The sequence below is a fragment of the Akebia trifoliata genome, chromosome 12 (genome assembly GCF_017979445.1).
Source record: "Akebia trifoliata isolate Shusen 1 chromosome 12, ASM1797944v1, whole genome shotgun sequence".
In the NCBI taxonomy this organism is placed as follows: domain Eukaryota; kingdom Viridiplantae; phylum Streptophyta; class Magnoliopsida; order Ranunculales; family Lardizabalaceae; genus Akebia; species Akebia trifoliata.
In genome coordinates, this window is record NC_141386.1 from 7,231,233 (window position 1) to 7,375,411 (window position 144,179).

The 144,179-nt window shown below is 32.8% G+C and overlaps 4 protein-coding genes and 1 long non-coding RNA gene across 6 annotated transcripts; 2 read left to right on the forward strand and 3 right to left on the reverse strand.

The window, feature by feature from the left end:
* Positions 1 to 37,571: 37,571 nt before the first annotated feature.
* On the reverse strand, positions 37,572 to 38,737 carry LOC147388821 (uncharacterized). Its single transcript, XR_015170801.1, has 3 exons — positions 38,165 to 38,737; positions 37,870 to 37,926; positions 37,572 to 37,771 (listed from the first exon to the last, which is right to left on the reverse strand). It is a non-coding gene; the product is annotated as an uncharacterized LOC147388821 (long non-coding RNA).
* An 11,753-nt stretch (positions 38,738 to 50,490) lies between these two features.
* Positions 50,491 to 61,212, forward strand: LOC147388822 (cell division control protein 2 homolog). Its single transcript, XM_086418189.1, has 9 exons — positions 50,491 to 50,601; positions 53,804 to 53,851; positions 53,935 to 54,119; positions 58,053 to 58,173; positions 58,484 to 58,657; positions 59,703 to 59,866; positions 59,954 to 60,041; positions 60,161 to 60,214; positions 60,887 to 61,212. Exons 2-9 carry the CDS (start codon positions 53,843 to 53,845, stop codon positions 60,968 to 60,970), a joined length of 879 nt encoding a protein of 292 aa, XP_086274315.1. The 5' UTR covers positions 50,491 to 50,601; positions 53,804 to 53,842; the 3' UTR covers positions 60,971 to 61,212.
* Positions 61,213 to 61,964: 752 nt separating this feature from the next.
* On the reverse strand, positions 61,965 to 64,471 carry LOC147388823 (LOB domain-containing protein 23-like). Its single transcript, XM_086418426.1, has 2 exons — positions 64,319 to 64,471; positions 61,965 to 62,273 (listed from the first exon to the last, which is right to left on the reverse strand). Exons 1-2 carry the CDS (start codon positions 64,469 to 64,471, stop codon positions 61,965 to 61,967), a joined length of 462 nt encoding a protein of 153 aa, XP_086274552.1.
* A 5,074-nt stretch (positions 64,472 to 69,545) lies between these two features.
* On the forward strand, positions 69,546 to 89,762 carry LOC147388824 (uncharacterized). Of its 2 annotated transcripts, none has more exons than XM_086419958.1 (3): positions 69,546 to 70,167; positions 80,552 to 80,778; positions 89,259 to 89,762. In XM_086419958.1, exons 1-3 carry the CDS (start codon positions 69,944 to 69,946, stop codon positions 89,363 to 89,365), a joined length of 558 nt encoding a protein of 185 aa, XP_086276084.1. In that variant the 5' UTR covers positions 69,546 to 69,943; the 3' UTR covers positions 89,366 to 89,762. The 2 variants fall into 2 exon arrangements, with proteins under 2 accessions (XP_086276084.1, XP_086276085.1); XM_086419959.1 differs by having other exon boundaries at positions 69,556 to 70,167; positions 89,221 to 89,762.
* A 579-nt stretch (positions 89,763 to 90,341) lies between these two features.
* SULTR3;4 (sulfate transporter 3;4) lies at positions 90,342 to 97,290 on the reverse strand. Its single transcript, XM_086419957.1, has 13 exons — positions 96,922 to 97,290; positions 96,379 to 96,427; positions 96,046 to 96,253; positions 95,366 to 95,537; positions 94,466 to 94,531; positions 94,096 to 94,209; positions 93,651 to 93,767; positions 92,976 to 93,102; positions 92,590 to 92,876; positions 92,240 to 92,430; positions 91,609 to 91,694; positions 90,886 to 90,962; positions 90,342 to 90,681 (listed from the first exon to the last, which is right to left on the reverse strand). The coding sequence occupies exons 1-13, from the start codon at positions 97,240 to 97,242 to the stop codon at positions 90,529 to 90,531; spliced, it is 1,968 nt and encodes a 655-aa protein (XP_086276083.1). The 5' UTR covers positions 97,243 to 97,290; the 3' UTR covers positions 90,342 to 90,528.
* Between the last annotated feature and the right edge of the window lie 46,889 nt (positions 97,291 to 144,179).

The following is a 144,179-nucleotide window of genomic DNA, read 5'->3' on the forward strand; positions in this document are numbered from 1 at the left end:
TTCATATTGATCTCTCACCCACAACTACCTTAACGGTATAGCACCTCCCAAGCTCACCCTTTATCTTGCACTCATAGTTTAATTTAGCAAATCAATGCTTTTATTTTCTAAAATTACAATAGATTGTATCACTGCAACTCCATTCTAGGAAATTGATTGTTAGATCAGATACCGATAAAATGGGAACATTAGCACTCAAAAATTTGTAATCTATGAATTATCTCTGGGTGGCCAAATTGTGGGAATTGGTAAGAGATTGAATGTGGGGTGTATTATAAACACCCTTTTACATTGGCTTTCCAACCATGTAAATCTTTGTCTCATGTGACTGCTTTTATTTCTTTCCTCTTTTTCTTTATTCTTCAGATCTTTTGCACAGTAATTTTTTTCATAACAAATGAAAATAACTAAAAAATGTAGTTAGTGATAAGGCTTGTGGTGTGTGGATACCACGATTGGGTGGGGCGTAGGGACTAGTCTGGTGCACGCAAGTTGGCCCAAATACCCTTCGTAATCCAAAAAAAAAAAACATAATACGAATCCAAGAGTTCAAAATCACGTTGAAACTACTTAAAACTAGCATCAACATTAAAGCCTCATGTAGTGGGATAATTGAATTATATATGCATTTCATCAATGCCTAAAATAACTTCAAAACCACATTAGAAGTGCTACAAGTAACTGTGATAATTGACAAAAAAGTGTGTTAGAAATCCGATTTAGTCACTCTTATAACGACTTCAAAACATGGACTCGAAATTGCATTATGGCTGCCATTATCATTCTAAGAGGAATGGCATTATTGCACCTATTATAAATCTATGAATTCAAGAACACAAAAATAGTAAGAAGGATATAGCAGATTGTAAAAGATGGAGATGATGAGTTTAAATCAAAACTTACATATGAATGGATGGTTGTTGTGATCCCTTTAGAGAATGAATTATATAAAATTTATACATCATTGCAAGAGAGACCTCTTAGCATTTGAAATTTTATTATGTTTCCCTTTGTAATGGTCATTGTTTCAATTCCTCTCCTCATTTTAATTTTATTATGTTTTAATTTGTATAGGAATTTTTCGATTCAAAGACAAACAAAATAAATTAGTCTCAATAAATTCTCACAATTTCATAATTAGTCTCAATAAATTCTCCACATTCAGACATTATCTAGAAGCATCAAATTACATACTTCAAAATATAGGAATCTATAGGTATCGAGATGGATATGAAATACATCAGATAAAAAACCTAAATCTTCAATCCAAATCTAAATACATCGGATAAAAAACCTAAATCTTCAATCGAAATCTAAATATATCGGATGAAAAACCTTAATACAATCTATATAAAGAAAAGAGGGATTAGAGAGAATACCTAGCCCAAAGTCGCAATGATTCCTGGCTTGTTGCGTGAGGTGATGCAGTAGGTGAGAGTCCCTTTGTGACCAATCTGATCAATTCGAGTTATCTCTAACCAATCTAGATCGAGATCGATCGAGAAAGAGACTACAAGAGAGAGATGGAGAGGTCAATAGATCGATGGAGAGGTCGATCGATCGAGAGAATGAAAAAGCAAGGTCGATCGATCGAGAAAGTGAAAAAGCAATGGATACGCCGATTGATCGATCCATCGAGAGCCATTTTGGCAATAGGAGTTTTATTGAATCTTTTACAATTCATATAAAAAAATTAGCTAAATACCTTATTGCAATTTTTTCACTTTCGGTTGAAATTGAATTTTAGATCTACGACAAATATGATTATAAGACCAATATAATTTTTTTTATAATCTATAGATGAACTATATCAAATACATTTACATAAATAATTATGCTTGTGAATGTTGATATAGATTTGTGATTTAATTCTTGAATGATCATACATGTGCATAATGTGTGATGAATTGTATTATAATCATGCATTGCATATAATGATGAGACCGAGTTGTAGTTGGAAAAAATAAAAGTGAAAATCTGATACAGAAGATCTTGTGTATAGAGATAACCTAAAGGTTGACTGAGTTGGGTAATTGATTGGGCCATACTTACCGGTTGATTGATCTTGATAATAATTAGTTTAGGTGTATAGACTTCATGTATTCACATTTTTGGCATAGTTGATTATTTTCTAAATAAAGATACTTAGATTAATTGATTTTGTGTTAAGCATATTAGAAATAAATATACTTAGATTAATTAAATTTGTGTAAAATGTATTAGATTTATTAAACTCTATATGATTGACAGCATGAGGAAAGGATTATTGAGGTATAGTTGAACATGCAAATGCAGAGGTAAAGAGAGATCCAGAGCCAAGTCTAGGAGAAAATAGCCCTATACTTTCGTATAATGTTTCTTAATGGTCATCCACCCAATCAAGGAGTTTGAAATACATCTAAATACATTTAGTTTGCTACCTTAGGACTTTTTTACTTACTTATGATTTATGATTTTATATACTGTTTACTTTTCTTACTTATAAAGTACCATAACTTTTTTTTTCTTATATTATTTAACTAATAACTACTTTTTTGATAATTAAATCCTTTTTAACTCCGTCAATGTAAAATTAAATATTTTACATTGTGGTCCCAAGCTCGGATAAAGGAGGAGGGGAAAGATTAGGCTTTTTTTTCTCTAAATAAGATTATTTTCTTTGAACATGACTTTATTTTATATTATCTTTCCCAATGACAATATCCAACACCAAATCATTGGGATGAGACTTTGATTTTTTTCATATCTTGTCTGATCCAGAATTTTCACACAACCTTGAGGTGCATGAGGTTTTGGGTAAAATGATAGTGTAATATCCCAATATTAAATAATTATTTTAAAGGGTTGATTGGTAATTAAAAATCAATTCAATAGTTTTAAATAATTAAATCTAATGGGATTTATTAAATAAAGACCGATAAGGGTAGTTTTGTCAATTATGTTCAATTAAATGTGAACATGGCATTACGTTATAATTAAATAGAATTGTAGGGTACTTGTTGTAGGAATTGAGAATCCTATTTTAGTAATTACAAAAGATGGGGGTTTTTATCCCATGTAGCAGGGGTTTTATTATTTCAAAACCTCTTTTCTTAGGAGAGAGAGACACGTGGTCATGAAAATCTCATATAAAATACTTATTAAAAACCCTAATCGTGTTGTAGTTCTCTATTTTCTTATGTTTCTTTATCACTAGCCGTCATTTAGTTTCATCATCGAAACCCTATTTTTTACAAAGATTTTATCAAGATCTAAGAGATGAAACCAAAAATTGTATTGATTTGGACTTCATAGAAGGCGAATCGGACAACGCATGAAACAAAGAAGAGGTGGATCTAAGCTTCTGACTGTAAAAAAACTATCTATTTTGAGGAGTATTGCGATTTGGGTAAGAAGAGTTTTGTTAGATCTTTTACAATTCATATAAAAAAATTAGCTAAATACTTTATTGCAATTTCTTTCTCTTTTAGTAGAAATTGAATTTTAGATCTACGACCAATATGATTATAAGATCAATATAATTTTTTTTTTTCAATATTCTATAGATGAATTATATCAAATATATTTACATAAATAATTATGCTTGTGAATGTTAATATAGATTTGTGATTTAATTCTTCAATGATTATACCTGTGCATAAGGTGTGATGAATTGTATTATAATCATGTACTACTTATAATGATGAGATTGAGTACTTTGGAAAAAATAAAGGTGCTAAATTTTGTACAGAAGATCTCATGTATAGAGATAACCTAACGGTTGGCCAAGCCAAGTAATTGATCAGACCATACTAACTGGTTGACTGACCTAGGTAATAGTCAATTTGGGTGTGTAGACTTCATGTATTCACATTTTTGGCATCATTGATTATTTTATAAATAAAGATACTTAGATTAATTGATTTTTTGTTAAACATATTAGAAATAAATATACTTTGATTAATTAATTTTGTATAAAATGTATTAGATTTATCAAACTCACCGTTGTGAAATAATTACCCTGGATATTAACATAATCGGGGTGAAGAATAAATTTTAAGAATTTATTATTTTTTAATTATTTTTATTTATTTATTTTAAGATGTTATTTCTTTTTCTAAATTACATTAATGTTATTTTTTTAAAAAATTGATTTGATAAATAAATAATATTTTAGTGAAATCATTTGACTCTTATGAATTTCTATAATTTTTATGATCTTCATAGATAAGATTTTTACTTGAAATTTTTATTATAGATTTATAATATGCCTAAAAATATGTAAGAATTTGTTTTAAGTATTATCTCGACAATTTTGGATTTTAAACATATTTATCATTGATGAAAATTTATGGTTTGTTTTCTATACTAAAAAACTTTATTGTTAATTTTCAATCAAAATCACACATATTTTTATTCATATTTTGGAAAAATGTAAAATATGTATAAACACCTAGATTTGGATAGGCCCTCCATGCAAAATGCTCAAAAAGGTCACAAAAATTGCAATGGGCCCCTAAGCCCCAAACTCTTAAAAAAAATCGTCTACTTTTCAAATGAATGGCCTTACGATCCTTTTCTACATGGCCCATGGGCCAAAGACCTACCTCACCCCTTTTTTACACTATCATCACTTCTCAACCTAACCCAATCCTTGTCCAATTCAACTCAATCCAGCACTATGCCTACTCAACCCACCACCTAAGCTCATTGAACTTAAAATCCAATATCAAACTTATTCAACCCACTATCCAACTATTATCCCAAGTCTACCATTCAACCCTAGTCCAAAGATCACAACCAATCACCCAAAATCATCGAAGTGGGACACATGTCACCACTTCAACCCACCTCCCTCATTCAAATACCTACCACCATCTCCTTCTTTAAAAAAACTACTTACCCACATCTCAACCTACACTTCTCTAACCTATCCTCATCATTCTCTTCAAACTCATCCTTATAAGCCATCCTCATACCTCTTCAATTCATCTAACACACCATCTTAACACTTTTGAACACAAGTCAACACATCATCTACCCCCCCAAAAAAATCAACAATCACTCTCTTACACACTCCATTCTTCTAATTAAAATCCACTTCATTCAACTCACCTAACAACCAATCAACAAATCATTCTTTTACACTTCCATTCTTCTAATAAAAAATCACTTATTTCAACTCACTTAACACTCAATCCAAATGGGTTACAAGAACCAACTCATTTGGATCACAAACAACCCATTTACATCTCCTATCACAAATACGTCTCCGCCATTCTCAATTTACATACATCCTTCTCACAAACCTCACACCATTCTACTTATTTTCATCATTTTACCCCATTTTACCCTTAAAAGTCACTTCCAAAATCTTATAAACCCCCATTCATAACACAACCTCCCCCATGCTTGGACCTTCAAGACTTGATTAAAAATGAAAATCACTCTTTCAACTCACTCAAGTCAAGCATCACCTTCTTTCAATTCTCTATCAAATCTTACATATTGAAGATTGAGGCAAAGAAACTCAACACTTGAAGGTCCAAAAAAAGTCAAATAGAAAAAAGAACAAGGTAAAATATGGACTAAAAAGAAAGAAATAATCTCCCCCCTTCGATTTCCTCTATTCTATTTCTCTCATTTTCCCCACACTTATGCACACACCATAAAAGGTTTGAGCCTAAGGACTTGGGCCCTTTCCCTATGGAAATGAGCCCTTGACTAAAAAGTCTATACTTTTAAAAAATTTCAAAGATTGGAGCCATAGAAGGCCCCTTCCTCAATAAAGAGGCCCTCAACTGTTTAAACCAAAATCAAAGTCCCTCATACTCGAGGACACAAATCAGATTTTTTGACTTTTTATTTTTATTTTTAAATCAACCGAATTCGAGGTTACCACCAAGGTAGAGGGAATAGGATGCCTAACACCTTTTCCTACTCCCTAATATAGACCCCATTACTTAGGTATAAGGAGGACCAATGGACTTTATCCGTATGAGAGTTACTAAATACAAAAATGACACTCTTTTAAAAAAATGCATTTCAAGTAACCATTTACACCTTTTTACAAAAAGAATGGTGGCGACTCCATATCCAAGTAAGAGAGATATTCAAAAATGAAAATCTTATGTCTATAACTTGGTGACTCCACTAGTGAAGTAGGAAAGATATTCGGAAACGAAAATCTCATCTCAACAATATGAAAGTTGTGAAGTTTCATATATATATTTTACAACGTTTGATTTCATTAAAAAATTTGACAAAATAAAATTTATATGATTTTTATAATGAACATATATCAGGAATCACAGTATGTAGGAATTTTTAATCGAAACTTATATTTTGATACATTCTCGTTGAAGATATTATGTATTAAATTATTTATTTATTATTTTAAAATTCTTAACTTTTACTCTTAAATATAGACTCTAAGATTACTTGATATGGATCTATAATGAAATCTTTAAAAATCGTATAAATTAGGGTTTTTATTTTTTCTTTTTTTTTTTTATTTCATTGAATATTGGCAGGTTAGAAAAAAATTAAGTTTTATCATTTTTGGAGGTGTTTAGTATTTTTATGAGTCGTGAACATATTTTAAAAATATTAATACATTCTTTAAAGTTTCTGGATTGGTATTATGGATATCAATATGAATTTTCTACACCGATTTATAATTTTTCGAAGTTGTAGGTATCTCCAAACTAGTTAGCTGTTAGTAATTAATATGTTTTATTTATTTATGTATATATTAATTTGAATTTAATCTAGTTAATATTTTTAAACTAAATTAAAGGTCATGTCAGTCACTTGATTTTGGATATTTGAATTGGATCGAAAAATTGAGTTGGGTCCTTGGATTCAAAATTCGAGGTGTGACTGGCGTGGTACATATGATTACACAGGATTATGTTGTACATCTCCATGTATAATCCCTCGTTTACTATTTGTATTCACTTGTAACTCTTTTTTGCAATTTCATTAGTCCAAGTTAACAATAGTTTTATTGTTTGCTATATTATTGAGTTTATCTGAAGTTGCTATGACAGATTTTTTAGAGAAAAATCAAAGTTTTACTTTTTCGTGCACGTCTATTAAATTGATGCCATGAAATTTCAGGATTGGTTGTTGGAAATATCATTTGCAAATGGGTCCGACAATTTATTCTTAATTTTTTTGATGATGATTTTGTAATTGGTAATGAGTGTATGCAGAGTGTTGTGCCTGTGAACCCAAAACCTTTTTTTTAAATAAGTTGACTAACAAGCCTATCATGACCAAGTTGATCTAAGTAATGCAGTACACAAAGGTAGTTTCTTCAACGACTAACTTTGAATCTCTTAATCGATGTTATTCGTGCTTTAATGAAAATAATAGTTAACTCTAATGTTTTTTGGACACCTATTTCAGGTTATCTAGTTTTAGTAGATTCATACACGAACTTACAAATAGTTGTGTACAACCCACTTCCATTAGTTAGTTGATAAATTAAGATAACCTTTTTGCTTATTTTTTTTTTTCAAAATAGTTGTTTGGTATTTTGTATATTGTACTCTTCATTTCAACCTGCCAACACTGAAGAATACATTGATGGGTAATTCACTAGAAAGCTGGAAGAGATCCTAAAACTGTAATCTGGGTGTGACAATAAAATCTCTCTTTTGATATGTGAAAATTGGTGCAACTCCAATCTATTTTGTGTAGCTTGTTGGTTCTAAGACTTTAATCTAGGTTCTTGAGACATATTGATTTGCAAGAAATGAGTAATACTACCATAGAAGGAAATTTGGAATGTCTACGTTCACTTGCAATTGGTGATTTTTGTTTGGATTTCGCAACATTGGATGTGCTTGGAAATCAAATGGTGGGGAATATATTATTTGAAGTAGAATTAATAAATGTGTTTATCATTGATGGTGGGGATGTTTGTAGCATATGTTTGGAAGAAATGAAAGAAGTTGACGAAATGCAGTGCCACTGGGTGTCCCCACACATTTCATACCTATTGTCTCTCAAGGTGGATAAGAGAAAAGCCTACATGTCCTTTATGTAGGTTCAATATGTTGTCAATGGTGGAGCCTAGAAGAGAGTAAGATCGAGGAGTTGAAGAATAGAGCTGAAATTTCTTTTTTAATTTCATATCGAACCTGCATAAAGGTCAAGGGTAAACCCAATGGTACTGCATTCATCTCCTTCTTTCATTTCTTCCAAACAGATGCAACAAACATCCCCACCATCAATGATAAATACCTTTGTTAATTCTACTTCAAACAATATATCCCTCACCATTCAAATTACAGGCATATCCATTATTGTGAAATCAGAAGGAAAATCACCGATTACAAGTGATCGTATACGTTCCAAGATTTCTTCTATGGTAGTATTACTTGTTTCTTACAAATCAATATGTCTCAATTCTTCCAAGTCTACTTGTTCTAATAAGGAATTGGAGTACCTATTGTTACTCATCTCCAGTCTTGTTTTTAACTCTTATCCACCAGCTTATTAAGTAGATCCTGAATTTCATAGGAAAATGACTTCATCATTAATGAGTTCAATTAATTTTTCTCAATTGAGTTAATGTGAATTAATTATGCTTTTAAAACGTGGGCCATTGCCAGATCACTTTCAAATTACCTGAGCAATGGATGTGGAGTGCTATCGTTTCATTATATTGTGCTCAATTGAATTATCATCCTCTTTTACTTTGTGCTAGTTTGATAAGCCACTGCTTTGTTTAGATTTTTATTTTTTATGTTATTGGACAAATATCTTTATGTGTCTCGTTCTATGTATAGGTGGTGAAAGGACTAGGAGAAACTCTAGTTGGAGCTTATCATCCTATTCACAATGTGAAAAAAAACCCAAATTTGACGGACCAAGAGGTTGAATTGGCGTCGAATTTTTCTTTGTCAAATTTTTTTTTTTGACATGCCGAAACTGTCAAATTAATGAAGGATGAGAACAATTTGATAGCTTTAAGCCATAAAATCTAGGAACATCAAGAATTTCGATGGTCTTAGAGTGTCAAAATTCAGTTTCTAAAATTTGTGGGTCTTGGCCCGTCTATTTTTTTTGTCGAATTTTCCAGTTTTCACGTAGTGATTATAGTCACAAGCATAGTGGTTGAAGAGTTGCATAGCTAATATTATTTTGCTTGATTTGGTTATGTATAAAATATTACCATTAATTCATCAAGAAAAGGGATGTTAACTTTCAATCAAGGGTAAATCTAATCTTGACACTTGAATGTCTAATATTCTCAAGTAGAAAACTATTCCTAGTATGACAAATTTCTCACAACAATAATAAAAGAAGTAATTGAGCTTAGAAATTTTCTTGACACCTTGGATTATGTACACACCAACTAATAATCATCCTAATTAAATAAGTTTTTTATCGATTGAACTCAATGATGTAAACATATGAAGACTCTTGTTTCCTTTCCTGAATGTACATATAGGATATTGTGCTTTCTTACTTCACTTTCTTGATTGTATTTGGATTTGCTATACTAGATTCTCCATATGAAAAGAACATGGATTTTATTCCCCCACAATAGTAAAGCAGTTGTATTTTTCTCATATGCTAAAGTATAGGATTATAATTAGAGTTACCTATCATCCACATCTGTGTAGAATCAGGCATTATATTTTTTTCTTTTTAATGTCGGACCCATATTAGCAAAAGGTCTCACTACAAGAAGATAGTGAATCAGGAACCACATTATAAAACGGATTTTATCCGTTTCTAATTAAAAACAGGTTTAAACCGTTTTACCAAATAAAGTCGTTTCAATCGTGCTTTAAACGTCCCATTTCTCGTCTCATTATATGGGAACGAACCTCTTTCTCTCTCTCACTCAGCCATTCCCTTGATCAAACTCTCTCTCGATCTCATCTCTCTCTCTCTAAGTCAATCTCTCAGTTGCTCCCTTGATCGAACTCCCTCTCTCTCTCTCTCTCAGTTGCTCTCTCGATCGACCTTTCAGTCTCTTCCCTCTTTAATTCATTGTCTTCATATTTCTCTCTCTCATGGTCAGAGAACTCGAAAACCCCCAATATCTGAAACTTCTCTCTCTCTATCAGTCGGAGAAGAACTCCCCCAAAATCTGAAACAACATCTTTTTCGATCTTTCTTTGACAACATTTGGGACTAAGGAGATGGAAGATATAAGAAGAAACCCTAGAAAAATTGCGAAACTGAGGCTGAGATAGGAGGAAACTAAGAGAGATTGATAGTTTTCATAAATTGCCATCTGAATTTACTTCTCGAGACTGAAGAGTGATTATCAGATTATTCAAATTGAAAGGTATGTAATTTTATTATTCGATCTGAATTTTAATTTAATTTTTAAAGTCGGGAATATTTATTTTAATTCAGATTCTTCTTCTCTTGATTTATTTCAGAGCTTTTCAAAATTAGTAAAAATTTTCATATTGATTCGATTTCTCAAAAACAATCATCTCTATTCCATCACTAGCTCTAGGTAGATGTAGCTTTCTCATCTTTATAGTTCCTTTTAATCTTCGTCAATTTCTGCTCATCTTGTTCGTCTGTGTTGTTTTCATTTGTAATGTTTAATTATGTTCTTTCGGTTGTTTTCTTTGGTAAATCGATTGGAATCTGTATGTTTTGTGGAGTTTGATAGAAATTATTACAAATCTGAGTATTCATGCTAGTTTTGTTATCTAATTTGTGATTCTGAGTTGATTTTTAATCCAAAAAATTTTATTTTGAAAATATTTATTAAAGGCTCATATTGTTCTTTTTTGTCTATTCTTTTGGTATTTTGAATTTTTATCAACATTTTATTGTGTAGAATAGAATATAACTTTTATCCTGAAAAGTAGCAAACTTTCGAAGCCTTTAATCCTAAGTAGCAATATGGGGATGAGGATTGTTATAGTTATCCTCGTCTTTTTCAATGATGATAATTTCTCACTAGTGTTTGAATATTAGCTTCAATTTATATTAAAATCCGTTATGCTTGATCTAAGTATGCGACTTATATCACTACAGAAGATGAAGCATCCCAATTAAGGTTTTATGTGGATGAGCTTACTTTTACATATTTACATTGAGTGGGTAACTTCTAGTCCTAGTCTTACGATTATGGGAGTAGCTAGCTTCTAGTCCTAGTCTTATTGTTGTGGGAGTAGTTCTTAAGAGTTTTCCCTCTTTTCTTTAATTTGGTAGGCCTAACATAAGTAATTTGTGAGTTAGTGGGTTTTTTCAAACTGGTGTCAATGAACACCAACTTTAATACTTATCAACTAAACCTCTTTTTAACTCCGCCATTGTAAAATTAATGTTTTACACTACCGGTCCCAAACCCGGATAAAGGAGGAGGGAAAAGGGTGATCCAAGGAGTATTAAAGTGTTAACAGGTATTGCTTTTCTTCCTCTTTTTTCGCAAAACTTGTAGGTAATGTGGGACTAAATCTTCAACATACTAACTCCTTTTCTTGATGTATAACAGTCTGTTATTGATAAAGAGAGATGAGGGGACTATTTGAGAAAAACTGTACAGGTGTGTTTCAATTGTTACTACCAAACCTCAATAACTTTTATATGAGAGATAAAGAGCGAGGTCGACCGAGACAGAGACTGTGAGAGAGAGAGAGACTATGAGAGGTCGATCGATCGATGTCTGTGAGAGAGGCAGAGAGAGAGAAACAATAACAAAGAGAGAGAGAGAGAGAGAAACAATTACAGTGAGAGAGGTAAAGAGAAATAGTAATAGTGATGAAAACCCAAAATGTGATCCACAGGCCACGAAGTTTGGGTTTTAAAACTCGACGGACCAGGCCCAACAAATTTTTATATAAAAATTTGTGATTTTCACATAGTGAATAAGAGGCCAGACTAGAGCTTAAAGGAGATCTGAAAATGTATATCTAGATCATGAGAATAAGGTTTAGAGAATTAGGATTTTTATATTTTTATTATTTCTTTCTTAGTTTTGATTTTTGTAAGGAGACTCTTCTAGATTTAGTTTCAAGATCAATAAAAGATAACCTTTCCTTTTTCATTTTTCTTTTTATTTTATTTTGTTATTATTGTTCTTGCAATGGTTTTGGGCTAAACCTTTGTTAGAGAAGTCAATAAAATCAAAGTAACATATAATGAATGAACTTATTCTGAATCTATATTGTTTAATATTCTTAATGATTTACTGTTTGTTCATAAGTATTGAAAATCTAGTTTAAATTATTGAGAGTTTTGATGGTTTAATCTTAGATAAAGTCAAGTTAAATCATGCTTAGTTCTGATAGTTTGATTTTGATTTTTATATTTCTTTATTTAAAGAGGAAATCATACTTTTTAATTATTATATGTGTTAAACCAGATTTATTTTTCAATCTATGGCCATTAGCTTTGTCTAAGTAGATTGAGATAAAAAATATTCGAATTTGTTTATTTATTATATTTTCTAGGGTGGATTTGACTGATCTAAACATGTTTTTTATAGTTTTATTCTTTCCTTTCTATTAGATTAATTAATAGATACTTCTAAATTAGTTTTTTTATTTATTGGTTACTCATAATCTTTAGTTGGATTTAAGTTATAAAGATAATTTGATAACTTTGTCTCTGTGGATCAACCCCTTGCTTACCAAGGTTTAATTTAATTTTTGTTCTACTATTATTCTTATTGATTCATAACTATTGCTTGAACACCTGATTTGCATTCCCAAGCCCTTTACCTTTCCCTAATGAATTCTTCTTCCATTTCTTTGACTTTCCTCCTTTCTTTCTTACTCTTTGTGTCATCATAAAAGTAGATTTTTCCCTTCCTATCTTAATCTCGCCTCCTCCTGAATGCACATACTAGTCAATTCGTTCGCATTCCACTTATCCTTATTGGTGTTGCAATGAATCTTGACGGAACTAAACTGAGTTGAAAGGGAGTTGAGAGTAAAATGTAGTAAAAAGGAATCATTCATGTTCATTATTAATGTTCTAAGTTTGGTAGTCTTGTCGGCCATATTAAGAATATGATCTTGAATTTCTCGCATCTCATCATATCACATAAATTTATCCTTTAGATTAAATTAGGTACATTTACTGTTTACTTCTTTTAAAGGTAATAAACTAATTAGGTTGTGCTATAAGGTTAATATAATTTACATAATTTATTCAGTCAGTTTTGTTACTTTTGGGTATCCAATTCTTATCCTGCTAAATTTATGTAAATTATATCACCTTACCTAGATTTCAATTAGTTAAATAAAATTCTCCTTTGGACTAATTTAGTTTATCTAATTGAGTCTACAATTGTAAATATTATTATTCTTTAATGTCATACCAATGACTAATTCAATAAATTTTACTAATTTAGGCTATTTTGGAGGCTACAAAATTACTAGAATTTTTATATATCTATATTGACTAATAATATTTACTAAACCTTTAAGTTACTTTCCAAAATGTTTTAACACCAATATTATACAAAAGAATTTACTGTGTAAAGTTACAATTATGAAAACTTAATGAGCAAGAAATATTACAACAATGGCAATAAGGGAATTAATAATAATTGATAATCTTATTTTTTAATGATTCAAACAAAGTTATTGATAATTCTAAGCAAAACCAAAAATCTGAAATATGTATGGGTTTGATAAAACCCATGCAAAATCGAAAATCTTAAATTTGTGCAAAATCGAAAATCTGAAATATTTATGGGTTTGATAAAACCCAAGCATAATCGAAAAAACATTGAAAATGCATGGCTTTAGAAAAACCCTAGCAAAATCGAAAAAATTGAAAGTATATGTGGATTCAAAACGAATTCAAAAATCTGAAAGTATAGGATCCAAAACGAAATAAAAAATCTACGGGTATGATATCAAAACGAAAATCTGAAATCTATGAGTATGATATCAAAAATCGAACATCTGTAATCTATGAGTATAATATCAAAAACCAAAAAACTGTAATTTATGAGTATGATATCAAAAATCGAAAATTTAAAATCTATGACTATAATATTAAAACGAAATCGAAATCTTTAAGTATGATATCAAAATAAAAAATTGTAATCTATGGATATAAATTTAATAACCATAAAGTTTATACAAGATTTCAAAAAGAATCTAGTGAATATGGCAACAATCATGCATGAATAAACTTTAATCAAAGATATAGAGATTCAAGAACCGAAGCTGTTATACCACATACGAGATTTATAACATACAAAATCTTTATTCACATAACTATTAGTCTATAATTCCCAAGATCAAGAATAATTCATATATCTCAAGAAACTTATCCATGTTCCTAAGAAACAAAGTTTAGGGTACTTACCTTGTGCCATAAGTCAGATTGATGATCCAAGATTATGCTGGAGGTATGCCTTTCATAATCCACGTACCAATAAATAGATGTACGCAAATCTCCAATCGTGTTCTTTAATTTCCAGACTCACCTTCTCTCTCATCTCTATGTTGGATCAACTAGAGTTCTAGTGATTTATGGAGATCACTACGATTTAAAACCCTATAAGGTATGCGTGTGCGTCTATCTTACTATTATGGGATGTTCATCCACTTAAATAGATGGAAATAGAGGGCCTAGATATCCTCTTTTAATAAGATTCCTATCCATCAAGGTTTTCTACTAAAACCTAAAGAGTATATTTCTAATTCTAATTATATTGGGATTTATCCTTTATTATTGATGTCTTTAATGTATAGAATCCTTGTGCATATAAAATACTTAAAATGTGTTGGTCAATTGGGCCACACGAAATTGGGTTCTAATATAATAGTGTCTGGCATCCAATTGTTTCAGTTCTTTCCTAGAGATTTAAGCTATGTTTCACCAAAAAAACACGTAGAAAATTGATTAAGGACTCTAAGGACTAATTATAGGAGTTTTGTTGAACTAAAAAAGAAAAATGGTTTTGGGAAGGATTCGATCAGGAAAGCCATAACCGCAACCGATGCTTGTTGGGATCTGTTATTACAATTCAAGGTCAATAACCGCAACCGCAACCGATGCTTGTTGGGATTTGTGTGATATTTCAGAATGGGGAGAAAAAGTTCAACAATTTCGAGATCGTGGACTAAGGTAGGACTTCGATAAGCTCTTCGTTATCATGAGCAATCATCAAGAAAGTGAAGATTCAACCATTGATGGGACAAAGTATGAAGATATAGATAAAGATGATGGAGTTAATGAATTGCCTAATGTTAATGTACCACTTGAGGATCTGGACTTGAATGATAATGAAGAAGGCATCTGCATGTCCACTGGTTGTGGAAACAAAAGAGTTTTCTCTTTCACACAACATTAAAATACATGCAATTTTATCAGTAAAATGTAACTTATGTTGAATTAAATATTACGCATGATTTTATGAAGAAATCGTAGTTCTAAATTAGAAAATATAATTAAGTACTCTATAAATCAAAGGGAAAATAAACACTTTTAAGCACTTAACAGGTATATTAGTTTTTTTACATAATAAATATTCTCTCACAGAATAAATGTTGAAGACATTTAATCTTTAGAATTAAATGTCTTGATTGTAATAAATGATTTGACAATCAATGCAAACAAGCATTTATTGTGTAAAAGACCAACATATCCCAATTTTTTTACTAAAAGACAAAATGAATAAAGGTGTTATTGAAAAAAAGTGTTGGAGGATGCTAACATTCCCATGAGGTCTTGAACGTTAGCATTCCCCATTAGGGAGCTAATTTTGTCTTATATGGCTTAAAAGTTTCAGATTGGACTGATTTTTTAAAGATGATTTTTAAGGTGAGAAAATCATCCTCATAAAAAATTAGCTTTATCTGAAACTTCTAAATATATCAAAAGTAGTTTACAAATTATCGATAAAAAATCAACGATCCGCAATTCCAATCACTTTTCATGGGGTTAGAAAGTTTAGTTTGGTTTGATTTTTTTGTCAGGATGATCTCCTCGTCATAGAGATCAGCCTCACAAAAACTCAACTCAATCTGAAACTTTTAAGCCATATAGGATAAATCGTTGGCTCCCTAATGTTGGTTACCAAACTTGACCTATATAGGGTCGGGATCCACATACACATAAAACTACTCATAAAACTACAACGTGTTTTATCTTATATGGGTAAAAAGGTTTGGAATGGGCTGATTTTTTACAAGGATGATCCCCTTACCATAGAGATCATCCTCACAAAAAATCGGCCCTTTCTGAATCTTTTTGCCCATATAAGACAAAACACATTGTTGCTTTATGAGTAGTTTTATGTGTCTACGGATCCTGACCCATATATATATATCACACTACTATTTGCCTTACATTTTGCCATACGTGTTTTGTCCTACATGGGCTAAAAGTTTCGGAATGGGCTGATTTTTTGTGAGAATGATCTTCTCACCATAGAAAATCATCCTCACGAAAAATCAGCCCATTCCAAAGCTTCTAACCCATGTAAGACAAAACACGTAGGGCAAATAGTAGGGTGCCGAACATAAGTTGGCCCATATGTACATCATCGTAAAATCTTATGAAAACATGTGAAAAAAGTATGATTTTTTGTGAGTAAAAAAGGAAGGCTACTATTGACACGAAAACATGTAAAAATTATTTATAAAAAAAATATTTTATTAAAATTAAATAAAAATAATTTGAATCATGAAAATAATTAAAATTATCATAAATATTGAAAGAATTGGTGAATGACCAAGAAAATGTATAACAAAAATAAGAATATTATTTATTAAAATTGATTACAATTTATATGTTTAATTAAAATAATAACAATTATTATAGTCTCAAAAAAAAATTGATGAGTGAATAAGAAAAGATATAAAATTATCAACCAAAAAAATCAAATATTAATTATTAAATTTATTATAATTAATTAATTTAGTTAAAAATAATCAAAATTCATGAGAAAAGTAAAATTTGTAATAAACCTTTGACGAATTAGTGAGTGACCAAGAAAATGTGTATTAATTATCAACCAAAATAGAATATTATCTATTAAAATTAATTATAATATAAGTCAAACTTTATTAAAATTGTAAAGTAACCAAAATTTCCATAAATCTTAGAAAAACTGGTAAGTGACCAAGAAAATGTATAAAAATTCCAGGCATGAAAATATGAATACTTAAATACTAAGAGTGGACCCACCTCCATATGAAATGAATAGTAGGTCCCACTATAATATGAAATACTTGTTTTTTCTTCTGTTTTGCATATTCAACACATTTTAAATGTGTTTTTGCTATAGTTTATTTTGATATGACCATCAGAAGTTCATTTTTTTTAAATGAACATGCATTTCATTGCTGGCACATTATTCATGAGAAGCACATAATTGCTTCATTTTTCATCTAATTTTTATGATAACTTCATTTATAATTTAGTCCTTTCAATTTTAATAAGCATATTCATCTTTCATACTCAATGAGCTTAGTAAAAGAACAAAGGTTTTTGGTAAGTAATGAGATGTTGGAGAAAACTAAAATACCAAGTAATCGAAAAGTAAAAGCGTGTTAAATTGTCGTAATTACAAGAAAAAAAATATTTTTGCGATATTTTACGGTATATCAAACAAGATCATAATTTCAACTTTTTGATAATATATGTTTATATCTTCCAGATTGTATCCTTTATCACCTCCCATCTTCGAAACAGAGAAACCCCTCTCACAGATTCAATAAAAATAAAAAAAGACCTTAAAATCATGGTGAAAGATATCACGATAGATAAACCAGAGAGCTGCTACAGTCCATGAGGGTCTCTTGTTACCTTAAAATACAAAACTAAATCTTAGCGAGTCTTCTATGTTGTTCCACCATTTAACACCCATCTTTATACCACTTACCATATACCCTTACACAACATAGTGGGACCCACTCAACTTCCATCTCTCAGCCAGTGTAAAAGAACTAAAGCATGTTCTTTGTATCATTAGAGAAACCCCACAAACAAGATAACCCCATCAATCCAATAACACAAATTACTCATAAAAGATTAAAAATAGATAGAACAATAGTTTGGATTTTTATATTATTCTTTATTAGCCTAAAGAAATGGATAGATAACACAATCAAACATCCAAAATAAAAGAAACTCTTCAATCCAATAACAAAAATAACTCTAAAAATATTAAAACAGATTGGATAAAAGCTTGGGTTTTATCTAGTATTCTTGCTTAGCCTATACAAATAGACAAACACATTTAGAAAAATTGTAATAGTAACAAAAAAATAAGACAACGAAATGTTTACTTATATTAGAAGATGGGAGAAAGACAGGTGAATCCAAGAGCTCAACTTGGCTATGACCAGGTGGTATAGCAAGACAAGATGGAGAAGAAAACAAAGTTGGAGAGATACATAGTTGAAGAAGATGAATTGATTAAAATTTTGGAATTCCAACACTGTTGAATCAGCAATTCGATCTGAAAGGCCACGACTCACTGTAATTCTCTCTTGGTTTTAATTATAAGCATCATCTTCTTCAGATAGGAGATTAGTGAAGGAAGATGAACTAATAATTGAGTTGAGAAATAAAATGTTTGATGAGAATTAATAGAAATCTCTAAGGAATCATTTGGATGCATGAGCTTGAAGTACTTAAAATAGAATTACTGTCTGAAGTGTTGTTTGAAGTACTATCTGAAATAGTTGCATAATTACTGTGCATTTGGGAACCAATTCTGAGAAGTGTTGTCAGAAGTACTTGTGAAACAATTTTATGTTTGGGAACTAACTTGAATTTTGAAAATGACCTGAATGCCTTCATAGGTAGCAATTACCATTTTTAACATTATAACTCTACTAATTATACCCTAAAATTATGTTTTATGAATTATCAACCATAAAAAACATTATAATGTAATTTTAAGCTTTTAAAGTTTTTATTCTGAATTCTTTGGTTACCTTAACTAAGGCTTAGACCCCAAGCTTGCTTGCTTGACATATTGCAATGCAGCCTTGAGATTATGGATTCAAGTCTAGCTTAGCCATCAAAAGAAAAACTAAACTGCTTATCATGTTTTGAAATGTTTATGGTTTTGGGTTGGGATTGCGTTCTAATTCTGCTTGGATCTTTTTGATTGTATGTCGATCAAGGAGATTAATTCAGCTTGCACAGGGCAAGGAATGTTGTATCAATGGTTGTCTACGGAAGGTTGGCATTCATTAGATGTCTTTATGTAGTTTGTTCCTACAAATCTGAGATGAACAGCTATACCCATTCCATGTATATTAAGCCAACTTCAACTTTTATTAAATAGAACACAATTATTACTTCCTACCGCTAAGATTAGATTCCATTCTCTTTCATATCTAGGGAGATCCTATAGACCTGGAAATTAAAGAATTTAGTTACTATCGACAGCTAAAACATCTCTATAATCCCATTACATCCATTATTCTCCTTAAAACCAAAATATTTTTATAAATACTAAGATAACTGCTTAAATAAATTTATATGATTGTACCATTATTTGGGTTGGAGATCATACCCTGAAATTTATGTTCCATTGGTCTTCCTAGAAGCCATTTAGAAGATTGTTTACTATTTTATTTTCAATATCTTGGAGCAAAGATGTATATTGTGACTCCATCTCAGGTTCCCTATTGCTTTTGAACTCAAATACAATGGAAATCTCCTAATTGGTCCCTAATAGGACTAAGCACACAAAAATGTCTTCTACTCTCATATAGATTTTGAAAAAAAAAATCATGATAAAAATACCACCAATAAAAACTATTGAAATTCCTGAAAAATACCTTTCAACCAACTTTGATAGTGAAAAATGGTTAGAATAGAGAAAAATCAAGCCAAATCAACTGAAACATATGGAAAGATACCAAATAAAATATAAAAATAATGAACGTTGAAAATCTATTGAAATCAGAGCTCAAAATTCATTTAGTAAGGTTTCAGAACTGTAATCACTGCTTCGATTGTATCATAAAGCCAAGATGAAAATCATTGATTGAGTTCAAACATCAAAATCATTCATTAGCATAAACCCTTAGTCGGTTTTCATATCTTAGTTTAAAAAAAGAAGTAGAAAAATATGATTGGGGTTTAGACAACAAAATCTCTCAATGGAGGTTTTTTTTAAAGAACCATAAAATAAGTAGAAAAACTTATCTATGATCTGTTGGAGATTAAGCTAGACTTCACTAAAATCTTCTAGAAAAGTAGCGCTTTGCTAGAATTTTCTCTAGGTGACATTGGAACTTGGAGTAGAATTTAATGTGCATTGGGTTGGTTGTTCTTTTACTAAGTTTCTATGTATTTCTTGTCTTTCTTATTCTTTGACTTTTACATTTCCCATATTTTGTATTAATTATAATAATTAATTAGAGGGATGAACCATGCTAATCTCCTTGTTTTGTAAAGATGCCTATATATGGCCATGTATCTTTCCATTTTCAAGTTAAATCAGTGAAATCTCAACCCATGCCTTAGTACTATCACTTAGCCTCATTTTCCTTTAAGTTTCTTATCAAGAGAACAATCTTCTTCTCTTGAATAGTCAACACATAATAGTATCAGAGGTAGCCCTTTCCAAAGTAGATCACGACATCCAACAACATATTCCAACCACATCTTCCCAAGTTCAATGGCAAGAACTACAACCAATGGAGCATTCAAATGAAAGTGCTATATGGCTCTCAAGATTTGTGGTATATTGTTGAGAATGGTTTTCTAGAACTCGTTAAGCCAAGTGCTCTTACTCAACAACAACTAAATGAGTTGAAAGAAAATCGCAAGAAAGATAAGAAGACATTGTTCTTCATTTATCAAGCGGTGGATGAAGTCATCTTTGAAAGAATCTCTTCCTTCAATTCAGCAAAAGAAGCATGTGACACTCTCTATGCATCATATAAAGGAGAGGACGAAGTGAAGATGGTGAGACTACAAGTCCTTGGAAGTGAATTCAATATGCTGAAGATGAAAGATTCAGAATCCATTGATGATTATTTCAATCAGGTTATTTCTATTATCAATCAAATGAAATTGAACGGGGAAAAGATTGAAGATCAAAGAGTTGTAGAGAAAATTCTTCGTAGCATGACTCACAAATTCAAGTATATTGTAGTGACGATTGAAAATTTTAAATATTTGTCTACCTTATCTTTGGAAAGCTTGTTGTATTCTCTTCAATCTCATGAACTTCGCATAGAACAATTTGATTCTTCTCTTTCTTCGTTTCCTCTAGAACAAGTCTTCCAATCTCAATTCTCTTTTAGAGGAGTTGGTAGAGGGAGAAGACGTGGTTTCACTCATGGAAGATGATGTTGTGGTCGTGGCTCTTCAAATGAGAAAGATGAACACGACTCCAGATTTTAAGGCTCTCCATGCACTTATGTTCCTATAAGAGAAAGAGGAGGTGGTAGAGGTAGAAGCCAAGACTTTTCTCTTTCTAATGTACAGTGCTACAATTGCAAAGGGTATGGTCATACTCAAGATTAGTGATGATAGAACACTTCCTGCAAAAGGATGTGGGGAACTCCTTCTTACTAAGAAATGAGAGCAAAAGAGAATCTCTAATGTGCTTTGTGTTCCGGGTTTGAACCACCATCTTTTAAGTGTTGGGTAGCTTCTCCAAAGGGCCATGAAGTTCATTTCAAATTAAGATGATTATTGCATAATTAGAGACAAAAATAACTCTTTAATTACAAAGGTACAGGTGTCTCCAAATGACATGTTTTCCTTGAATCTCTAATATGAGTCTCGTCCATGTTTAAGTGCGCTCGTCAAAGATACTTCATGGCTATGGCATCTTTGTTTCGATCACTTTAGTTTTAGCACTTTATCATTAATGTGCAAAAAACATATGGTGAGAGGCATGCCAAACATTAATCATCAAAATTGAGTTTTTTGAAGGACATGTTCTTGGAAAAGCATCATAGAGATTCATTTCCTATTGAAAATCATGGAGAGCTTCATATTCACTTCAATTGGTCCATACCGATTTATGTGGGCCTATGAACACAACTTCAATCGAAGGTAACCATTATTTTAGCACTTTTTTTTATGACTATAGTCGAAAGATTTGGGTGTATTTTCTTAAAGAAAAATCAAAAGTTTTCAATCATTTCAAAGTGTTCAAGGCCTGTATTGAAAAGCAAAGTGGCTCCTTGTTGAAGACTTTGTGTTCCGATCAAGGTGGTGAGTATGTATCGATTAAGTTTGAAGATTTCTTGATGGCAAGTGGTATTAGGCATCAATTCACTACTCGATATACCCCTCAACAAAATAGGGTGACCGAGACAAAAAATAGAAAATCATAGAGCTGGCAAGGGGCATGTTTCAAGTCAAGAGGATGCCTAACATATTTTGGGCTAAAGCTGTAGCATGTGTTGTTTATCTCTTGAACCGTGCCTCTTCCAAAAGTATACAAGAAATGATACCTCAAGAAGCTTGGAGTGGTCTCAAGTTGTGTGTTAGCCATTTGAAAGTATTTGAAAGTATTACATATTCTCATGTGATGGATGAGAAAAGAAGCAAGTTGGATGATAAATCAGAAAAAGGCATTCTCGTTGGATAAAATGAAAGATCAAAAGGGTGAAAGCTCTTCAATCCTTTAACAAAGAAAATCATTATGAGCAGAGATATGAAATTCAATGAAGATGAATCTTGGAAATGAAAGAAAATGAGAAGGTGCAATAACCCACATTACTATGTGGAGTCCAAAGAAGACGGTGAAGTTGTGAGCTCTCCATCATTACCATCATACGAGAATACCAATGATGATGAAAATTTGTCTCCACCACCACCAAGGAAATCTAGTCAGCCGCATCAATATCTTCTACAAGTTATCCATCAAGTTATTATATTTATATTACTAATGGTGGAATGATTTTTTCTGTTTTTGTTTGTAGACACCAATCCGATGACATTTGAAGAAACTGCAAAGGATGAAAGGTAGGTTGAAGTTATGAGCCAAGAAATCAAGGCCATTGAAAGAAACAATATTGGGGAATCGGTTGAACTCCCAAAATAAAAGAAGACAATTGGAGTCAAGTGGGTGTATAAGACCAAGCTAAATGCACAAGGAAAAGTTGAAAAGTACAAGGCTCGCCTAGTTGTCAAGGGCTACAAGTAAAAAATAAAGAATTGATTATCAAGAAGTTTTTGCCCCCGTTGCACGTCTTGACACTATTTGGATGGTCTTGGCTCTTGCAACACAAAATCAATGGAAGGTATTTCAAATGGATGTCATATCAACTTTTTTAAATGGGGTTTCGAAAGAAGAGGTCTACATTGATCAACCTCCTGGTTATGTGAAGAAAAATGAAGAGAAGAAAATTTATAAGTTGAAGAAGGCATAATACGGATTAAAGCAAGCTCCAAGGACTTGATATAGTCAAATTGATGCACACTTTCAAGAGAATGGCACTATGTGAAAACTGGAAAATTCTACAGAAAAAATTGAAGGGCCAAGGCCCACGAATTTTAGAAATCGAATTTTGACAATCTAAGACCGTTGAAATTCTTGATGTTCCAAGATTTGACGGTTTAGAGCTATCAAATTTCTCTCATCCTTCATTAATTTGACAGATTCGGCCTGATAAAAAAAAAAAAAATTTTGACAATGAAAAATTTGACCTCTTGGTCCGTCAAATTTGGACTTTTTTCACATTGTGTGCTTCCACAAATCTCCATATGAGCATACTCTCTACACCAAAAAGAATTCTCAAGGCACTATCCTTATCGCTTGCTTGTATGTTAATGATTTACTTTTTATTGGAGATTGCATTCAAATATTTGAAGATTTCGAAAGGGCTATGATGGAAATATTTGAGATGAAGGCTATGGGTTTGCTTCATTTCTTTCTTGGAATTAAAATAAAACAAAATGAAATTGGGATTTTCAATTTTTTTTTTTAAATATGCAAAAGAATTGTTGAAAAGATTTAGAATGGATGGTGTAAATCCTACATGCACTCTTATGGAAGTTGGTCTAAAGTGGATCAAATACGGTGGGAAGGAATTGGTGGATTCCACACTTTATAGAAGCCTTGTAGAAGGCCTCATGTACTTAACAACTACAAGGCCAGATCTCACTTATTCATTTAGCTTTCTTAGTCGTTTCATGGACTCACCAAGAGATATTCATTGGAAAGCCAAAAAAAAAGTTTTAGAGTATGTGAAAGGAACACTTAATCCTGGCATCCATTATTATAAAGTTAAAAATTCAAGTTTGGTTGGTTATGGTGATTGTGATTGGTCTGGTAGTGTTGATGATTGCAAGAGTAATTCTTGATATGTTTTTAACATTGGCTCTAGTGCTATTTCTTGATCTTCAAAGAAACAATTAGTTGTGGCTCTCTTTACGGTGGAGTCGAAGTACATTGCTCTTGCATCAACTGGTTGCCAAGATATGTGCTTGAAATGGATCTTGAAAGAATTGAATCATGCACAATAAGATTCTATAAAGTTATTTTGTGATAATAAACCAACAATAGGTTTATCAAAGAATCCAATGTTTCATGCCAAAAGTGAACATATAAGGATAAAATATCATTTCATTCGAGATTTTATGAGTCAATTTCTGAAGTCCTAAGAGCAAGTAGCTGACGTTTTTACCAAGCCTTTTAAGAAAGATCTCTTTCTCAAAATGAAGGCATCAATTGGTGTGGGTGAAGTCTAGCTCAAGGGGTTGTTGGACATTAAGCTAAACTTCTCTAGAATCTTTTTGAAAAATAAGGCTTTGCTAGAATTTTCTCTAGGTGACATTGGAACTTGAAGTAGCATTTAATGTGCATTGGGTTGGTTTTTCTTTTACTAAGTTTCTATGTATTTCTTGTCTTTCATATTATTTGAATTTTATATTTCCCATATTTTGTATTAATTATAGTTAATTAAGGGGATGAACCATGTTAAAGTCGTTTTCGTAAAGAGGCCTAGAAAATTGATGAACCATACCTTATTAGTACTATCACTGCTCATTTTCCTTTAAGGGTGTGTTTGATTACAAGAAAATAGTGTGACAAATGAGTTGTCATAGAAAACTGATATTTTTGAGTGTTTGACAAGAAAATAAATTCAAAAAGGCGGAGAAATTGATTTATCTCGCACAAAGTTTTTGCCTCTTCAAACGCAAAATATTTTCTCACCCTCCCCCCCCCCCCCCCCCTTCCCTTTAAGAAAATTATTTTCCAAGAGTTAATTAAAAAAAAAAATTGAAACTTATATGTCTTTGTAAAAAGATTTACGTGGCAAACCTATCTATAGCAATTGTATGCAAAAACCCCTTACTTTATATACTAACCTTACTTTATGAATCTAGCTAGCATGACTATCTTAATCAGATTTCAAATCTTACTATCGGTTGTTGGACCTGCGTGGGTTATCGATTTGGATTATGAAATTGGAAAACCAACATCACAGCCTTCTAGATTTAATAGGAAATCTCAGATTCAATAGAGAGAGAGAGAAAAAAAAAATATTGAACTTGATCAATGGTATTGAAAATGGATGGCTATCGAACTCCCAAATTTAAAATAAAATCTCAATGGTGAAATTAATTTAAAAAAATTCAAAGTGCTCAAATTTTTTCCCTTAATGACCTTGTGGCATTAGATCATGTTTTTGGATGCCAAAAATTTACACGATGAGGATCCACTCCAAGGTGTGCAAAGTAACAATATAACAACATCAATTTGAATCTTATGGCTTGGGTCCCCACTCCAAGGTTTGTTGGGTAATAAACTTGATAAAGTAAAGTTTGATGGGTAACAAACTCGATAAAGTAAGGCTCCCTTAGCGTTGCTAGAACTCCAAGGGAGTTTTGGTAATAAAAATGCAACAATTAGGTTTGCAAATAAATCTCTCTTCTTTGTGAGTTGTTGTAGGTTGTTGATAATAAATCTTGCCTTACACATTTGTTTGTAGGTATTGATATTAAGGTAATTGAGCTTACCTTATGGCATCCAAAAATATGTTTCGATGCCACAAGGAAATAGTGGAAAAAATTATATGAACTTTAGAGGAAACAATATACGGTTATTTTTCACCATTAGACCCTGGTTTTAAATTTGGGAGTTCAACAACCGCTCATTTTCAAAATCTTGGATGAATACCTTTTTCCTTTTTGGATCTGAGTTTTTCCATCTAGATGGATGTGGTGTTGGATTGTCATTTATAAAAAAGATGTTTTTCACAAAACAATCGTGCAATTTTGAATGGTTTTATCATGATTTTTATATAATTATTATAAAAATCAATTGAAAATAATATGTTTTTTTCCTGTTGTTTTTCTATGCCACTCAAATAATAGAAAATAATTTCCTTCGAAAATTTCTATGTCGTGCTCAAATAATGGAAAAGGATTTACCTTATCAAATCATTTGTTTGACAAATGATTTGTCTAGTAAATGAATTGCCAGACAATATATTTTCTCGATAAGCCTGTAAATAATGTAACGTCAGAAAAATTTATTATGTATATCGAGAAATTAAGTCAATTATGTTGACCTGCTTTTCTATTTAATTTTAAAAAAAAATAAATTATGATATTATCGATTTAAAATAAGAATTTGTTAGAAGGAGAATTTGACAAATAAAATGTAAAATTAGAGGAACTTTACTAGGATTATAATCCGAGAATTAAAACATTTAATCAAAAAAATTATATGAAGCTCTATTGGTCAAATAGAGGTTACCATTGAGTTCAAAAGTATCGAAAAATATAGTTTAGATTGTTAGCAAACTTAAATCCATATTTAGCAGAATAAGTTATGAGAATATTAATTTTCTAAAGAAAGTTTAGCGATTAAAGAGTATACAGTTTGAATTGGCATAACAGAGAAAAAAATATTATTTAATTATTATATTTATTATTCAAATATTAAAATAAATATTTTTTTTAAAAATGGATTTAAGTGTAATTATTTATATAAGAGGGATTGATTTAAAATTATTAAACTATTAACCGGGTGAAGTGTAATTAATATAAATATAAATATTAGTATATTATATAATAAAATATTATAGGTTATAAATGTTTTAATAATTTTAGATACCCATGTGTATTATTTTATATATTATAATGTAACTAGATGTTCATTAATTCCTAGGAGAAAGAAACAGAAACCAGAGGCGAGTGGGTTTTAATAACGGATTCATGTACGTTACTTTTGATTGAGATTTAAACGTGTTTTGGATATGAATTAAGGTCCGACATTGAAGAACATAATATCCACGATGTCGAGATATATTTAGTCACCAGAATATTTTGTTGAATCTCTTAGGAAAGTAATAAGAAAAATTATTTTAGTATAGTAAGGATGCGTAAAACTCAACTATGAAGGTAGCAAACTTATAATTTTAAATTCGTAATATAATTTTCAATGAAATCCGTTTTATTTCAATTTTGATAGTTAGTTTCAAATTTATTATTATTTAAGTTTAAAATTCATACATCAAATTATAGAATAATTCGTTTTATATATTTTCTCTGATATTTTAATATTATGAAATAAAAATAAATGAATTTGGGTGTGTGTAACTAGAAAATCAATTTGAAATAAATTGATTTTCATAATAATTTTTAGTGAGTGTTCATTTTAAAAATTGTTAAAATGCCCTATTTTTAAAGTGTATTTTCATTAGGTAATAATCTATAATAAAAAATTGATGAAATATTTAAGTTTAGAATGAAATCAAAAATAAAAGTCTTGATTGGTTAGAATCAAGAATGAGATTTTTTTTGTATGTAATGATGTTAGGTAACCATGGGATGGTATACCTGCATGTTTATTGTAGACGTGATTTCGTCATTACGATGACCACATCTACTAAGGTTAGGAGTCGCCACCATTCATTTTTGTAAGTGGGTGTGAATGGTCACCCGATGTGCATTTTTTTGAAAAAGTGACATTTTCGACGTTTAGTGACTCTCGATGGATAAGAACTAATCGAACCTTGAGATTCGGAGTAAGCGGCTCGGTTGGAGAAAAGGGAAGGTGTTAGGCACCCTTTTCTCCCCACTAAATAGTGGTAACCTCAACTCAACTCGGTCATTTTAATCAAAAATACAAAAATAAAAACGAAGTGCCACGTGTTGATAATGTGTACCCTAAGTAGGGATTTATTTTTGGCTTGATTATAGGATCATCCCATTGAAGGGGATGATCCTTATAAACCTTTGCCTTGAGAAGAGAGGAGGGGATAATAGAAGAGGGTGTAGAAGAGAAGGGGACTATTTTATTGCACCCACCTTGTATCTTCGATCTTCTTTTCTTCTTCTTCTTTGAGTCTTCTTGAGTCCTTAGTGATTTAAAAAAATACAACTCTTGTATGGTTGAAAGAGTAGAGAAGAGATGATGAGAGAGATGAGTGGAGTATAGTAATTTTTTTGTGAGACTTGGGGGAGAGAATTAGTAGTATTTTTGTGGTGAGAATTGGGAATAATGGTTAGTAGTAAGAGTTGGGGGGAGAATTTTTGTAGTAAAAAGTTGGGGAAATTTTTGGGAAGAGGATAAGGGTATTTATAGATGTTGAGGAGTTATTTTAGGGATATAATGGGGTGAAGTGAAGAAAAAGGATAGAATGATTATGAGTTTGAGAGAGGAGTGGGTGTAATTTGGGAGAGATAGGAGGGTATTTAGGGAAGGGAGGTTAAATGGGTTGTTTACAACCTAAATGGGTTGGATCTTTCAACCCATTTGGGTTGAGTGTTAGATGGAAGAGAATTGATGAGAGTGGTTGAGAAGATGAGATTGTGTGAGGAGGTAATTAATTGGTGATTGTGATAAAGTGGTGTTTAGTTTAAGAGAATGAAGGATTTAAAAGGGTGGTTAATGATATTTTGGGAGGGTGAGGGAGATGATGCCATGTGTCAAAGTGGGTGGAAATAAAGGGTTGAGATGGGTTGATGGGAGAGGTTGAGTGTTTGACTTGAGAGGATGGGTGTAGGTTTAGGTTGTAGATGTGGGTTTTGTAGGGAATGATGAAAGTAGATTAGGGGGAGGTATAGGTTAGCGTTTGGGTATATTAGATTTTTTTTTTTTTTTAAAGGTGATGGGTTGATGTGGGTAGGTTAGGGGTGTAAGTAGATGTGTTTGATTTGAAAGAAAAGGTGATGGGTTGATGTGTGGGTAGATGAGGTTTAATGGGGTAGGTAGTTGGATGAGGGAGGTGAGATGGGATAATGACATGTGTCATCTTTTGATGATAAAAGAGTGATTGGTTGATGTGGGTTTTGGTTTATGGGTTAGGGTTGTGGGTTGGATAATGAATTGGATATGGTTAATGATTTGTGGGCTTTATAGTGTTGGGCTTGGGTTTTAGAAATGGCTTTGGATTTTAGGAATTGGTTGAGGGTTTATTTTGGAATAGATTTTGAAGGTGTAAGTTGGTTTTAGATTTTAGGTAGTGTGGGATTAGATTTAGGTTAGGGTTAAGATGAGGAAGATAGATTTTGAAGAATTGAGGGTTTATGGGCCTTAGGTGGGCTTAGGTTTTTTCGAATTCGAAGATGGAGCGGTGAAGGTAGAAGAAGTGCTAGATGTCCCAAGTCTCGTTTTTTAATTTTATTTATTTTTTTTGTGATTTTTGAAATCATTGGTTTGATCAAAGATGCCACGTGTTGACAAATCAGGCTTTTTAAAGCCCGTCGATAAATTTTATTGAGAATTCATTATTTTCGATTTTGGGAATGGTGCGGTGAATATTGGGAAAACGTAAGGTAGGTCGAGTTCTTTTGGTGGGCCTCCTAAACCATTGAGAGGTCTTAGGGGCCTCGATTTAGTCAAAATGTCACTTTTCAATGTCTTGGGCCCTTAAGGCCCGTCGGCCCATTTATTTGGAAAATCGATATTTTTGGACCCTTTTGAGTAGTGGCCCATTCAAATTGAGGTGTCTACATTTATTATTTTATGATTTACTAGTTTCGATATACTCTTACATATTTATAATTCTAAAATATCTAGGAAAGTCATCACACTTGCAAATTTGTTTTAATTTATTTCAAATAAATTTTTTTTTAAAAAAGATATATATATATATACATATAGGGAGCAGTTCAGCAACCCTAAAGTTTGCCAAGTTTGGTGCCAAACATTTTTTGTAAATCACTTTTGATGGGGTTAGAAGTTTTGGAATAGGCTGATTTTTTGTGAGGATGATCTCTACGGTGAAGAGATCATCGCACAAAAACTCAGCTCATTTTGAAACTTCTAACCCTAGTTTACAAGTTGAAGAATCGCGGACCGTCCAATTTTTGTAAATCACTTTTGATGGGGTTAGGAATTTTGGAATAGGCTGATTTTTGGTGAAGATGATCTCCTCATCATAGAGATCATCCGCACAAAAAATCAGCTCATTCCAAAGCTTGTAACCCATATTTTGAAAAATGTTTGGCACTAAACTTGGCAAACTTTGGGACTGCTGAACCGTCCCCACATATATATATATATATATATATATATATATATATATATATATATATATATATTATTTTTTTATCCATTAAAATGATGATTAATGTTTATATGATTAACGGTAGTTCTTTAAAAGCAATATTCTCTCTAGTAGTATGGGATACCACTTGAGAATAACAGTGTACCTACTATTCAAAAAATTATTATCTTATTTTTATTGGAAAACAACAAATTGTAATGTAAAAATGGTTTGTAAATTACTAAATTAATTGAAGACAGATGCATACCATAGAGATACAATGAAATCAACTTGTCAAATGATCATTTATAGTCTATAATAGTCAAATAATTGATCTCTAGTAAGGATCAATGGCCAACTTGAGCCTGAAAACATAATCAACCAATTATGATAAATTGTCAGACCGACCATATGAAAACACCCTTGATCCACGTATGCGAATCCACTTTTATGTTTTTGAAAAACGCCACTTAGTTTTACGGTCTAGAAACAAAAACATAATTCTAAAGGATAAGAAATACTAAACTACAAAACGATTATAGGCATAAGGATCAAATTACGAAATTGGAAGGTATTAGGCACCAATCCCGTTCAACGAATGTTAATCTCTACTTTCTCCAAAAATTTACATTGCAACAAACGGTCTAAAAAAATAAAATAAAATTACCTTTCTTTACCACGACGATCGATTTTCTCAAAAATTGACAGTGAGCGTTCCTTATGTGAATCTTCTCGCTTTTATCTCTGTTGCTAGATCTACTTCCGCTCTTCGAAATGAGAATTTCTCCTTTTAGATCTAAATATTTTATTAACTTTTCGGGATATTTCTAAGAGTTTCTATGTGTTTTTTAAGTTGAAAATTGAGGTTTGGGGGTTAGGTATGGACTTAGAACTTTAGATTTAAGGTTTTGGAAGAGTTTTTGACCTCTCTTTTCTAAGTTGTTTCTTGACCTATAAATTTAGGTGGTGGAGATTCCTTTTTAAAGAACTTTGTGATAAGATTAGGGTTTGGATTATGTTTCTTAAAGATAAGGTCTATCTCTAGCTAATATGTTAAGTTATTTTGATTATGATAATATTCTAGATAAATTTTTTTTTAAAATTTTTGACTTACGTAGAATGAGGGTTTTTTTAATTTTCGGAGAACCTCCCAATGGAGGGTTCTTTATTAAATTATATTTTTAATTCTTTGGGACTCCCGATAGAGGGTTTTTTATTAAATATCATGTGGGCCCCACTTAAATAAATAGACTACTACTTAAAATTTGTCCCATAGGCTTAATTAATTAATTTTATTTGTTTAAGAATTTTAATTTAATTTATTAAGATTTCACTTTACGTTAATTAATATTTTAATTATTAGTTTCAAAATTTTAAATTTTGAGATTGAAAAATTATCGTTTTGTCCTCAAAGAAGGCTTTTGCGTTGAGAAGTTGTTTTTCGATGTTTTGAAATATTTTGAAATCAATTTTCGTAAAGAATTCAATGTGAGTATTGGTTTGTGTCACTTATGCATTTTTTGCGTAAAATAATCGTGAAACCTATGAGGGCATTTTTGTAATTTTATCGAATTTTGTGAAAATTGACGAAATAGTTTATTTGATTTTAGTTTGTTGTTTTATGTGTTCGAAAGGATTTTTAAGGGTAATGTAGGCTCTAGGGATGTTTTGATGTCAAGGGTATTTTGATAATTTGATCATTTTTTAGTGATTTTTCTCTTAAAGCTTCTTTTTGTCCTAGAATAATGATTTTTATGTTTTTGGGTCATATTTTCTTAGTGTAGCATGGTTTCTAAAGTTCTGCTTGCTTGAAATATCTCATCTAAACTTTGAAAATACATCTTGTAACAAATAAAAATTTTAAAATATTCATCCATCATTGGGAACCATCGCAATCGGATTGAGGAGTTGATTAATCAAGCAAGTGCAAAAATGGGGTGCCTACACCATAAAATCAAGAACTAACGGTGAGTTCCACACTAATTAAGTATTGAAACATCAACATACAGATCGATATTTTTGCATTGATCGTGTACCCCGTTATTCTTACCAAATACACCATCATGATTGATATTATTATGACATATTTATATTTTTTTTGTTTTATTATAAGATGGAGATATTTCGTTACTATTTAATAAACAATTAGTTTATTTCTAGTTTTATTCGTTTTATATAATTATTTAAAAAGTCTACATTATTTATGATAAATTAACTTATTTAACCATTCATATTAGGACTATTAATTTGAAATATGAGTTTACTATTGAGTAATTTTCTTGTTATTCACCCTACCAACAAAACATTAAAGATGTTCCAACTATCCAAATACATATTCCTGATGGAGAACATTATATAGAGGGATCATAGGATTGGGATGGTGAATACTATTTTTGTTATATGTGAGCTGAGATTAGAGTTTAGTAGAACTATTTTGTGTAGTTTTGGACTTCCTTGTATATATTAACAGTTTGTATATTATGTATTCTTGTATGTATATGTCTAGAGAGTAAGAGTTAATGTTTATGACGTGTATAACTATCAATCGATATGGGATGTGTAATTGATGTATGTAACACTTCTAAATTATACTTATAATTATGATTTTTTAGTAATATATATATATATATATATAAAGGGAGCCATTTAGAGGCCCTAAAGAGAAACAATGATTGCACCAAGATTTCATGACCGTTAGATCGCCCAAGTTTGTAAGCAACTTTACTTACATAAATTTCAAAAGTTAAAATTAAGTCATCTGTCAAAATTCTTTTAACCAACACCCCCTTTCTTACTTAATTCAATTCTTTGAAATACAAAACAGATCTTAACCCATCAGATCTCTTTTTCTCTTGTCTTCTCTTGCGACTCACATTCACCTAAACAATCTCCCTCAATTGAACACCATCTCTCTCATTCGTACGATGTTTTTGATCTTTCAATAGAAGCTCCAGATCTACTCTCTCTAAAAGTATTTTTTCTCTCTAATCTTTTTTTTCTCAATGTATATAGAAACGCTAACTCATAAGTCTCTCTCCCTCTCATTCCAGTCGAAACCCAAACCTTATTTACTTGATACTTACATTTGATGGTTCCACACACAAATTTGGCTTTAACGACTCGTTCATTGTTGTTCTTTGGGAAACATTATCTAATTATTGGGTTCTTTTGTTGTTGTAGGGGACAACATCTGTTGTCCATTAAAGTTGGTTGGCTGAGCATGCATTATTATTCCTTGGTGCTAGAGAAATGAGTTTCTATTTTCTATGACCTTCTTTTCAAGGGGTTTATTTTATTGAAAAATAATTTGCATTTAAATATCAAGAAAGAACCCAGGATAAGACAACTTAGTAATTTGCATTCAAATTTCTGTCTTATAAGTTTTTATTTGTTTGGTAAGCATTAAAATTTTGTTAAAAACAGGAATCTAACAATCAAATTAAGCAAACTTTTATAAGGTAGTAAAAATGTAGTACAATGCTATGAATATCACATAGAAGACTGCAAATATGAATATTACACAGAATATTGGAATGAAAAAAAAAAACTTTCTTTAGGGATTTCATGTAATTTGATAATATGGAGTTTGTATGTGTACTTACTTCTCAATGACATGAAGGTTGATAGTTTTCTTTTCCACATTGAAAATTCACTTAAAATTATAATCTTTTAACATTTGGAATGAATATTTGATGAGAAAAGTAAAGAGAATATGTTTGGATTTTAGACTTTGAGACAAGTTTCATAATATGGAAACAATATTCAATCATTCATACAAGATGAATCTAAGCACAAGTAAGTACCTCAATTTGACTTGGTTGCAAGCTTACATGGTTTGTAGTTTTTGTTGAAGTTTCTATTGTATGGTATTTATTTAGGTTGTCTTTTTTCATTGGTGATTTTAGGAGAAGAATAAATCAGATTCTGTTTGAAGAATACAAATAAACATGGAACAGCTGCATGTTTGAAGAATACAATAGGCAATGGGAGTGACAATGTTTTTTAGTTCATTAACTTGTGATAAGCTCTAAATGTATATAATCCTACCAATATTTTCTGTTTTAGTTGCCTTTTTTATTGCCAAATTGATTACCACAAGTAATTGGTTACATTGCCACTGGTTCTTTATTTGCAAATGATCAATACAGGAAGGTGAAAAGTTTTAAATTTTAAATTTTTTGATCTTTGTAAAATTAAAATTTTCTAATCTTTAATTGGGGTGTGAAAAATAATTTAAGAAATTAGGGTATAATAAGTAAAACTTGGGGTGCCAATAATGGCTCTTTTTTTTTAAATAAGGAAAAGAGGAAGTTAATAGTTAATACTACAAACCTAGGATCAATACCCATTTTCATTGCTTTGCCATAAAAGAGCAAGGATGAGCTATATAACATTATGTTCTCTTTTAAGTTACTATACAATCGAAACAAATTATAAAACTACCTTCCATTACATATAGCAAGAAAGACAAGCATCCTATTGCAAAAATCTAATTAAATTACCACTAAAGAAGTCTTCTCCAATTATAAGATCTTGCAAGAACTTTTGAGTTCTTGGGCTACTCATTTATATATTCGTCTAATTAGAAAAAGTTTCTGGTATGTAACCAAGATCTCTTCAATGGAATGGTAGTTCCATAGTGATTTTTGAAACTAAGAGAAATTATTAATCCTTCTTGAGTTGGCTTATGTTAATTGGTAGTGCCACATCATTAAAAAAATTAAGATATGCCTCAAGATCGATGTGAGGTTAATTATGAGGATCATCAACTGTTTTGAATCTAGTTAAACACCCTCAAAGTGTTCACTATGGGCAGATACCAAATACTCATCTAAAACTTTAGTAATATATGAGCTTAGACCCTCATTTTGAAAGAACTGGAGCTCTTGGATTAATATTTTGAAGATAAAAAGAGAGTTTGAAGAAAAACATGCTCTTTCTTACTTTGGCTTCTTGCATTGTACTTTCCTACCAATCCCAAACTTCATATCTACAATCAGAAAATTACTCCCATTGGCATCTTTCTTTTCATTTCTAAATAGAGGCCTTGATATTTCAAGGACTCATTTTCCTTAGTAACTACCCATACAAATAAAGACGGGCTCTAGCACGCACCATTACCTTTGCATCCCAAAGTTCTATCAAATTATCAAATTAAAATATGAAAGGTGAAATAAGAAAACAAAGAAATAGTAAACCTATTCTCCATTTCATAATGGTAAAATACTCACCATTCATTGAACCGTTAATAGAATATTAAGGATGACCAAAAAGAGTCACACTTTAATCTATTAAACAGTACTTCCAATAAACAAACTTTTAATAGATGAATTTATACATCATTAATGCAAACATAAACATAGCAAAAAAGAAAAATTATGTAAAGCAACAGATATTTGCAATTATGTGATCTCTTCAATGACCCTTGACTTTCTTCAGAGATTTGTGAGTTCTTCCTTGGCCATTGCCTTTCTTCAAGGAATTACCCTTGCATTTCTTCAAGGAATTGCCTTGGGTTTCCATGGTGAAGTTGATTGTATTCTGATAAATGCCTATCAACTTCTTCAAATGTGTCAAACAGTTTAAAACATATATTCATTCTATACTTATGGTATTCTTCCCATGTTATGTAAATCTCAGGCCTACTCCCAACAAAAACTATTCAAACTTTGTTATCTTGTAAAAATGAAAATTATAGTGTGGAACATTAAGTTAGAAAACGAGATAGTTCAAAGTCTTACACAATCAAATTCAAAATGGGATTTAGCTCATTCAATGAATCCCCTCTCTCTTGAATAATTCAAACTATACAAACCCGAGAAAGGAATGAAAGAATGAAAATATGATAGGATTGGGTTAGTTGGTAAACTCTATTGGTGATGATACTATAAACATGGGTTCAATTCTTTCCATCGTTGAGTTATTGACCTTATTAAAATAGGCTTAACGATGGTAATTCTAGGAAATATGGGTTGTAAAGACTTTGGGTGATGTTTACTTTTATAGTCTTCTGTTTGCAAGCTCATGTCTTGAATTCTTATAACACTACAACATTTTTTATCTACAGCGGCGGATTTTTCCGTCGCTATAAGATAATTTTTCCGTCGATAAAAGCTATTGCGACAATGAGCAGCGGAACCAAAGATCCGTCGTTGTTTCCTCCGTCGCTAACTATAGCAGCGGATAATGTATTCCGCTGTTGCAAGTAGTATCTTTAGCTGCGGATATTAATATCCGCTGCAATAAGTCAAATTTTTAACAAATAGAATACAATACATATCGCATCGGATATTAAGATCCGCTGCAATAGGTCAATTTTTTAATAAATAGAATATAATACATATAACGACGAATATTAAGATCCGCTGCAATAGGTCAATTTTTTTAAAAAAAATATATAACACATATAGCGGCGGATATTAATATCCGCTGCAATAGGTCAATTTTTTTAAAAAATATATAATACATATAGCGGCGGATATTAAAATCCGCTGCTATACGCTTTTTAAAAAAATAATTATTATTATATATCCTTCAAAAACAATATATAAAGACGGAATTTGTATCCATTGCTGTAAACTTTTTTCATATATATATATATATATATATATACATTTAACATGTGTCTTCCAACCTGTACAAATTGAAAACTTTAAAATAAATAATATAAGAGAGCTGCTATTGCCACACTAACTTTTATTAATCCCGCACTAATACATAAGTAAATCACCAAAGAACTGCACATGTTTATAGTTTAAACTAAAATTTTTATTCAAGAGTCAAGACTATATTGACAAAAAGGAATGATAGTTTCCATAGTAACAAGTTAATTAATTCTGCACAGAATGCTGAAACTAAAAAACAATATTCTGCATGAATTTTCTGAAAATTCATGAGATTTTTTGTGAACTTGGTCTAATAGAAAGTTCATGAATTTTTCTGAAAGTTCGTATTCTGCACTATGGGAAGTTCTTTGGGGTATTCAAATGGCTCTTGATTCTTATATTGATGAGGTCTCCACTAGTAGTTTACCTTGCTGAATTTAACAAAATACAACGTTCAATCAAGGACTAATGGTAACAAATTTCAATATTCAAACAAATTTCTTTTTTTAGAAAAAGAAACATAAATACCATGAACCATCAAGCATTTGTTTCTTGTCGAGGTAACGTATGGCTTTTGATATGAAATATTCAATTTCTTTCTTCCTATGTCCAGGATATAACTTCATGAAGTATACTAGAGCCTCAATTGTCGATGCAGTGCATTCAACATAATACCACATATGTTATAGTGTATCCGCTAGTATGAAGAAAATTAATAACAGAAATAGAAAAAATTAAGAAATATTACTCATGATTGACGACAATTTCCTCAAAAAGTTCTGAAGGATTGAGCACCTGCAAACAGAACACAAAATTTCTATGTTACTAAAAATATTAATTAGACCACATTCGACTATCATTAGAGGGATTCCAATAACTTTTAGAATCATTACCTCCAGCCATTTATGTGCTCTTACTGACTCCCAAGCTGCCAAGCCACCATTTTTACTCTGGAACCATTTACAATAGAGAGCGTGTCTATATCAATGTAACTTAATCCAAATAAAAGTGAAGATAGTAAGAAATTCTTTTAATGTTGATTCTAAATAATTTCACTTGTTATTTGTACAACTCTAAGAATTCACAAATGAAACCTTATTATTAGAAAGCCCTTAGTTAGTTGTCCAATAGATGTTTGTCTAAACTTTAAAGATGCGTATAACAAATTCCATCGAAGATAATCCTTACCTGTAAAGAAAGAATTACATTAACAGAGTCGTATAATCGCTCTGGCTCCATTTTTTTCCCCAACGATTTCCGGTGGCACTTGTAAGAGTAAAAGGCACCCCTATCAAAGAAGAAGAATTTATCATATATAAATTCAGAATATATATGTATTATAGTACTACACTTTATCAAGTATGACACTTTGTACAGGGTATAGACAATGCGATAACATTTTAATCCATGTTCATAGAGTGAAGAAAAAACAGAACTATAATTTTAAATTTAGTGGCAGACATGTTTAAATGGATTTTTTCCCCATATTTACAGGGGATTGGACCACCTAAGATTAATTCTTCTTATCAGTGACAAACCCATTGCATAGGGAGGGTGCAATCACCTATAATTTTAAAATGAGTCTTGCTGGAGTAACACTAAAATTGACATCCATTCTCACATTGCTGATGTGTAGGTGCACACATAGCCATAGATGTTTTTCACTCATATATCAATGAAAAGCATCTATGGTTCCGTACATACATCCATGTCAGCAATGTGGGAATCGATGTCAATTAAAATTTTGGATTTTTCACGTAGTGAGAACACTATGTGAAAAAAGCCCATATTTGACAGTCATAGCCCATCAAATTTTGAGAAATTTGACGGACCCTCCCGTCAAATGTTCTCTTGTAGAATTTTTTTTTTTTTTTGATAGCCCTGGACTATCAAATTATTGGAGAATGAGCTTCAAAAAAAAATCCATAAAGTATGACCGTCGAATTTGGAGGTTTAGCAAACAATAGCACAGTCCTATAATTCACTAATCACAATAAGCTAAATAATAATATGAAATAATAATAATAAAAAATCAGAGAAAAATCATAAAACAAACTCCAAATTAAACTAAAGAACTCAAAATTCATATTCAGAGGTCTGAAGTTTGTTACATGAGGAGGAAACTCTGGTTCCACAGTAATCCTTATATGTAAATCAGAAATATACGACATATTACAAACATACAATGCATATAGGACTCCATTTGCCTCAACTAAAATCTATAAATAGCTACAAGAATCTTATCATCATCCAAGGAATTTATATGAACACAAAGGACAAAGAGTACAAGCCAATTGAGATTGCTGCTGCTGCGATCATATTGTGCACCAAACGCTTATCATCTTGGCCTTGACAGAGTAGCACTAGCACCAATATGGGAGACATTCCAATATTTATAATCACCAATGTTACTCATTATGGGATATCAGTTGATCGCAAATGAAATCAAAAGCTTGGAATATAATAAACAAAACCATAGTCTTAGACGCTAATCAAATACATTATGTACTTACAGACTAATGCCCCCATGTCTGGTCTGATGCTTTGGTCTCCTCTATTTCAATACTTTTGATACATATAACTACATATATATTTTTATACGTGGGAAGATGCATACATCAACCTCCCATACCATAGGAAGGACGAGAGAGTGGACAGTAAGTATGCCCTTCTTCATAGTTTCTGGATGCCATTAAGTTGATTTGCCAATGGGCGCAAAAAAAACTTAGCCATCCCACAAAAAAATCGAAAGAGTCAACAATGCGAAGAAAGAATAGGTAAGAAAGATACCCTTGATGAGCTCAGACTTTGAGCTGGAATTCAAATGACTTACGAGCATTGAATGATTTTCGAAATGATTTAGATTTTGGAATTCGAGAATGGGGCAATTATAATTGTTATTGTGGCGCTTCGCCAAATGCTAACACAAATCCCAAGGTACTATGTGGCACCTCGAAATTTCGGCATGGTCTCCTCTATTTATGTTAGCGTTTCACGGAACTCAAACCTGATAAATCAATTTATAACAAAACCTGTATATAAAAATGTAGATACAGGAAAATAACAGCGGAAGACTAATTACATCTAACATGTAAGTAGATCAGAGTGCGGAAGATTTATCAATATACAGGCTTACCAAAACACTCTCACTCTAACATAGGCCTAAACTCTCAATCCAAAAATTACATACATCCTGGGTGAAACTGACAATACTAAGGGATGTGGCCCTAGTGCTCACCAGGCAATAAAATCTGATCGTCGATCTGATCGATCAGATACTCCTCAATTACTGCCTCTACGCCTGCCTCGACAGCTGCAAGTGCTGAAACTAAAAAAAATAGGAAGGAAAGGGTGAGTAACAATAGTTACCCAGTAAGTCCACAGCCAATTCCTACTAATAACCCTTCCTAAGCATGATCGAATAAATCATACTGGACATTTTAATACATGCAAGGTTTTACAAGATAAAATACGATCAACTGGTACATATAGCCAGGGATGAGCAACTAAACAGTTCTAAAAATTTCACATAACAACAATCATCCATACTCATTATACATTTTCCATTTTATGCAAATACCGTTGGCAACATTAAAATAATAGACATGCTTCTCAGTTTGTAATTCGAAATATAACGACATATACATAATACAAATGGTGGAGTATTGGAATTAAAGAGTTGGGATTCACGACTGGATCGCTCCCAGTCAGGACATGATATTCCCCAATAATATCGTAGTTCCTGATTTTGTGGCTGGTCGTGTCTACCAAGCTTGCGGAACCATTTATCAGGCTCAGGCAGGCCGTTTGACGTGGCCGTAAGCAATGGGTCTCTTTTCGATGTGTCAGAACGTTCGACTACTACTAGATTGTTAGTGATCACTGACTAATCATCTTCGTCTATGCCTATCAGGCGTGCATGTAATTCCCAAATGACACTCCACTCGTATACGACCACCTTTACAATACACGTTCACTGGTAAAGATAAGAAAGGAATGGACCCGGATTCCAATTGTGACTCCACTCTCATACGCGTCCCATATCACGTATGAGTTTGGTGGTCCCTACCGTACATCCCAGGATAGTGTACCCCTCCGGATGATGTGACACACTATCCCTTCAGGCATTCACAAACCCTTTAACAGCTCACAAAATAGCTACGTACATATATGATTTTTCATTTAAAACAAAAGAGAAATTAACAGAACAAGGTTGAGAACGGATATCCAGTTCCTACCATGCAACCGTGGCCAATCGGCCTAAAATAAATAACAGTACTCAACGCAAGCGCTAACATAATCAGAAATAAACATGCAACCCTTTCATTAATAACCTGGATATCCTTTCACCAACCTACACACAACATACAATGTAAAATGCAGACATCACCCCTCGGGTGTGATTCTGACATTTTACCGTTCATTCCCTTTTCCCATTCTCTCAACATTCTCATTTTTCATCCTTTCAAATCAACCATTCATTTTCGATCTTTCAAAGTCATTCTTTTGGTCTTTCCATTGAAAACCACCGAAGTTTATTCAAAAACAAGGTCCCAGCGATGCTCTGGACCAAAGCTGTTAAAAATAGAGAAAGCTGGTGAAAATTTGGCTAAGTGTCAGAAACTCAAATTTTCAAAGTTCTCGAAATTAAAAACGGATTTTTCGAAATGAAAGTCTTGATCATGAGATTCGACACCATATAGTTTTTGTAATCTAATTCAAAGGAACGCGAAAGTTATTTCATTTTGAAAACTTGTCGAAAACGTCGAAAAATACGTTTTGTTCTTGAAACCAAAATTCGGATTTTGATCCTTTGAGATTTGGATCTTGAAACCATTCCCATTGTTCCAAAATGGGGGGTAAAACCTTAATTTCATTAAAGAACTTAAAGTAAATGGAAAGTAAAAATTAAAGAGGACATTTACTTTAATGTTTTTAATGAAATAAAGGGTGAGAAATAGTGTATAAGGTGTGAGGAGGTCAAGCCAAGAGTCAGAACACTGTTCTGATCAAAACTGTGTCTGTCGGTGGCTGTCGATGGCAGAATCAATATGCTGTCGGTGGAACCGACAGAATACACATCCGTAGGTGTCGGTGGGACCGACGGTCCTACCGACAGAATAAAATTTTCGGTGGCTTCTTGGTTTGGTCGGTGGCAGAAGCTCCATTCTGTCGATGGGACCGACAGAATGCCTTCGGTAGGTGCCTGTGGCACCGACCCTACCCGCCTACAGCCTGAACCTCACTCGCGATTTTTGGGTTTTTCGATCCCTTTTTCGATTTCTTCTTCCATTCTTCGAACCATTCGACCCACCCACGATTTTGTTATCAAAATTTGATAAAACATAAGCAAAACACCTACTTCTACCATGAATTTGAAATCGAACAATAACTTTCTACGATTTAAATGCAAACAATAAGTTTTGTTTCAAAACCCTAAATGCACATTTGAGAAATCTAAAGCTACCAATAAGAATTGGAAGTCCCTTACTCGTTTGTGGACGCCAATGGTGATGAATCAACACTAAGGATCAATGTTAGGCGGCTCGAAGTTCCGAAAGTGGTTGAACTCGGGTGCCAACGGAGTAGTTGGTTGTGAAACCCTCTTTGAAGGTGTTCTCCCCGCTTCCTAATGACCAACAACGACTCTCCTATGATTTGGATGAGGTTCCAAGTGATTATATAAAAATCCATTTGCTGATTCTTGTGGGAGACCAAGAGAAAAGAAGAGGAAATGGAAGTTGGATGGGGTGAGGACGTAGAGCTCGACAACGCCGACGACTTTGCCTTCTTCGTCGAGGTTCAACTCGGACTTGATTGGGATAGATCTTGATAGGAATGGGTTCAAACCCTAGGTCTAGAAAATGGCTAAGTTGAGTTCTTTGGAGAAGAGTGAAGAAGTGAAATGAAATAAAAGAAAGTGAGTTTTCTTTTATAAGAGGGCTGAGGGTATACTTGTAATTTTCCCCTTATTTCTAGTTTCGATCGTAACTTAACTATTCGGACTCGAAAAACGACAAACGAATATACCATTTCGAATAATTTTTCGATTCGAATCTAATGGTATCATCAAATCTTTTCGATTCTCTCTCTAACGAAATTTCACTGTTTTGGGTCCCACTTAACATGAAATTCGAGGATTCTATAACTTCTCTATCCGAATTCGAATTCGGACTTGCTTACAGGCTAATGTATATATTTCGATCCTTTTGAATCTAATGGCGAAGTTGATTTTCCTTTAAAAATTAATTATAACAAGATCCGAGTATTTTACTCTAAGTCTCTCCTTCGATATTTTCTTCCAAATCTCACCATATAATTTCCTCGAGACATGAGTTGAAAATCCGGGGTGTTACAGTTATGGTTGTGTTGGTGTCATCTATTAGTTTGGAGCTTGGGAGTAGAAGATAAAGAGGTACTTTGTATGATTCATTGGTTGCTTTGGATCAACTAAGGACCCTAAACTCTCTCTAAGATTAAAATTTACATATTAAAAATCACAAATTTCATCAACTAAATAACATCAAAAGAAATGAAATTTATAAAAATAGCATAGAAAGCACTTGCAATAAAAAAATTAATTTCAAAAAATGAATTTTTTCTAAACATTTTCTATTATCTTCTTTAACGAATTTCCATTTTATCACTTGTTTCTTGTTATTATAGGTAAAAATAAATAAATAAGAGAGAGAGAGAGAGAGAATGGTGTTAGAGTTGAGATATAGAGAGTGAGAGTTAGAGTTTCAACAGTGAGAAAGAGTATTCGGGTGGGGGTTATGGTTTTGACTGTAAATGACATCGGATTTGGGTTAAGGTTTGAAGAGATAGTGCTAGAAGAAGAAAGGGTTACGATTTAAATAGAGATTAGGAAATAGATACTTGAAAAAAGAGAGAATGATAGAGAGATCTGGAGCTTCCTTCATTGGTCAATTGTTTGAAAGCTTGTTCGATTGAGGGAGGGTTTTATTCAAGTGAATGTAAGAGAGAGAGAGAAAGAATGGTTTTGTTCATTAAGAAAACAAAAGAGAGAGGGGTCTAATGTATTCAGATCTATTTTTATGTTTCAAAGAGTTGAATTAAGTGAGAGAGGAAGTGTTGGTTAAAAGAATTCTAACAGAGGACTTACTTTTAATTTTTTAAATTTGTATACGTAAAATTTGTTTACAGTTGGATTAGTAAAACACGTCCGTCAAATCTTGTGAGATCTAACAGTCATGAAATCTTGGTGCGATCATTGATACTCTTTAGGGCCTCTGAATGGCTCTATATATATATATATATATATATATATATATCGATATGATAAGGTAGTTGGAATGTAGTTTGATATATGAATTTTGATTATACATGTATGTCTATACAAGTAAAAAAAAATTCATAAATCCAATTTTTAGTAAAAACTCTGTCGAAATTATTTGGAAGAAATTCACATTGTATTTAAGTTTTGAAGATCTTGATTTTTATTTTTACTCCACCCTTGAGATTTGGGAAAATATAGAATCCTAAATCGAGGGCGTGGCAAATAAACTATCAAAATATAAGTTTTGATATAATTTATTTCAACAAAATCTGAAAATGCTATTAGATTTGTATCGAAAAATTATCCAAAATGGACTATAAGTTTGCGCAAATCGGAGTCTCTAGTATTAAGTTATAACTAAAAGAAAATAATTATATAGAAAACCATTTCGTCATTGTGTCATAGAAATACTAAACTTAAAAGAGAAAAATTAGATTTCTCTTTCTTCTTCAACATAAAACACCCAAACTCTAGACCTTTAAGCAATGATCTGACCACCCTAGAATAAGAATCAAGAGTTCACAAAGAAGATAAAAAGCTTCACCTCATCGAGATCTTCAATTTAAGTTGCATAGATTTTGTTGGTATCAAAATCCAAGTTTGGGATTTCGAGTAAGGAGTATTGTTTGGAGTCAATTTTGACGAAAATACCCCGTAGAAGACGCAAAATAAGTAGGAAATCTTATTTTTCTACCTTTTAATTACTAGTTTTTAAAGAAACATAAATTTATCAAAGGTATTTTGTTGGCATTTCTTATTTATGGTTGATTTACTTTAAATCATGCATGTTTATGTGTTTGATTTTATAGATTTACTTATATTTAATTTTAATAAGTTGTTTTTACATTAGCTTACAAATTTTAGAGAAGAAAATGTGATAACACAAGTTTTGGGAAGTGTCTAGGAAGAACGAAAAAAGAAATCCTGAAGAACGCATGTCAAACCCCATTGATCACTATTTTTTTATTGTTATTTTCTAATCGTTATTTTTTATCTCTATTATATAATCGTTATTCTACTAATCATTATTTTTATTTGTGCTAGACGCATTTCAACGATTTATTTTCATTAAAACATTTAAGTAAATATTTGAGTTTTTCATTTACATTGAGGTATTAATGAAAATAAAGGAATATCCCCATTTGAGAACAATAAAAATAATTTAAAAAACAAAATCTCAAAGAATCAAAACTAATTTTTGAATTCATAAATAAATTTAGATTTCGACATTTTTGTCAGATTTTTAATCCTCATTTTCTTTGACCTTCCCTTCAAATTAAGTTCAAAAAATTATAAATTTTTGAATATCGTAATTAAGACTTTCATTTTCAAAACCCGTTTTACATTTTAAGAACTTTAAAAAAATCACATTTTTGATACATAACCAAATTTTCACAATTTTCCACAGATTTAACTATTTATTTTTTTATCGTATTTTTGAGTCTTTTCTACTAAATCAAGGCCGTCATGTGGGTTTGGTTGGTACCATAAAATCACAAATATTTTTAAAAATATGTATTTTGATAGAAAAATGAATAATTGATAAATTTATTGATGGATGGATAAAGAGACATATGTTCTCCATGGTTTGATGGGCTAGTGACTCTAGCATTCTCAATGATTAGGTCATGTGAGATATAATTGATTGATAGATAGATGGAAACGATATCTCATTTTTCCATAATCATGTAAGCAATGATTGATGGATGTACACAATATAATATTGGCTAGAGATCATTACCATTGTTTGTATTTTTAGAAAAAAAAAATTATATATATTGACTCAAAACAAAATTATTTTGTTTACTAGAAAATGGTAGTAGGAAGTCCAGGAAGAATGATGCATTGTTATATTTTCGGTAGCGGTATATCAATCTAGGATAACACTTGTGGTTCTATGTTATTTGGTAGTATGGTATAACTTGTGGTATCTAATTTTTGTTTTTTCTTTCTTAATGATCTGTTGTATGTAAAAACAGTCTTTGTATAGTGTAGAGACAGTCGAGGTTCACATGTATTATCTTTTGATAGGTTTTGATGCGATGAGTTTATCATTGACTAGTTAGTGATCATTAAAAGTTTGTAATCATCAAACAAATTATTAACATAATTGGTTCAAGTATTTAGACTTTGGTCAATGATCAGTATGAGTCGAATAAATGGTTATCCAAGCATGGTAGCAATGACCAGTCACAAAATCAAATATATCGATAAGATTCCATATTGAGGGAAATTTGGAATATCGATTAGCTATGTTGAGACTGTCATACCGACATGTTCTTCAACACTCTTATTGATTACACTGTCGTGTTTGTATTATGCATTTTTATTGTGTGATGATAGATAGATGTTTTTAAAGTTTTAAAAGTATGATAGATTATTTTCATGATAGAAATGATAGATTGATAAATATTATAACTATTTACTCTTTTTCATTTAGTCATTATTCAAATGTTATGTTATGTTATGATAAAACTTGCAGTATTTAAATATTCAATATGATTATACATTGCATGTTGTGACTAGATGTTAGAACATTATATTTTCGACAGAGTAACTCCCCATTAATCATCCTACCATTCACCATTTCAAACTACATGATTATTGATATCCACTTCATGAGGAGTTGTATGAAGAGGTTCTTGAGGAGACTTATGATGATGAGTTGCAACCTCCATGTACTTAAGGATTGTCATAAACTTTAATAGTTATTTCTGTTTTAAATTTTGAGAGACTTGTATTTGTTTGGAGAGATTATGTCTTTTGATATTTGATTATGGATTATGATTATGATTGATGTTAGTTTTTCACAAACTCTTATTATTACCTATTAGTTATAAATTTCCACTACGTTATAACCATTAAATAGAAATTATTATGTATTATTATATGTTAAAATGGGTTAGGTTTGTTAATCATTACTTGAGATCTAACCGAGAAATCCTTGGGATTCATGTTGGATTTTGGGGGCATGACACCTGTTACCTTACTCCTGCTAGTCGGGCTTACAGGTTTGGAGCCCCCATCATAAAAATAAGGTGAGGAGATCCCAAGCAATAACTTTTGTGTATTCTTGGGTTTGTGATCTTTGATGGTCAAACTTCGCCAAACAAGCGAATGAGATAAAATGACATTTTTTTAGCAACAACCCATAGTTGGAGTTTTCCATTAAGGGTATGTTTGATTGCATGAAAAGTGACTTTCCCTGGAATTTGAAATCCATGGAAAAATAGTGGTGGAAAATAGGTAGGGTTGGAAAATCAAATTCCATTGTTTGATTTTACTTGGATAAAATCATGAAAAAAAATGTGAGAAAAAAGAAGAAGAGAAGATGAGGAGGAAGAAGAAGGCGGGAGGATGTGGCAACGGCGACGACGACAGCAACAGAGACGGTGGTAGTGGCGGCGGCGAAGACAATGACAACGATGGTGGTGGCGGCGACAATGACGGCTGCGACGATGGGGAGGTGGAGGTAAGTGAGGAAGAAGAGAGAACGTGATGGTGATGGTGACGGCGGCGGCGACGGAAGTAAGTGAGGAAGATGGGGGGAAAATATGATGGTGGAAGTGGCAAAGGAAGTGAGGGATGTAGAAGAAGGAGAAGAGAGAGAGAAGGTGGTCGGAGATGGTGATGATAGAAACGGAGACGGCGACGGTGACGGAGACAGAGACGGCGACGACGACGGTGATGACGATGACGACAAGGTTAGTGTAATGGTGGTGGTAGTTGTAGGAAAGAAGAAGATGTGAGTGGGGAAGAATTGGGGATGGAAAATATGGGTGGATTTCAATTTCCCACCCATATGGGAATCCATGTTTTGGTGGACTTTTTGATTGGGGTGGAAAATGAATTTCCATTTCATGTGCAATCAAACACTTAAAAAATGTCATTTTCCATGGAAATTAAGTTTCCACCCTATTTTCCATGTGCAATCAAACATACCCTAAACAGACAACTGAGACGAAAGGAAAAACACAAATTTCCTAGTACTTAGTACTTGAGTTCTAGGGATTAATATGATTTTCTAGGGGACACATTTTTTTTTTTTTGAGAATCCCTATCATCTCATGAGTCGATTTGTTTAGATTTATGTTTTATTGGGGTGTTTTATAAGAGACAAATAATATCAGAGTTTTTAAACAACTTACATATCAGAGGATACTTAACAAATTTTTTTAGTTTCCTTCAATATAATGTTCATAATTATTATTCATTTTTTTTTCAATTTATTAATTATTCCCAAGGTGGAACCAATTTTGATGAAATACAAATTCGAAAAATACACTAATTCCAATGAGATAAGTGTATTCTCTTAAAGTGGTTGAAAAAATGATATCCACAATTGTCCCTCTTGCCTGCTCAAATAAATAAGAAATTCAAGGTGGCAAGAAGATCAAGCTTTTGATGAAATGTCTTTATTACTGTCACTCGACAATTTCAAGAAAATAATACAATTGTATGATGATACACATGACATGCGCATATAACAATCACAAACCATCACATATATTTACTTTGTATTTCCGAGAGAATTTCATGATGATAGATTTTTGTCAAGAACTCAAATTTTAGTATTTATAAAATGAGAGTGTGGCCACTCATTTGTTTACATTGGTTCTGTTGATAAGGTGAGGAACTTAACCAATAAGTGTTGAGCATAGTGGGCAAGGCATCCCTCCAAAAAGGAGAGGTCTTGAGTTCAAGCCCCCTCGTTGACCACCCATTGGGATTTATCCCTATTATGTGGTTTGTGGGTTATTGCATGTACCAGGAGATTTGAGTGAGATATGGTGCTCTAAAAGGCCAGTTGCCTCACCCTTACTAGTCAGGCCTACGGGTTTGGAACCCCAGTCATAAATAAAAAAGACGAGAAACTCTCGATAAATAACTTTTGTATATTCTTGGGTTTGCGATCTCTAACAATCAAACTCCGACAAACAAACGAATGAGATAACATGACATTTTTTAGCATCAACTCACAATTGAGATTTTCCATTAAGGGTATGTTTGATTGCATGGAAAGTCACTTTCCATGGAATTTGAAATCCATGGAAAATTAGTTGTGGAAAATAGGTAGGGTTGGAAAATCAAATTCCATTGTTTGATTTCACTTGGATAAAATCATGGAAAAAATATGAGAAAAAATAAGAAGAGGAGAAGGAGGATGTGGCGACGACGAGGGCGACGGTGGCGGCGACGACGAGGACGACGGTGGCGGTGGCTGCTACGACGACGGTGGCAGCGGCGACAATGAAGGTAAGTGAGGAAAATGGGGGGAGAACTTGGTGGTGGTGGTGGCGGAGGAGGTGGGGGATGGAGAAGAAGAAAAATAAGAAGAGAGAGAGAGAAGGTGGTCGGAGACGGAGCCGACGGCAACGGCGATGGTGACGACGACGATGACGACGACAGCAAGGTTAGTGTAATGGTGGTGGTGGTAGGGAATAATTGATGATGGAAAACATGGGTGGATTTCATTTTCCCACCCATATGGGTGGGAAAGTGAAATCCATGATTTAGTGGACTTTTTGAATGGGGTGGAAAATGAATTTCATTTCCATCTGCAATCAAACACTTGAAAAATGTCATTTTCCATGGAAATTGATTTTCCACCTTATTTTCCATGTGCAATCAAACATACCCTAAATAGACAACTGAGACAAGAGGAAAGACACAAATTCCCTAGTGACTAGTACTTGTGTTTTAGGGATTAATACGATTATTCTAGGGACACATTTTTCTTGGGAACCCCTAGCATCTCATGAGTCGATTTGAATGGAAAGCATCAACCTTGGATATAGGCTAGTCACTAGTGTTTACGGATTAAAAAACAATTTACCATAGAGGTTTTGAGCTTGAAGATGACACATTTTTGGGAGAAAAATCAAGCTTTTGGCTAACCTATTAGAGATTGAAAGTGAGGGCATTTAGGTGATTTTCCATAATCTATAAGAAAAAAAATCAAGGTAAATTTTGACCAAAAACTGGTGGGGTGTGTCTAAAATCATTCAAAATTTTACAATCAAGTCAACAAAGCCTGAACTGGGCTTAGGGTTGGGCTATGCCTCAACCCGGTTCTTTCATTCCGGGTCAGGTGTTAGCTTGATCCGACCCGAACCCTCCCGTCTTTCTACGGTTAGAGACTTGTATGTAATGTAGCACGTGTGAATTTGTTTCTGCCAAAATACTACCCGTTTTATATATATATATATACTTGAAAAAGCTCAATCACTCGTTCCCTTTCTTCTCTTTTTACTTCTTAGTCCGGTTTGCTTTGGTTCTTGGAGAAGAAACCAAGAACTGTTGATCACTCGAGTGAGTGATAGAGGTAACTTTCTTCTACTTCGGTTCGTTAGTTTTGACGTTCGATCATATTTTGATAATGTCATGTATTTTTTATGTTCTCTAATAATCGATTTTATGTTTTTGATTATTCATGCATTCCTGATGTTTCCTTTTTTTAATTGATTCTGAGGTTTCGATTCGTGGATCCGAAATTTTAAGTTTTTTTTTTTTTTTTTTTTAAATTTTATTTTATTCTCATTGATCAGTGATGAAAAAAAATTGTTTTTTTAGGTTTAATCTCATTGCGTTTTTGTATGTTATTGGATGAAGTTTCCTTGTCAGCATTGTAGGTTTTGATTTTCTAATTGAATGTATGTTTTGATTTTCTTTTGTTATACGTTATAGTGAAGTGTTTTTAGGGTTTTGAGATTCTGTTTTTGTAGATTAAGGGCAGTTTCTCAATTTTTTCTCCCCCTTTAATAATAGTTTATTATGTTGCTCTGAAGGTGTTAGTATTAGTATGTTATTTTGATTATTGATGATTTTTGTTGAGAATTAGGTTTTGGGGTTTAATTGTGGATATAATAGAAGTTGGAAGAAAGCATAATGGGAGTGAAATTGTATTTTGAATTTTAGAATCATTTGCTTTTGTATTATTTTAATTAGCACTCTTCATACTTAGTGCTTTTTTGCATCACAAAGTCGGTCCCAATGACTAACATTTCTATTCATTAGATATAATTGGCAATAAGATGTTAATTTGGAGGTGAAAAATATGATGGTTGAATCAATTGAATCGTCTTTAATGAGAGGTGATTTACTTGGGAAAAACCAAAAAATGAAATTATCTTCAGAGTACATCTACCCTAGATATCATAGATTAATACCTAGGGTAGAAGCACAATTAGAATATGGATTTACTCAAAGAACTTTATAGAAGGATTGGTGCCAAAGATGTTGGAGAAATGTGTTTTTTCCCCAATAGGCAAGCAAGTGGTTAGTAATCAGTTGGTGAGGAAAATTTTGAATGGTGTTCTCATTGACAAGGAGCAGTGTTATCTTGACACATGGCACGATTGCTAAACATCAACGTGTCCAAAAGTGTTCGATATAGCAACTTTCAGAAATTCCAATAAGGTTGCATGGCCGTAAAAATATTAAATTGTGGTATAGTAGATCTTCTAGGTGGTAATCTAGTAATTTGTGGCTTATGAAGGGGACTTGGAGTTGGATAGCTACCTAGGTTACTAAGGACATGATTCATACTCTTTGTGTTAATTCATTTTAGGAATTTTTTTTTATGGAAAATTGCTTCTATCAAATGTATTGTAAATGCATAGAAGTGTCGTGTCATGCCATGAAGTGTTGTGTCGTGTCTTCAGGTCAGCACAGAAAAGACTTGAAAATTGGAAGTGTCAAGGTAAAATTGGAAGTGCCATGAATAGACTATAGTTTAGATCAAGCAGACTACGGTTAATTTGTGCAATTAATTCGGAAAAGGCATTGGAATTTCTTGGAATGTATGTTGGCTGAATGGGCTTGGGTATAGTGTGGATAAAAATGGATAATAGAAATGTATCTCATCATTGCCATTCTTAATTCTTTTTTTATGGCACCTCAACAAGTTTTTTCAAGAGGTCTAATGGTTTAAGGCAAGCCCTCCACACCCCCCCCCCCCCCCGCCCCCCTTCTCCACTCATTTAATAGTTGAGGCTTTGGAAAGACTATTTTCATGAGTACAAAATATTGATAATCTTGGCGGTTTTGAGATTATAGAAGGTGGTCCCAGGGTACGATACTTCAGCGTTTTTTTATGTCTCTTGGAAAAATTTGCTTTCTTAGAGGGTTTTTTTTTTTTGGGTGATTTGAAGCATTGTCGCGTCTAGCTGTCAACTTTTCAAAAAGTATGGTGTTTGAGGTTGGGGAAATTCCTTATCATGAGCCCTTGTATGTGTTTTGGATTGCGTCGTGGTGGCGAATCTGTTGATTGTCTACTAATTGATTGTAGTTTCACTCTTTTCGGTATACTTTTTTTTTTTTTTCGACCTGTTTGATATTTGATGGACTTTTACCATATCAGTTATTTCCTTATTCATAAGTTGGTAAACGATGGGTTTTAAATCTAGATGAATTTGTGGGGGATCCATTTGCGATTCCAAGAAAAAGGATAGTAGGTTTTTAATGGAGCAGCTTATTTAGGAACTACTCATCAATGCCTTGTGTCTTATATTTAAATGATACAACATGTTCAAAGAATTCTGATCTTCTCTGTGGAATTTTTCTTTACAAGTTGGCTTTTGTTATGGTGAAGGCTGGTTTTGAAACGAGGTCTTTGCTATCAACAATCAAGCTTTCCAGCAGCATCATGTCCTTCTACATTCACAGGCCATTGAATTCAGAACTTGTTCACTCTGGCCTAATAGGAATATTATGGATAAAAAGCAATGAAGAAAGCTTTCATGGTTTTATTGCGTTAGCAATCCATGCAAAGAGTGAAAATTTGTTTTTTAATCAATCCAAGGGTTGGCCCAACTCTGGATGGTTCAGACTTTAGATAGATTACTAAGTTTACCACTTCTTAGGAAATCCAATATGTTTATGGTTACTCCATCATTCACCAAAATAAGGTTTTGGGTGGTCGAAATTGATGGCCAAATGTAGCATGTTTTAGAAACTCTGAAAGCTCAACAAAAAATGTAGGATTCCTTGTACAGGAAACCAAGCTAAGGATTTTATCCTCATGCCTCCCAAAATTCTTCATACTCTGAGGGTGGAAGGGATGGAGTTTTTTTTTTCTCCCCACAGCCTATGCCATTCATGGAAACATCAGAATGAAATAATAGCTGCTTGAAAACCCTCTTTATCAACATTTCTTATTCATTTTGTAATGTATGAGTTTTCTTTTTTGATTCTCCCCCTTTTTTTTTGGATGTTAACAAATTGCATACTAAAACAATGTTCTATTGCGCAACATTAGGAGTTTTATTCTTATTAATGTTTTAGTGATTGCAAGTTCTTGGATACAAGGTGATCTTACAGTTGTTTGCAATTTTTTTTCCATACGATAAATTCATTTTTGCTAACAGTTGTAAATTGGCTTGTTTTAGTCGTCTCATAGTTATGTTGATTTCCTTGTTTTATATGTTGTATCTCAGAATAATGTTTAATTGGTTGAGCATCCATGTGTCTTGTACCGTATTTATTGAGCATGTGTTTGACATTGTTGTTTGTGGGCTGGTCTTCAGATTGTTTTCTTCTGTGGAGGTTGTTTGGTCTTTGATTGAATGGATCAGGTAAAAAATCCTAGTTTCTTTTAGCTTAATGTCTCTTTCCTTTTTGTTTGCCTTGCACTGGGTTATAACGGTGAATCTGGCAGTATGAGAAAGTTGAGAAGATCGGAGAAGGAACTTATGGTGTGGTCTATAAAGCTCGTGACCGTATGACGAACGAGACAATAGCTCTTAAAAAGATCCGCTTAGAGCAAGAAGATGAAGGAGTGCCAAGCACAGCAATCAGAGAAATATCCCTCTTGAAAGAGATGCAGCATGGCAATATAGTCAGGTTATTTGGATATTTTCTAATAGTTTGTTGATTTTAGAGAATGAAGTAGTTTTTTCTTGTTTTCTATGTGGCACACAAATGACTACTTTTCCCCATTTTGATATTTTGAACTTCTCTCCATTGAATTCCCATTTCACATCATATTGTAATATTGTTGGGTGAGAATATAAGCTATAATCCTTATTTTAAGAGACTACAAAGATTGTCCAACTTATATTAGCTAGAAATCTCAAAGCTTGGAGATTGGGGGACTAGTCCTCTTGTAATTTTTGCTGCTGTTTTTTCCCCTTATTTGTGAGTTTTCATTATTTCGAAAGGAAGAAAGAAAATTTAAGAAAACATCAAAAGGATTATACTATCCCACAAACTACTTACTCCTGACAATTCAAAGAAGTCCTCTTTGTAAATAATTTGTTTGATAACTTTATGAGGCAGTCTATAATGTGTTAGCCAGATAATCTTATTTGATTCATGATTTTGAATAAAAAATACTGTGGACACCATTACCGTTAAGGAATTTGAGCTTTTGAAAACAAAATGACTGCGAGGACACATATGAGAAGGGATCAGGATGGTCTAATCATCTAAAGTACTTCATGTTACCTAAAGTAAAATTTGTTGAAACACATTAATTAGTCATTAAGGCTAAATATAGGATCGCAAACTTGGGGGGAACCTCCTATTGCAGTAGCTTATGGAAAGGTATTTCCAAGAGTTTGCCAAAATTTCAAAATCAAGTTGCATTTAGAGCTGTTAGAGGTACTAAAGTGAGTTTTTGAATGGACATCTGTTGTGAGAAGAGGCCCTTTTGAATGCACTTTCCGTCACTTTCCACATTTTCTAATAAGAAGATTACGCCAATTTCAGACTTCATGATTCAGTGGGCTAAACTTTAATGGGATTTTGGATTAAGGAGGGGTCTAAATGATTGGAAAATCCAAGGTATGGCAAGCCTCATTAACTGTATTTCTCAAATTCTCATTGTGCCTTTTGTAGAGGATCAAATACGGTGGGCATGTTGTTGTGATAGGATGGCATTAGCTAGCGATAGGTCACTTTCTTTAGCTGGTCTAGCCTTGGGAAGGATTCCAATATTAGACAATCAATCAGTAGGGGACTTCTGTTTCTTGTACAAATTGAGTGGGGAATCTGTGAACCACTTTTGCTTGTTCATTACCCTTTTGTTAGGGAAGTGTGATCACATTTTCTATCCCTCTTTCATATACCTTGGTGCTTCCCATTTTCTGTTATGCAATTATTTCAAAGTTGGCAGCTTCAAGATTTCTTGCACAAGGGAAGGATATTTTGGTCTTTGATTGAGTTTGGTGTATGTTGGGGCATTTAGAAGAAGAGAAACTATAGAGTTATTGAGGGGAGGGAACACACACTACGATAAGTGATCATTTCAGTGTTGGGATTCTGATATTTTTTATATAAACTCTTTAAGTTTTTGAAGCTTTTTTTATTTTGATGAGCTTTGTTGGGTAGGCCTTCGTAGTGTTTTATTTGACATGCATTGCACTGGGCAGGCTAGTTCAGCCGCCTCCGTTGCCTTTCCTTAGTAAAATTCTTTTACCTATAAAAAGGTAAAATTGAATATACAATGTTGATGCACATACTGGATATTATACGCTGCAAGTCATGTTTCTGTAAAGATATTCCTCAATCCTAACTATAGCATGTTTCATGGATCAAAGTGACTATGCTAACATTGCTATGTAGAAGATTTCTTTACAAAGATGCTATTGTCTTCAGATGATTTGGTCACATATTATTGATTCTTGAACACCTAGTCTTTGTACTCCCATAGTTACTCTCATCCCATCAGATTACTACTCCCGAGCCTACGATAATTATTCACATACATTCTACTTCTATCAATGCTTGGTCAGAACACAATCAGAGAAGATTCCTAACAAAGTTACAAAATGTTGGTAGTTACGGGTATTTTGATTTTTTTCTCATCCAGACACCCTTCTGTCACTCTGGCAATACTTCAACCATCAATTGTTTGAACAGATGGAGTTGGATCATATTAAACGATTCAAAAAGGAGCAGGATATGAAGGTTGGTTGCATGGTCTACAATGATGACCATGTGTGTGCCTTCTATACATTTAAGAGAATAATTACTCTCCTTATAGTAGTACAAGAGGAGATTTTAACTTTCCAAGATTGCAACAAACATTAGATGTGAGAAGAGATGAGACAGGAAGAAAATTGATAGAACAATCGTTAAAGGGAGTCTCCATGTGAGCAGGACTCTTAGTCGCCAATGTGAGTGAGTGTGTGGGTGGGTGGGTGGGAGGGTGGGCAGGCGTGGGTGGGTGTCCTCCAACATGTTAGGTGGGCGTTTATCACAGAAAATGTCTCCTGCATGTCCCCCACAAGTTCAATAGGTCCTCCTAATGAACGATCAACTTGTGACGAAATTAAGAAAATTGATTGGTTGAGGCATCCTTGGTGAAATGATGAACAATCTGATCTTTGCTCGGAACAACGTGAAACGACTAAGTGTAGGTTCCCTATACTAATCATTGACTGATGAGAATAGGGATTATTTGATTTCGCCTTAGAGTGTGATTTTTCCAATCAAGCTTTGAAGTCACATGTGCAACATTCATGATAATGGTTGTGTGGAAATGGTTCAACTGCAGATGTTTGAGTGGTTTTCTCCTTTAACATTTGGGGAAAAAGGAGAAAAAAGATGGAGAAATAAAAGGAGAGTTTCGTTGTTACTCTGACTCCTTAAAGGATTCAAAGATCAAGATCAAGTGATGAGCGTTTGTGTCATTGTGTACAATGATGCCCATGTGTGTGCCTTCTACATATTTGGAGAGGATAATCACTTTCCTTTACTGTTTTTTATTTTTATATTTTTGTGATAAATATACTTTTATTCAAAAGCAAGAAGAAATTACAAAGAGCAAGAGCCGTCTAGATGGATGGTCACAAAGAAAGAAAAGAGATGTGGAACATTACACTGACACACTATATGTGAGAAGAGACAAAAGAGAGAGACAACAATCCTTAAGGATTTGTAGTTATTACGAAGGGAGTCTCCATATGAGCCAGAGTGCAGGAATCTTAATCTCTAATGTGAAAGGGGTTTTTTTCTTTCAATGAGCTGATGTTTGGCCAAGATGGTCTCTCTTGTGAGCTGAAGTAGTCCTGTGTTGCCTGATTCGTCAGTTCGCTTGGTTCAAATTCAGCTTCGTGGTTCTAGAATGAACCCAGCTCATTGGGGTAGGTAGAGATAGTTCATTTCTTGGTTCACTTTGGTACCCTAGCTTGGTTTGCTTGTGCATATATATAATTCAAGTATGCAAGTTACAAGTGCAACTATAAATGTTAAAAATTCCATGTTAAGTAGAAAAAATTAATATACTAATCCAAATTCTAAATATAAAAATGGAAAAATATAATAAATTGGTTTGGTTTACCAAACCAATTAAAAAATTGTTGCGAACCGGCATGCTTCAGTTTGCCGAACCCAATCAAAATTTGGTGGGTTTGTGGCCCACTTGATTTTATGACCCCAATCCGAACCGTACCATGAACTGGTTCGTGGTTCGGACTAGTACCAACGAATTGGGTAACATTCCTTTTCTTGGTCAGTCATATGTTACTATGCAAATATAACATTAAGAGGGCAAGAGTATTTGCAATGGGGGACCATTAAAAGTTTTTATTTCATTTTTCACTTTACATTCTTTTATTTTGTCTCTTTTAAATTTAGCATTGTTCTCTTTTATTCAAAGCGTCTTAATTGTAGATTTCGTTTAAGTTTACAGATGCAAGTTCATCTAACCTCAGTTTAATACTAGACTGGTTTTAGCCAAAGAATGGTCCTCAAGGACAAATCAATTAATTATTAGCTTTACAATAAAATGGTTTACTATGATTAATAATTTGATGAATTCTTGTAAAACAGGTTGCATGATGTGGTCCATAGTGAGAAATGCTTGTATTTGGTGTTCGAGTATCTCGACCTGGATTTGAAGAAGCACATGGATTCTTGTCCGGAGTTTGCCAAGGATCCACGTTTAGTAAAAGTGGGTGAGATCTTTCCTCCAAATGAGTTCTTATGTTTTGTATTAAAAGATCAACCTTATATTCCATAAACTTGAATTGGGCAGGGAATTTATCCATCACATTAAGAGAATTTGGATACATTCTCATTAGAAAGTTTTGTTCACTGGAAAAATTCTTCAGTGTTAATAATCTTCACATTTTGGTCATTAGTCCCATGAATTTGTGATGCTAAATTATTATGCTGGTGGACAATCTCACTATTTTTACTTAATGATGATGCTATGGGTCTATCTACTGTTAAATGCACTAGTTTGTTTTCCTCTTTTTCAGACGTTTCTGCATCAGATTCTTCGTGGTATTGCTCACTGTCATTCTCACAGAGTTCTCCACCGAGACTTGAAACCTCAAAATTTACTGATAGATCGCAGCACTAATTCACTGAAGCTTGCAGACTTTGGATTAGCTAGGGCATTTGGTATTCCTGTCAGGACATTCACTCACGAGGTATCAGTTTCCACTTCACTTCCCATATTTCTGATTCTCTCTTTCAACAACTTGAGTTCTATGTTACAGTTAAGTTATCGGTCAATATCTTTTTAATAATACCTGATATTATGTTAGTGTAATTGCAACTTTCGTTCTTGGCTTTTTTGTGTATTTCTTTGGTTAGGTAAATTCTTTTGAGATTTTTTTATTGGGCTTCTTAGTGGAAAATCCAAGAAAGAATTCAAAAAATAAAAATCAGTAATTATCGACATTCTAATATCGATTGAATTCTGATTTAGAAATGAAATATAATCCCAATTCAATTTTTTTTGGGTTTACCTAGTAGACAACCTTCATGGGCATGAAACTTTTTGTGAGAAGTGAAGGTGCCACCATGGTAAAGTGGTAAAGTCTGTGTGTGGTGATCCCCCATATCTGGGTTCAAAACCCTGCCTTCACACTAAAACCTATGAAAAAAAGGGTGAGAATTTCATGATATTTTGTCAGGTTTTGTGATTACACGAAAGTTAATTTTTGTTGGTTCTCTAATTTCATAAAAGAAATTGAAAAACACTTTTTATTTTTATATTTTGGTTTTAACACTTCTACAGTGTCCTTGCATGTGCAAAGCACTACACCTTTGTCCTTACATTACAAAATGATTAAGTTGTACCCATAGTGACAAAAATCTGCAATTTTTTGAAAAAATCGCAATTAAATCACTTTTTCAATAGTTATCAACTAAATCAACTTTTTTTTTTTTTTTTAAATTTTCGATTTTTCAAAACATCATATTTAATCAATGATTTAATCGACTATTTTTTGAAAAAATCATAGATTATTTCTATTTTTAGCATTTTTAAGTGTTATTTTATCATTTAATATATGAAATACATATGTTTTACATTTTTTATATTTTAATTTATCCGATATTTTTTCTGACTTTACCAACTTTTACTGGCTTTTTCCAAGGCTTTCTATTACCAAATTATTCCCATACCATGACCTTGTCACTATGGTTGTACCTGCTGTGTTCTCATACCCTTGGTAATATCCCTTCCAGGTGGTAACGCTGTGGTACAGGGCACCTGAAATCCTCCTTGGGTCCCGTCATTACTCTACTCCTGTTGATATATGGTCGGTAGGTTGTATATTTTCTGAGATGGTGAATCAGAGACCATTATTCCCTGGGGACTCTGAGATTGATGAATTGTTCAAGATTTTCAGGTGTTATTATTTCTCACATAGCTTCTTTTCATATTATATTATCGTCACTAGAGTTTACTATTTACATTTTTTTTTTCTTTTCCAAAGAATTTTGGGTACTCCAAATGAAGAAATTTGGCCTGGAGTGTCATCATTACCTGACTTCAAATCTGCCTTCCCTAAATGGCCTTCTAAGGTAATCAAGTTTGATGTGTTATTTTTGTGTGTGTCCTCTTAAGGTAATTGAGTTTGATGTGTTATTTGCTTCTGTGTGCATCACTAGATTAGAATTGTGATTCTTCTTTTGTTGTGCAGGACTTGGAAACTGTGGTCCCAAATCTTGAACCAGCTGGAATTGATCTTCTATCAGTAAGTTTGGTTTCTGATATAGAAAGAACTGCTTAGATTAATTGGCTCTGATATTTCCATTTAGTTATTTTTAGAGTTAAAACTTTATTTGTGGTTAAAAACTGAGATGCATGTCAGTGTTTTCTCCAATCCCGCACTCGGGATGTATAAACTTTGAGTATAGTTCAGCTTTTTCATTAAAACTAACTACAATAAAAAAAAATAGAATTGTACTTTAAATTGTATATATATTGCAATCTTATAATTTAAACTGCCACTTTGTTCGGTGATATGTTTATCTTAATTATTTGGCCAGGGCCAAAAGGTGGAGAATTATCCCAAATTTTTTAATTCGACAGCTTTATTATTTATTATGTTTTTTCAAAAAATTTGAAAAAATTGTGTATAGTTGTGAATTTCAAATGGATTCACCACCATTGGTGAGGATATGTTATGAGAATGATGATGATGATATTTTTTGGTCAAAACACAGTAGTTTTATTTATTTATTTATTATTATTTAGCATTCAAAGGTTTAGAATTATTCAGAGATCCTCTTTTGGGTTCTGAATGAATATGGAAGCTAGTCCCTGTAATTTGCACTTTGCACATGCATGTTAATTAAATATAGCATGTATTCAAGAACTGAAGATTTGTGATCTATATTAGTTATTTTTGTTTGTTATCCTCCAGAAAATGCTCCGTTTGGACCCAAGTAAAAGAATAACAGCTCGGAGCGCACTCGAGCATGAATACTTCAAGGATCTCGTACCATAAATTCCCCTCCTTTCTTCCCCATCTTAGATGCATATTATTTCAGTGAGTATTTTAATTGAGTCAAAACTCGTGATGTTTGATTTTGTGTGAGAAATACGTGTTTTCCTTTATTGTATTATTTTTTTTTTCCGAAGTTGGCTGTAGTCGCGTAAAACTTGTGCTTGGATCTGCCATCTTGACACTGTACATACATGACATTTCTTTCATAATTGCTTTGAAATGAAACTCTCATTCATGCTTTATATTTAGAAAGAAAAAGAGAAGGAAGAGAAGTCTACATATTGAACTCATGAACTTTCTTCCTCGTTTCTCTTGTTGACTAAATTCAAAATGTAGTAAGCATCGGCCTACATAAGGACAAGAATTCATCTCATCTTTACACCATGCTATGATGTATTCTTCTCCGTCCCGACTTTCTCTGATTAGTTCATTGCCTATTTTAGTTAATCCTACATTTTTCTAAATGCTTCTTTTCTAATTTTAACTTTCACTCTCATTCAACGTCGTCATCTCTACCACGCTCAGTTTATTATTATGATGCTATTTGATCGTTCAAAATTCGACTCCAAAAAGCATAGGTAGTCTTCTAAATTTTTTCTTTGAAGTCATTTATAAATAAAAGGTGCCAATTTGTGGCCTTAAGAAAGGATTTAATAGTTAAAATTATTCAATCGAGTTTCTAGATCAATGATCTCTTTAGATGGATCTATTGATTGATGGTTTATATTATTCATTAAATGAGCAATATAATGACTCTTGTTCCTCCATTCAATTGCATCTGAAGTCGCTTGTTCTGTTAATTCTAATGTGTTGATATGCACTCTGAAAGACTAAACAAATATAGAGATACTTGATAATTTAACCTAAGCACCAACAAAAGAATACCATTTTTCCTCCATCAAATAAAGAGAAAAAAAACCACATATTTGATCTTATAATTGTAGCTTTTGTGCTACATATTATGCTTTGAAACCCTTAGATTCAAAGCTCGAGCCTAGAGGAACCCAGTAGGTAGAGTAAAAGGATTGATGAAGGGTTGATCAAGGTAGATAGGTTCTTGCAAGGCATTGAAGGAGTTAGAGGAATCCTCAATGACTTGTTGAACTTGGATCGATTTTGTTTGAAGATGAGCTTGTAAGGCAATCTCAGCTTGAATCTTTGCAATCTGATGTTGTGTGTCGAGTATTTGTTCTTGAAGAAGAGTGATGATTCCAACACATCCGTAAACAGGATCTTGAGTTCGGGATTCTGCTTCAAAATGTAAAGAATCCATGGCTTCAGCTCTTTGATAAACTGGTAATTGCTATCAAATATCAAGAAACCAACCTTCACTAATTAGAACTTGTTAATAGTTGAATTAGTTTGCAGACAGTTTTATTTGGCTAAAATTTGGTTTTACAGATTGGTCGGGACAAAGGCCGAGACGACTCAGACAAATCATCTCTCATGGAACAAGTTAGACCTTTGAGAAACTGAGATGATGACTCAAACACACCCTCCAACCCTGGAGAAATATCCATTTCTTCTTCTTCCCCTCCAACACCCTCCCGCTACGATTGAACCATAATTTTAAAACTCATCGGTTTGACTTGAAACTTGGCCAAGTCAATCTTGTTTGATTGGATATATATAATATAGTCGGGGCGTTTTAGAGCACCTGACTAATTCTTAGGGCAAGTGCAGTCCCATCAACACCCACACACACACCCACCCCAGCTAGTTTTTGGGATAAATCCCTAAAAGTGATACCAAAGAGGGGGGTTTTGAACTCAATATCTCCATTTCTTGAGACGTGGTCTTGTCCATCTCATCAACCCTTAGATGCTTATGGTTTTAGGACTCACGCCAGTCTCGATTTGAAATAACAAGATTGGATATAGGCGAATTTTCAATATCAATTAGTTACATTTAGATGTTTTAAGAAATTTGAATTTATATTATTTGATAGAAAAATGAGATTTTATATATGATAGTAGCCAAAGTTAATATACTTTTAATATCTAATTATTTATAAAATCTAAATTACATAAGCCAGTAAGGATGTTGAGTCAATATAAATCAGTTTAAGAGGGATTGACTCGACTTGTTCAAACCGAATCCAGAGGGGTCTCAAAAGCCGGTTCTTTAAAAAAGTTGACTCCAATACCCCTTGAATGGAATCAATTGGAAACTCACAAGTCGATACCGACGAGTCAAATAAAAAAAATACTAATTCTATAAAATTTTAAAAAATATTTTAAAATAAATTTTTTTTATTCTCACCAAAAGTATTATATACAACCAAATTACTAGATCAAGTGTCTGCCTATGCTCATTGCATGTTTTTTAATTGACTCGACTGAGTTGACAAATTGATTCAACAACTTACCAAGTTAACTCAAAAAATTGGTTCCATCGAGTTTAAGGCCGAGTCACCTTGAACTTCAATCGAGTTGACTTGTCTGAGTTTGAAGTTGACTGAACAAGTTTTAAAACTATGCTGTAAACCTAAACCATGTTGATGACAACCCCAAGTTCCCAACCTTAATACAACTTAAGTAACCATAATTATAATTTTTTTTAATGGTATTGATCACTTGTGTGTATCCTAAAGTGAGATTTTAGTTGAAACCCTAACCCTACAATTATAATTCCTCGAGATTCATGCAAAAATAACATTATAATTTGAATAAATATATATAAACATGAGATAGTCATATTCTCTAGTCACCACACAATCCGTCCATGTAAATGTGAAATCCAATAGTGAGATAAAAGATGTATCTCGAGAATACGACATATATCTTTAACTGGGGCTGTCAACAGATGGTTATCGAATTTGGATATAGCAATATCCGAATCCGAATCTAAAATTTGATATTCGAATTCGAATCCGACAAATATTCTAAAACTCTATCCAAATTCGAATTCGATTATCCTATCGGATATCAAATAATATTCGAATAGAATTTGAATAATTTTTATATTAAAAAAATATAATTTTTCCTTACCCAGTTAATTTTTCATTATTAAAAAAAAAATTTATTATATATTATACTATGTATACAATAAATAAATAAATAAAATAAAATATATTATATTATTTATATAAAAAATAAATCAAATAAAATAATATATATAATATATTATTTCAAATCCGATATTCGAAATCTTCGAATAATATACGATTTTTCAAATTCGAATTCGAATCGGATTCGACTTTTCGACTATCCATTGACAACCATTGGATTTTGTATTTACGTGATCGGGATCTTTGAACCCCTCATTAATAATTAATATATATATTAAGTATTTATTATATATTAATTAAGTAATAATTGATAAAATGAGATTTAAGCATTTATTTACCTTAAGCATCTTGGCTACATTGCTGGCACCAAAGATCTTGTGAACACAAGCAAATCTTTGTGGATTGGTTGATGGAAAATAAGGAGCAAATATGCAATCTGAAGGGCATCTTCTCCTTAGATACTTGCAAGCTGCACAACGTTTAGAAATCATGGTGGGCACCACCAAAATTTCTACTTTGAAAAGATTCTCACTTGATCCTCTATAAAATTATAATCCTCTCAGTTTCAGAAAGTGAAATCTAATGGAGATTTTTTTTTTTTTTTTTTTTAGATTTTAACAAATTGGGTTTTTAAAGGTGATATAGTGCAAGATTAGTGAGGGGTTGATCAATTAACGGCTATAAATTTAAAATTTTGCTAATGAGATGAAAAAAGGCAAGTTAGTGGAGTTTCCGATTTTAGAGAAGAATGAAGGTGGCAATTGGCAAAGAAGTTCATTATTGCCACGTGGACTATGGGTGTTAATGAGTTTTCAGTTTGTTTCTCTCTATTAAACGTACGGCTGGGATGAGAACTAAAGACACAAGTTTCTTAGAGATCTTCCTATTTTCCTAGTGATCAGTACGGATTTTTACACCCTTTCTTAACCACTTGACTAAGATAATCAATGGTTCTCAGTAGTGCTGACCTGTCAATGTTCAAGCGGCTTTTTAAGTAAAAACAAATTCAAACACTCATTTTCAATTGAAATAGCAAAACACTTGTCTTACTAATGTGGTGAGATTTTAATCCTTACTAAGGGTCGTTGAACTCATATGGATAACCACATCACTAGTCCAACACTACCACAGCCCTCTAAGTTCCATAAAAAAATCAGATAAAAAATAATAATAATAATAAAAAAATTCAAGAATTTTTTTTTTTTTTTTTTTTTGAGCTTGATCCAAGTTTTTGAAATTTGATGGCTACCAAACTTTTAAATAACTCTCAAACTTAAAATTGAAATACAACGGTGAAAAATAACTTTTTTTTTTGGGAGTTTTTATTTTCAAAGTTCATATATTTTTGTCCACTACAATATTGAAGTATCCGATCATGTTTTTAAATGGCACAAGGTGAGCCCAAGGTTACATAGACACAATAAAATATTTTAGAGAAGCACTTTTCCTACTAACTTAGTAAAATTTGAAATCTTACTAAGTGTCGTTGAGCTCAAATGAATTATCAAATTGGCAATCCAATACCAAGGTTTTCAATTATGAAAAATAAATCAAAAAAGTAATTTATGTAAAACAAATTATGCTTTTTAAATGAAAATGATTTCCTTGAAAATTCAGATAAAAAAATGAAAAAAAAAAAAAAACAACAACAACAATAATAATGAATGAAATATATTTTTTTAATTAACCTGCAAAAATAAAAGGAGGTGTTTCAACTTTTTACTATGAGAGATATTTTAATATAGGTGTTATTGACACCCTAACTTTTGCTTATTATACCCCAATTAAAAATAAATAAAACAATTGAATGGTTGAGAATAAGTAAAAGTTGAGGTGCAAATAGAAATTCACTCATTTTTTTCTTTTCTTTTACTTAAATTATTTTGTTTTGGGTTTAGAATTTTATATGAACCATTTTTTAAATTGTAAAAACTACTGAAATTATTTGAATGAGTGTTATAATATTTATTCTATTGAGATTGTAATTAGAGGCAAACCTTAGTAATAAATAAAGAAAATAGGCGAATGGTTGAGAATAAGTAAAAGTTGAGGAGTTAACAAAAACTCTCATTTATTTTTTTCTTAGATTCTTTTGTTTTAGGTTTAGGATTATATATGAACATTTTTTAATTGTAAAAAGCTATTGAAATTATTTGAATGAGTGCTATAATATTTTACTGTTTTCGACTAACCTCGGGCTCACCTTGTGGCATCCAAAAACATGATCGGATGCTTCAATATTGTTGATGATAAAAGTATATGAACTTTGAAAAAATAAATCTCCAAAAAAGTTATTTTTCACTGTTGTATTTCAATTTTAAGTTTGGGAGTTATTTGGAAGTTCGGTAATTTTCAAAAACTTATATCAAGCTAAAAAATAAAATTGTTTCTTGAATTTTATTTTTTTAATCTGAGGCTTCCGATGAATTTTAGAGGGTTGTGGTAGTATTGGAGTGGTGATGTGGTTATCCATACGAGTAAAAAGACACTTAGGAAGGATTAAAATCTTATTATGTTACTAAGACAAGTGTTTGGTTATTTCAATTAAAAATGTCGGTGTTTGGATTTAAATTTAATTAATAAAAAGTATAACGATTGTAAACAAAATTAAGATGGAGGGACTGCTGCAAAAAATTTCCAAGCAATCCTCCAGTAGGATTGCGTGATCACTATGCGTTAATAAAATTGCACTCGTTTTATGGGTGTCACTTCATCTTCAAGAAAAATGCAATTTATTGTCGCATAGAGTGCTCATTTTCAAGTTCCAACTTTAGAATATCTTCCAATCTTATCCATTATTTTAGAAATCCAAACTTTAATATACTGGCAACAAATTCAAATCTTAATGCCTTTCTTTAATTCAAAATCTCCAATCCATTGATCCAATTCTTCGATGGCCACATTGGCAATCCAACACTATAGATTCTAGATTTCATAGAAAAATTTAGATTCAAATTTAAAAAAAATTCAAAAACTAATTTTTTATTTTATTTTTATGCTTGATCAAAGGTTTTGAAAATAACAATTGAGACAAGGTGTACAGATAGGGAGTATAAGTAGGAAATAGCAGTATATAGGGTGGCGTTTGGAGGACTAAAGAGAGCTAAAATTGTGCCAAACGTTTTTTTAATGTATGGGTTAGAAGTTCGGAATGGGCTGATTTTTGTGAGGATGCTCTCTATAGAGATTTTGAAATTTATTTTCCTCTTCTTCTCTCCACTTCTCTACTCTTCTCTCCCCACTAAACAATCCAAACAGGAGAAATAGAGAAAATTGCATATATTTCTATGCTCTTCTCTTCTCTCAATCCAAACATAGCCTAAAGCATTTTTTGTAGTAGTGCATCATGTTGAAAGGTCACTACTATCATCAAGAGTCGTATGACTATAGTTTGAGGGAGCGTACAAATAAACCACTCTCTGAATTATAGGGGTGCATTGTGCTCTATTGAGAGTTGAACAATCGAGACGTTTGTAATGGATTTCTCCGATCTCCCAAGAATCTCCAAATATAAGGAACCCACCGATTCAATCTATGGCTTATTGAGCCACTACTTGTTTATTGTATTCATGTGTAGGAAGTCTTTTTTAGTGCCAAGAGTGGATAAGTTAGCTGATCATGTTGTAACCTTGATTAGTTCATTATTGTCTTCTACTGCATTAACAAAAACAATGACAAGTATACTAAATCAAAATGGTGATTCAAAAATGATCTATATCAAAAATATATATCATTATGATAACAAAAATATATAAAAACAAATATTTTTTACGAAAACAGTGGACTATTTTGCGAAAATCACTTAACCACTCATATTTTTCTTTTTTCCTAAAAATAAAATAGCAAGGATATCTCATCTAGATTTTTGACATATAAAAGAAGAAAGAGGGAGGGAAAGGGTAGGAGTTGGGATCGCTCCCCATATTGTTTTAATTGAACCGAAATGCTACCATATGTACCATCTAACTATAATCATAAAGTCTTATCCCAAAGATTTGGGGACGGTGGATTCCTCCATTTAATTGTATTTTAAGTCAATATGATGGAGATCTCACTTGAACAAGAAGTCCTCTACACACATTCCTTTAAAATTCTTAAAGATTATGCTCCAAGAGAAGATTTAACTTCAAAATGAGCATGCATGGGAACCTCATGCATGGTATAAAAGTGTATTTCTAACAACTTTAATAAAAAGAAATGTTCAAGATGAAAGCGAAAGACCAAAAGGAAAGTAAATTGAGGTAGTGGGAATGGGCATGAACACACTAAAATTATGGAAAACAAATTTAGACAAAATTGAATGGAAGAATAAAATTTGTTCAACCATTCCCATTTCTTGGTATAAGACTTTGTTGCTGCTGCCCGTTGTTAATGATTATTTCTAACGTAAACAGAAGGAGAACATCAAGATTGGACACTTACACATGAAATGCATTTTATAACCTGACCATTGTAAGTATTGAACTCAAGAGAGGAACAAAGGCATGATAAGGATATGTCAAGTAAAAGCACAAACATACATATAATACATACACATAGAGAAGAAATCTTTAAGTTAAGGGTCCTATGATATAACATTCTTTAAGTCATGTTACTTTATCCACCTTGAAATTCAAAAGAATCGTGATAATCTGACTACCCCACATTTGGCACACTCAATCGACTCTTTTGACGTGACTAGTTTGGGAACCATAGATTTGTATGTCTTGGGATATAAAACTGCCCTTCCCCATAATAATGAGTATCTCGAGAAAATGAGTATCCTGAGGTGTTTTAGATTTACATTCCCGAACTTATCACGTCAAGAGAGTCGATTGAGCATGCTACATAGGGTAGTCAGATTATCATGACTTAATTCAAAAACATAAAAGTTTGTTAGATTACCATCTGTCGAGTCTCATTAGGTTCTTTTTCAGTGATCAATGTTGTACCCAAAATAAATGCCCTCTCGATTTTAAGAAAAAAGATAGTTTAGTCATTTAAAAATTATTTCACACGTGTAGAGGAACTCAAATTAAAAAAATCCAAGCCCTAGGCCCAGGTCTCCAAAGTCCAAAGACAACGAGACTATTTTTTAGGCAGATCAAGTTCTTGTCTCCTAAGGCATAATACAAGCCAAATATGAGTGTGTTCATATCCATATCCGAATTTTTTTATTCGAATTTATATTCGGATTCAAATCCAATTTGGATTATACAAACTAGGACCATACCGGATTCAATCCAATCGAATTTATTGATTCAGGCCAGTCGGATCAAATAATATCAAATTATTTTAAATTATTTTAAATAAAATTATTAAAAAATTATTAAAAATTGAGATCTTTTCATTTTAAAAAAGAGGTCTTGCTCATTACATCCAATTATTATTTATTGATAAAAGATGATTTAAAAAATATAAAAATACATTTTATAAAGTAATATATTATTTGAATCTTGACGGATATAAAGATGAAACCGGATCCGACTCTGATGAAGAGGCAGCATCCCATATCCGAACCATATTTTAATTCGGATGTATTTGATGCAACCTAACTTGCCAAATTCGGAATCGGATTAGGGGGAGAAATCCGTACCATTTTAAACCTATCGTCTCTCTCATTTTGCTTTTAAATGTCCATTCAAGCCCTACTCGAACCTCAAGCTTGGAAGTCTTAAACCATTAAACCCGTACAAGAAGATGCCTAAATTAGGTTTAAATTTGGTAGATCAGATCGAAGAATCGTGAATTTAGGGTTTTGTTTCATCTCAAAGCTTAGTTTTCCTGTACTGAGCTTAGTCTTCTGATGTGGAGATTCTGTTGATGGAATTCTCCAGATTTGGTTGTTGTGTTGTTGATTCAGATGTGAGTTTTCATAGATTTTGAGGAATTTGGACTAGTAATTAATATTTACGATTGGGAGGATTTAAAGATTGGCATCAAGGAATTAGATTGGGAAAATTGAGGAAGAAATAAGAGAAGTCATGTTCTATGGGGCGACGGTATGGGATCCATGGCTCATTGTCTCTCAGATTGTTTGTCTTCAATGCTTTTACTATCTTACTCTTGGGCTGTTCATGTCGATTGTTGTCGGGACTCGTGTATCTCGAATGAGCCTAGTATATTTCTTCGATTACTCTACTCTCACTGTTTCCACAGTCACGGGATGGTGTGTCATTGCTTCGTTTCTACTTACCGCACTTGCAGGGTAAGAGTTTAATGTAGACTGTGTTTATAGCAGAATTTTACAGTAGTTTATCTATTTGAGCTACTTTTAACTGTTTATTATAATAATGCCCTGTTATTTTAATCTTTTGATTAGTTGGAGTATTTTGGAATTATTGACATTTTATGGAAATTTAGAGAAATATATCATATTGATTTGCATTCAACTTATGCACATAAATGTAAATCTTTTTTTTTTTTTGGATAGCTTACTGACCCACCCTCTAGATGAAAAACAACTACTTTGGGTTTATCCTCTAGCTTAAAAAATGAATCCCATCTGAATAGAAAGTCTTTGAGGAAGGAAGATACTTTTAAACTTTTCAAACAATTTGCCTCAAAAGAATAATATATCCAAAATGCTAATTATAAGCTCTTGAACTGAATGTTCCTTTCCATCAAATACACCAAAATCCATCTCCTTCAAAGGTCCCAACAGCTATAAAAGGTGGTAAATGCCATCGAATCCTTAGTCTTCCTTGAAAGCCTTGACATTGCCAACTTTTTGAAAAGTGAAAGAACGGAGTGGGGGAAGCAACCAAAGAGTTGAAATAACAACATGAAATGAGATCACACCACATATGCAATGTCACAATGGGTTATGATGTGATTAACTAACTCCCTAGAAAATTTGCACTTGGAGTAAAAAGTAATTGAAATCATTGCGACAATACAAGATTACATGAATGATAATCCTCAATCTTAAGAAATTTTGCTTGTCATTTTCTCCTTAGTCAAATTGCTATGAGAAAACTGACTAGCTGAACATAAATTGAGAAATCAATTACTTGTTGTTCTTGCTTTTGATTCAGCTCCTCTATGGTCAATGGGTTGAATGTGATCAAGGTTTAACTTAGACCGAGGTTTAAAAACTTGTAAGACAAAGCCTATCCGGTGAATCTCTTGGTCCAAGTTGATTTGAGACTTGAGTTGAATACTCCATTGAAACATTTAAGTTCTCCAAGAATCTACTTTTGAAAAAAAGTTAAAAAAGAGTATTGCAGCTGCAGCAGTCTAGTTCCTAAATAATTTTTTTAAAAAGAATTTATATCTTCACACCAAATAAATAGTTGGATGGTTTCAAATTCATAGATCAGGGCAGAAAATCACAATTCACTAATTTTTTTTTTTTGGGTAGTTAAAATCACAATTCGCTAATCAAACTCACAAACCCCATAGTCTCTCAACATGCATAGGAAAAGTGAAAGAATCAAACAACTTTGCTTGTCTTTAGTCTTCAAAGAAAACAGAATATTACTAAGAAATGGAAGGATTTATTTTATTGGTAGACACCCCTGCAACTTCATGCAGTAGACACAATTCTCTTATAGCTAGTGTAACCTGCTATCTCCTTGTCACAGTTATTGGAAATAATATAGCTAGTTGTTTTTTTGTCTTAATTACTTAGGAGTGATAGTCTTTTATTTAATTCTTATTTATAAGGACCTTTCTGTAATTTGATCTTTGTAATTAATATAAATTCCTGCCAAGCTCTCACAAAATAGACTTGATACAATTATTCTTAAATTCTTCTACAGTCACTGAGTCACTGGTGTTAGAGCTATCATATAAACTGTTTAGTTATTGTCTTGTGTATCTTTGGTTTCTTTGATTCGGACTTGTATTTAGACTTCAAAGTGGAACTCAAACTCAAATACAAAGAAAGAGTTCCAAGAATATCAGGTATATGTAAGATCAAATATAACATTACTAAGAAATGAAAGGATTTATTGTACTGGTAGATGCTTGTGCAACTTCTGGCAGTAAACACAACCCTTGTCACAGATTCACAGTCACTAGTGTTCAATGTTTTCAAATAGCATATGCAGTTGGATATCATCTATTTTTTTTTTTTTTTTTTTTTTTTTAAATTAGAAAAAAAAAAAAACAGGAAATTTTGCTTCTTGAATGTTGCAAAAATTCTTTAATCTTGCTTTTTGAATCTCGAATCTTGCCTTTTGAATTTGATGCATATGAATTCAGGAGTAGAATATGTAGAGAAGGTAGTTAGATTAATAAAATAATAATAATTAGAAATTAAAAAGGAGTTAAAATGAGAGTAGGATTGAATTAAAATGAGAATAAAAATTGAGTGTTTTAGGAATGAGGATATTGATGAAAGAAAAAAAATGCTCAAAATTTTGGCCATTGTGCATATATGCCAACATGGAGTATGTGGTTGATTTCTAGAAATTAGGGGTGCACATGGTTCGGATTTTGGCAAAATTAGAACCGAACCAAACATGATCGGTTCTACAATTTTGGAACCGAACCAATCCAATTATCCTATAGAACCGATCCAATCCAAACCAACCTTGGTTCGGATTGGTTTGGACCGGTTCTCGGTTCTCATACTTTCAAAATAGAAAAATTAGTATTTTTTCTTTCAAAAGATGAACCCTTTGGACCAGATCATAAATAATGCATACTTTTAAAATGAAAATGAGTTTATGATTAAATTTTGACTGAAATTTGTATAAATTGAAAATTAAAGGAAGCTCAATGAGACTAAAAAAAAATTACAATTTTAAAATTAGTATTTTTGATGGATTGGTGAGGAAACTAATTCATAAATAGTAGATTAACAAATCCAAGTCTAGGTTCGTATAGTATATTTCATCTAACAAACACGGCATAAAGGTTCTCGTAAAAAAATAAGGAATCAAACTCTTTGAGAATGTTTTTCCATAAATGGGTAGATTCATTTGAGAGTTGAGAGAGAGATTTGTGTACATTTTTTTTTAATGAGTTTTTGTTAGAAAAAAACAGAGGAGATGAAGTCAAAGACTTTGATGAGTTACCTCTTCGTAACATACTAACACAATTGAGAGAGAGATGGATTACCTCTTCGTTTTCCAACGAGGTGGCAAGGTGGTGAGTGGCGAGGTGAGGGAGACGAACGACAGTTAGATTTTCTTCAAACTTGAAGAAGAGAGAAATAGAGAAATAGAGAATAGAAAAATGAAACTAAGAAAGGGCTTTATATATATATATATAGATACTTCGGATTAGTTTGGTTCTCGGATTGGTTCGGTTCTATTATACCCTTAATCCGGAATTGAACCAAAACAATCGGATTTTTTTTTTAACAATCCACACTTGAACCAAACCATGCTCAATCCGAACCAATCCAATCCAAAAGACTTCGGATTGGTTTGGTTCTTGGATTTACCCAATCCAATGTGCACCCCTACTAGAAATCACAGTCAGAAAAGATTTTGTGTTTATGTTGATGCTTCCAATTTTTATTTATTTATTTTTTTTTTCAGATTTTAAAAAAATCTGTATATTTATACAGATTTTGTGTTTAAGGAAAATGGAAGACCCCAAGTTTTGCATGAATCTGATCCCATATTAAGAGAAACAAAATATTTCACAGGGTCTACCTAAAATTCAGGAGCTTTCTAGGTTGAATTTGGGTTACCCTCTATGCATTTCATTTTAGTCGGCACTACTATTTTTACCGAAAAGAACATTTTCTTTTGCAAGTCTCTTATCAGTTTCTTCCATCATCATTGGTCATCACGCATGTTTTTTGTTTAGCTTGTCATTTGTGTTCAATCCCATTGGTAGAACATTGGTTGATTGATTAGGGGAGTGTGAATCTAAATTAGGGGAGTGTGATGAGAATCTTATAAAAGATCTCTGGTGCACTAACATTGGTTGGTTGATTCTTCCAACTTTAGGGTCGGCAGGGGGTATCATTTTGATGTGGGATAAAGATGTTTTAAGAGTGACTGACTATCTTGTAGGAGCCTTCTTAGATTCAATTCTTTGTAATGGTGCCAATGAAGATTTTTAGTGGGTTTTCTCGGGAATTTATGGTCCAACAAAAAATGCAAAGAGGAACCAGTTTAGGAGGAGTTGGAAGATGTAGCGAGCTATTGGGATAAGCCTTGGGCTCTAGGATGGGACTTTAATGTTATAAGATTTAGTCTGGAGAAAAGTGGGACCTCGAGGATCACGAAAGGTATGAGAGATTTCAATAATTTTGTGAATCGACAGTATCTAATGGACTTCCCTCTTTTGGGAAGATCATTTACCTGGTCCAATAATCAAATTCCCTCAAGGTTATCAAAATTGGACAGCTTCATAGTGGCTAGTTTCAAAATGTGGTAAAAAGAGTTGTTTCAAGCGTAGTTTCTGATCACACTCCAATCCTATTAGAGGTGGGATATATCTAGAGTAAACCTTTGTTGTTTAGATTTGAAAATATCTGGTTGATTCATCCCGATTTCAAAGATCTTGTTAGAGAGTGGTGGAGTGAAGTCCCCTCTTTAGGTAGTATTGGTTTTATTTTTAAGAGTAAATTGAAAGAAAACTTAAAGACTTGGAATAGAGAAGTGGTGGGTAGGAGAACAAAAATGCTTAAGGAGATAGAGGTCTTGGATTTGATGGAGCAAGAAGGGGATTTTAGTGTAGTGGATAGGGTGAAGAGAACGGAGTTGAAGTCATAATTCCAAAGGGTGGCTTTGATGGAGGAATTAAGTTGGAAGTAGAAGTTGAGGATAAAGTGGTTGAAAGAAGGGGACAATAATACTAAATTTTTTCAGAAAGTGACAAATTTTCATAGAAAAAACAACCAAATTTCAAAGCTCATTATTAATGGGGTGGAGGTGTATGGGGGAAGAGAAAATCAGAGAAGGTGTTTTTAGTTTCTATAAAGATCTTTATAGGAAAAAGGAGTTCAAGAGACGTAGGCCTGACAATTTGTAGTTCAATACTTTATCTTAGGTAGATAGTGAGTGGTTTTAAAGGCCAATAGGGGAATAGAAGGTAAGAACAGTTGTTTCTTCCTTGAATAGGGATAATGCTTCTAGCCCGGATGGGTTTACCATTGCTTTTTTCAAGCATTGTTGGGATATAGTGGTCGAGGATTTATGTTGGTGATTAAGGAGCTCCAAGAAAATAATTATTTGGATTATGATTTGAATATTTCTTCCATGGCTTTGATCCCCAAGAGATAGGGGATGGGTGATTTGAGAGATTTTAGGCCCATTAGTTTGGTTGGTTCGATGTATAAAATCATTTCGAAAGTTTTGGCTTCGAGATTGAAAGATGTTTTGAAAATTTTGAAAAGGGTTGAACACAAGGAGCTTTCATAGGGGGAGACAAATTTTAGATAGGTGATGATAGCAAATGAATGCATTGGTTCTAGAATTCGTGAAAAGAAATGGGGGTTGGTAGGGAAAATTGATTTACAAAAGGCCTTTGATCATGTGTGTTAGGAGTTTTTGGAGTGTATGATGGTTAGAATGGGGTTTGGGGCCAAGTGGATCGTGTGGATCATGAAATGCATCACAACGGTTTCCTTTTCAATTTTAGTCAATGTGAGTCTTGCTGGGTTTTTTAGAGGTTTGAGGGATTTGAGACAAGGTGACTCTTTGTCTCCTTCCTTGTTTGTTACCGTGTCAAAAACATGGGGGAAACTATTTTATAGAGCCGTGGATTTAGGGAAGTTGTCTAGGTTCAAAATTAAGAACCAAGGGCCCTTAATCTCACATCCTTGATTTGTAGATGATACATTGGTTTTTCTAGAGCACTCAAGAGAGCATGTGCTAATATTGAGTCCTTTTGTGTTTTTTGAGGTATTTTTGGGTTTACATATCAATTTGCAAAAAAGCAAATTATTTGGAGTTAGTAATGTGCCGGACCTTAATATTCTTGCTGCAACGCTAGGGAGTTCTAGTGATGTTTTTCCTTTAGGGGTGTCATATTGTAGTAAGAGCATTTGGGAAGGGGTTTAGAGAGGATGAGAAGAAGTTGAGCACGTGGAAATCTAGATACCTCTCTAAAGGTGGGAGGGTTACGTTGATTAAAAGTTCACTCACTAGCATTCTAATTTATTTTCTTTCCTTGTTCTCAATGCCAAAATCAATGGTAGTCAAGCTATAGAAGTTCATGAATGACAAGGAAGAGGGAAGAAAGTATCATCTGGTTAATTGGAAATTGATTTGCATACCAAAAAAGAATGGATGTCTGGGAATTAGAGGCTTGAGACTAACCAATAAGGCCCTTTTGGGTAAGTGCATTTGGAGCTTTGGGGAAGAAAGGGGAAGCTTGTGGAGAAGAGTGATTCAAGCCAAGTATGGGGAAAAAGTTTTTTGGTTGGTGTAGTGGAGAAGCGAAAGGCTCCTATGGGTGTAGTTTGTGGAAAGGAATCCTGAAGGTGAGGTGAATTTTAAAGTGGGGAGAGGTGATAAGATTAGATTTTGGGAGGAAAATTGGTGTGGTAATTCCACTTTTTTAACTCAATACCCTTCTCTGTTCGCTTGTTCTTTTTAAAAGAATTGTACGATGCAATGGTGCCTGATTCGCAATGGTAGTTCATTCTTGTGGGATTTGGGGTTAAGGAGAAATCAAAATGATTGGGGAATAATCGAGGTGGCATCTCTTCTAGATCTTTTAAATTCTCACTAATATAGGGAGAATGATCAGGATAGAAGAGAGTGGACCCTAAGGATAAGAGGTTTTCAGTCTGTTCCCTCTATAATTCCTTGCTTCCCTCCTTTAATAAATCCTTCACAGAATCTGTTATTTGGTCCAGCCTGGTTCCTTCTAAGGTTTCTTTTTTTCATTTGGTTAGCTTCCATTGGAAGAATTCTTACTCTAGATAATTTAATCTTGAGAGGTTGGATTTGTCCTAATTTTTGCTTGCTTTGCAAGAGCTGGGGAATCCATTAGTCGCATCTTAATTCATTGTTCTTTCTCTCGTTATATTTGAATGCACTTTCTGTCATTATTTCAGTTTCCCTGGATCTTCCCTCAAGCGTTTTTTTCTCTTCTAAAAGGGTGGGCTTTCAATATATTTTCTTGCAGAAAGAAACGTCTTTGGGCTATCCTTCCCTCTTCCATTGGTTGAGGTTTTTGGATCGAGAGAAATAAAAGGGTGTTCCAAAGTAAGGAGAGTAGTCCCCATGAAGTGTTCTTGGAGATTTTGGGACATCTTTACTTTTGGTCGAAGCTTAATAGAGATTTTGATGGAATTTTGTTTGGGGACTTTGTTTTCAGATGGACTACACTTTGTGATGCGTAGTTGTTTTTTTGATAAATAAAAAAGTTACTACTTAGTTGTTAGGGGCCTTTGCTTTGTTTTTCTTTTTTATTGCCTTGTTTTCTGTGTATTGGGGGCCACCTCGGCCTCCTTCTTGCCTCTTATTCTAATAAAATTAACACTTATAAAAAATAAAAATAAAAAGAACCTGAAAAAGAGTTGGCATGAATATGTTGTCTTTCAGACAGAATGAATGGTCTATTTTTTATGCAATAGCAAGGTGAGTGATATGTCCTTGTTAGCAACAGTTCTTCAAAATGGCTCTTGTGCACCCGATCAATGGCTTCCTTAGCACCTATTGTTGCTCAAAGGCCCCATTTAGTTTGCTTGGAGTGTTTAGATTTTTTTTTGATAGGCAGTGTTTAAATATTATCACTAAAATCATATCGGTGTTAGAGTCACATTTTACCTTCAATCATCTCTTTGAAGCAAGGAATTTCTGCTAAGAGTAGATATCTTGGATGGTATCTTGATAGGAAACAGAGGCTTATGACCACATGAATTAGGGTTTCTTGGATTACATGTTGGGGATAATGGGCTTTGGGATCTGATGGATGAAGTTAATAAAAAAATATGTTTCCTCTGTCTATTTCTCTATGTTGGTAAATGGTTCTCTAGTCAATTATTGTAGAAGCTCTAGGGGGATTACGTCAAAGAAACCCTTTTTCTTCTTTTCTTTTTATTGTGGTGGTGAAAGCTTTGAGGAGGATGGAGGCTAGATTAGTGGTGGAATTTTGAACTGTTTTGAAATCGGCATGAGAGTTTGAATAATTCGTAATTACTGTTTGTGGACATCATACTGCTTTTTGTGGGAGAATTGCATTTGAAGTTGAGATTTTTGAGAGGCTTTCTTTTTAGTTTTGAAGTTGAGAACTAATCTTTCCAAAAAGTAATTTATTTTTCTCTGTGTAACAATTTAATTAAGATGGAGGGTGAACCCAATAAGATAATGCAGTGGGAATGGAGATCTCTACTCCATAATAGTAATTTATTACCCAATAAGAGTAAGGAGCCCACTACTACTAATGTTACAATGAATCATAGGCAATGTCTTTCCATCGTAATACAAGAACATCTGTGTGTTTAAAGGGGTGGAAGCTGACCCTCATACATTTTATAATCCTATTCATCACATTCCTTATCTTTTAGTAGCTCTTGATGCATAAAAACTTCATGGAGTGTCCTTTGTGGATTTTGTATTTAGATGGGGGTTGATAGTTCATTAGGAAGCTTTGTTTATTGTGTTTGCTTTGTTTTTAATTCTTTTTGGAATGATAGAAGTCCTAGAGTTCAAAGCTTCAGGAGAAAGAATACTTGACTCCATTTTGTTTTCATTGTTACTGAAAGACTTCTATCCCGGTGGATTTGCTAGAACACTGCAAACGGGATCAATTTTCCAAAGCACTTTGCCTTATTGTTGAACCCTTTGAGGTGCCAGCCCAAAAGTATCTCAAAGAGGGATCTAGGGAAGACCCAAGATACTCCACGTGAAGATAGTATACCAAAGCAGAAGGCTCTAGAGAAGTTACAATGGTGGAATAGATGGCAAATGGACTTTCCATCAACCTCGCATAACAAGCATTCATTATAATCTTCTTCCTCTTGATTGTCAATGTTGGGAGTTTCACTAGGGGAGATGCCCACATAACAAAGGCAACTTTGGAATGGACCGCAACTTTCCAGGCTAACTTGGATATAGTTCCAACTTCATAGATTTGCAATGAAGGATTTGATTGAGAATGGCCCACTAAGGTTCCTCTGCAAATTTTCTGATCTCCCTCTTACACGTACACCTTTCCATCTTTGGATCAATGCCAAAAATCTTCCAAGATCCTCTAATTTCCAATCATTTAAGTTCTTGCAAAATTGCAAATCTTACAAAGAATTCCCATTCTCCATTTTCCAGCAATGCACCCACACATTCTTTGGCTTCGAAATAGTGAAGATGGCAAGGACTTTTTTAACGGCTCATTCCCATACTGTTGAGCCTCTCAAAGTTTGATCTTATCTCTTTTGCCAATAGAGTGGACCCCCTCCTGTTGCCCTTCCCACAACGCCCAATTTGGTTCTCATACCTGGTTTCGACCACCTTTCTCCAAAGTTCCTCAGACTCCAATCCATATCTCCAAAGCCTCTTTCCTAAGGGGGCTTTGTTCATATATTTGAATTATCTAAATCCCAAGCCCCAGCGTCCCTTTTGGGAAGCAAAGATTTTTCTGCACAAGGGATATTTGAATTCTTATTGTCTCTCCGTATGAACTTTTTGATAGGTGTCTCCGATCTCTGGGTGACACTCTGATATAGAGAACAAAGATGAGTTATAAGGGAAGAGATTCAAAAGTGTCAAATAAGTAATAAAAGAAGTCTTTGATCCATTTTCAAGCATTCGAAGCTTCAAATCATCTTCGATCCCTCTGAAGTCAAAGATTCAGAGTCAAGCTTGTAATAAGCCCTTTTGCAGAGATCTGAGAGCGGAGGAATTTTTCTTTTTTTTGATAAGTTGAGAGAGGAGGATTTGTTGTTCCTTGTGCATGAAATGGAAAATTACACTTGAAATCTATTGAAGTTCTTCAGCATGTTTTGTGATTTAGTTTTACCAAGGAAATTTCTCAGTCATGTGGCATGTTTCATAATTTGGAATTTGTGTATTGTATACGTTTTTCAAAAGTTAACAAAAGGCAATTAACATTTGGAACATTGAGTAGTTTATGTCCGGGCTGCATGAATGCAATTATTAAAAGTTACTGACCTTTCGTCATATTCTTTCCCTTGACACTACTTTCTGGTGGTGCTGTTAGATCCACTTCATATTTCACCTGCTCTTATAGATCTACTTAACTCACTTGATACCGAAGCTCAATTTTCTTCTGGAACTCCTATGCTTTTGTGTGAAATATTTCTCATATAATTAGAACTATAGATATAAGTTTTCAGACAGAATACTTGTCAAAATGCTCTCTAGATGTAAATCAACTTCTTGATGATAGGCATTCCGTGTCTGTGACATCGATTGATGCAAGGTTCACTACTATGAAACATGAACGCTGTGCCTGTGCAGCAAGCTAGCTTGCAAAAAGTTAACAAACATATTTTTCGTGGAAATTATGAACATTAAGTGATTTGCCTCCTTAAGATCATTATGTATCTTAGTGGAGATTTTGAGCAGAAATTGCACGTTAGCTTGTTTCCTTGCTTTATGATGTGAGGTGCTTGTACATATGAATTTATCACTAATTTATTCATTTATTGGTCCTCAATCTGGACTGTATAGCAGTTGTACCTGCTAACAAACAAATCTTTCTTGTTTGAGCAGGGCTGGTTATATACTTCATTTGATTGAGAGAGCTAAAAAGTGCTTAGATTTTTCAGCCACCCTTTACATCATCCATCTCTTTATATGCATCATGTATGGAGGGTGGCCATCCTCAATTACTTGGTGGATCATAAATGGTACTGGCCTTGCAGTGATGGCTTTGCTTGGTGAATGGTTGTGCATAAGACGTGAGCTGCGAGAAATTCCCATAACTCGTTACCGTTCAAGTAAGAGATTTTTCTTTTCCTTGTTGACGATTTATGTTGAGTTGAATATCTGGAAGAACATATTTGAAATCCCTTCTATTATACATATGGTTTCTTTCTTCTTCTATAAACTGAATTGTGCCTCATCAAATCTACATTGTTTTTGGCCTCTCTCTCTCTTTCTCTCTGTTGTTTATCCTTGAAAATTTGTTTTTGGAACTTGAACTTTTTCTATGTATTCTGGTTTCTTCTAACAAACCTCATTAATGTCTTATGAGTGGAGTCAGTTGTGTTATTCATTTGCTTTATTTACAGTATGTACATGTACTCTATCATGGTATCTCGTATACTGCCATTTCAAAATACGTCTTCTATTAATGTGATCTAACAGTGTATAGTATATGATGCAATCAAATCTGGAAATTTAGACTAATTTGTGTGAAACTTCAAGAGAAGTTGAGTTGGAAGAGAAAAATCTCTCTTTTGAATCTGTTTCATTGAACTAAAAACTTTTTTACAACTACATTTGATGGCCTATTTATAGGCACAACAGAAATATAATTATCCAAGTGAAATGTCAACATTACCCTTACATGAACACTTAAAGTAACGAAATAAAACTAAAGAGAAACTAACTAATTCTAACAAACTACTAACGCCAACAACTAATTATTTCAGGTTCTTACTAACCAAAATAACAACAATTAACTAACTAACTAACTTAGACTGCATCATTATCTCATCCTTAAAAGAACTCGACCACGAGTTAGGCGACATAATAGGGCAGTAAATGTTGTACATTAAACACATCAGATGTGTTTAAATGCAGGGGAAGCTCCACCCTATAAGCATTATCATTGATGCACTCCATTATGCAAGGTCCTACTTTGCCATTCATGGTTGACTGTTTTCTGGGTGGGTTGAAAGAGGACGTTCGCGGCGACATGAAGCTTTTTAATTCGACGTCACTTACCCAAACTATTGGTTTGGCTTGTCGGGTCAAGGACAAATTTTCTTCTACACATCGTCAGCCAAGAGCAAACAATGATTGTTTCTTTCCCATGCATATCTCCTCACCAATGACCACTTCATCCGGGAATAACTCTGCTCAACTTCAAATTTGTCGTCTTTCACCGACTGAAATGGCGGAACGATGTCGTAAAGGCCTTTATTTTAATTGTGATGAACAATTTCAACGTAAACATCAATGTAAGACCAAACAACTCTTTCTTATGGAGGGTGCTTGACCATCCGAAGATGAAAGTAGTGATGATTCGATAGACACATGTGATGAAGTGGTTGACATGATAGATCGATTGGAAATTTCTCTTGATGCCTTAGATGGGTCTTCCAATCCACAAACCATTCATGTGCTTGGTGTTTTGAAGGGGAGATCTGTCTCTATTTTACTTGACTCCGGTAGCACTTACTTTTGTGGATCCAAGGGTGGTGAGACACACTAATGGATTATCTCCATTAGCAACCTCTTTTAATGTCATGGTCGTAGACAATGGCAAACGTATTTTCCATGGGAAGTGCCCTTACGTTCCACTTACCATTGGTCATTTTAACTTCTTCACCGATCTTTTCGTTCTTCCTCTAGGTGGTTGCGATGTTGTTTTGGGTACTCAATGGCTGAGAACACTTGGCCTAATAACTTTCAATTTTGATGAACTTTGGGTCCATTTTCATTGTTAGGGGAGCCAACATTACTTCCAAGGTATTAGAAACAAATCAGCTACTGTGGCGAGTCTCCAATGCATTACTAAGGACAGTCGACGGGGGGACAACAGTGTTATTCTCCACTTACAATCGGTTGAGACCGCTTATTCTTCTTCTAAATCCCAACATCCTGCCTTGCAATGTCTTCTCATCAGTCATGAGGTTATCTTTGCCACGCCTTCTACATTGCCACCAAGTCGGACCCACGATCACTGCATTCCATTGTCTCATGGGGCAACAACCCCCAGCTAACATCCCTATCGTTATCCTCATGTCTAGAAAGATGCTATAGAGTGTCTTGTTCAAGAACTTTTGGAATTAGGATTTATTTGTCCAAGCACAAGCCCTTTTTCATCACTCGTCTTGCTTGTGCATAAATCTGATGGTATGTGGCATATGTGTGTTGATTATCAAGCTTTAAACGCAATCACCACCAAAGATAAGTTTCTTATCCCGATTATCGATGAACTTTTGGATGAATTACATGGGTCTAATTACTTTACAAAAGTAGATTTTTGTTCTGGGTATCTCCAAATCAGGGTTCATGAACTTGATATCCCTAAAATGGCCTTTCGAACACATGAAGGTCATTACAAATTTTTGGTGATGTTATTTGGGCTCACCAATGCTCCATCGACCTTCCAAAGCTTGATGAATTTGATTTTTGGACCATATCTTAGGGAGTTTGTTTTAGTTTTTTCGATTATATACTTGTTTACAATCCTTCCTTAGATCAACACTAGGAACATTTGGAGTAGTGTTTCACACTTTACGGGCCAATAATTTGTTTGTTAAACTCCAAAAATGCTCATTTGCATCTTCAGAAGTTAAGTTTTTGGGTCACATAATCACTCCAATGGTGTGGCAGCTGATCTAGACAAGATGGCTTGTATGGTGGATTGGCTTGTTCCTCAAACTATCAAGAGTTTACAAGGTTTCTTAGGCTTTATTGGCTATTATCACAAATTCATCCATCACTATCGCTCCATTAGTGCACCGCTCACAAAGCTTCTCAAAAAAGATTATTTCACATGGACAGATGCGGCCACTCAAGGTTTCATGGATCTCAAAACCGTTGTGACAACAGCCCCAATTTTATCCCTTCCAGATTTTTCTAAATCTTTTATTATCGAATATGATGCTTCCGGTGTGGGCATCGGCGACATTCTTATGCAAGAGGGTTGACCTCTCGTGTTCACTAGCCAAGTTCTTGCTGATCGATATCATGGCCTATCTACATATGAGAAAGAAGTTTTGGCTATCCTCCATTGTGTGTCAAAATGTCAACCTTATTTACTCGGTTGCCATTTTACTATTCTCATTGACCATTGCAACATTAAACATATGTTGGAACCAAGGTGGTTAAAAGCGCTAAGCGGGGCTTAGACAACAAATTTTTTTTTTTTTTTTTTAGATTTATTAAAAATAATGCAAAAAATAAGAAATAGGAAGAAAAGAATAATGAAAAATATGCAATTGCCAGGGAAACATCAACTAATTGGCAAACTTGCGAGTCAATAATCAGTTAAAATCCACAACCCAACTAGTCAACCTAACATTTGCAATTTAAAATCCATCAAAGTAACAATTAAGAAAAATATGTAAATAGAGTATCTTCAATTTAGTTTTCATAGATATCAATAGTTAACAAAAATCCTTTAATCTGAAGTCAATAATGTCCTCATCCCTCCAATTGATCGGGGCATTGTCACCACCACCATCATTGTCGTCGTCATCTCTCTCCACTTGAAAGTGAGTCCTAGCTTTCAACTTTGAGAAGTCTTAGAAGTATAAATACTAAAAAGATTTTTTTTATAATGCCCTCAAAGTTTTGGTGAATATTTTAGACATCCCTATGTTTAAAAAAATCTAATAAGACATCCTAGACCATGATCTTTTTGAAAAGACTAAAGAAAAAAAAAGATTTTTTTAAAAAAAATCCCGCTCTAAGTGTTGGGCGCTTGAGAAAGCTAGGCGGCTGCTTCGGCGCCTAGGCCTTGCTTTTGACAACTATGGCTATACAACAAAAATGGCTTTCCAAATTGTTGGGGTATGATTTTACTATCTCATATCGTAAGGGATGCGAAAACTTGGCAATTGATGCGCTATCACATTTACCTAAGGAGAGTTGCCTCCTTGCAATTACCATACCGATTTCTACTTGGCTGTTTGATTTTTTTTTTTTATCAGAAAAATTTATTGATGCGAGGACAAGCTGTCCTAAAACAGAGTACACAAAAGCAATTGTACCCTAATTACATTTTCCCACCTAAACATAAAATCTTCAAGGGAAAGGCCTCTAAACTCCTATAGCTGTTTACAACAACAGAATAACAAACCAAGGGTGTTGAATAGAAGATCTTGTAAGTTCTTTTCCTTGCCATCGAATGTGCGTGAATTTCTTTCTTTCCACAAAACCTAACAAATTGCAAAGGGTGTTAACCTCCAAAGAATCTTCAACCTACTAGAAAAGGAAGTGGATTCCCAACAAAAATAAGAGAATTGGGATGACACTACGGAATCTTAAATAAGGACAAGAAGTGGGACCAAACGTAAGAAGCCACCTATTGTTATTGCCCAATCTTCACCATTGTGCACCGAGATCATGGAATTCTTGCATTCTTCTGGTTGTGTGGGGCATTTTGGCTACCTTCGAAAAGCTAAACATTTGGCTATGTCTTTTTATTGGAAGGGCCTCAAATGCATGCTTAAGTGTTTTATTGCTGAATGTGATATGTGTCATTCCGTAAAGTGTTTGATTGGACGTGTCAATGGACTTTATCAATGACCTTCCACGTTCTAATGGGAAAATTTCGATTATGGTGGTCATTGATCGCTTTTCTAAAGCTGCTCATTTCATACCCTTGACTCCCCCCTATACGACAGCTCAAGCTTATGTGGACAATGTTTTTAAACTTCATGGTATGCCTAAGTCGATTGTTAGTGATCGTGATCCTACTTTCACAAGTCGTTTTTGGACGGAATTTTTCAAACTTCACAATGTTGAGCAACAAATGAGTTCTGCTTATCACCATCAATCGGATGGCCAAATAGAAGTTGTTAATCGTTGCCTTGAGACTTATTTACATTGTTTCAAGGGTCTTCAAGCCCATCAATGGATTTGTTGGCTTCCGTGGGCCGAATGGTGGTACAAAACCACATTTCACAGGTCTACACTCATGATTCCATATGATGCTGTTTATGGACAACCCCCACCTACTCACCACTTATATGCCGGGTTCCTTGTCCGTTCATCATGTTGACAATACATTGCGTGATCAGTGATAGGATTGTTCGTTTATTGAAGGAAGACCTCATTGCAGCCCAACACCGTATGAAGCAAAATGCCGATAAACATCGTACAGAACGAGAATTTCAAGTTGGGGACTTTATGTTTCTCCGTCTACAACCATATCGACAACTTTCACTTCAATCCGATACTTCTTTCAAGTTGTCACCACTTTTTTATGGTCCATACAAGGTTGTTGAGAAGATTGGTTCAGTAGCCTACAAGCCCATACTTACTGACTTGGGTATTCTTCAAGTTGAACCTGAAACTATTTTGGATCATCGCATGGTTAAAAAGAACAATGCTGCTGACACGGAAGTTTTGGTTAAATGGGTTGGGGCAACTACTGAAGATGCTACTTGGGAACCGTGGTCTGAATTTTCTAGTCAGTTTCCTGATTTTCAACCTCGAGGACAAGGTTGTTTCTCAAGGGAGGGTGGGATGATACGATGCTTATTTTAGTATGTTTCTAATTACTATATTTAGTTAATTTGTTTCCTAGATTAGAGATTATGTTGGGTGATTTTAGGCAAGTTTATTTCCTTATTTTCTTATTTGTAGGTTGAGTGTTCTTAGGAAAGTAGAGTCCCAAGTTGAGTTCAATTAGAAAGGCAAATAGAAATCTATATAAAAATGTACATAGAATGCATTGGGCATCAATTAAAATTCTGTTTCTACTCTTCTTCTGTCTTCCCCTCCTTCTGCTACTATTCTCTTTTTTTTCTGTTAGAAATCAGGTTTTATAAGAGCTTGAATCCTTCAGGCTCTTATCAATTAGATGTGGTTCTGCTAGACAAGACCCATCTCTTGATCATTGTGACGAGGAGATTGAGAATCTACGAAGGCAAGTTGAAGAAATCACCCATTGCCTTGCGAGGCAAGAACTTCTTCACATCATTATGGTAATGATGTGTCAGAAGGAGATTCAACCTTTGTTATTGCCGGGTTTTGCACGTTGAACTGAATGAAGAGAGTTTACCATAGGCACACTCAAATGAAAGAGCAAACTTATGAAGGTATGAATGTAAGAGTTGAAATTCCTACATACTATGGGAAAATGAACTTCGAAGAGTTTGTAGATTGGGTGAGCACTTTAGAACACATCTTTGGTTATAATGAGGTCCCAAGCATCATATAGTTTCCATTAAATTAAAGGGTTATGTGTTAACTTGGTAGGAACAACGGAAAATCAATTGGGAAACTAAGGGAAAGCTAAGAATCTCTGGTTGGTAGAAAATGAAGTAAAAAAAATGAACAAGGATGGGAAGGGGGACTTTTAATATCTTTTTGATAAGTTTGGGAGTCCCAACTCAAAACCAATTGGCAATGAGTGGAGAGGCCTAGAAGCTTATAAGGAGAGAGACGTGTCCAATGGAAATTTCCTGTCATCTGCCCAGGAGCTTTATGGTAGAAGTTCAGCACCTCTCAGGTCAGTGGGGAGAGGGCAACAGTCGAATCCCTCTCCCAGGTCTCGTTAGGGGTTGGGGAATCGCACCATTCTGTAGCCTCGAACTCCGGAATTGAGAATGTGGTTCGGAAGTCCTCCATTGAAGGCTTCGCAAGTACATATGGTTTCTTGCTAATGGCATTTAGGGTTTTTTAACAAAGGAAAGGCAAGAAAAATGGTAAAACAGAGAAAAAGAAAGGAAAAGACAAAAGGGGTACCTAAGATAGGGAGGGAAAGAGAGGAAGTGAACGGAGCTTTGGCCGGAAAATTCGAACGAAGACGAAGCTTGAGAGGAAAAATTGACAACACTTCAACAAGGAAATGGAGAAAAGTGAAAATGAAAAAGAAAGGAAAAGTATTTATAGGAGAATATCCTCAAGATATGTAACACATCCTATGGTCAGGGTCACCTTGGACAAAGGGTACATGATGGGTTGTCTCTGCCATCATTGCGCCCAAAGAACGAGGCGACCGAATGCCATGCAGCTCAAACCCAACCAATAGGAAAGCGCCATGTGGAAAAAACAATTGTTGGGGAAGTCGAACGAGGGCAATAAATGTGTCCTCATAAAGAAGCAATGGCTCAAGGTTGCAGACCAACCAAGGCAAGACACGTGGGACGGCTATTTAATGTGCGCATTGGGAACCAGAATTGAATTAACTCATGTTGTTTAAAAGAATGGAAGTCAAGGAATTGACTGCTTAGAGGTACTACATTATAAGTTCTTGGAAGGCTAAAAGATACTCCTGATCTTCCGAAAGGGGGCACCGTGGAGGGATAAATTCTCCGACCTATGAAGTAACACCACATATTTTTTAGGAACAGTGAAATTCACTGTTGTCTTTCTTCCGACCGTAGCTGAGCAGTCGCTCGGTTATTCAATGAGTGTATATGGCTCAAGAGAATGGGATTCCATGAATAAAAAGGGATCTAATCCCTGGGATTTCGGGATTTGGACGACATAACTAAATGGGACTCTTGGAAAGAGGATCTTGCACAACTCTTATCCCAAAAAAGGAGATAAGGTTGTTAACGTGTAAAATAAGATCCTTATTCTATAAATAGGGATGAATCCCCACATCTAAGGTAAGAAAATTATGAGTACTTAATCTTTGTTAAGAATTTCATAGAATCTAACTTAAGCATCGAAGGCTCTGTGGAATAAGGATCATGGACGAATTCCAGGAGGGGCAGTACATCATATTGAAGAAAATGAGATCTCGAGGCAATCACAAATTTGACCTCTACATGAATGACTAAGAAGCAGGGTGGCCTTGGTTTGAGGAAGTTTGGGTGGATGAATTTTGCAATCCTTGGTAAGTGGTTGTGGAGGTTTCGGTGAGGAGGAGGATGGGTTGTGGAGGAAGGTTATAGCAAGCAAGTTCGGGGTACAAGAGATTGAGTGGTAGAGTGGGGCTGCTAAGGGTCCTTTTTGGGTATAGGGTTTGGGAAGGAATTATTAAGGGGATGCCCATCTTTTGGAGGAGAGTGAGATTTACGGTGAGGAGGGGGAACACGATTTGGTTATAGAAGGATTGTTGGTGTGGGGATGTGTCTATTTAGGAAAAATTCCCACTTCTTTATGAGCTGTCTTTGAAGAAAGGGAGAGCTATTTCTTCTTTCAGGGTGGGGGAAGGAGGAGATGTAGCTTGTTCAGTTTAGTGGGCTGTTTTCCAAAGACGGTTTGCTCCTTGTTCGAGTCTTGGCTCTATTGGGACGTCTCTTTTATTGGGGTGAAGATGATTTTGTGGAGTCTTTAAAGTTTGTCAAGGGATTTTCTTTGAAGATTTCCTTGTAAGATGAGATAAAGTTTGTAATTTGGTTGTTTTGTAGTCAGTCTTTGTCGGGGCTTTTTGGTCCCACTTTGTTTCTTTCAGTTCACCTTGACTACTTTGTATTCTTGTTTTTTTCTTTAGTAAATTTTCTTTGCTTATAAAAAAGAAAGAAGTTTGAAATGACATTCAATTTTTTGAACACTTACTATTTGAGATTTCTTCCATGCAGATGTTTGATGTTTGACTGACAGAGAGAAAACTCTACAGGCAAGGGCAAGAGCATTTATGGCAAAAAAAATTGCAGACAGGTGATCAGGATTTGTTCATTGCTTTGGAGGAGTTTTTGGTTAAAGCTTGTGAGATACCCAATTTGATAATGTGAGTGAGATGAGAATGAAGGTCCTGAACCTCATTTACTATTGTCCGTTCTATTTTCCATTTACCGACAACAAATTCAGGACTGGACCACGGCATGACGCCTTTCTCAAAAAATAAGTAGTTTATGAATTGTATGGGGAAATCTGAGCTGTAGTGGTAAATAGTATTTAGAGAGACTTTGTTCATTGTCCATGGGATTCAGGTCAATGAGGATCTTATTAAAGCTAAATCTTAATTGATATTTCCAGGTCAGGGGAGTGAGCTTTTTAGCTGGATGAAACCAACAAGGTTTTGGTATTCTTTATCTACCGATAGACATATTGTGCCCAATTGTTGGAATTTAATTGTTTGATCTTTTATAATATCATCTATATATGACTTTCTGTTTAATAATTTTGCATCCATATTTTAAACAGGTTGTTGATCTGAAATCTAAGTGTTTTGTTTAGTCTGTCTTTGAGGCATAAAGCATCTCTCTTTTCCAAATCCTTCGGAAAAACTTCCTTCTCTCTCTCCACTCCACCTGTGTTTCCAAACTGATGACAAACCCATTGACAGTGGTTGCCTGTGTGTGACTAATTATAATGATCTAAATGCCCTCATCTTAAACCTCTAATAAAAACCATTGATTTCTTCTCCCCAAAATCATTGTTTTCTTTTAACCTCCTGGACCTCATCTTCAATCCATCCTCTTCAAGCTCTTGCCAAGAACCCTTTTGAATTTTTTTATCCCCAAACATCTATCCTCGTCAACTTCTCCACAATTCCTATCTTGTTCTTGAGATTTGAAGATTGAAGGAGAGAGAAACTTCATGTTTAAGACTGGGTTAAAAACTTTTAACCTACAAGTTGAAAGACAACTTGAGCTTTTGGAGAAAAATCAATGATTTTGAGAGCTGTGAACATGGGTTTATCATCATTTGGGGTATCTCTCTCTCTCTCTCTCTCAAAAACACACAAACACACAATTCATATATTCAAAACCTCTTTCTTATAAGAGCTGTGCACATGCTAGTTTGTATAACATGTTTGGGTTTATTAGTTACATAAAGACTTCTCCCCAAAAACTCTTCAGAAGAGCAACCTTCGCATACTTCCAAAACAACAACATCAAGAACCTATTATTTCTTTCTTATTTATCAACTGGAATCTGACCCTATCAAGGAATGTCATTCTGAGCCTTAAATTTCGATGACAAATCTGCAACGGCTTCTCCAACTGTTAAATACAACCCATTCAGCCCAATGGATTCCAAGACTTTCGAACGGTGGAGCTTTTCCATTACTTCTCCAACTGGATTCACCAAAACAAGCTACAACAAACAAACACCAAAAGAAACACATTAATGTTTAAACTCATTAGAATGATAAACCCTGATATATTTAGGAGTCCAACTCAAAACCAATTGGCAATGAGTGGATAGGCCCAGAAGCTTATAAATATGTGTCCGATATGGGACTAAACTCAACAAACCAAAAAATAAAAGTGACCACAAAGTGGTTTCTGTTCCTCTTACCAGAAGTGATCGTTTCTCGAGTGTCTTTCGAAGTTCCAATAATGATTCAAGGCCACTGGTGTCAATGGCTGTTACAGCTGAAAAATGTAAAATGGTTTGAGTCAGCTCAATGGGTCAAACCAGAACAATCTTAACCATCCCTTCTGTTGTAATCTTAAGGAATGGCTGTGATCTATGCCATACGGTTGACACACTTGGGGTTTCCTCATAAAATAAGTGAGATTTTATTGGCACACCAGCTTTTACTTACAACACACCAATCCTTTTTTGAAATTAAAGAGAGATTTCCCTAAACGTGCGCAACTTATGACAAAATTCCGGTTCCAGTACAATGTTCATTTTATTTTAATTCCCAAAACATGATTTTCCAATGAATCGGCACTTATATACTCAAAGAATTCATCAACAAGATTGTTGATTATAAAAGTGATGGATCCACTGAAAAAACTTGTTTTGGGAATTAAAATGCAGAGTGTACCAGACTTGAAATCTCTTCATATTCATTGCATGAAATGGAGACTCACCCAAAATTAAATGGGGGGTTCACAATAGTTTGGTGTGTTTTAGGGAAAAAAAATTGGGTTTGTCAATAAAAGCTCTCTAAAATAAAGAAAGTTTATATTGCTACACCAATACCCTATAATAAATAAATAAAAACGTAAGTGTGTGTGTGTGTGTGGGGTGGGGTTCATAATGAAATATAGGATTGAGTAACTAATTTACCTGTCAGATCCAAAATGACGCATTTTATTGGATTTTCCTTATTTGCTTGTACCCTTTCTTCCTCTTCTCTTACCCATCTTAATATCCTGCAATAATTATAATAAAAAAAATTAATTGAGCAAAGAATGTAGATCCTGTACTCTTAGGCGTTAAGTTATAGTTCTACTCCTATGCCAGCTGGCAATCATTTTTCTTACTGTCCCGACTGTATTGGGCTCTATTTTGGGCTACTCTGGTCCAATCAATTATAACTAATTCTATGATATATCATAAATATAATTATAATATAATTTATTGGGTTGGACCAAGCCACTGATGGGACTAGACCCAAACTCATGTGACTTGGACCTAATCAGCCCAACCCGATAACTAAAAGAGTCAAATAACACTGACCCATGGACAACCCGAACCACAAGTCAGTTTTATTGGTTTGGATTGGAACTTTTATTGTTGCATGCCCTATAAATAGGTCCATCATGGGTGGTTCCGAGCCCATGATGGATGAAAATCAACCGTTGACCCATGCATGAATACTATGTATGCAAGGTTGTATCTTGTTGGATTAGTACACCTTATTTCTTACTTAAAATTGATGTCTAAAGTATTGTGTGAGAGTGAGAGAGATTAATACCTTTCTTGAAGATAAGTACAATTTGCAAAATATATAGGGGATTCAATGCCAAGTATAAGGAAACAAGAAACCCTAGATGCCTCCCCATAACGGCTAAGATTTTGGAATATTTGAGTCCCAGGAATATTCCCTAAAACCACCGTATTTGGCCTTGTTACATGCATCATTATCTTGAATATTGACACTCCCACCTACCAATATTATTCCACCCAACATGTCAGATTCAGTCCATGTTTTTGTGTAAATCATCACTCTTTATTTAAATATAAATATATTTTCTAAAAAATTTAAATCAAATTTTATCCATAAAGAAAAGAGAGTGTAAAATATTAGGAAGATATGTTACTTACAGCAATGAGGAGACCAATCTGGACAGAGATGAAGAGAACACCAAAGAAGGCACATAAACAAGCCAAGAAATCAAGCTTATCAACCTTCCACAACTTAATTGCAGCTTTGAAGTCTATTAGTCCGATAACGGCCGTTATGATGATAGCCGCTAAGATGAAATTCGGAGTATAATAAAACAGTGGCATCAAAAACAGCAGAGTTACTAGCACTGTTGATGCCAATACTATGTTAGATACAGCCGACTGTGCTCCAGCGTTATAGTTAACGGCAGATCGAGAAAATGATCCTATATTACATAAAATTAGATTAGAATTAATGATTTTGATGTGTTGCAAGTAAAAGTTGGTGTGGCAATAGCATGATGTGTGTGTGTGGGATCGATCACCTGAGGTGACATAGCATGATGTGCAAGAACCAACCATATTCATCACACCAATTGCCGTCATTTCTTTATTTCCATCAACTTGATAATTTCTCAATGAAGCAAATGTCCTTCCCACTGCAATTCCTTCCTACAAAATTAACAAAATATATATCAACAAACTCCAAATTTCCCCCCCATCTATATATATATATATATATATATAGAGTTGTGCTGGGGTGACACAAACGGAGACACGATGGTGACAAAATGATGTTGTGTCGTGCACATTACCGTAAATGCTTTTCCTCGAGATACAAGTAAAAAAGCACCTATGGTTATGTGCGTGCCACCACATCATTTGTCACCTTTGTGTCATTCAACCATTTTCCATATATATATATATATATATATGGGAATGGATTTTCTAGACCTCCAATTAGATGATCTTAACAACCCAACTTATTTAATTTTCTTAAAACTGTTTCTAATCAGGATTTTTTATTCATTTATTTATTTTAATCAAAATCAAAATTACCCTTAAAAAGGTTGTTTTTTTTTTTTTTTTTTGTTGATCTTTTGCAATGGTAATTTTGTAAATATAAAAATATATTTACAAAATTACCATTGTAATTAATATTATATGATACTTTAAGAGGAAGCAAAATAAAAAAAATGGGTTTAGAATAGATGACTTACAGTGAGAGAAAGAATCCCAGTTATAAGGCCTGTTTTGATAGCTAGGGACAAGAAAGGCCCATGAAAATATAGCATGTTTGCTGAAGGTGGGTTCAGACCTTTTTCTAAGTGCCCAATCTGTTTTTACATAACAATATGGACTAAAAATTAGCATTAATAAACACAACACACCAAATATTAATATAGAGATACACCAAAAAGACTTCCTAAACAAAAGAATAAATTAATTAAACAATGGGTTATATTGAAATCTGAAATATTCAATGTTTCAACGCCAATATTTGATTCTAGTCTCAATTTAAATTTGAATTTCTTGACCAAAGCAGTCCGAAATGGTGCAAATCTTTAAATATTTGTACCACATATTATACTTAATCTTTTTTTTTTAATTCAGTGTTACAATATAAAATATTAAGGAAAATCTACTCAGATAATTGATTCTTACCGTGGAAATGCTGTGAACATGAGCTTTGAGGATGAAAACCAGAAGTGTTGATGCAACTACAGATGTTAATGGAGCCGCTGCCGATATCCAGAAGAGCTTTGGTTTCCTAATGCTCTAAAATAGTTTTTAAAAATTTTAAAAAAAAATGTTAAATAAATAGAGGAAATACTCTTGAATGTAAAAATAAAAGAGATTCTATTTCCACACCAAATTTTACTTAGACACCTCAAGATGTGTGTGAATTATTTGTTAGTGTGATATTAATTGAGGTTCTCTAAGTAAAAGCTACTGTGGCAGTAGAAGCTCTCCAAAAATAAATAAGTGATAAACTTATTAGTTCATGAGATGGGCTAATAGAATAATAACTTACAATATGTCTTGTTGTAAGTAGAAAGGCAAGGAAACTCAAGCCCATTACAATAGTTTTCCATGACCACTGCACATCAAATATGGAGTTTTCAACATATAATGATGAAATAAATAAATAATTTGTTATTATTAGTTTTGAGTAAATTTTTTATAAGATTAGAATTATCTGAATTAATTGATTATTGCAAAAAATGATCTTCATGCTGATGATGTCATTCCCTTCGATTTTTTTTTTTTTTAAAAAATACATTTTTTAATGAAGTTGAAGAAATCGATCCAATAAGGATAGGAACAGAGACTTTATCGAACCTTTGTAGGATTGGGTTTTTATCGGATCTCAATATTGAGACCTAGATTTGGTCCAATTAACAATCGGATTGGGTCCAGATCAAGATAAACCCAATTTTATATACAAAACCAACGTAAACTTTATAATTTAAATATCTCAACAAAATATATAGTGTAATGTATAGACTTTCTAATATATTATTAAATCGGGACATAATTGATTCAGATCCTATCCAATAAGATATTGGATTGGATCCTTATCAAAATCCAAAACATTGATCTAAACCCGAAGTCATCACATCAGAACAGATTGCATTTCGGGTATGATCCGATCCATTGACAGCCGTACATGCTGAAGATATCATCCTTGTCCTTTGACTCATTTCCATGTCGGTCCCATTAGTTGTGTGTCAAAAATATATCATCCAAAGTTACATGTGTGTATGTGGGCATGTGCGTGCATGTATTTTAAGTTTTTCAACTCTTCTATTTGCTGGAAAAGAAAGGATATTACAAGAAAAGAAATTTACCAAAACAGTAGTAAAGCAAGATGGGTAACTTATGGGGGGTGTGTGTGTGTGTGAATTTAAGTGTCTTATGTTCTGTTTCTTACCTCATCTGATTGTTTGACAACGGAGGACATCACAGGAATGAATTGCATCTTAGTAGTAAAATGGGCAATCCCAAGCAACCCTTTCAGCTGTTGAAGAGAAACAATAATTGCTGCCCCCGCCATGAAACCTATTAGGGTCGCCTTCGAAAGGAAATCGATGATGAACCCTAACCTGTAAATAATACAATTCAATTACCAAAAGAAAATTTTAAAAAAATCCTTCCAAGTATTTTTATTTGGCCAACCTTCTCAAAATCTGGCCAATTTTTCTTTATAAATTAAAATAGATAAAGATGTTAACTAAAGAATTAGTCGAAAATTACCATAATCTAATCTTTTTTTTTTTTTTTTTTTTGGAATTTTACTAAGAAATACTTATAAAATTGATTTTTGTATCATTGTAGGAATTGAAATCTTAGAGACACTCCAAGCTGCATTTTCTCTTAAGTACAAGACTGATAACAATCTCATATAACTCCTTTTAAGGTTAGAAGTTAAGGAGAGATGTCAGACACCTACCCAATACTAATAATAGAATCTTGAATGAAGGAAAACTCAATGGGTTTGATCCAAAACATCCTTCTTTTTGAAATTAAGTTGAAATCACCAAACTAGGAAAAATAATTTATGGGTTTTTTAGAAAAAAAAATAAAATAATTAATTAAATTTGAAGCTCTTACCTAAGTAGACCCAAGGATGCTTGAAACACACCAGCAAAGAAAGTAGCAGTGAACGCCAATTTAAGATATAGAATTGGATCTGTAGTTGGAGAGACCATCTCTTCGAGCATCGAACCCATTACTAGAGATGCTATCGAGACAGGACCGACTGCAAGATGTCTAGAACTCCCAAGAATAGCATACAACAATGGTGGAACAAAACTTGAATCTTCAGAAAAAAAAAAAAAAAAAAACATCAAGAAAGTTTTCAAAGATTTATAAAGCCAACAGAGTTCTCCATCAATCAACGATTGAATTCGACATTGAATGTAAAAAAGAATATGTACTACTCACATAGTCCAATTAAAGGAGGCAAACTTGCAAGCTTTGCATAGCTAATTCCCTACAAAAGTAAGAAACAAAATCAGATTACCACTCCCTCAAAAGCATTTTTTAATTCTATATACCTATTATGATCATTTTGTGCGGAAGCATTTTTTTTCCTTGAAAATTCTCACATAATACATTTCTTTGGATCCAAAATAGAGTTTAATTTTTTTTTTTTTTAATGGAAACCCAAATAAGATCATCCTGCTCTGTTTGGATTGCCGTTTGTTCACCCAGAAAATATAGTTAAAAAAAAAAAAAAACCCTAAAGAACAGCTTTTTATTAATTCATTTAAAATAAGAAATTTAAGTTCAATTTAGAAAACCCAATTCAGAAAATCTATACTTGTTTTAAAAATCAAGTAAGGCAAGAAAAAAAAAATCATTCTTTTACAAAACCCAGACTCAAATAAGTCCAAAAAAAGAAAGTATAACTTCATTTAAAACACAACCAAAATAAATAAATAAAGAAAATACAAACAACATGAGTTGTCTGTCTCACTCACTAACCTGTGGGATTGCCAAGCTTGCAATGGTGAGACCAGAGATAACATCAGATTTAAGAAGATTGAGACTATAATTAGGACCCCATTGAAATATAGGGAAGACATATTGGAGACCCAAAACAAGTTTTTTGAAGAAAGTTTGGTTCTTGAATCTGTGAAGAGGATCATCTGGGAAGAAAATCTCAGAAGTTGTGTGTTTGAGTGATTGAAAAGTAGTTTTATTTGGTGGTAAGCAGACCTTGTGAATCTCCATTGTCTCTGTTGAGATTCTAAGAGTGGTTTCATGATCTGAAACATCAACTCTGTTTGAGTTTCCACCAACCATCTTTGCAAAACACCACCACCACCAAAACAGTTGCAGAAACCATTACGTGTGTTTCAAATTTATAGAGTTTTTTTTAGAGTTAGAGTCGTAATAATCGGACTTTCCTACGTGGAATACTCACCAAATAAATTTACTTTTCACGTTGTAGGGTAACCGTAAGTGTGTATCCCGAGGAGAGAAGATCTACAGTTCCCGAATCTGTCACGATAGATTATCACGATTCTTTTGAGATATTGAGAGAGAGTTTGTTGGTTAAAGTTCCGAGTTCAAATAGTATTCATCTTTGGATTTTATCGGCATTAAATCGTGTGATGAGAAATTGATTGACTGTGTTTCAAAAAAACGGGGCTTTAAACATACTCCTTCATATTTTATTCAATATTTGAGATACCCCTTTACATTGGTCTTTCCAGTAGATTAATGCAAAATGACATAAAGGCCCTTTCTTTCAAGCTTTAACCAAATCCCTTGTATAAAACTTCTGATTTTTTTTTCTATACGAAATTTCTAACTTATTCTTGAAATTTGAAGTAGATAGAATATTAGGTTACAGGGTATTTAAAGAATTCCCAATAAGTTTGAGATGACTGGTTTTAGAAGGAAAAATAAATAAAAGATATTGATTTCTCATTAAAGATGGAGGTATTTTAGTAATTTTATTCATTTATAGAGAAGTCTAAAGTCAAGGGGGCATATCATAAATTTTAAAACACATGAGTATATCAAATATTGACAAAAACCTAGAGGGGGTTTCATCTAAATCAAGATGATAATAAGTGGGTCGAATATGATTTTTTGGAAAGTAAAATAAAAGGTTTAGGTTACTTATTTGAAGATAAGGGTATTTAAGTCATTTCATTAGTTCATAGAAAAAGTTAAAGTAAAGGGGTTGCATAACAGTTTTAAAACACAGGGGTATATCAAATATTAACAAAAATGTGGAGGGTGTGTGCGTCCAAATCAGGACGATAAAACGACAGCACTACAATTTATTAAGTGGGTCCACGAAAAAAATCTGGGATTCTCATAATTATAGAAACGCTAGGAAATTCTAGTGCCTAACGTCGTTGGACACTGTGGATCCAATGAACGTACGGATGTTAAGAGATTTCTTAAAGATTCCACAATCGAATTATCATAGAAAATCTATATTACTCTTCTCAGGTAAATTGGTTTGTTGGTCAGAGCAGTGTCCAGCGTTATAAGACACTAGAGTTTTCCTAAGGGTTATAGTATTGTTGATGGATGCCCCCCGTGAATACGATTTGTAAACGACATAGACGTACACGTAGGTAGCACATGTAAAGGATGTGAAACAAACCATTAGAGACGTCTAAAATAGTATTTTGATTGGATGGCTATGATCATCTGATCAGATTTTTCACCAAATTATGTATGCTAAAGTTAGGGGTGCTACTTGATGCAGTTCAAACCGAGAACCGAATCAAATCGATAGCTTTGGGGTGATTTGGTTCGGTTCGGTTTGGAACAAGTTGTGATTCAGTTCTGAATTGCAAAAATGGAGAATCGATCAATTTGATTTGGTTCTCAGATCAAATTTGTATAAAACCGAACCAAACCAAGAATATATATAACAATCTTGATAATCTGACTACCCCACGTGACAAACTCAACCGATTATCTCGATGTGACAAGCTTAGAAACAGTTGATCTGTGCTCTTAGGTATACACAATTGGACTTCCCATAAATAAATAAAAATGTATTCTAAAGGAACCGTGTATATCGAGAAGCACAGATCAACGGTTTTCGAACTTGTCACATCAGGTAGTCGATTGACTTTGCCACATGGGATAGTTAGATTATCATGACTATATATATAATAATTATTATGAATTATTTTAGGAGTTAAGACATAGATTAGTGATCTTTTATGAGTAAACTATTGAGTTTTTATAGATAGATTAATGATTATTGTATGAAATTTTATGTTTATTATATATTTATTGTTTCATTAAAGAATATTACTTACAATTATAGAATATTGACAATTAGTAGAAACTAAGCCAAACCAAACCGACTTATCAAGTAGGAACTGAAGCCTTGCTTGGTACACTAAAAATCATTTGCATTTGCAAAATGATTTGCAATGCAAATAGTTTGCGATGAATGATTTACTATTGCTTGGTAACCATTAAAAAATCTATTGCGAATCTTTTTTTTTTTTTTGATTGGTTGATTTTTTTGTAATGCAAACCATTTGCTGAAATTTCTTAAGAATTTATGTGATACATGCAATTTTTTTTAACAATGCAAATCATTTGCATTGTGTAACTAAGCACCACTAAAATTGATTTTAGAATATTATTTGCATTTGCAAATGATATGCAGCATACCAAAAAGGACCTGATCGTCAAAAGAGATTGCTAGAAATTGAAATCAATAAATTTTAACAATTCTAGTTCTAGATCCGTTAGAAACTAATCCGGAACCGACCCATTAACAATCCTACCCTGATCAAGGCATTGGGTTGGATTGATAACAAATTGGTATTGATTCCAGAAATTTATTAGACTCAATCTGGGTCACACTTGATGATCATTCAAATTTGACCGAATCAAAGTGGAGACAAATAGGAACCGAAATCAATAAGATTTATCAATTATGATTCCAGTTCCTTTTGGAATCAACCCATTGGCAACGCTACCACTACCAATTACAGGTGCAACTTGGTCCGGTTCAAACCGAGAACCGAATCAAACTGATGACTTTGGGTTGGTTTGATTCGGTTTTGAACAAGTTGCCGTTCGATTCTGGATTAAGAAAATGGAGAACTGATCAATTTGGTTTGATTTTGGGTTCAACTCTTACATAGATCAAAATCAAACCAAATCGAGAACCGAACTAATTATGACTTACTACATTTTTAATGATTATTTAACAAATAAATTAAAGACTTTATGTTATGGATAACTGAATAATATTTTTTTATGGATCAATTAATGATTTATTATATAAAATTTCTCATTCATTATTGATTTATTTTCTATTTTTGTTAAAAACATGTTGTTTCCAAGTAGAATTATAGGATATTGACAACCCATGGAACCAAATCAACCTTAGATTAGTTTGGTTCATTTATGTGAGCATTTTGGTTCGGTTTTGGTTATTATTTAGTGGAGCCGACCTATGTCTATTCAATTTCAATTTTGCCACAAACCAAAACAACCCGAACCAAATTGGCATCGATTTGATGAGAAATTTGTGACTTAATCCGGATCACACCGGATGGTCATTTAAGTCTGGATCAAATCTGGTACATTATGTATTAATTATTAAGGAACATTACTTAAAGAACCCTCACAGAGGGACTTTTTTCTAAATAATTCCTAAGTTTTGGATGATCTTGAAAGCGCCCTTGATCCGCGGGGTGTGCGGATCCGCTTTTGACCCTTGAGGTTTGGGAGTCGCCACCTAGTTATTGTGGTCTAGGAACCAAACTGACTCTAAAATGGATAAACACTAATCTACTACAGAAAATCTGAATCCGGGGATCATGTTACGGGGTTGGAAAGTGTTAGGCACTAACCCCGCCCGGCCAATGCCGGTCTCTACTTATTCTAAATATAACTACATCGCTAATGACAAAACCTAGATTAAAAAATAATGAAAAACCTTACCTTCGATCTGTAAAAGTACTATTCCCTCAGATCTGGTGAAAACAGCTTCTTGTACCGTACTCCTTACTTTGTTCTGTCTCCGGATCTGATTTCTGATCTCCGAGGCAAGGTATCTCCTTCTTGAATCTGGATGCTTTGAATTTGTTGTGAATTTTTGGGGTGTTTTTGAAAGGTTTCTAGGTGTTTTTTAGGCTAAAATCGGAGTAGGGGTGTTAGGGAAGGAGTTGGGGCTCCAAAATTAGGGTTTTGGGGAGGTTGTGGAGGCTTCTTCACCTACTTTTTCTAGGGTTTTTTCTTTGATACGAAAATAGGGTGTGAAGGCTCCTATTTATAAAGTTTTTAGAAGCATTAGGGTTTGATTAGGGTTTCTTTTAGAGTTTTAATTAGGGTTTTGACTTTGGTCTCAGGGTTTTAGGGTTTTGACTTTAGTCTTATGAGATTGACTTGATTAGTTTAGATTAGGGTTTTCATTTAGGGTTTTGATTTAGGGTTTTGACCTTAGTCTTATGAGATTGACTTGATTAGCTTAGATTAGGGTTTTGATTTAGGGTTTTGACTTTAGTCTTATGAGATTGACTTTAATACTTGACTTTAGTCTTACTTAATTGACTTTAATTTTGACTTTGGTCTTATTTGATTGACTTTAATATCTTGACTTTAGTCTTGCTTGATTGACTTTAAATTTTTGGAGAACCCCCCTCTATTATATCTTTGATTCTTTGGACTCCCAAATGGAGGGGTCCTTAAAGAAATATCTTGCGAACCCTCAACAATTTTGCTTAAAAACTTGATTGATAAATTTTTTGGTTTAAATTTTTATAATTAATTTTATTAATGTTTCACTTTACATTATTTAATGATTTATCTATTAATTTCGAAATTTTTAATTATTAAGATTGTGAAATTATTATTTTGCCCTCGGAGAGGATTTTTTACGTTTTAAGTCGTTTTTCAATATTCCAAGATGTTTTGGAATCAGTTTTTCATAAGGAATTCAATGGGAATGTTGGTTTTTGTCATTTATGAAGTTTTTTTTTTATGAAATGGTCGTGAACTTTATGAGGGGTATGTTCGTAATTTTATCAAATTTTGTGAAAATTGGCGAAGTGGTTTACTTGGTTTCGATTTGTTGTTTTATGTGTTTGAGTGGGTTTTCCTAAGCGTAATGTAGGCTCTAAGGTTGTTTTGATGTTAGGGGTATTTTGGTAATTTGGTCATTTTTAGTGATTTTTATCGTGAAGCTTCTTTTTGGTTTGCAAGATGATGATTTCTATGTTTCTGGGGTCGTATTTACCTAGCGTAGCGTGGTTTCTAAGTTTTGTCAGTTCGAGATACCTCATCCGGATTTCTGAAACATATCTGGTAACAAAATGAAGCATTGGAATAAACATCCATCATTGGGAACCTTTGCGATCGGGTTGACGAGTTGATTAATCAGGAGAGTGCAAAAATGGGGTGTCTACAGATCTCTTGATAGTCCATTTAGTAAACTTTTCTTTTCTTAAAAATCCCAAGACCTCATCTCACTTGAATAAAGTATTTGCAATAGCCAAGCTACCCTTTTCTAAGTTGTGATCATTTTCGACAATCTTTGATCATGCATGATGAATAGAGAATGATATTTTCTAATTTTGAACAACTATATGTATTTTTTATTTATTTTAATGATTAAAACAAATTATGAAGAACAAAAGTTGAGATTCGAATTTTTTTGATTATTACATCATAACTTTTGATTTACAATCATAATTTATGCATTTTTTGGTATTTCAAGAAGATTTACCAAGTATCAAAATTAGAAAAATGAAAAATCTGGTTCACATTACAACATCGAGTTTACCACTTTTTATTTAATTACTATCGAGTTCGACGATTTTTTTCTTATGAAAATATTGTCGAACTCGACAATAATTAAATAAAAAGTGGTGAACTCAGCATAATTATTATCCATTCTTGGATCGGTCCTAACCCAATCCAATTCTACAGCCCCAATCATAACACGAACCAAAATGCCACATGGTACTCTATCTTGGCCATACTAATCCCACAAATCAAAATATATCTTGATTGGTGATTTTTTTCACTTCAATAATTTTTATCATAAACGAGTTCTCAAAGTTAAAAAGTGGGCTTCTAATCAGGGGCGGAGCCAGGACTTTATTCATGTGGGGGCAACGTAAAAGTAGAAATTTTTTTGGAGGGCAACAAAAATTGTAATTATTTTGTGTGGGGGCAACATAACAATGGAAATTTTTTTGTAGGGGCAACTAAGAGTTTAAAACAAATTATGAGGGCACACTCTATAGAAGGTTTGAAAATTCTTATGGGGGCAAGTGCCCCCACATTAAATCCGCCCTTGCTTCTAATGCATGATGTACAACCTTCAAATCTAACAATTAGAATTTATAAATCAGACTAATTTCTTATACATATCAACATTGGACCTAATCAGGAGTGGATTTACAGTCGAGGCACTTGTCCCCACAAATTTTTTAAAAATTTACATTATCTTTCTTAGAATTTGATATATTTTGAATTTTTCTCAAAATCACTCATCTTCATATTCTTGAATCTTATCAGACATAATTTACCCCTACTATTGAAAAATCTTGCCTCCATCCCTGAACTAATTAATGTGCCACCTGGCATTTTAGAGTATTTAATTATGGTCCATAAGGAAGAAATGGATTGGGCCTTCTTAAGCATGGTTTTTAAACTTGGTATTTCGTCTCGTCTCGTTCAGCTCCGATATCGAGTCGTCTCGGACGAGTTTTTCGATACGTTTGAGACGTCTCGTGAGACAAATCAATAAATTAAATTGTGACTTGTAAATCTCAGTCAAAAAATGACTTTGTGAGTTGGTCTCCTTCAACTCCGATACCGAATTAACTCGGGTGATACATCTCAGTTTCGGAAGAGTTTAAAAACCATGTTCTTAAGAAGGAATAATAATAAAAACTATGTGGGACAATTTTGTCTCCCAAATGGGTAGATGGACATCCAATCGGGACCGTTGAATTGATGCCATCAGCGTTTATATGAGTTCTCCCAAATGGGAATAATGGACATCCAATCAGGACCGTTGAAATGATGCCATCAGCTTTTATATGAGTTGTGCTCTGAAAAATAGACCAATTGAGAGATTCTTTCCTTCCAATGAGTGGGCAATAGTCAAGTCCACTGAAGGTGAGATCATCAAATCAGTTTAGTTATTTTAGGGAAGTGGGCCCTCCATTCCAGTAAGTCACGGGGCTATTATATTATATTGAAACTAGATCTAACCGTCCATAAAGCACAAAAACTTTTAGGGGGATGGGGACTTTTTTTTATGTTTGATGATGTTTAATGGGTCCTACCTAGGCATAAAAAAATAAGGGAAAAGTAAATAATAGGCCGTAAGCGAGGGATGTTTTTCTAAATGCACCCTAAGTTTTGGGCGATATCTTACCGATTAATAAAATCTTTCTTTCTTAATGCCCCATCACCCAGATATATAAAACACCAAACTCAAATCCTTTGTGATCAAAAAACTCAAATCCTTTGTGAGCAAAATTCAAATTATTGACCACATTGACTCATGTTGAAATGTTGAGATTGACGATTGTAACAAGGTCGATCTCGACAATTTGAATGTTGATCTCATCGATTCAAGTTCAAACGTCGAGATTGACAATTTACAATCTTTTAATTTTGACAATTGTAAAAGATGATCGTGATGATTGGAATAAAGTTTGATCTCAATGATTCAAATAATCAATCTCGAGAATTTAAATCACCTCTCTCACCAATTGAAAGGGTAAGGGGCATTAAGAAAGAATTTTTTTTTAACTAAATAAAACATCAAGTTACCACGGAAAATTAGGAGGATTTAGAAAGAAATCACCCTAGGATGCATTAAGTAATTTTCTCAAAAATCAATATGGTGAGATAACATATTTTGTTGAACAATGAAAAAATATTCCAAAGCTTAAGTCAACGTGATCATTCTACTTTTGGATTGGTATAACCATAAATGATTTTCATCGAGATATGAGTGAGAAGCATCTTGTGGTTCTCTACACATCAATGTGTGAAATGATGTCAATTTCAATGTTATTCTAGTACGATTCGAATTTATTTTAAAATTTTATACTTTCGCAACAACATTGTCTTCAAACACTATAGAGAGAGAATGAAGTAAGAAAGGACAAAGGGAATAAAGAGGAGAAACTGACGTAAAAGGAAAGAGAAAGCGTATCGAAAGAGGAGGAGAAAATAGATTTGAGGACCAGAAGAGAGAAGAAAAAAAATGAAAAGACTTAAAGACATTCCAACACCACAAAAAAATATCAACACCAATTGTTACTTTCATTATCACTAGTCACCAATATCATCAATTGTCTTATAGAGACTGGTCATTAACTACACCAATTGTTATTATGAGAGTTAATTAAGCCGATTAAGCGAAAATAGTAGGCCTCTTGATTTACCCTGTTGCACATCGAGAAATTTTTCTGGGGTCAAGGCATTCCCCATAGGGATTAATCCACATGGGGTGCCATAAGTTATATAAAAATAAAAATAAAATAAAGGTAGCAAGTAGAGAGAGATTCAAAAAAAATTTGACCTGTCAAATCAAAATTGGACTAAGGCTTAACAGTGTCTAGTCCGACTTGACCTGACCCACTACTTGTTAAGAGAAACAAAAACAAAAACAATGGAGAACTAAAAGAGAAAAAAAAGATGCACACACAAAAATTGATCGGCGTCTCCACTATGTTAAATGATGAACAATACTCCTTGTTGACCAATACTATCACGTTTCACAAACAATAACACTACTACATTTAGTAATGTCTTTACTATTATAATAAGAGAAGGCAGAGTAGAAGTGGTTCAACACCATAATTTGGATTCCAGAAATACCCCCCCATTAACCTTCAAGTTAAATATAATTATTGGCAATTTTACTCAAAAATTAAGAAAATTGCAATCACACGCTCATAAAATCACATTGGTTAATTATCAAAATTACAACAATATCAATTTTTACTATGTGATCTTCAAAATCACTCTTTAATTAATATTTTAAATTTCAAATAAATCCTTCAAATACATGTGGGTTTGCACATGCCACCTTTTAGTAGATATAAATATACATATCCAGTTTAATTATAGTTATTTATTTATTGTTATTATTATTATTATAAATGTAGCTCTACTTGCCTGATTTTTAAGGTATTTTACATTGTGAGCATCACAAAAAATATGTTCTAATAGTATTGTTCATGAATCATAAGTATACAATGCAAGATTAAGAACAATATTGTACTTTTCTTTTGAATATATGGAGTGTCTTGTAACAAAAATATTGATTTGATTTAATACTTTGTACCAGCTCTTGTTTTTATTTATGCACCTCTTTTGATACTTCTTCTCCACTCTGGACTTTCTCTTTTTATTATTTTATTATTTATTATATTGAAAAAAATGGCATTTATTTGTTTGGAAAAACATATTGTTAGTATGTTGGCACATAAAGGGTGCAATAAAGTAATGTTTGTTTATGACGTGGATGACATATTCCAGCTCTATTTGTTTGAATGTCCTCAAAGCCTTCAAATCAAATTCTTCATGGACCACTTAAAATCACTCAAAGACAACCCTTTTGTATGGTTTGACAAGTAATAGATTCATCAATGGTGTGCTCCAAGCATGTGATCAAGGAAATGTTGGATGTCTAGAATAAAAAATATAATTGGAAAAAATATTGCCCACTCAAGAGCCTTCATGTTTGAAAGTGATAAAAGAATTGAAGTATACTTAAATCTTAGGAAAAAGTAGGGGCATTGTCAAGATTTTACTCATGTGGGGGCAGTCAAGAGTAGAAAAGTTTTTGTGGGGACAATTGAGAACGAAAAATAATAATAATAATAATTGTAGGGATAATTAAGAGTGGAAAAAAAATTTGTGAGGGCAATAGTGATAATTTTTTTTTTATTCATCATTAAACTCTATCGTAATAACTCACTAATTCATAGACTTTGAAATTCTTGTAGGGGTAAGTGCCCTCACTGTAAATCCATCAATGGGAAAGAGAGTGGCCATGTACTAAAATTCTAGGGTCAAGTTAGGGCATAGTCAACTTAAGTCCAATAGGAGTGTAAGACTTGTTTAATAAAACCCGCTTATTTAGGGTCGGATACTCATATTAGGGCCTAGCTAGCACCAACCAGAATCCATCCATTGACAACCCTAATTGCTACCACTTGTGCCCTTAGCCACTAAGGTGAAAGAAAAAAAAAAGGAAAGAGCATGGTTTCAAATCTATGTTTCACATCTTGTCTTGTTCATAGAGGAGACCATGTTGTCATGGATGAGTTTTCTTGAGCGAGATAAATCATTTAACTTGGTGTGCAACTATTTATTAATATATATTTGGGTCGAGATCCGTAGACACATAAAGCTACAATGTGTTTTGTCTTATATGGTAAAAAAGGTTCAGAATGGGCTGATTTTTTTTGAGAATGATCTCTATGATGAGGGGATCATTCTTGCAAAAAATCAGCTCATTTCAAAACTTCTAACCACATCAAAAAGTGGTTTACAAAAAATGGACGGTCCATAATTCATCAACTTGTAAACATGGAGTTAGAAGTTTCAGAATGAGTTGATTTTTGATGAGGACGATCTCCTCACCATAGAGATAATCCTGACAAAAAAATCAGCCCATTTCGAACTTTTTTGCTCATATAAGACAAAATATGTTGTAGCTTTATGCGTATGTGGATCTTAACAATATATATGTAGATGTAAATAATTTCAATTTTTTTTATAAGATAAGTTAGGTTAAAATATATTTAGTCACGAGATCATATTTTAATTTAGAAAATAAATAATAATAATAATAATTAATTAATTAATTTAATTAACAAATACAAAAATTCTATTTGACTTTGACCAGATTTTCAAAATATCCTCCAAATTGTCAAAAGAGACAATGTGCGAGATGAGTCACTTTACCAGATTACTGAGACAAGGGCTTAGACACCCATAGCTTGTTTGTTTGACCCATTACAAAACAGCTTTGAGGTCATGGGTTCAAGTCGAGATTGAGATTGCCCATAATAATAATAAAATAAAATAAAAACAACAAGAGATGACTCGGACAGGATTTGAAACCATGGGAAAGGGGAAAAACAGAAGCTATTGATGAAAAGAGAGGCAATTCTCAACGACTCTTTTTGACTCTAGTAACCAAAGATGAAGAAATTGGCAGAAAGGAAAGATCATAAAAAGTGAAAATAAAGCAAGATATAGGTCACCACTTAAAAAGTTATGCAAGGTAGTCTTTTTTTCAAATTTTGGAGTGATAATAACCACTAAATTATAGAAAAATTATTTAATGGTCCTTGGTGCTAACTTTTCTTTTCGATTAATCCTTGATTTTTAGGAATGAGTTAAATAGTCCATGTAATAAATTATTCTTTTCTAATCAGTCCCTAAACCTCGTTCTAGACATTTCTCACGTTTGAAATGTCGAAATTTCTCTAACCATTCAAACTCATCATTTTCATATAAAAAAAATTGAATTTTCAACATCTCGACTGAGTTTTGGAGAATCCATTCTGATGAAAAGAATTTGAGAAGAAAAAAAAAAGTCATTTTCAAGTATTTTGAAGATATATGTAAAAAAAAATATATGATTTTTCAATTTTTTTTACTTCGCTTTTGGGTGAAAATCAATCAAGGATGGTTCTTTTGGTTTGAAATCCTATACACAAATCGTTATGTCAAGTTTTAAGTCGATTTTTCTATGTATTTTAGTTTGAAAAAATTCAAAACAAAAATCAAAATGAGTGAGTTTTATAATGTCAAGTTCGACAATTTTTACTTTTGAGTTTAATATTTTTATCGTTGAGTTCGTCATTTTTTTTAAATTGTCAAACTCAACAATAATTATTATCGATAATTAAAATTGGTGAGCTTGACAATAAATAAAACTAGTGAGGTCGACAATAATTATTGATGAGCTTGATAATTTTTTTTTTTTAATTTCGAACTCGACAATACAAATATTGAATTTAAAAATAAAATTTGTTGACTTCGACTTTATAAAACCCACCTGTTTTCGTTTTTTTTCTAGTTTTTCCAATTAAAATACATGGAAAGATCAACTTATAACTTGATATAAGGATTTGTGTAGATGATTTCAAACCAAAAGAAGCATTCTTGGTCAATTTTTATCTAAAAACGAAGTAAAAGAATTAAAAATTCCCAATTTTTTACATACATCTTGAAAAAAATACTTGAAAATGATTTTTTTTTCTTCCTTTTCCACATAATGGAGTCTTTAAAACTCGATCGGGATATCGAAAATCCAATTTTTTTAGATGAAAATGATGAATTTGAATGGTTTAGATAATTTCAACATTTCGAAGGTGAGAAATGTCTAAAGTAGGATAGAGGGACTAATTAGGAAAAAAAAAAATTTACTAAATGAATTATTTAGCCCACCCCTAAAAGTTAAGGACTAATTAAAAGAAAAATTAACACCAAGGACCATAAAATAATTTTCCCTTAAATTATTGTATTCTTTTAATAAAAGAGACCTGGAGTTGGATTAAAACCTAACTCATGGATTATGAAATCTATACTCATATTTTTACTTGGAACTAAGGAACACTTCGAATGTGAAGGTTCGAAAGTTGCTAAAGTCATTGCTTTTGTATCTTGTTGTCCTTGGCCCCACCATTCTTTTTATTTTAAATCATTGATTAATAAAAGCATAACTTGCAAATTTTTTATTGGTAAAAAATTGTGGGGTTCACTTAGTGTCTATGAAATGTTTACAAAATGACCACAAGCTTTGATTTGATTTGGACCCACCAAAGATCTTGTCCTTTACTTAGAAGATGGAAATAATTGTCTTCTTTATCATATATGCCACACCAGCTTTTACTAAGATCATCCCAATTCATTATATATCAACAAATAATTAACACACATTTTGGGGTGCTCTTTGTAAAAGTTGGTGTGGCAATAGAAGCTCTCTAAAATAATATTTCATCTGACATATATATATATATAAAAGTGTGTATCTCGATATTAGGATTGGATCTAGTGTAGATACTAAATAAAATCTGACATGTATCTTGAGAAAAATTTAAGTGCATCTATCAAGATTCACATTTAATCTATTTATCATGACACATGATATAATTAAGAAAGGAAAATAAATTAACTATTGAAAATTTCCTCATTTGAATGATGATGGATTAGGTTTCTTTTAGAGTTTAGTTTTTGTATAATGATTTTCTAACTCAACTCTAATAAAATAACTCAAAAACTCACTGATGTGACATGTGTAAGAATCATAGATTTTCTCCCTCGTAATACACAACTACACATGCCCATAAACATGTGTAGTTGTATATCTCGAGAGAAAAAATCTACGATATGTCAGTGAGTTTTTGAGTTATTCGTTGAGTTAGAAAATCAGCACTTTTAATTTTTATTTATTTAAAAGGACTATCATGTAGTACAGGGAAAAAAAAAATTGGAGATTTGAGTTAAGAGTGCTGATTTTCTTACTAGAAGAAGGTCTTCACTCGGTCAATACTTAGTTGAGGTGGCACGGACATGGAACCATAGATCTTTTCCTCAGGATACACAACTACAATCTTTTATGGATATGTGCAATTGTGTATCCTAAGAAAAAAGATCTATGGTTTGTCAGCCGAGTATTGACCGAGTGAAGCCTTTCTAGTTCGAAAATCATTATTCTATGAGTTACCCCCCTAAATAAATGATTTATTCTTCTCTATTTATATGATTTTGGTTCTGTATTTTCTTAGGTGATCGATTGATAAAAAGATTGAGTGTTTATGGAGGGATCGGAGAGATCGATGGCATTCAGATTTTTTCCTCCATATTAGCCACTACTAACACAATAAAATGTGTAAAAACAAGAACCTACTATTAAACTTATCTCATTTAGAAGATTTCTTAATCATTAGGGTTGCCAATGGATCATAATAGATCTGATAAGGATTAGATTGACTCATAATAGATCCGATAAGGATTATGTTTTCATTAGATCTCAATACCAGGATCCAAATCTATTCTGATTACAATCAAATCAAATTTGGTATACCAAATATAAATAAAATTATAATATTTAAATCAAATTTGGTTTATCAAATTTGGCTTCTCTTATTCTTGAAATACACATTTGTACAAATTATGGACTTGCAGAAGAATAGAATAAATCTAATAATTTTAATTGTATAATCCTATCGACTTGAATATCTCATTTGTAGGATCCATCATATGGTTGGTTGCTTACCCATCGGGGGCTAGTTGAGATGGTAAGGAGGGTCTGGGTGTGCTCCACAAGTCTTGACTTCGAATCTCTATATACCCTTCCATAAGGTTATATTCAAATGCCTGCACGGTACATGGTGGTGGTATGTGTGGCCCGCCAAAGCAAAAAACATATGGTTGGTTGCTTGAAGTCGTGCCCTTTTGACTTGCACATCCAACATTTCAACATGGAACAAGAATTCGATAAGGTAAAAAAATGTTGTTTAATTTTGTTGTCATATTAAGTCAAAATTAAAATTAAAAATGAACCAAATTGAAATTTTTAGGATAACTATTTGATTCGATTTGGTGTTCGATGATTCGATACCTAAAAAGGGGGTTCATGAAGAATGTTAAGTGGGAATCCTTGAACGAGGAAGAGTCTGAGTTTGGTGTGAGCTACTCATATCGCCTAGACCGCCAAGTCACCCGAGGCATGAATTTATTATAACCATAACCACGTACAAATGCTTAATATCATCCACCGTATGGTGTCTTGTGAAATATTTTTTTAGCAGTAAATATTTTGGTAGAATTATATATGAAATAAATATAGACACTATATTTCATCATTTTTTTATTATGATTTGTATTTTTAAGAGGGGAACATCAAACTTTTTGTGTTTATGAACACAACAAATGCATAATTGGCTTAGAGGCCACCCAACATGGAAAAAAAAAAAAAAAAAACCTCGAAATAGACCCAAATTCCAATCTGTTTTGACCTAATAACTTTGAATCATGATCGAGGATTTGGGTTCTAATAAACGTCCAATTTGAAAACTTGTCGGATCGATTTTGGATCAACTATGTTCCCAATCCTGTAGGATTCCAATCTGATCAAATGTGAGAAGGTATGTAAATTGTATACAAAATTTGTTCCAAGTCAAATCTAATCGTTATCAATTTGTTCACAAGGACTCATCACTCAACATGAATATTAGTGTGAAGTTATAAGAAATAAAATGTAGGCCTACCAATCATTGATTCCTCTAAAAACTATAACTCCAATATCTTGTATTTTTATTACAAAAACTCCCTTGAAGATCTGACAACTTCAAAGAAATCTTACTTTATCAAGTTTGTTACTTAACAAATCTTTGAGTGTAATCTACGTCATTTTAAAAGATTAAATATTAATAATACTCACAATACTTTAAATCAAATATCTCTTCTATCCTTTATCTCTTCTCAACATTCATTCTCTTTCAAAACCATGAGCTGGATCCATGAGGCGACATTGACAACCCATCACCATAACCCACTAGATAAATTAGTAAAACTTAAATTTAAAAAAAAAAAAAAAAAAAAAAATTTAAAATTATGTAATTCATAATTTTGGAAGAGAGAATTGATATTGGAAAGAGAGATTATATATATCTCATTAATTTTTGGGTATTATTGTTATTTAACTTTTTAAAATGCATGGTTCCACTCTAAGGTTTGTTGAGTACCAAACTTGATAAAGTAAAGTTTATTTTGAGTTGTTAGTATTTCAAGGGAGTTTCTATTAGGGGTGCAACTTGATTTGGTTCAAATTGAGAATCAAACCAAATAGATAGTTTTGGAGTGGTTTGATTCGGTTTAGAACAAGTTATAGTTCAATTCTAAGTTACGAAAATGAAAAATCGATTAATTTGATTTGATTCTCGGATCTAATTTGTATAGAATCAAATCAAATCGATAACCGAATCCTTATGTAATAATTAGATAAATATGTATATAATAATTATTTTAAGAATTAGGATATAGATTAGTGATTGTTATAAATAAATTAATGATTTTTTATGAATAGGTTAGTGATTATTGTATGAAATTTTATGTTTATTATATGTTTATTTTTTATTAAAAAAAATATTACCTACGATTTATAGAATATTGACAATCCATCGAAATGAATCAAATCAAATGGACTTTAGCTCGATTTGGGTTTGATTTGATTTCAATTGAAGTTGATTCGGTTCTGCATCTTATTTAGAGGAACTCGCCTATGCCGGATCGGTTCCAATTTGATCTCAATTCCAGCCAATTTGATTTCAATTTGTGTTCTCGCGCTCTAAGATGGTAGTTATTGTTCTCGCGAGATGATAAATGCTCCAACATAAGTTAGCGAACGGCGAACCTTATTTTTGCGCCTAATGGCTACTGAGTACTACTGACAACTGTAGCAGACACGTTCTCGGATTACGTGAACCTCTCATTGGCAACAATATCGGGACGAGATTCAAGGAAAAATTCTTCATGGGACCCACACGTGTGGTATGACACGAACAAAAAAGAATGGTATCGAGAGAATAACGCTGGGACCCTATTTGATGTGCAAATTTGCTGTTTTTATAAACATCGAAGGTTTGAAGTTCTCTCCCAACACTTTCTTGCAATTTTGGCCCACTAATCGATTTTCACACCATCTCATGTTAAATCTCTAAAAAAGATAAAATCTTTACGTTATAATTGAATAATAAAAATGAACAAATTAATGACTAAGAATCAACCTTGAAAGATAATCAAACGATTTTTTTTTGTTTTTGATAATGGGGGTGTATGGACTTTCGTCTAACTAGGAGGGTAGATGAGTTAGGGCCGAAATCAAGGCATATGAGACCCTCCCTCTGGCACGTGCAATGCCCACACATCACATGTACCAATAAGTGTGGGAACACCCTCGTGGGTGGTCCTGAGGAAATATTACTCATATTAGGTATCAAATACACAACCTATATACTCTCACCATTTATCGGATTTGAAATTGCCATTGAGCTATCACCTCGAGATTATCAAACGAAATATTTATGTGTGAATTCACCAAAGGATCCCCTTAAAATTTAGTGGGCCCTATTTCATATGATATCATAGCAGTTGATACCAAGTTTTTCCTATTTCAAATAGAAGCAAATAGGAGGAAAATTATAATTTTGTAGACTAAATGCGGGCAAAATTGAACTTTTACTTTATTTTGATTTGTAAAATTAAGGAGGGGGAAATAGTGCAATTTTTTTTTTTTCTTGAAGCAAATAAGTGAATTATTTTGTTGTATATTGATTTTCTAAAAAGTTTGAATTCCTACCTCTTTTTTTGACTAAATTTGGGTGGGAAATAAAGATTTAAAAATCCCTCTTGAACTTCAAACATTTTATCTTTTGCCTTAAAAGTATGAGTCATGTTGGAATTGTTGAATTTTTTTGTAAAAAAAATTAAAAATAAAAATGAATAAGAAAATCAAAGTTTTTTATTTTTTATTGGATGGAAGTAACTTAATAGATTACATTATCAACCATGAGATAATTTTCTACAAAGTTATAACTTCTTTTAACTCTAGCCACACCACCCTCTTCTTTCGAACGTCCTTTTCAAACAATGCCTTTATGCCATTGGTTGAATTTTGCCTATTGCACCTTATTTTTTAACACTTTTTCATCACACCTCTTTAAATCAGGAAAATTCCTCATTATTTATTTATTGAAGTTAATCCAAGAAGATAAAGAGTACTTCACTTTTGATTTATTTTCAAGTAAATATTGTGAGATTCTTGAATTTAAAAACATTCAATCAATTATGCTTAAATTATTCTCATTATTTATTATTTGTGAAAGATATATTAAAAGAGAGTACCAAATATTTTTGAATTCGCCATAAACAGGGATCGGAGTGCTACTTTCTCTGTTATAAATCATTGTATCCTGAGAGACAAACGTCTACGAACTGTTGACAAAAGAATAGGAGCGAAATCTGTCTTAAGGACATCCCGTTCAACGTGAAACCTTGATCTTAATTTGTTTATACAAACTGACAAGTCCTTTTAATTTTTTATATATTTTTTTCTCCTAATATTTAATTTGGATTCAACTTAACTTCTCATTTAATTATGTACTTGATTTATTTTTTTAAAAAAATTGATTTGCACTCAAGAGGAGTGACCTCAAGATTGTACATCAATTCAAAAAATTGAAACATATTATTTCTTAATCTGCACCAAGTAGAATTTGTTGGTTCATGATAATAGTACAACTTAAAATGATGAGATAGTTTCCGGCAAGAAGAATAAAAAAGTGATTTTGTGTTGGGTGGGAATAACTTATTAAGTTACTCCACACTTATGGAATAATTACATAATAGTTATAACTAATTCTATAAGTTACCTTGTTTAAAGAGAGACATGAATTGGGGGACTCTACACGAAGAGATTATGCCATTCAGTTTCAAGGCCATAGAGAAGCAATAGTCGGTCAATGGGTTGACACCCATTAATGCTATAGAATCCCAATATTTATACCTCTTGGAATACGTTGGAACTCCTCTAATACGAATAAATATGAGATGATCTATTTTCTTCTTAGGAAATTCTTGTGAGATTCTTGAGTATAACGACCATGTTTAGGGATGTACATTTTACTCGAAATCTGGACCAAAAAATGGACCGAAAAAAGGAACCAAACATGTTCAGGTTAAGATCAAATTGAAACTGATAAATATCGATTCGAGTCTGGGTTTGCCCCTCCAAAATCGGAGCGAAACCCAGACCAAAAATCAATTTATTATATTATGTATATTTTTAGTAATTTTAACACAAACAAGTACATGGCGAGTTGGTAAGACGCGGTGAGTGTGCCACATCCAATGTTTGATTCCCCTTAATATCATTTTATTTAAAAATATTTTAATACAAACCTTTGAGATTTGGTTCTACTCAAACTAGGACCGAACCCAAACCTATAAAATACCCAAAAGTATTGGTTTGGCCTAGGTTCAATTTTGACCTTTGATATTTGAACCCGAACCCGAGATTTTTCGATCAGTCTTGGTTTTTAGTCATAACCAGATCGAACTCGAAAATTCAGTTCAATCTGGTTCGAGTTTACCTAAATGTACATCCCTAACCACATCTCACGCATTACAAGATCTAAATTCCAACACTATGAGGTACAATCCTGAGGTCACTTCATCATTATTCTAAAAAATAGTCCCACATTATATAGGACAAGAAGGTGGCATGTGCAAACACACATTTATCTAAAGGGTCTTATTTGGAATTTTTGGAATTTAAAATATTAATTAAAGATTAGTTTTGAAGATTACATAGTAAAATGGATATTCATGCAATTTTAAAAACTTACCAACCTAATTTTATGGACGTGCAAATGCAATTTTCTTGATTTTTTACCAAAATGACCGTGATTATATTAAGTTTAATTATTAGGTTGGGGGTATTTCTGAAATTCAAATTTTGGTGTCAAACCACATCTATTCTGCCTTCTCTAAAGAAGAAAAGTGTCGTCAAGCTTATATATAATTGTCTACCCTCTTTCGTTAGTTGTTTAGGAGACTAAAGTTTGCTTTTCATGGGTTGATTAATAGTAGGAAAATTTGGTCTCATAGATCTTCTATGTCGCTGAAATTCATTGATTAATTTCTTCATATAATTTACAATGAAAAAACTCATGTTCGTTGTAAGATTACTAAAGGAAAGCTTGGTCATAAATTTGGAGAGGTCGCATCTATACGAAAACAGAGACCATTGAGAACTAATAGGCTAGGTCTTTGGATGCTTAATTATTATTTGCACTTTGCATTTAGCATGTAAACATTATCGTAACGAAAAGATTGAATTTTTATCTCAGAAGGAACAAATAAGGACCTAAAATTTAAAAACCAAATGTTGGTTACACAGCCACAAAAAGGTCCATTAATGAAGTCCAGAAGTTAGGTCCAGACGTCGAAGGAGAACTCCAAGACCTCAAGAAGATAGTTGAAGGTGGGCTCCGAACCATCGGGATTCAAACTTTGAAAAGATGTTGATATTGTCTTAAAAACAATGATGTACATCGTACCTTGAAGTGATAACCAAATCGACCTTACTTTTGATTGTTCTTCAAAGTTCTAATCTTGAGAATCCACAAATAATGTATGTATCTTTACTATTGTAATGTGAGAAGGTAGTGACCAAAATTTTGAACTCTATAATGCCCCCACCTTACATTTAACTTTAATATGATGAGGGTCATTTTGATAAAAGATAAAAAAAATTGCAACCTATGACCCTACAATCATGTTGGTTAATTTTAAAAATTATAAAAATATTTATTTTATTATGTAATCGTCAAAAACCCTTTAATCAATATTTTAAACTACAAATAAACCCTTTTAATATCCGTGCATTTGCACATGCCACATTCTAGACCTATTATAATGAGAGACTGCATAGTAAAGTATGTTAACATCAAAATTTTCTTTCTAAAATAAAAATTACTCCACAATACACTTAATCTAACTAATTATTAAGGTATTGTTGGTCAAAATAAATTGCAAACACACTACTCATATGACCATGTTAATTAATTTGTAAAAATGAAAAATATATACCCATAATCTTCAATATTTTATTGAAATAAGCAAAATTAATTTGTTGAAAATTTGAAATTAAAAGAGAGAGTTACTATTGGCACTCCAACTTTTACTTATTACGCCCCAATTAAAGGAGTAAAAAACAGTGAATGATTGAGAATAAGTAAAAGTTGGGGTGCCAATAGAAACTCTCTTGTTTTTTTTTTTTTTTTTTTCTGATTTTACAAGAGCCGAACTGAAAAAATTGTTTGAACAAGTGTTATAATGTTTGTACCACGTGCATTTGCGTATCCAACTTACTATATTTTATCTATAATTAGGTGTGAATTAGACAAAACTAATTCAAGTTCAACTGATCACTTAAGTTGTCTGAATGGAGGTCCACATTGAAGTCACATGTCCATAATTTTCTGGTTACCATGGTCTGAACCTACTTTAGGAAATTATTATTTATTAATTTATAATTTAGGACAAAAGATGTATTAAGGTGAATGGATGGGCATATTCTATGAATATTCTCATCCATTTTTAAAAGAATAATGTTGTATATGGACATTACTTTTGTTGCTGCCAAGTTTGAATCATTCTTAAATTGACTTTATTTTCTTGTGTGTTTTGAGCACCCAAGTCTTGCTTCAGTCAACTTAAAACCGCTTTGTGGATTAGGATTGTATTTAGAGTGCCCATTAGATATGCATATTTAAATTGTCCAATGATCTAGACCTATGTTATCTGGTTGATTGGTTCGCACAGTTCAAATTTGGGTTCGTGATCCATCACTCTTGAATGAATCCGATTTGTAAAAGTAGTTCGTGACAGATATTTAAATTATTTATGTTAATCTCATAGAAGAAGACTCTAGTCAATGAGGGTGTATTGTAAGTTTGACAACAAAGGTATATATCTCTAGCTAATATTGACCGAATCATAAGATCGTATCTAAAATTCACCAGAAGAAGGGGATTTGTTAGATTTGCTATTTTGAACAAACCATACCTCGAACTGTTTCAATTTGTACCAATTTTCCATCTGCTTCTACATTAGCAAATCAAGTAACATAGATCTAGACCATTGTAAGGTCATCCTCAAGATTCACGAATGATAATTTAAAGGACCACCCAACGGGTTAGTACTCGATATATGAGTAGTCTGTTTGCAAGTTGTACCAAATGCATAACATCATTTCTTCTTGTGATACAAGATAGTGCAAGAAAAAAATGAAGGAGATGTTGATCAAGATGAAAGTGCTAACATTTGGGCTATGGAGGTCATATTTTTGCACAACCCATCATGTCACCTTGATATTTGTGTTATTGTTGTCGACGAAAAATCTAACCCATTCGATGATCCAACAACGAAGCTCGATTCATCTACCACCACTTCGATCAAAGAGAATAGCCAAAAGTCTACCAAGAAGGGCAACTTTGCCTTGCTACGTTGTTAACCAATATTTGTTCTATAATTGTTCTCCTCTTCTTTCTTATCTCCATTTTTCTCATTCAGTTTGATTGTTAGAATATCTTTTGTAGATACTATACCAGTGTCCAACTCTCACAAAAGAAGAAGATTGTTCATTGGAGTGAAGTGTAGAACTAGTCTAAGCTGAAGGAGATGGTCTCTGAACATTCTATCAACAAGATAGGCGGATCAAATGACGAAAACGCACCCTCCTAGAGATTTCCATCACAGATGTAAGGGAACACGAGCAAGGAAAAATATCACCCAAAATGATGAACAAATCCACAAAGCAAAATCCAAGTTAAAAGTAGCTCCAGTTCTTTGAAATGAGTATGTTTCAATAATTTAATGGTCCAACAAGTGGTCTACCCATATATCTTTGAATTAATTTGGAACCAAAAAGGCAAGAGCTTTGAGTGCGCGGGAATATTCTCATCAATCCCAAAAGGTATATTCTCATTTATATTGTTTAAAGAGAGCTTTTGCTGCCACACCAACTTTTGCCAATGCCACTCCAAGATATGTGCTAATCTCTCTTTTTAAAATGTGGTGCAGTTTCCTCTTCTAATTGCTTCCATTGTTTTGTCATACCAAATTGATTTTTTTTTTTTTTTTTTTTTTTGTTTTGAGCACTCATGCCTATTTTAATTTTTAAGTCAAAATATCATTAGGCCTTATTTAAGTCAACTTAAGAGATCTTCAAAGATTAGGATGATTATTAAAGGAAGGGCTACAACATGGGTGGGCAAAACCTGAACCTAATGGGTTGAACCCCGACCTTAGGTCATATCTGGTCATAGTTAGCTTTGGTTCTGCTAACAAAAACAAATTTCCGACTCAAATCAAGTTAAGCACAGACATAGGTATCGACTTATCCAATTTGTCCGAACCCGAACTTAAAATTATTATAATTTAAAAATATTTCTTATCTTGGTTTCTTTCACAACCATAATTCATATTTCAATATGTATGCTTTTGTTTATCTATATATCAAAATTAATGTGTTATTATTGTCATTAGATAAAATCTACTTTGTTATTAATGCTTTGCTTTAAGTGTAATTATATATTGTCATCCAATAATTATATTACAAGTTTAAATATTTTTCTTTTCTTCAAAACTGTGATTATTAATAAAAATAATTATTTTAGTTAATCTTATTATTATTCTTTTTAAAAATAAAAAATAAAAATCTATACTTTTATGTATTGAAACTTTTAAAACTCATTTTAAAGAAAAATAATTATAAATTTTAAGTTTTTTTACATACCGCTTATCTTTATATAAACCCTTACTAGTACTAAATTAATTAGTATTAATAAGGGATGTATTAACCCGGCTTGGGTAGGGTTCAGGTTGAGCATTTCATGCCCGAGGTCGGGTCAGGTTGGGCAAGGGCGTGGGTTGGTGTTTGTCAAATTTAGGTTGGGTGCAGGTTGGTCCCCAATCCGGTCCAACCAGCCCAAGTTGCAACCCTAGTTAAAGGGCATATTTAAGATGTCCAAAGATAAAGACTTACGACATAAAAAGAGCCAGACTTGACCTGAAATCTGAGTGATTAAAAAACCAAATTTAGCGAGTTTGAATCCTTAGAGTGGACCTGAAGGTCGAATATGGTTTAATGTCCCTGGACCCAACTAATTCAAATCCAGGGATCTTTCTAAGTGAAATGCAATTCAACCCTACTAGACCCAATAGAAAAACCTAATGGGTTCGAATATATTCTTAGTAAGATCCAAGTCATATCCAGATATCTATGTGAGATCCAAATTTTTATTTGGATCTGAATATGGATATACTTGGATTTGACCTGGGTTCGACCCATGTTATGCCCCATCCAAACCATTGGATAGAAATCTACTTGAGCTACATAGACCATGAATTTTGATGGCCATCTAATGATTTGGAACTAGGAACAACAGTCTAGTAGTGCTAATTATTTTCATTTTCCATGTATTAGTACCATTGGATCCATCGAAATTGGAGAGATAATCTGGTGCATCAAAATTGCACGAAGGTCTGTAAGTAATTAACCAAAAAACCCTAATTGATTTAAATGGCAATAGCTAGATCTAGTCCATTCAATCAATCTATGTTGTATTGTTCTAGATCCGATCCATTTCAATATCGAAAAATCAATTTTTTGGATCAGTCGTTGTAAGTATCAAAATTTTGAGAATGCCCTTACAAATGTTACAAATCAATTGAAAGTCCCAAATTCTAAATCCCGACCCAAATTCATAGCGAATCTATTTTGTATCTAATCAGATCTTGGTGTCTATGAGAATGTACACACCATATACTGCGAGGAATCTTGGCGAAGATGGCCCCAATATTATTGATTTGTGCCCAAAAAGATATTTCCCTCTATCCTTATTCCAAATAAGCTAGAAATAACAGGTTTTATATTATATGCTAATCACGGGCACCGATTATATGGGTCAATATGGGGATCCACCATTAAATTTAATTCATTTAGAAAATCACTTGATCATAACCATATGGAATCCAAACTTATTTATGAGCATGTTTGGATGTGAAAAAATTATATCCTCATCATGAAATCCTTATCCAAAAAATTTAGGATCAATTGAGGTAACTTGTTTCCTTATTTCATTGTTACTAAAATCATTTCTTATATTAAATCAAATTTGTTTATAGTTGAAAATTTATTAAAAATATAATAAATAAATTAATACTTATTAAATCAAATGTGTTTGGTTTTTTAGTAATTTTTTATTACACGTGACATCATGCCATTGATTCATCAACTTAGCACAAAAATTCCTTAACAACAAATTCATACTCTTTTTCACAAATTTTCTCCAATGATCAATCCAACGTTCGGCCCATCGGCTATTTGAATTGATAAACAACTGTTAATTACTTTTTTTTTTTCTCATCTATATTATTTTTAGGTATAATAACATAAAAACAAGTAAAATCTGTGATGGCCCTGCAAAATTCAAAGTGGGAAAACATTTTGGCCTCACTTCAGACCAACAAAATTACAACCAAATACTTCCCACCCATTGTTTTATAACTTGGAGAAGGTGCCAACTTAGGAAAGTTGGAAAAGGCGTGCGGAGAGTTGATCCTACGACGTAGGTTCAAAACTCATTGGACCCACTTTCACGTTGAGATCTAAACCACTGTACTTGCGTAGAACTTTGAGACACCCCTATATTTTCAACTAATTACATGTCCCATTTGTCCCCACGTCCTCACCTCCCTCCCCATTTGCCCCCACACCCTCACCTCCCTCCAATTCCCCCACCACCCCTTCAACTATACAACTAATCATAGTTTGCCCCCACTACTAAAAAATCTTGGCATCACCTCTGTATATATAGAGAGAAAAAGGTTGCATAGAGCAAAGGACCGTGTAGAGCCTAGACCGAGGTTTTCATTTGGATCACATGGAAGGCAACATTAGTCCAAGTGACACCTTAGACCTCTACGATTCATGTTTTAGACCAGATTTGCAATGTTCTAAGTCAAAAAATTTGTATTTATTCTATCGTATTTAGTATTTTTATATAAAATTATTGATTTAAATGTTTGAGATCTATGCAAAATAAGATTTCATGGTTGATCATGTATTAGTTAATCTACTCTATAATTATTAAATATTAATAAACAAATAAAATACAAATTGACACACAAAATTGGTTGAGGGATCGAAAACTACACATGGATGGGAGTTTTTCGACTAAAAGATAGTGATAAATGGATTTTTTTTTTTCCCCTATTTTTTCTTCTAATCAAGTGAAAAAAGAGGATTTAATGATCATTTTTCATGTAAAGTATTTTGTTTCAATGGTAATTAAAATTTTGTAAAAAATTGGTTGAACTGTTGTTTTCATGTAACGGTGTTCCCTACTTTTTGACAATTATAAAAAATATTATATTTTAAGAAATATTAATTAATTAATTAATTTAAAAATTAGTTTTTGTTTTGTTATTTTACCCTTTTTAGCCTTCTTATGGCTTCAAAGAAAAGGGTAAATTACTATTTCAACTGTTGAATATGACAAAATTTTGAGTCTAGTACACTATTTATTTTAATTCTCAAATCTTATTTTTACAAGCGAGAACGTAGAGATCGTCATTTTTATCAGTGAGATCGCGAATGATCTCACTCAAAAAACACATTTTGGGAATTAAATTGACTAGTGATCGGAATCGGGATTTTTGCAAAAGTTGTACAAATTTTCAGAAAAATCTCCAAAGAAACACCATGTTTTTTGAGAGATTTTATTCCCAGGCCAACTTTTGCTACAACACCCCAATTCAAATGTAAATCACCAAAATTCATCACACATCTTTAGGTGGTGTTAGTAAAAGTTGGTGTGACAATTGATGTTCTCTTCTTCTTCTTTTTTCTTACAAAAAACACCCTGTAATTACCGTGTTAAATTATCTGATTGCGAGATGATAAATTGTGCCGACATACATTAGCAACCAAAGAATTTCTTTGACCTTTTTAATGATAAATAATGGAATAAATTCTTTCTTTTCTGTATGCGGCGAGTGGCAAACGCTTTCAACAGCTACATTTAGTAGGTACACGTGGTCGGACATCACGTAAATCCTTCTTTGATAATAAATTTGCGGACCAGATTCAATCAGTACTTCTTCTGTGGGTCCCACTTGAGTGGCATAAGTATTTGACTGTACGCCTCGTATGGTTGTGACCTTACAATGGTCCACCAAGGGTTGTCAATGGATATTATTGGGTTCGGATCGGGTTAATGTAGGATCGCTCCGATTGGATCCCATACAAAAATGCTCACGTGAGCTCAAATAGGAACCTCTTATCAACGAGTGAAAAAGTATCTATGGTTTCTATTCACTTTCACGTCAAGAAGTACAATATGAGTTTCAAGGTTGAAATCACTCCAGGCAATTCATACAAAAAACACTTTTCAAATTAGGATTTTTTTTTATCGAAAATCAAAAATACAATCCAAAATCAATCTGATAACAATTAGATTAGGTTTGATTTGAATTAAATTCACTTTCATATACAAAATATATTTTAAAAAAATCATATATTTTAATGAAATAAAATTTTATATACTAATAGTCTCTCATATTTTATCGAATTAAGACCCTATAAGATGAGGACACGGTTGGTCTTAAATCAATTTGATAGATTGTCAAATTGAATCCATATTTGATTGGATTGGAATAGATCAGATTTTGGGTACGATAAGATCCATCCACAATCCTACTAGAGTTGACTAATCGTTTCATATTTCACAAGTGGTTCAACTTCCAGTAATGTTTTCGACCGTAAAATTAATTAAAATACAATTTATTTCTTATGCAAATTGTAAGAATTATTATTATTTTTTTTATTTATAAAAATTGTTGATATTTGAGAAACTATCATTATAAATAATAATAAATCTCTTCATTTGATTAATTAGAGAAAAATTAATCTATTAATTATTTTTATAAAAAAAACATAGTATTGGAATTTGCTAACATACAATATATCGACAAGACCATTTAAGTATATAATGTACGGGTTCGCTTGAGATTATAACATTAGTTGCCATAAATAATGTATATATATATATACAAGATTCAAAGACTAGCAGATTAACTTAGACATAAAAAATAAAAATAAAAATTGAATTTAAGTATAAAAAAACTAAAATAAAAAAAGCATGAATTTGATTCTTTTAGATATAGTTAGATCAAATTCACTGTGAACAAGGCAAAACTAGCTAAAGTTCCACTCACTTAGGTGATCAATATGTTTGCCATTGAAGGTCACTTTCAAGCAAACCTAGTTCGATTGGGTCCTCTCATATGATAATGGAGTTTCAGATTAGGCCACAAATCTCAATAACTTATAGATGGGCTAGGGGGGTCTAACCCTACTCACTTGAATTAATTTGGACCCAAAAAGAGGTAAATAGTGGTGAGTGCATGAGTTTATTCTAAGAATATTCTCACCCATTTTTAGATTTGGATGTACTTTACCAATGTTGCTTCCAATGTTGAATCATACTTAAATTGACTTTTTTCTTTGGTGTTTGATTTTTTTATTTTATTGACTTTTGTTGACACTAGTCTTTCTTTAGTCAACTTAAGGGAGCTTGAAATATTAGCTTGATGGTTTAAGTGCTCACCTTGATAGAATCCTATGTTCTAAAACTTATCAAGTTCACTCAAACTTTGGCTGAGTCAACTCGATTTAGCAAACCCATTAATGGTCAATTAGAAAAATTACAATGAGAGTCATAAACTCGGTCGAGATGTAGTTTATTTAATGTTATTTTATAGAAAAATACCATGACCTGAGTTCAAAACCCGTCTTCACCTATTAATTACTAATAAGTAATAAATCCTAAATTTTAAAATCTTTAATGCATTTTTTTGACTCACTTGATGTGAATCAATAGTTATTAATATGAGCCTCGAGATTTACAAACATGAATATCGAATATTGTCCACTAAGGTTGACGTATAGTATTTTTTTTTTTTTTTTATAGTAAGTAGCACAATGGTTCCATTGAAATCGAAGTGGTGGGCGCACTGAGGCCCGGAAACTTAATGGAAAGCACCAAAATAGTTGAAAACCATGCATGGGCCCAAGGACCATGTAAAGCTTGGACAAAGATCCTTATTTGGGCCACATGGGCTGCTACTCCACATGACACCTCAGCATTCTAGACTTATCGATTTAGATCATTTTAATAAAATTAAAAACTTTTTTTTTTTTTTTAAGATTTAAGACTTTGAAAATGGACGAGAAATCCCAAATTCAAATTTGAATTCCAACGTTGAAAAAAAAAATGTCCTTTTACAATATTTTCTTTAGAGTTTATAGAATTTCACATCCGTGGACGTTCGGTCCAAGATTAATTCAAAAGAATGTTCTTATTGTTTTGATTTTATGTTTTATAGATCATCGAAAGGCACATTATTCTTAGCGATTCAAGTGTAGCTAGAAATATGGGATTAAGTGTAGGAAACAAAGGTAAAATCATAATTTCTTCTTAGGAAACAAGAAATTGTAGCTAAAAAAGAAAAAAGCCTTTAACAAGTAACAAGGAGTAAATAGTACAAGGGACTTATCAAAATATGATTCACGACAAATTACATATAGTAGGGCTGTTATCCAGATCGGTCATAAACAGCCCAATTCTAATTGGGCCTAAAAATCCTTACCAAAACAATACTTATCTAATTGTAAGGATAGGCTAAATATAAAAAAATCATCCATTTCCATGCCTGACCCACAAGTATGTGGGCCTAATTATAGACTATATTGCAAATTTCTTTTAAGAGCATGTAATATAATTTCCCCAGATTTAGCTTCTATGCATGCCTGAGCCCAAGTCTCTTACAATGGGCCCAATAAGGCAACCCAAATCCAGTTCATAATGGGCCTGTCCAGTCCATTTAAAAACTGACCCATTGACGGCCTACAATATACCACCACATTCGAAGTTTACCTCATTATGGTAAATTTGCATTTGGGACAGGTTGGCCCCTCCTAGACTCCAAGGGAAGACAACAAACAGTCTAAGGTGCCATTTGTTAAAACTGAATAAATAAGTGTTGAATTATTGTAATTTTTGAAACTATATAAGCGTTAAATTTAAGTGCCGAAATTGTTGTCTGTTTAACGATCTGAATTGTGTTGAACTGATTCAAATTAAGCGATGTAATCACAAAAGACTATTTATTACTTAATGCTGAAAATTGATAAATTGACTATATTATCTTTTTCAAACATTGTAATCACATAATACAGTCTGTTCAATTATTTTAGTTACTATTTTATATCACATATAATAAAATAAAATAAAAAACATACATGTAAAAGATAATCTGGTTTGGTATTTTAAATTACAAACACAATTCATTGTACCTAAATTTTGAATAACATACAATTCTATTCATCTCTTTTTAGATCTAATTTTTCTTTCAAATTCTTACATAGGTGTACAATGTTAGTCCAAATTTCCTCAATCTCTCTATCTTTATACTCAATTTTTGTTTCATCTTCCTTCACATTTGTTGCTAAAACAATATTCGACTCCTCATACCACGTGAATAAGCCACAACCATTGTGTACTGACTATAGTAAAAATAACATAAAAATTAAATACATTAATCCATAAATGTGTTAATCTATAATATGACATTAAATTATATCATTCTTATGTTATACCACATTTTACTAATATCTTACCGTTGATTTAAGACAACAATAAAATATTCGTCTTTTGTTACTATTTTTGTCGGATGTAATTATTAATAATTTACATGGTCTACATCTACATTTGCACCATTTCAATTCATCCAACCAAATCAAAAATCCAAAATCCACATCCATTATTATTTTCAATCTAAAATAAACAAACAAATAAATATTGTATTTTAGATAATGACATATGATTTCAAATGAAATGTCATAAAAAAATTATAAAGTTACCGCATTTAGACATTTTACATACAAACGATCTGGATTTCTTGAAGTTCCTGATATACAAACTTGACAATGGCCTTCACCACACGCATATGAGATTTTTACATTCATCTAAACAGACAATACATCAATAAGTAATAAGCATAGAAACAAATATGAAAATAAATATACATCAACATAAATTCAAATATTTGCAAGGACTTACATTTATGTATTCTAATAACAAACAAACGACAAAATAAAAATGTATTCATATCATAAACAATGTCTAAACATAAATTCAAGTAACATAGTTCACTTGAAATATAAATTCAAATAACATAGTTCACATAAGTTCAATGATTTGTATTGATAAGTTGATTCGTAATTTGATAATGTAAATCAATCATGAACGTTTATTCATTTTGTCCATATAAATGATAGATCTCGTGAAGATCATCTCCATCATTAATTATATTTAGAGGAACGTCATCATTTTCAAATTGTTTGAATAGCTCATTCGTCATTGAAATCTTATGAAGGAAATTGTGAATGGTCATGGATGCAAATCACAATATTTCGTTGTGTTGAAAAAATAAATGACACCATCCTTTTTAAAATTGAGAAGTACACCTTTAGAATTCCGAAAGACCTCTCTATTACATTTCTCAACTTAGCATGTGAATGATTGAATATCTCTTCTTTACCCCTAGCTCTCTCAAAATGAAAATCAGGCAACCAATATCAAACGTTACAATATGGTGTCATGAACCCACATATGTGCGTTTAGGTAGCATCAACAAGATAATATTTATTTACATCAAAACAAAAATAATATCACATCAAGCTTATAAAATATAATGATTAATCCTTAATATAAAATAAATAAATATTATTTTTACCAAATGAAGGTATTAAAAATTTATTTGCAGGGTCAAAAATGATCTTCATTAAGATCCGTGAATCATGTGTCACTCATTCCCAGTCGGCTTAGATGTACGTGAAAATCATGTCAAAATTACAAATAGCCATAACATTTTGATAGCAATCAGATTTTTCTCTTCCTTTACAAGGTATTTGTTTGTCTGTTGGAATACACGCGTCGATGAATGTTCCATCTAATACACCAATTATCTCCTTCACAATTTAATAACACCAATATTAGTCATTTAATGATATATATATTATGTAACCCCTAATGTAAAATGTACTTTGAATATTTTTTTAAGACGTTTGTGACTTCTAATTTCCTTTATGGATTTGTCAAGAGATAGAACAGTAATTATTTTTTTTGAAAAGTGTAACATTGCAATTAATACTTTATGAAAATATTTGTAAATGGTTTGCAATGAATGCTAAAATCGATTTTTAACCAATCGATTTCTACAATTATGACCTATTACAATAAGAAACATTGCAATCATCTTTGATATTCTAACATGTCGACTATCTTGAAACTATTATCGATCTTGAAATAAATGACAATGGTTAATGAATGCACTCTTCTCCATCCTTAATAATTCATAATAATTTGAAGAAAGTCCATCTAGAAGTTCCTTCATAAATTCTACACCAAATAGTAAGGATACATTCACAGGTTCACGTGTGATAAATAATTACTTCAGACTTTTCAGTAATAACATCATTATTACTAATAATATTTTTTTTCCTTGTAGTGTCCTAAGCATTGGATGCATAATTATTTCTAAATAAGAATACAAACCATAATAAGAACACAACTACCAACAAAATTTTATGATAAAAATATATCTATCCACCAACAAAATATTTTCATTAGTCAATAAAATATTATGTAAGTAAAAAAAATATTTATCATAAAGTTTATTACATAACTCATACTCATAAAAACCATTATACAACATAATAAAGTTCACACAAAGTTCATTAATAAAAGTAATATAATTCATTTAAACAAAACTCTTTAACCAAGACAACCGCTCATCTTCATCATCAACACCATCCATGTTTCACGATACTTTTTCAATTTAACAAACGTGTTGAACACAAGATTATAAACTTGACTCCTCTTCTCCAATTAGTTATTTGTTTCAATATCTTAATATAATCGGGAACAGACGGGTCATTGTCAAGTTTTTTTCCAAATATAGTAATAAGGAATTGTCCAGTACTTTGAAGCTCGGAAAAATTATTATTTCAACGCTTAGTAGTTAAAGAACTACGAACAAATTATTGACGATCTTGACTTGCATCTTGGGTATTTGGAACAGTGAGTATGGTCATTTCCTTTTCCTTGTTAAATGCATCCAAACTTAGTGCATTATTATCATCCAAATTTGTGGATGCAGTAGAATCTACAGACAATTCTATTCGAGGTAGACCCCATCCACTATTTCCCTCTGCCAAGGTGCACTCAAACAAAATAGTCAACTTCTTTACATCTTTCAATGAATTCGTACGGAATTATTTCGCAATAGGGTATTTTTGTAACATGAAATGTATTTAACCTAATTAAAATATTTCATCCACATTTTGAAAAAATATTAGAAAAAATAGTTTTGAAATTTGCCTTAATGAAGTCGTCCCATTTATCATCCGACCAATCGAAGGTATCCGTCTCAGCATTGTATCCATGATCGGTGGTGGTCGTAAGTTTCACCCAAACACCGTAGAGCCTTTTTAGATAATTTCATTTATTCTTTAGTTGTCGTTTAGTCAATTCTTCTTTAGTAATATTTTTAGGAAAATTTATGAAAAAAATCAAAAAAAAATTATTTATCAAAAACAATCTAATTTTTGAAAATTTTGAAAAAAGATAAAAATTCGGTCATTCAAAGATCGATTTCTTCTCTCTCTTCTTTTTCTCTCTCCTCTACATTTAAAAAATCAAAAATCAAATTTTTTTTTTAAATATTGGTCATTAAAAGATCGGTTTCTTCTCTCTCTCTCTTCACTTTCCTCTCCTCTTTCTGTCTCTTCTACATTTAAAAAAATGAATTTTTTTAAAAATACCGATCATTGAAAGACTGGTTTTTTCTCTCTCTTCACTTGTCTCTCATCTACATTCACTTCTCTCAACAACCTCGATTTCAACAATAAAATTTACTCTATTTCAACAACTCAATTTACTCCCCCATCCACCTTTTACTCTTCCTTTCTCTCTCTTCTCTCCAAAAGAATAAAAAAAAATTTACTTCTTTATATTCTTCTTCAACTTCTTCACTCACTAAGGTTAATCAAATTTTTTATTACTATTATTTTACATCTCAAGATATTGATTTCAAGATATTAAACTCAAGATCTTGATCTCATGATAAGATGATCTTGATCTTATTTGGTCCACATGAATGTCATGTTTGATGATCCTATGTTAGAATAAATCTTCCTATCATCACCTACAAAAAAATATTAATGTATCATTATAATATTAACCTCACATAATTTAGTAATTTTGGCAAAACACATGGGCCTGTGTGGATTGACTTCTCTAAGTACTTCTGACTTTTACGGGGAGTCAGAAGTACTTTAAAGGTGTTTGGATGAATAACTCCTAGAAAAAATTACTTTACTTTGGAGTCATTTTAGTGTTTTTTCACGGAGTATCAATAGTGCTACTTTTCTAAACTACTCTTGCGTGGAGCCACAAAACATTGTCAAAATGACGAGATTAGGACAAGTATGCTCTTCATAAATTTGAAAATTACAAACCTACTCTCAAAAAAATAATTTGAATAATATTATATTACTATTTATTGATATGGTGATAGTCTTTTGGTGTAACATTTGAGACAAGTATACCCCTCATAAATTTTGAAAATTACAAGCATACCCTAAAAAATGCAATTGCAATAATACTATATTACTATTCATTGATGTGGTGATAGTTTTTTGGTGTAGTATTTGGGACAAGTACGCCTCTCATAAATTTTAAAAATTACAAGTATACCCTCAAAAATGCAATTAAATAATATTTTAGTATTAACCATTGATGTGGTGGTAGCCTTATAGTGTAGTATTTGAATTTGAATTTCTAGCTCTTCCAATTGCTCACTCAATGATTTATCCATGAGCATTCCAACTATGGTTGATGTTTTCTTATTGCAAGATTGATGTGAATAATTACACACAAATTTACTATCCATTGGTGCGGTGAAAGCTTCTTCATATTTTTAATGGTTATATATATTTGCTCACAATATCTTTTATTTGTTTATAATTGTTGGGTGTTTATATTAATTTTTATAAATTAAAAAAAACTTTTATTTCTTTTGAAGAATAATTTGTTGAGTTATAATGTTAAAAATAGTAACTGATATTTATAAGGGTATTTTAATCATTTTAACAAAATTCAAAATAGTTTTCAAACACAAAACCCTATCAAAAGTACTTATGACAGTACTTTCAGAACCTGCATCCAAACACACAACAGTTATTCATCTACTCCAGACAGTATTTCAAAAAGTACTTATGTTCTAAGTACTTCTGGCTCTTGTATCCACACGGGTAAATAGTTTTTTGTAATTTCTTGCACATGTAGTGTTGAGTTATAAAATTAATTGATTGTATTTGCATGTTTGTGAACTTTGATCATAAGATCAAAAGATCTTGATTTCATGATAAGATGATCTTGATCTTATTGGGTATGGGTATGAGTACTAAAATTTAAATCTCAATCTTCTTTTAGATAATTTTAGATGATCTTGATCTTATTGGGTATGTGTTTGCATGTTTGTGGACTTTGAAATAAAAATGGAATTTGAGTATAAATTTAATTTAGAAATTAACCTCGAAAATCTAATTAATTTGAAAAAATAATATTAAAATTATTTTTTTCTACAAAATTTAAATATAAAAAAAAAAACATTCTGAAAATATGGCATAAAAAATATGTTATAGATAATTAGATATATTATTAATGTTTATATACAAATGTGATTAGAAAAGTTAATGAAATCGATATACCTTGATATTTATTTTTTAAGAATGTATCATCTAATCCTACAATTGGTAAACATCCATTTTTAAAATCATCTATACATGCTTTAAAAAATATAAAAATACGTTGAAAATGACTATTTGGACTAATTTTAATAAAACAAAAGCTTCCTGGATTTATTTTTAAAATAATTTGACAATAATATTCAATATTTTTATATGCCTCAACTTCACTAGGGAAATCCTTATGGATGCGTGGCCTTAACAATGCTTATGAGATTCTAAGTGAAGATGAGTACATACAAACATTCCCAAGGGGAATTGGACCAAAACTATCGAAATCAGAAGCTTCTCGAGAAACTACCGTTGTTATCATGAATCACATTAACCTTGTTGAGATCCTTATGGATGTGAATCAGTGGTCCACCGTGTTTTCTAACATTGTTTCAAAAGCAACAACTCTTGAAGTCGTATCAATAGGCGTAGCAGAAAACTACAATGGAGCCCTTCAAGTGATGACAGTAGAATTCCAAATTCCTTCACCTCTGGTTCTGACTTGAGAAAATTTCTTTGTAAGGTATTGTAAACAACATGTCAAGGGGATTTGGACGGTGGTCGATGTTTCCTGGATCATTTGTATCCTAGCCTGATATCGAGATGTCGAAGAAGGCCATCAGGTTGTGTAAATCCAAGAATGCCAAATGGGTTACTACTCCAAGGTTATATGGGTCGAACACGTAGAAATGGATGATAAAGCAGTTCATAGTATATATAAAACACTGGTTAAACTCCAGCCTTGGGTTTGGCGCAAAGCGTTGGGTTGCTACCCTAAATCAACAATGTGAACACCTTGCAAATGTTATGGCTAGTAACATGCTCGCTGGAGATGTTGGTGTGATCACAAGTCAAGAAGGGCGAAAGAATACGTTGAAGTTAGCTGAAAGAATGGTGATGAGTTTTTGTTCTGGTGTAAGTGCTTCTACTACTGCTCACACATGGACAACATTATCGGGAAGTGGCGCTGAAGATGTAAGGGCCATGATTGGAAAAAGCATATGATCTCAGCAGGCCTCCTGGTATTGTGCTAAGTGTAGCTACTTCTTTCTGGCTTCCAGTCTCACCAAAGGGAGTTTTCAATTTCCTTCGCGATGAGAACTTTAGAAGTGAGTGGGACATTCTTTCTAATGGTGGTGCTGTTCAAGAAATGGCACATATTGCTAATGGTAGAGATCCTGGTAACTGTGTTTCTCTACTGCGAGCTAATACTCCAAATTCCAGTCAGAACAACATGTTGATATTACAAGAGAGTAGCACCAATGCAACAGGTCTTGGTCGATTCGGTTCCAACTCTGCAAAACTCTCTCTTGGATCAGTGACAGCTTTAACAACCATATTGCTTGTGCTCCAACTGCAAAACTCTCTTGGATTTGTGGCGACTGCTAACAACCTTAGTGCTTGCACGTGGGAAAGGATCAAAGGTATCAAAGGACAATACATGAATTGAGAGGTTAGCGAATGATAGAAACAGAGCAAGATCAACAAAAGAAGGTTAAAAAAAAAAAAAAAAAAATTCAAAAACCTTTCGAGCTGCACTCAACTCCGATTTGTCAAAACACGATCGAAGAAATAGTCGGATTCCAAAACTCATCAAATTTTCATCAAATCAAAGATCTCACACGAGCTCCGCGCCATCGAGATCAATGAATTAATAAAGCAAAACTCTGTCAGACCCCGTGCTTGAGTAACCATTTTCCACAAAAATCTTCAATACAATCGATAATTCAAGATCGTGTTTTTACAGAATTTTTTTTTGGCCCGTACAAATAGGGGTTTAGTCTATTCTTTGCAGTTCTTTGCACGCAATTCCTGCAAAGAAGGGCAGCTGTAGACACCTCAATTTGAACGGGCCACTTCTCGAAAGGGCCCAAAAATATCGATTTAAATGGGCCAACGGGCCTTAAGGGCCCAACTCATTGAAAATGAACATTTTTACCAAATCGAGGCCCCTAAGACCTCTCAATGGTTTAGGAGGCCACCAAAAGGACTCGGCCTACCTTACGACTTCCCAACATTCACCGCTCCGCTTCCAAAATAAAAAACGTCAAATTTTCGATAAATTTCACCAACGGGCCTAAAAAGCCCGATTCGCCAACACGTGGCATTTTTGATCAAACTAAAATCTAAAAAAATTAAAAATTAAAAATATGAGACTTGGGATGCCTACCCCTCCTCTACTATCACCGCTCCCGCCGCCTCCGTAAACCAAAACCATTTCTAAAACCCAAGCCCAACACTACAAAGCCCACAAATCATTAACCATATCCAATTCATTATCCAACCCACAACCCTAACCCATAAACCACAACCCACATCAACCAATCACTCTTTTATCATCAAGAGATGACACATGTCATCACCCCATCTCACCTCCCTCACCCAACCACCTACCCCATTAATTTGCTTTAAATCCCATCTACCCACACATCAACCCATCACCTTTTCTCTCAAATCAAACACATCTACCCACACCCCTAACCTATACCTCCCCTAATCTACTCTCATCATTCCCTACAAAACCTACATCTACAACCTAAACCTACACCATCCTCTCAAGTCAAACACTCAACCTCTCCCATCAACCTATCCCAACCCTTCATTTCCACCCACCTTAACACATGGCATCATCTCCCTCACCCTCCCAAAATATCATCAACCACCCATTTAAATCCTCCATGCTCTTAAATCAAATCACAACCACCATCTTAAATTCACCTCACCAAACACTCCACCCAAATGGGTGGGTAGGATCCAAACCATTTGGGTCAAAACTCACCCATTTAACCCCCCTTACCTATATACCCTCCAATCTCCTCTAAATTACACCCACTTCTCTCTCAAACTCATAACCATTCTACCCATTTTCTTCACTTCACCCCATTATATCCCTAAAGTAACTCCTAAACATCTATAAATACCCTCATCCTCTTCCCAAAAATGGCCCCCAACTTCTCATTACAAAACTTCTCCCCAACACTCTCTCTACTAACAACCATCATCAATTCTCACCAAGTTTACCAACTCTTTCACACAAATCCTCTACAAGTCTCACTAAAACAAAAGAAATCCCTACTCTCTCTAATCACCTCTTCCCATTCTCATACTCTCATATTATACTAAGGACTCAAGAAGACTCAAGCAAGAAGAAGAAAAGAAGAAACAAGATACAAGGTGGGTTTGAAGCACACCCCCCTCTCTTTCTCTAACCTTCTACTCTTTCCCTCTTCTAACACCCCCCTTTCTATTTTATTTTACCCCTTTTGATGATTGGGCCCCAAGGCTAAGGTTCATAAGGGTCATTTCCATTAATGAAATGACCCTATGATCAAGCCGAAAATGAATCCCTACTTAGGGAACATATGCACCCACGTGGCACATTTTTTCACCTTCTTTTAAAAATAAAAAATGATCGAGTTATTTGAGGTTACCGCCACGTGGCGGGGAGGAAAGGGTGCCTAACACCTTCCCTTTTCTCCAACCGAGCCGCTTACCCAAATCTCGAGGTTTGACTACCCCTTATCCATTGTGAGTCACTAAAATGCCAAAAATCTCATCTTTTGGAAATGTACCCCGGGTGACCATTCACACCCACTTCCAACTTGAATGGTGGCGACTCCAAATCATTGTAGATGTAGTCATCATAATGACGAAATCACGCGTCTACAGAAATTATATGTTTTCTTAATTCAATTACATTATTAAAAATTTTACCAATACAAATATCTAATATATTTTCATCATCGTCGGATGACAAACTCAAATTGTTATCAAGAAATTCATTTATATCACTCTCAAAATTATTTTGTATTATAACATTATGTTGAATTGCATTGTATGTAATATTATGGTCAATATCAGTATTTTGATATTGATTTGAAGAACTAGGCTCACCTTAACCATAATTTGATTGATACATTACAAAATTTTCATGTTGTATCACAAAAATAATTGTACTTTGAGAATTTGGATTATAATTTAATATATATTCCCAAATTCCTTAATAAAAAATATCAATTAAAAATTTTTCATTATCTAAATTGATAACTGACCTTATTGAAAATTGTCATTCAATATTGCAGATTGAAATAATAAGAGCTCTTAACTCCGCATATGTAATTTCTGATGAAATTAATAAAAATCGTGTATTTCCACCAATATACGTGATACCTTCAACAAAATCACCATATCGACAAATAATTGCTCTTGAATTCATATTCAATGTAAATTGTGAGAGAATAAAAATAAAAAAAATTATTAGAGAATCAAAATAGTAAGAATTATAAGAGGATTAAAATAGTGAGAATTGTGAAAAAATAAGTGTGTGAGACATGTATATATATATACATAGTATATAATGGTTAAATGACGGTAAAAAAATGACTACATAACGGTCGAATTTGAGAAAGAGGAGAAAGAAAAAAATTTGATTTTTTTTAAATATTAAGAGAGAAAAAGAGGAGAGAGAAGTGAAGAGAGAAGAAACCGGTCTTTCAATGACCGATATTTTAAAAAAAATTCAATTTTTTAGATGTAGAGGAGAGATAAATGAAGAGAGAGAAGAAATCGATCTTTCATTGACCGGTATTTTAAAAAACTTCGATTTTTTTTAAATGTAGAGGAGAGAGAAAGAGAATAGGAAAGTGAAGAGAGAAAAAAAATCGGTCTTTCAATGACCGGTATTTAAAAAAAATCAATTTTTTTTAAATGTAGAGGAAAGAGAAAGAGGGGAAGAAAGTGAAGAGAAAAAAGAAACTAGTCTTTCAATGATCAATATTTAAAAAAAATTCAATTTTTTATTTTTTAAATGTAGAGAAAAGAGAAGTGAAGAGAGAGAAGAAATTAGTCTTTGAATGATCGAATTTTTATCGTTTTTCTAATTTTTCAAAAATTAAATTATTTTTGATAAATAATTTTTTTTTGATTTTTTTCATAATTTTCCCTATTTTTTATCTCAGTAATTATCCTTTTCCAGCAATGGGATTTCAAGCTCCCACCTAACCTCCCATCTTGATTAACTTCTTCAATACATAGGTTGATAAGCAAATTCTTAAGCTCTGTTGTCCAATTTGCTCTTTTTTCTTTATGAAGCATATTTAATCAATAACAAACATTTCCAATATTTGATTAAAAATAAAATTATCACCCTAATAACTAAGGTACAATCATTATTTCTTAACACTACATATTGAAAACAAATATAAAAAGCATAGAAGATATGAAACAAATATACCATGATAAAGAACACTACATATCCAATCATTATAAAAGACATTACTATTGATATAGAAGATATAAGACAAAATTAGTTTAGCATGTAAGAAATCTTATGTTACATATAAAGCATGTAAGAGCATCAATTGTTGTTTGGCATAACAACCTAACTACAAATTATGCACGTGACTAATAATTCAATCCAAAATACTATGACAAAAAAATGAGCTATATGAGAAAAGAGGCTTGAAAACCATAGCTTCCATTATATTGGTAAGATATTTGATTTGTTCAACACCCATGGGATACTTTAATCAAGTTTTACTAAGAATCAAACAAAATATACATAGCTAAGGATGATCACATTCATCAAGGGAAGACGAATGAATGACAACAAACATTGCAAACAAAAATCGACTAAATTAATTAAAATGTTAACTAGTCAGGTGGTGAGAATATAAAAATACGTGCAAAACTAGGGTTGCTTAAATGTCGAAAAGGGTTTAAATTGAGTTGGAGCTTATCCAGGTGCAACAACCAGGGTGTGAATGCTCAAGATGATCAGATTACTCACTAACCCCCATTTGGCCCCAAGCTTGTTTTGTTGCCACAATTCCTTCTAGTTTTCTACCCCTCCTATCAATTCCGTCTATATTAAACCTAAGGCAACCTAATAAAGAAGCTTGAAATGTGTTTCAGTATAAAATGTTTTCACTCTCTGCAAGTATTTTAATTTAACAAGTTTCAGATCTAAGAGTACATAGATAATGAGCAAGTACTCACTAACCCGAGGCCTTCAATACAAAAAATCAATGTTGTCCTAACCCCTACCAATTGAATTGGATTTTTTTTAAAATGTCGTATGGTTTTGCACTTATCTCATAGCTTCTCTTGAAAGGTGTTTCAAATATTCAACTTTGCAATGTTGGCCAAAAATACTCTTAGAGATCAACTTGATCTCAAGAAAAATCACCATTGATGAATGTTGCACTTCTAACTTGCTTTCCATTTAAAACAGATTCAGAAGATGCAATAACACATTCAGGGACATCATACCTATCTAAGGCTCAAGCATCCATGTCAATATACCGATCTAGAAAGACATATATCGCCCCACACACAAAATCATGTAGGAATTCCCCAAAAGAAAGCAAGAACAGGCATAAGAGATAATGTGAACCCAGAATGGATCAGTTCCTTCAATAATTCTGAAGCTGTCTTCAAAATTGGACTGAGAGGGAAAATTTTTTGAAAGTAATCCAAGCTGCTTGGAACATTCAGGTCAGAGGTAAAACCCTTTCTTCCAATGTGTTATGAAGCTAAAGAGTGTGAAAGCCCACCCTACCTAAAGGAATTGAGCAGACTGACATCACTATTTTTATCTACTATTTCATATTTTTATTAAGTTTTCATCTACTTAACAGAAACATTGATAAAGGAAAACTCTCATTTGCAGGTATGTGGCAACTGACATTACTATTAACATTGGTGACGTGAAATTTTATCTACACAAGGTAACTAATCCTATACTTCTATTTAATCGTATGGGTATAAAACAAACTATAACAAAAGAGTTGAGTCACTGGTACAGTTCAAATCATGGCAGCTATAGTTTCTAAAAGATAATTTAAACACCCCAACTTCTCATGTGCTCCATCATTGGCACTACTTCCAGAAAGAGTGGCTCAAAACTTTCACGTTGAATACTGGATTGAAGGATCCGCAGACCCAAAGAAATTTAAAATGGTTGCTCATAGAACTAGTTAGTAATAATTTAGCCTCAACATATTCATTTATCTTTTAACTGTTTAAGTTTATCTGGCATTGTTGACATACTACGGACATATTGGCTTTGTAGTTCCCTCTTTATAAGGTCTCTTTCAGAGATTAGCTTGGGGTGTTCCATGTTAATACAATCATGCTAGTAAATAGTATACATTTTCTCTAGGCTAGGAATTGGATTAGTCAATCCTAAAACCATTTAGCCAAAAATTAACACAACCTGACTTTCTTAAAAAAATTCAATTGCTTTTTAACTATAGAAAAGAGGTAAAAAAGTTGAATTGGTTTTTTTATTTGATCGGTTCGAAACTGGTTGACCTCCTAAGTTTTGGCCTTGTAACTTCAATCAATCATGCAAGTATGGCTAGACCAAATAAAGCGATTTTTTTGGGTGATTTCGACATTCCCCCCATGTTTTGGTGAAGAATTGTGATAATATGATGCCCCATTCTGGCAAATGCCCCCCCCTCTCCCTCACAAAACAGTAAAGAATTTACCATAGAATACGCAGAACCATAAATATTTTTCTTGTGTATCCTAAGGCATTTGATCTACGATTTTGTGATGGAGGTGGGGGGGGGGGTTTCATATTATCACGATTCTTTGGTGAATATTAGTGATGCCACCTGTGTTTTAAAACTGATGACAAGCCTCCCTTGATCTCGGTCTTCTTAATAGACTAATTGAAAAAGACCTATGCATCCTCATCTTGAATTTCTAACAAAAAACCTTTGATTTTTCTTTGCAAAACCAGTCCTTTTCAATCTCTTTGATTAAATTTTTTAATCATAATCTTTTCAAACATTAAGATTCTATCTATTTCAAAAATAAAACCAAGATAGGATTTTTTTTAATGTAAAAATGAAGGCATTTGGGGTAAAACATTTTGGCCTGAAATAGATAACAATCATAGCTTACAGATGTCTGGTTGTGGGAAGGAAATAAACAGGGTTTTGAGATAAGAAAATGATTAGGATTTTTTTGTAGAAAACTCTAGATTTATTTATTTATTTGGAAATGATTAATATTAGGTTGAAAACGATTAGTAGAGGATATGATTGAATAGATTACAAAAATATGTCATAGAGATTGAATATATTGAAGATGATTAACGATTTGATGAAGAAAAAATTAAGGGCTTTTGGTTAGAAGTTGAAAATGAGGGCATTTTAGTCTTTTATTATTAATCTATTAATAAGACTGAGATCAATAGAGGTATGTCATCAGTTTCAAATCATTGGGGGTATCTCTAATATTCTTGGCTTGTCTACGAATACACCTAGGAGGCTAAGATATACTTACAATGATTTTGGTTCCCATTTGTTCCACTTCTGGTACTGAAGAAAGGTGGACCACCTGAAATTGAGATACTTGGTTTTGGTTCAACCGAGCATCGAAAACTTGAAAATCTTAGCACTATATCTATCTATCTCTATATATATAGACAATGTTTTGTAAACAACGTTTTGTCTTATATGGCAAAAAAGTTTTGGAATGAACTGATTTTTTGTGAGGATGATCTTTACGGTGAAGGGATCATCCTCACCATACATTAGCCGATTCTAAAACTTCTAACCCTATGAAAAGTGATTACAAACTAATGGTCCACAATTCTTCAACTTGTAAACTGGGATTAGCAATTTCATAATAGTCTGATTTTTTGTAAGGATGATCATCTCATCATAGTGACCATCCTCACAAAAAATTAGCCAATTTCAAAACTTTTACCCCATATAGGACAAAACACATTGTCTAGAACGTCATTTAGTGCGAGCGTTGTAAGTGCCTCGGGACTAATCCTTGGATAAGACCATAGTCTATGGATTGAGCAAAACCCTGATACGAGCCCGGTCTGATGCCTATGGGCATACCCAGTTATCATAAAAAATAAAAAATAAAAGTTATATATGGAACTCAACCCATATATATGTGTTAGAGATTTCAGAATGGGTTGAATTTTGTGAGGATGATCTCTATAATGAGGAGATCAACCTCACCAAAAACTAGCCCATTCCGAAACTTCTAACCTCATCAAAAGTGATTTATAAAAATCGAACGGTCCACTATTCTTCAACTTGTAAACTAGGGTTAGAAGTTTTGGAATTAGTTGATTTTTTGTGAGGATGATATATTCACGATAGAGATCATCCTCACAAAAAAATCAGCCCATTCTGAAACTTCTAACTCCTATTTTCAAAAATGTTTGGGCTTTAGGATTTTCGAACGCTTCCCATATACATAGGGTTGTCAATGGATAATCTAAAATTCAAATCCGATTCGAATTCAAAAAATCGGATATTATTCAAAAATTTTGGATATCGGATTCAAATTCGGATAGTTTTATATATTCGAATCCTTATTGGATACGGATTCTACTATTAACATTTTGAATCCGATAATATCCGATTCAAAATAATATATATTATTTTATTTGATTTATTTATTATATACATAGTATAATATATAATAGGTTTTTTTAATAATGAAAAATCAGTTGGTTAAGGAATAATTGTGTTTTTTTATTATACAAAATTTTCGAATTCTAACAAGATATTATCCGATATCTGATAGGATAATAATCGGATTCAAATTCGGATAGAATTTTAGAACATCCATCGAATTTGAATTCGAATTCAAATATCAGATAAAAATTTTGAATTCGGATTCGAATATTACTATATTTGAATCGATAAGCATCCGTTGACAGCCCTATATTTTATGTCAATTTTTGTTCATGTTGGCTCAATAGCAGAAATTAGATTTATTCAGATACCAAACCCCATCCATAACCAAAACTTATTATAATCAAATATTTTTTGATTTCTACGAAATTTCAATATTAAAATAGGTGGATTGATTGAGTCAAGATATATAATCGGTATAGATTCTAGTCACCCGATAACCATTAATTTGACAACTTCATTTGTTTTAATAAATTCAATATGTTATGTTATTTTCCAAATGTAGAAAATGAAGGCTAAATGAATCAATTATGTCTATATTGGTTCTCTTCTAATCTAACTGTAAAAGTGCAAATTAATAACATGTCATCACATATGTTTCATATACAATATGATGTCCAAAAAAATGTTTAAAGGTAAACAATTCTACATATTTATTATAAATCAATAAAAGTTTTTACCAATTAATGAAAGAGAAAATTTTCATTTTGCTTAGTGAGCGAAAGAGGTGGTACTCACATAGACGAAGGCCTTCTCGTCCTTAAAAATTAAAATCATTTTTCAATTAGTGTTGAATGTTGCCCATTTTCACTATTTCAAAATAAATTTTTTAGTTTGTAAAATAAAAGAAGAATTTGTATTCCTAATATTTTTTTAATACAAAAAATAAAATCTAAGTTTGCTTCATTTGGAATTTCATGCCGATTTTCGAAAACAACTACAATAATAATAAGATAAATATAAAAGTGATTGCACAAGACATTGTGTTAAACACTGAACTGATGTGGAGGTGTGAATAAAACCATATATGCTTTTTTTGAGATACGATTGAAAAACATCTATGGTTCTGTGCAAACCTCAACGTCAACTCAATGTCTAACACAGTATCAATCACTCTAGCATGATTTTAATAATAATAATAATAATAATTAAAATTTAAAAAAGAGGTATGAGGCAAGGAAAGTATTTGGGTGGGCCCAGGGCTAAAACTCTAAAAAAACCAACCCATTTTTATTTTATTTCTTTCATTGCTTGATGCTACTTCTTTTTCCCTTTTTGTCTTTTTTAATTTTTCAAAAAAAAAATAAAAAAACAAAAAAAATTTTAAATTTCAACTCATTGCATTGTCAAAGTATTTTATCACTTGAAAAATTGTGTTTATTTAAATTTCCTTTTGATTTATAAATGTTGTTAAATTGAGATATAGTTAAATTTCCTTGTGATATTAGAGAATGGTCACAAGGACTAATCAAATATGTTATAGGATCATAGCTTCATTAGACCCCAAAACCTTAATCCATATCTACCCAAATTCAAATTGAACATCGAGATCTTGAACATTAAGATTATGATTATGGGTATAATCAATAATTTAATAAGTAAAGTAAATATTTAAATATTATATTTATATAATTATTTTTTTTTAAATAGATGACAGGTAATAACGAACACATTCTTAGAGGTCTGATTACAAATGATATTATAAATGATCGTCAAGGTCATATATCAAGTAATATTTTAGATGGGATATGTTAGAATTTCATATTTAAAAATTAATAATGCAAATTGATTAAAATTATATAATTTAAAAAAAATTTAATTTTATGGTAATACAGATTGATTATGAGTATTCTCTATAAGTGAGATATCATTTGTAATTTTTTAGAGATTGAGACATTAATGATTTGTAAGAAACCATTATTATTACTGCTGGTTTTGAGCATTATCAAAGCATTAGGTGGTTACATCACGATTCATATTTGTGTTATTGCTTGAATTCAAAATTTTGATCATGGATTTGTGCGTTCCACCTTTCATTTGAAGAGATGACTATCATATTAAATGACACTTTTCATTATTTAGGATTAAGAATTGACAGATACACTGTTATTGTACCACGTACGACGATAGAGGATTATCCTAGTCTTATCTATGAGTGTCTTAGAGTTCTACTTTCTGTTGATGGAAATTTTCACTTCAGTTCTATTGATCTTACATGACTATGTGATATATTTGGAAGATTGCCATATAAACGGATGTTCATACACGAGATAAAATTTATTTATTTGTTATTA

Bases quoted from the DNA above. Each gene is read 5' to 3' on its own strand.
- LOC147388822 (XM_086418189.1), top strand. The intron at 58,174-58,483 runs GTGGGTGAGATC...CCTCTTTTTCAG, and splicing joins AGGATCCACGTTTAGTAAAA to ACGTTTCTGCATCAGATTCT. The intron at 60,042-60,160 runs GTAATCAAGTTT...TTTGTTGTGCAG, and splicing joins TCCCTAAATGGCCTTCTAAG to GACTTGGAAACTGTGGTCCC.
- LOC147388823 (XM_086418426.1), bottom strand. From the start codon at position 64,471: ATGATTTCTAAACGTTGTGCAGCTTGCAAGTATCTAAGGAGAAGATGC. The intron at 62,274-64,318 runs GTAAATAAATGC...GATATTTGATAG, and splicing joins ATGTAGCCAAGATGCTTAAG to CAATTACCAGTTTATCAAAG.
- LOC147388824 (XM_086419958.1), top strand. From the start codon at position 69,944: ATGTTCTATGGGGCGACGGTATGGGATCCATGGCTCATTGTCTCTCAG. The intron at 70,168-80,551 runs GTAAGAGTTTAA...TTGTTTGAGCAG, and splicing joins CTACTTACCGCACTTGCAGG to GGCTGGTTATATACTTCATT. The intron at 80,779-89,258 runs GTAAGAGATTTT...AAAACTCTACAG, and splicing joins CATAACTCGTTACCGTTCAA to GCAAGGGCAAGAGCATTTAT.